Raw genomic sequence first — 117,752 nt, forward strand, 5'->3', positions numbered from 1 at the left:
AACTGCAACCTGCTGGTTCCTCTCATGAAAAGTCGTTTAGCAAATACCTAAAAAAAACCCCCCAAGCGTGTTCTCCTGCAGGACACCTGTTGTAGAAGCAAAAGAGGAAAAGCCCGGAGCGATGTAACCTGCTGTGCTCTGCGAAACCCAGCATCTCCAGCTGCAGAGTGGGCTGTGCTGCTGGTCCTGCGTGCAGCCGACTTCTGCGGAGCGCTGCACAGCCAGGTGCTCGCACCACCCGCACACCCTTATCAGTTCTCCGTCCAACAGTCAGAGCGAAGAAGCTGGGCTGGAAAAGTGATAAGGGGGTGAGAGCAGCCACGGGGTCACCTTCTCCTGGAACTTTGGCACGGAGAAATAAGGCGAAGCTGGTAGCAAGTGGAGCAAGTAAGGTGTCGCCGGTTCCTCTGTGCGGCCCTCTGCAGCGCTGTGGAGATGCTGCCGGAGGAGCGGGCGATGCTGCTGGGGCAGTCCCAGCCGCCCCAGTCCCAGCCTCCCGCCGCCCCGCAGTGCCGCCGCTCTGCCGAGCTGCAGACACTCCCCATTCACAAATTTCATAACCTCCAGTCCCCTCCCTGCGGGTGGGATTGGACGCCCCGTGGCCCCCCCGGCCCGCTGGATTAGGCTGTACAAATTGTGGGGCTGCAGCCGGGCGGATTCGTCTGACGCTGCAGAAAGGTGCTGGCAGCTGTGCCTGTGCGCCCCGATGCCGCCGGCCCCAAACTGGGGCTGGGGTGTCCCCACCTGCAAAGAGCGAGGGGTCGTGGTGGTGCCCGGGGGGATGTCCTTCCCCTGCGCCATTGCTCCCATCTGCACTGAGTTCTACTCCGTGAGGCCGGGCCCCACAGCAGCTCCCCTTGTGCCCTGTATCCCTGTGCCCGCTGCCCCCAGGGAGCAGCTCAAGTGTACCCAGGCACCCCAGAGAGTGAGCAGACCCCTGCAACACCTGGGCTGGGGAGGTGCACACTGGAGGGGGGAAGCGGGTGGCCTTGGGCACCTCGTGTACCCCTGCTGAGCAGAGCCTGGAGCCGAGGAATCTGATCCCCCTTCTGCAGCCCGGGCGTGTGCTGGCTTGGTGCTGCACTGTCGGGTCGATGTGCACAGGAATTACAGAGGAGCTCTCCTGCATGCGCCTATAGGGAGTGCTCGGCTGATGCTGGAGGCCCTCTCACAGCAGCCAAGCAAAGCCCAGCAGTTTCTCAGGGCTCCGGGGCTCAGTTCCATAATGGTGCTCTCTGCTCAAGGACTCAGTGCCTCAGGAATGGCCTCTGCCCTGCAGGGTGCAGAGCTGTGTGCTCAGATGTGGTTCTGCTGTCATCTCCAGTTTTAACCTGGGGGAGGGGTGGGACGCTTGGTTAGCAGTGCTGGGTGTGCGTTTGCTATGGGGCACTTCTCCCCATCATCGTGAAGCACCATGGCCTCTGCTCGTGCTGCTGGATGCACTTTCTGGCTGCTTGTCCCCTCTGTGCTGGCTGTTGGCTCAGTGCAGATCATCTGTCCTTGGCTCCATGGGTGTCACTGGACCCACTGCATTACAAGGGGAGTAGGAGGTGGCGCTTCAGGTGCAAACAGCCTACTTTCCAAGGCTCACAACTTTTGTCTAGTTCCTCTGTTGGAGTGCACTGAGCTGTGTGAGCTCTGATGAGCTCTTGCAGCACAGCAGCCTGCAGCCCCACGCGCTTCCAGGACAGCACACTCGGTCAGCCATGTCTTTCCTCCTTGTGTCTTCACCCAGGCTTGCTCCCACCCGGCCGCAGGTCAGGTACCAGCCCTGACAAACTGCACCAGCCCTGAGGCAGTCAGTGCTGCGCCTTGTGGCTTCCCATTCTCCACACTGCAGGATGCATCGAGGACAGCCAGACCTGCTGTGCCGTGCCACGCCACGCCGTGCCATGCTGCTCCATGCCGTGCCGCTCTGTGCTCCATCCTTCCCAGCTCCCTCCCAGGAATGCCATCTGCTAAGCGCCCGCTGCCGCGTTAAGCCCTGTTCCATCTGCAGCTTTGCCCCAGGCTGCCGGTGTCCGTGGCGGCAGCGCCCGGCTCAGTAAGCACAGCACATCCCGCTGACTCAGGAGCCTGCACGGCTTTATAACCTCCTCTGCATTTTGAGCGTGGGTCAGAATGTCCCACGGAGCTGAGATGCCGAGGGGCCGTCAGGGCGCGGAGCTGCGCGGCGGTGCTGGCGGAGCCCCGGGGACCTTGGCTGGTGCTGCCGTCCCAGCGCCGCGCTCGGCCCACTGGAGAGCACAAACCACCCCATCTGAAACATCTGCGAGGACAGAGGGGAAGCAGACAGCTGTTTCCCTGCGTTGCAATGAGGCCGTGTCGTGCTGTGCTGCTGTGGCACTGGGGATGCAGGGGACACCCGGGCCGTGCACCCAGCAGTTCTGGCTGGGCGTGTGCTCCCATGGTGCTCACGTCCGGCCTGCTGCCATGGGAGGACTGTGGCTCGTGGAAGGCCCGAGGAGCTCAGCACACGGTTGGTTCAGTGGAGAACAGGAGTGGGGACCGCTGAGGCTGGGCCAGGTTAAACCAGATCAGCAAAAGCCATCCATGTGCCAGAGCCTTTGGGCACCTACTGCCGGGGTGACCCCAGCTCACCCTGCCTCCGGGGGCAACCTCTGAGATAGCGACAAACAGGGCTGTCACCACACGGAGCCTTTCCCACACCGGTGCTGCTGGCACCGGGCTCTGACGTCCCCATGTCCCCGCGCTCCGTGCTGCTGCCAGCAGGCGGTGGGAACGCAGCGCGGCTCAGACAGCCGCCCCGGGAGCCGGGCTGCCGTGTGTGTGCGCCCAGTGGGCAAAGACAAAGGAAGCAGCAGCCCGGGCCCCGCGTTGGTTTTGGTGATTATTTCGTTGAGTAGCTCCAAGGGATGTTCAGAGTAAACAGGGCGCTCGCCCAAAATGAGTCTCTCCACAGAAGCGGCTCATTCACAACAGCGACGCGGGGCCGATGCCCCAAACGCAGGGGCAGAACTCGATCCCCAGCGCCGGGGACGGGGAGCTGCTGCGGACCCGGGGGCTGGGAGGGCTCTGGCTGCCCCGCCGGCCCCCCGCGGCCGCTCCACGTCGCTGCTTTACGTGCGCTTACCAACCTCCTTCCCCGCATACCTCTGTTATTAAAGCGGCTCTGGAAGGGAGGAAGGAAAGCGACCTTTCTCCCGCACCGCTCCGGAGAGGGGAGAGAAAATCCCCCCGGGATGGGAAGGAAATTGCAAATACCTCTTCGTGGCTCCGGCCGTGCCCCTGCGCCCCGCAGCCGGGCCCTGCGGGGAGCAGCGCGCTGCAGGGACAGCGGCGCCGACGCTGCACCGCCTGCCCGCGGCCACTGGATGTCCTCCAACGGCAGAGAGCCGTGCCGGGCTCCGGGCTGGGCTCCGACCGCGGCTCTGCTCCAGGGGACACCGGCCCCGGCCCCTGCGGGTACCGAGGGCTCTTTGGCATCGGGGACGGCGAGGAGCGGGGACGGCGGGGCTGCTGCAGCACAGGGCTGCGGGCGGGCGGCAGAACACGGCTCCGCTCTGTGATACCGGGGTGGGACGCCGAGGGGGTGCGCGGACCCCCCCTGCCCTGGGGCTGTGCCTTGCGCGGCCCGGGACCGCTGCTCCGCGGCATGAACCCGGCCGGCTCTGCTCTGCTATGTGTGATCTGCTCAGCTGTTTGTCTGGAGAAAAGCGCTGCTCTTATGACCCTACTGTGTGTTATTTGAAGTGTTGATCAAACCGCAGAATTTCACGAGTGATGGAGAACCGCACATGTCCGAAAGTCAGTCCTCCTCTGCGAGGGGGGGCCAGCGCCCGCACAGTGCTGCACAGCAGACGGGCGAGGAGCCCAGGAATGGGGTGTCGGGCTGCCGGACGCCTGTACAGGACGGCCCTGGGACATGTCAGACTAAGAGGGAATAGCGGAGCCCCTAAGGGCTGCAGTGCCGCTCCCCGCCCCGGCGCACGGCCCAGGGCTGCAGCACGGCTCGCCCCGTTCCGCCCGTTGCGCCGCTCTTAATGCGTCACCAAAGCCCGAACGCGGCGGGCGCAGCTCTCAGGCTGGACGGAGCGTTTCGATGAGGTTCTGAGCGAGTGCGCACAGCCCCGCACAGCCCCGCACCGCCTCGCACCGCCCCGCACCGCCCGGTCCCGCCGCCCGCGGTCAGCAGGGGGCGGCCGAGCCCCGCGGCAGGGGATGCGCCGAGGGCTGCCCGCCCCGCCCCGCGCATCGCGTCCCGCACACGAGGACCTGCCGACGGGAGCCCTCCTGCACCTCGAGCACGCAGAGGTCCCGGAGTCCCAGAACGGTTCGGACGGAAGGGACCCCCCCAGCCCCACCCCTGCCTTGGTCTGATCCCCACGTCCTTCGGATCGCGCTGCCCAGGCCGCACTCGGCCCGGCTCCGAGGACCTCTCTGCCCTCACCCCCCACCGGCGAGCTCGGCCCGGGCTGCGTCACGGCGCTCCAAAGTCCTGAGCCCCCACCCGAGCTGCGGCCCGGCCCGGCACATGGCGGTGACGGCACCGCGAGGCACGGAGCTCCGGGCGGGGGTGAGGAGGCGGGCGGAGCCGAACCTCCTCACCGCACTGGGGCGAGCCCGGCTCTGACCTCCGGGCGGCACCTCCCCGATGCGGCACGGCCCAGGCAGGCGGCTGTGCGGCGCTCCCAGCCCTGCGCGGCTCTCCGTGCGCTCATCCCACTGCGCGCATCCCGCTGGGTTTGTAGGGGGTCGCAAAGACAAGCAGGCAAACGCGACCGCAGGGCTTGCTCAGCTCTTACCGGTGCGCAAAGCCCGGCCGGCTGTGCCGCTCCCACATCGCTGCTTCCTTCAGCTGCTGTTGACACCTCCACATTCGGTTTCCCGAGGCTTGGCTCTGTTCTGCTGCTCTCGAATGGTTATTTCCTCCCACTCCTGTTGATCATTTCCATTGGATTTATCGTTTGGGCTCCCACCCTGGCAGTGCTCAGGGCAGTGGGCTCAGCGCTGGGCAGCATCCCTGGCTGTGAGGTGCTCTGGTGCTGTTTTCAAGAGGTATTGCTTAAGAACTACAAAATTGCTCCATCTGTAATGACACGACTGCAAGCACAATGCACCTCCATTTTTGCACTTTTTTCCCCCCAGAGAGCAAATTATTCATTATTAAGTTTCATTTTCACATCCACATTGTTCTGCTGTTGTGGAATACATGCTTTTAATATTTGAGATTAGTAATTGAAAGAGCTGTATGCAAAATTGTTTTCAGAGCAGCTCCTGAACACAGGCTGCTTTGTAAAGCACCTGAAGGCAGCACTCAGCTCGTGGCACCGCTGCCATCCAGGCCCGATGCTCAGGGCACAGCCAGGCAGAACCACCTCATGTGTTGCAATGCCTGTGGTGACCTTTTGCACCCTGGAGGGTGAGATGAGGCCCAGCCTCATGCAGCAGCCCCAGCTCCTTGCCCACCATCCTCCTTGCAGGGGACACTGTGGGGTGTAGGTGTGAGGAGCAGGGCCTGCAGGGCGCTCGGATTCCTTCTGTGACTCATAAACCCCACCTGAAGCCAGGAAGCTGCAGGTCTGGCCCAGAGGTGCCCATGTGCCACCCCAGCTGTGGTCGGCCCGTGGGGCAGGGGGTTGTCCTGGGATGGATACAAACACCACTCCTTCCCTCAGCTTCAGGTGTGACCATGTGGCTCTGGGCGGTTCTGTCCCTTAGCACAGCTCCTCATTCCTCTCTCCTACAGCAGGTGGCAAACCACATCCATTCCCATGCTGCAAACCAGCCCGTGCCCGTGGGGTCACGCTGCTACTGGGCATCCACCCCTGCAGCAGGACACCGTCTGCAGGCACTGAATGCAGTGTGGGGCAGAGCTGAGTGCTGCAGCACGAAGTGCAGGGGATGGGGAATGGAGTTTTCTCCACCGCTTCCCACTCAGCTGCATTAGGAGAAGTGTGGAGCTGCAGCTGCTGCTCCCACCCCCAGGGGCAGCTGCCCCCCGTCCGCAGGGCTCTGCTCCTCTCAGTGGCTGCAGAGCCGTGGCTGCAGAGGTGTCGGCCCCTGCAAAGCTCAGAGGAAAGGAATCAATTGGCCTCGCGCTGTCGGCCCCCCCCTGCTCTCCAGGCTGTGATTTCATGGTGCTGCCATCACCCCCAGCCCTCCTCCCTACTGGAAGCATCGGCACGTCCCCCTTGTCTCAGCGCTTTCCAGGAGAATGAAAATTGAAGGAAAGATCAAAGTTCAGTGATCTCAAAGAGAGCAGAGTATTTCTGGAAGGCCCTTGGGCAGGGATTGCTTCCAGCCCAGTGCGTGGCAGTGCGGGGCTGTCAGCAGGGTCTGACTCGTGGCTGTGCCCCACAGTGGCACCCCTGCTGCCCAAGGGCGGCCCTGCAGAGCGCGGTGCAGCGAGCGACGTGGCACCGCTGTGCAGCAGGGAGGTATTTCCCACTCGCTGTGAGTTCCCAGCCAGGGGAACCCTGCACTGAGAGCTCTGGTCCCCACTGGGGGCTGTGGGATGCACAGCCAGCACTGCCCTGCCGTCCTCACACCGTAACGTGGAGCAGCAATGGCTCTGTCCTCCTCTCCCATCCACCAACCCACACGGCTTGCTGGGTGCAGAGCAGCTTCTTTCCTATGAGGGTCAGAGCCGCTCCGCAGGATGGTAGGGAGGAATGTATTTTAAGCTGGGATGCGGTGGGCTGTTCATTTCTGTCTCCTCACAGGAGAGCTCATCCTATTTATAACAAGGATAGGAAATGTACGAGAGGTTCTGCAGATCTATTGCTTTGGAGAAGGAGACAAGGGAGCGCTTTGCGCTTAATGCAAACAGAGCTGGGGCTGACATGTCGTATTGTAAAAGAACCTCTTTGCAGCTGAGCGCAATTGCGAGAACCCAATGCCACCTTGCTATCCCCTCCCCCCCCAGCAGTGACTTTGCATTTCAGGGCTGTGCTTCTGCCCTGGCTCAGTGTCATTCTGACTTATCTCAGTGCCCGGAGCCTCGTGCCGCCCTGCCCTGCGGGGTGAACACAGCTCTCTGCAGCTGCAGCCATTCCGCTCCACGCAGCGTGCAGGCAGTGCTGCTCCTGGCTGCGGCTGTGCTGCGTTGGGTGCTGCTGTGTCACCTCACATCATCCCAGCTGTGTGCAGGGCGCAGTGCTGAGCACCGGGCTCCCACAAGGAGCAGAGGCAGCGCTTGCAGCATGCAGTCTGCAGCAGCAGGGCTTCCCTGGCCCTGCAGTGCCCAATACCCTCCTGCTGCACGGCCGCTGCCCACCACGCACTGCTCTGTGCCTACAGGGGCACCGCTGCTCCTCTTCCCGCGTCCTCATTTATTTTTGGCTCCCGAGTTGTCAGAAGTGATTTGAGCTCAACAGTTTTTAAAAACTCGAACTCCAAACAGCTATTTAAAGCCTTGACAGGATACAAGAGTGTATTAAAAGCTTATTTTTAGACCCATTCTCGGTGCGCTCAGAAGCAGTTCAGTCCCCCCCTGCTTCCTGCTGGCTGCAAGAGACGAGCTGGCAAGTGTGGCCAGCAGCCTCGGGGCACAGGGTCCTGGGGCCCTGCCCCCCACAGCCCCACAGCCCTGTCACCTCCCCTCCAGGCTCCTGTGCCCGGTGTCCCAGCATCACCCCACGCAGCGCTTTGCAGGTGGCACAGCAGCACGCTGGTGTCACAGCATGGGGCACAGCAGCACCTGGGAAAGTGCTCTGCTCTGCACTGGGAGCATTGGGAGTTTGCAGCTGGAAACAAGAAGTCTGGCTGCAGCTGAGGTGGGCGCAGCCCTGTTACCCCAGCTCCGATGCCCCACCTGCAGTGTGTGGCTCCGTGGTTCTGCCTGGTGTGAGGCAACACAGGTTTGTTTCGGAGAGCTTTGGGACCTGCCAGCTTTCCAAGTTCTTATGATTAATGTAGAAATTAATTAGCGTGCTGCAGATTTTTAAAAATCTGTTAATTAGAAGATGATGTTGTTAAGTTTCCCGGAGCTTTGGCACGGGGGAAGGTTTCCAAGCACACTTCTGCCCTCCGTGTGCTTCTCATTGCAAAGCCCTCATGCAGACGGCCACCTCTCCAGGGATCTCCACTGGCCTCAGATGTTTGGTTCCCCATAGAGGGTGTCAGCGGTTCTGATCTGGGATATTTTTCGGCCTGTGCTTAATTAGTCATAATTCAGAGGTTTCCATCAGTCACATACTGCACATGCTTAAGTGATAATGAGGCATTTCCACACTGAATCACCACCTAATGGCTTACGACGATGATTTTGTTATTAAATCCTCAACCCCTGGCTCCAGAGAGCAGTGCTGGGAGCAGCCTGTTTGCTAATATGGGGAGACAGCGGAATGCGAGCAGAAAATATTATGAACTCGTCATGAGAGCGCTGACATATTGATGTGGCACCTGCACCTGCCTGCGGGGCTTTCCAAAAAGCGCTCAGGAACGGGGCTGACAGATTGGTGATTTTCAAATCCAGGCTGCTCTGCTCGCTCAGTGCAGCCAGCTGAGTTCTGAGCCCGTGTGAGCAGCTCGGGGGAACCGTGTGCTGTGGACCCCCGCAGCTGCAGAAGGAAGCTGTGCCCCCAACCCTCTCCTGCAGCTCCGAGCAGCCCCAGCAGCTCCGTGGGGCTCAGCAGAGCGATGTGCAGCGAGCGGAGCGCTGCCCACTGCTGCTCACCCCATAGAGGTGAGGGGCTTTGGAAAGGCCGGAGGTTCTGCTCACGTGTAGCAGCAATGCTGTTCTGCTTGAGGAAGCACCTCCCCAGGGAACGAGGGAAGTGGTGCATTTAGAGGGTTTCCAGCAAGAAATTGCAAAATTGCCTCCCCGCGGGGCAGCGCAAAGCACTCTGTTTGCCCTTGTGTTCATTCATGAGCAAACCGGCCGCAGAGCAACCGCTGTGTGCAGACACCCCGGGAGCAGAGCATGGGGTTTTTCCACCCGTTTGCCTTCGCTTTGCCCACGCTGCCTCCATCCCCTCCATAGGGGGACATGGGGTCAGCAAATGTGAGGAGATTCCCAGAGAGCTGGGGCCGTGGCAGCAGCCACTGCGTGCCCTGGCAGCGTCAGAAGCCGTGTGGGTTTGGAGTCTGCAGGGATGGGTGTGCAGAGAGCAGCGTGCACAGCGCTGCATGGACGCACGGAGCAGCACTGCAGCGTCCCTGGGAGAGGCCGTGGCTGTCAGCCCCAGCAGCGCCGTCTGGCGCACGGCACCTCCGAGTGCCATTGGGCTCCACGCAGGGCGCAGCGTGGCTCACACCGCGTGCCCCCATGGCGCCCTTTGGTGCACACGTGGCTGAGCTGAGCACCGCGCTCACTGCCCGCCTGAGCTCTGCTGCTCGGCCCAGCATGTGGCACCAGACTGGGCTCAGGGTGAACTGGCAGCGGTCAGATCCGCACCAGGGATCATCTCCCACGGGCAGAAGTACCATTTTAAAGGTTCCCGCATGGCTGTGATTTCTCCAGCATCCAGCAGAGAGGTTTCACCTCTATACACAACACAGCTGGCAATGGCAGCAGGTAACGAGGACACGGCAGCTCCAGCAATGTGTCAGGACAGCTTCTCCTATTGCACACAGCACGGCAGTGCAGCCCCTCACCAGCTGTACCTCGTCCTGTGGGCTCGGCCCATCGGTGCTGCTTTGGGCTGATTGCAGACAGGTGGTGCTGGGGGCAGGAGCTGGGCTGTGTCCTGCACCACCCGTACCCTCCTCTGTGGTGCCAAGGGCTCCAACACGCTGGGGTGCTGCAGACTGACAGTAGCAGAGCCGTGGGCAGTGCTGTGCCTGGGGACCCCTTGGCTATGCCATAAAGCTATGCCCAGCACTATGGCTGCAGCATTCAGCACCCAGGCAGGCCCCACACCTGCTGCTGCCCTGTGCTAATGGCACACAGCCCGCATGTGGCAGCTGGTCCTGCCCTCCTGGAGCTGTTGCAGGCTTACAGCCCCTCGATGTGAGCTGTGCCTTGCCAAAGTGTGTGCTCCTGTAGTAGCCAGCCAGGCAGAGCCTTGGATTGTGCTCTCGGGGCTGTTTTCTCGTTTGGAGCTGTTTGTTGGCATCACCAGTGCTCCAGCTGCTGGGGACCCTCTGCTTCCCACCAGGAGCTGCACACAGCATTGCTGCCAGGTGAGTCTGTGGGTGCTGCTACTGAAATGAGCAGCCTGGAGGGTGTGAGGCACTGGGGCTACCTCCTCCAAGGAGTTTCCCTGCTCTGAGCACGCACTGTTTTGTCACTGCCCAGTGCCTCTCAGCGGCATCCTGACAGTGAGATTCAGAGAACGGTGAGGGTGCTGCTGGTGGCTCCTGTTCACAGCTCTGCAGAGAAATAAATGTGCAGCTGTAGTGAGAAGGTGTTTGCAGGAGCAAGATGTGCTTGCTCACTCCCATCTCTCACGTGCTTCTCTTGCAAAACAGTGCTGGATTGAGGCAGGCTTGGAAAGTGGGTCAGGCACTTGTCTGCAGCGCTGCCCACTGCCTGCACAGAGCAGCAAGCAGCACTGTGCCACAGCTGCCCACCCCCCAACCAGGTGCCCCCAGGGCTGCGGGGGGCCCAGTGAGCAACTCCCAGCTGGTTGCTATGGCAGTGCAGGCGTGTGGTCCCAGCACTGCAGCGCAGGGTGCAGTGAGCAGGAAATGGCATCCAGCTCGCAAAAATGAGGTGTCAGCAATTAGCCATATTTTAATGGGATTAAATGACACGCTGCTGCTTGCAGCGCCAGAGCAACCCGTGTGCAATCCCACAGGGTGGTGCGGGGACACTGCTGCCTGCTGTGTGGGGCTGGCAACGTGCTGCCCCTGGGATGGGCCTGCAGCCCTCACGGTGCTCTTGTAGGGCTGCTCTGTGATGGCTCCTCTGTGTGCGCCCTCAGTCTGTGCATACGCCTGTGCCTCTGTTAATTATAACTCGTTAGCCTTTAAGCTGCCAAGGAGAATCAGTTCCACAGCAACACAAGCCTACCTTCCACCACGCAAACAGAAGCCAGCCCTGTGCTTCTCAGAGGGAGAGTGGGTTTCTGGGTGCTGCCACCTGTTGTGTTGGTGTGCTGGGGGGAGGCTCCGGCCGGCAGTGCTTCGCATCCGTCTGCTGACAGCAGTAACAAGCAGCGGCCCTGCAGCCCGGTCACAGCGTGGATTTCCAAGAACAAAGACCTGGAGGTTGCTGGCCCTGTGTGCTCGGGGACCAGGTCTGTCTCCATGCGATGCAGAGCCCTGTGTCAGAGGTTGGAGCGTGTGGGAGCTCCTGGGCACGGCTGGCGCTGTAAGGCAGAGCTGTGGCTGTGGGCTCCATGGGGTCTGCAGGGGTGCAGTGCCCACAGCAGTTGCCAGCTGTGTGTGATGCTCGTGTGTGAGATGCAGAGCTGCGATGTGCCAGCACGGTGTTCCCCAAATAGAGGAGCTATTCATAGCTGGGCAAGGAGCTTGGGGATGGGCGAGCAGGCTCTGCGGGGCTGCGTCCTGCACCGGCAGCTCCGTGCTGAGCGGGGCTCCCTCTGGCAGCAGGACTTGGGGCGTGAGAGCCTGGCGGGCTGCAGATCCACCATGAGCTGTTCCCAAATGCGGTTCCCTGAGTGGTGCTCAGGAAGAACCGTGCTGCTGCCATCTGCTCGGAGCCTGAACCCTGGCACAGAACCGGAGCTCTCCTGAGCAACTCCTGCTACATCCATGTGCAGAGCTGTCCCTGGGGAGGGCGGGCTGCGTAGCAGTGCTGACCTGTTTCTTGTTAGCCACCTTAAAACTGCTGCATTAGCATTGTCCTGGCTGGCTCTGTCTCTTTGGAAATACCTATTAATAAAGGCTGGCTCATAGCTGCGGTGGTGCCTGCTCTGCTCTGGAGGTGCTGTGGCAACCAGACAATAACGCACGCTGCCTCCTGTGCAAGTCACATCCAAGCTGTTTTCTCCTTCTCCTTCCACGCTTTGTGCAAAACGACGACGCTGAGCTGCAGAGCAGAGCCGTGCCCTCACTGCGCACCCCTGGGCTGCAGCCACCATCCTCCCGGGTGCGAGGACACAGCGCTGCCTGGGCTGGGGCAGGGGCTCAGCCTTCGGGAGGAAGCAGCGCCCGGTGTTTGCAAAAGGGCTGCGCTGCTGCCGATGAGCGCAGGAGGAGGCGCAGCTCGGCGATGCCGTGAGTGACCACAGTGTCCGCATCTCCCAGCAAACCCATCTGCGGGAGCTGCCGCCGCACGATGGTGGGGGTGGGATCCAGCCGCGCTCCCCTTTGCTGCGCAAACAATGCGCTCCATGTGGCCGCGCAGTGCAGAACGCATAGCAGGGATGCGTAACGAGATGAGATCTGACAGCCCGTCTTCCTGGGAACGTCGCTGCGGTCTGTGATAACAACCCAGCCAGCTGGAATCGCCGCTCCGTCGCCGTTGCCTCACGCTGGCTGAGCCCACGGCTCAGGAGTGGCTGTGGGGCTCTGTGCCCCACGGCAGGGGAGCAGTGCCCTCTTGGCTCGTCCTGTGCTCTGACACACTGCTATTCCAGCTGCAGGCGGTTGTGTCTTACGTGGGTTTTTGCTGTCGTCGTGGGGCTGTTCTGGCAGAGTGCAAAAGCGGTGCACAGAGGCTGTATGGATGCTGATGGGACGAGCTGCTCCCCTCCTCCTGCCTGCAGTGTAGAGCTGCCCCAGCAGAGACCCCGAGCACACGCACAGCACTCTGCAGCCCGTGCTGCTGTGCCCTTCGTGTGAGAGCCTCCCTCCGTGACTAATTAATTTTTAATAATGTGCGGCGTGCTTGTTTTCCAAAAAAAGTAAATTAATTTGTAAACCATTTGCGCTATTTTATCTGTCACTTAAGCTGCTGGGATTTGCAATTTTAATGCATTACATCAGTTAATCAAAATTCTCTTCCAGCAACAGTTTTTAATTAAACCCATTTCCACTTCATTTTTTTTTTTTTTTTTTTGCTCACTCAGTGCTGATGGCTGCTAATTAGATCCTGATTTCTTTTTGTCTTGCATCCACCGCCCTGTTGTCGGGGCTGCAGCAGGGAGGTGTGCAGGCAGTGGGGCAGCACGGTGCGCTGTGTCCCATTGCATCCTGCATGGGCTCAGTGCTGGAACAGCAGTGCTGCTGCTCAGCAGCTCCTCCAGCACTGCAATGGGGTTTGTGGTCCCCATGGAGCTGTGCCTGCTCCGCACGGTGCTGCCCTGGGCTGGTGCATGGGTGCTCACCTCATCGCATGGCTGTGCTGCTCTACCCAGCAGTAAAGCATCAGTGGCTTTGTGTTTGACATGAAAACGTTCCCGCTGCTGACTGGCAGCTGATGAGTGGCAGTTTTTTGTGGCTTTTTCTTTTATTTACACTCAGGGAACCCTTTGGGCAGCAGGGGGTGCACGGCTCCATCCCAGCAGTGCTCCCATGCAGGTGGCTGCAGCCTGGGCTGGGTTGGCCCGTCCATGTCCACTGCTGCCAGCCCCCTCCCCATGTACCCGTTGCCAGAAGGCCCTGTGAGCATCACTGCCCACATTGCTGTGTCTGGCTGCGCTGTGTTCTCGTGCCTCAGGCACAGTGATACCCCCAGAGCCCCCACAGCCCTCCAGCTGTTTCCTAGCAGGCCCGGGGTGACCCACTGTGGTGGGGATGTTGTGCTGGATGCAGGCACTGCGCGCAGCCTCCAAAGCATCGGCTCTGTGGAATGATGCTCTGTAACTGCCCGAACCTCACAGAGCACTGACATCACAGTGTTCCTGTTACAGACACGGCTCCTTCTCAGCTGAATTTCTAAATCCGTCCCCAAAACAAGCAGCTCTGCAGTGATTGACACCTGCTGCGCCGTGCAGCTCGGCAGCAATCTCTGCTCTGACAACTTGCTAACACGCTTCCCCGGCAGCAGCCAATGCGCGGCGCTGGGCGGCTCTGACCGCCCCTGCTAAATTAACGCATGGAAATGAGGTCCTGAGCGCCGCTCCGACCCCACGGCCGCCTTGCTGTGGCAGAGATGAGCTAAATAAACCACCTCTCTGTGCATGGCACGCTGCCGCTGTGCTGCCATGGTGCTGCGATCAGCCCCGTGCCAACCCAGCACTGCAGCCACGCAGCTGTCTGCCCCTCCTGCTCATCTTACCCAACCCAAATCCAACTCCTCTCTTCTGTGCTTGTTTTCTTTTAGGATGCGTTGCAATGAGCCAAAGGTTGGGCTTCTGGTGGTGCTGGGCTGTCCCAGCCCTGCTGCTCGTTGTGTGCGCATGGAGAGGGGCCCAATGGCATCACCAGGACCTTAACTGAGAAAATGGAGGAATCCTGAAACGATGACAAACGATGCTTTGTGCCACCTGTTCTGCTAGCTGCTGTGCTTCAGAGGCATTTGTGCCATTTGCTGGAGTCGGTTGGAACAGAGAAACAACACTGAGGTTTGTGGCATCACGGCAGCCTGGCAGGATCAGTGCGTGCAGCAAACCAGCAGGCGTGACATTCAGCTCACTGGTTTGGCTGCCAGGCAAAGCCTCCTGCCTTCAGCCTGCCTTCATCCTGCTCTTTCCCCGCTGTTCCCACTCTTTCTGGATTCACACTGTTGTGAACAGAGCAGCTTAAAAACAAATCCCTGCTGTAAGAAGGGAATGGGGGTTGGAATAGCAGAGCTCTGGATGGCGGTGTGGTGCTGGGCAGGGGCAGCCCTGTGATACCCACATGTTGGCTTTGTTCTGTGCTCTGCTCACAGCCGTGGGTGCAGCTGCTGAGCACCTGGAATGCACCAAATGTGAAGTTGTAGGGTTGCTTGATATTTAGCTTGGCACTAAATAGCACTAATCTGTGGCGTGCTGCAAGATGCATCCCTGCAAAGCGTTTCCCTTGGAGCAAGGAGGCACTGAGCTCTGGATGCTCTCATGCTGCTGCCATCCCGAATCCCCTCGGCTCCTGGTTCTCCCCTGGGGTGAAGGTGTGCAGGGACAGTCAGGGTTGCTGGGTGCTGCTTTCCCTTTGCTCCCCTGGAAGTGGGCAGGCAGGAGCACCGCCTGCAGCTGGGAGTCCCCCCCCGTGTGAGGTGAGCAGGGCAAACCATGGCTCTGTCTGGGGGATTTCTGCCCCGTGTCCCCACATGACCCCTGCAGCTGAGCCATCCCAGCACTTGGTTTGTCTGCACGAGGCGCTGATGCTGCGTGCATCGGGGCGGCCTGGACGTGCGGGCACGAGGGATGGGTGCTCTGGGGAAGCGTCTGTTTCAGCGTGCTTCCATCTTCTTTGTGAGCAATTTAGAGGGAAACCAATCCTGGTTGCTGAAGCAGTGCGTTATGTAAATGCCGGCAGGGTGAGCTTGAACACTCATTTGGAGGAGCGCGCGGCCAGCAGAGGGGGGCTGGCAGCGGGCCGGGATGGGACGAGCCCCGTGTGCCAGGAGCGGCTCCGCATTGCTGTGCGCTGTGCCAACACAGCCCGTGCGCCAGGAGCGCTGGGGGGGGCTGAGCACACGGCTCTACTTGTGCGCCTCTGCTGCCGGAGGTCCCTGCGAGCAGGAGGGCTGCGGGAGAGACCCGCAGAAACCTTCCCGTGTCAGAGGATCTGCGCCCTGGGGAGGCGCCGCTGCTCCCCCTGCCCTCGGGTGTACGGCGCTGCTGGGAGCGATAGCGTTTGGTAGAAAATTCCCTCTTTGAAATGCAGTTGATTTGGGTTCCCCCACGGTCCCGGTTTCAATGCACGGCTGGCTGCTGGAAACGCTTTCCTCGAGACAGAAAATCTATGGGAAGGTGGGCAGCCTGATGAAGTATTCATGGAGGTTTTTACTATCAGCTTTCATCTGCTGAAAAAAAAAAAAAAGAAAAAAAGAAAAAAGAAAGGCAATCTTTATTTTTAGTGAGCTCTGAGTAGGGCTGGAATAGAGGCCAAAGGCTCCTTCACATCCAGCAGTGCAGTCAGTGCCCCCCGGGGGAAGGAGGAAGGCAGCAGTGGATGGGGCTGCGCGAATGTTGGTGCTGGGATTGGGGTCCGGCTGTGCCGTGCTGGCCAGGGGTGGATTTGTGCAGTGCGTGGGTTATTCTGGCACTGCTGGGATTTCCTGGCAGCTCTGGCCCAGGACAGTGGAAGTGTTGTCACTTGTGCCAGTTTTTGGCTGTATATATTTGAGTTTACCCCTAGGTGATGGCTGGGGGTTGGTGTGGGCTGCGGTCCCCTCAGTAATCCCCATCCCATCCTGTCCTGGTGAGCACACGCAGCAAGGAATTGCATCTGATGGATGTGCCGTATCCAGAAGAATTTCTCTGCATTAGCAAAGGTTTCCTTCGATTTCTTTCTACAAGTGACACAAAAGCACTCTACAGAGCCCAGCCCGCTCCCAGATGCACTCCAGAGCCACTGCCCCCAGTGTGTCTCCCCATTCTGTGCCCCCTGGTGCTGCTGTGCCCAGCGGTGCTCTGTCAGCATCAGCTACTTAATTAATCTGATTAAAATAAACCCGGTCCTTGTGTGACAGAGGGGCCCTTAACAGCAAATCCCGCTGTGGAGTGAGCAATGTGTGCCCCATCTCTGCTCTCCCCCTGCTGTTCTCCAGGCACTGTGTCTCTGAATGTACCTGCAGAGTGCTGGGGGTGGCTGCCCCAGCCTGGGCAGGCTGCAAGCTGGATGCTGGAGGGCACGTGGGGTTGTTTTGGTTCCAGCTAAAGGGAGCAGCCAAATGACCTGGTGAGAGGGCAGCCCCCAGACTGCCTCCCTGCTGGGGCACTGTGGGGCTCTGGCCTGGTGGCATGGGACCCCCACCCCTCTTGCTGGGCTGGATTAGGGTGAGGGTGCCCTTGGGACAGCTAATCCCACCCAACCCGTAAGCAGCTAATGGGGAGAGGATGGTGCAGTGCTCACAGGGGTTTGCTGTGCTTCCGATGGGAACAGGCTGGTGGAACAGTGACCACCTGTGCCATGACACCTGTTTGCTGTCCTGCCTGCTGCAGAGGAGCGTTTCCCCCACCCTGACCAAGTCCTGGGGCTCCGGCACCTCTGGCACCTCACACCATCACTTCTTAGTAGACAAGGGAGTGCTCTGCTATCTTCCAAACCTGGAAAGATGGTCTGGTGGATAGAGACGGGCTGGTGGAGAGATGTGTAGAATAAATTTCTCCACGATGCTAAGTAATTATTTGCTTCCTGAGCTTCAGTTATTAAAATCTTAATTAGAGTTGGGCTGCGTTGCACAGTGCCATCGGCCACAGGCTGGCAGCCAGCAGCCCTGCCCACGGGACACCCACATCAGTGCTGTCCTTCTGCAGGGCTAATCCAGGTGGCCCTGGGGATGACGCACTCAGCACAGCACAGCACAGACTGTCCAAGGTGATCCCACACCTCCCTGCGCTGTCACAGCACAAACGTGGCTGCTGTCCTCGGGCCGCTGCTCGGCACCGGGCTGCTCACACCTCTGCTGGTGTCAGGACGTGGGGCAGCCGGCCTTGGCCTGGGCCCTTCCTGCCTGGGGAGCCCATAGTGCCCAGCCATCCCAGCTGTGGCTGGTTGGCAGCACCCCAGCAGTGTTGCCCTTCTCTCTCCTCCCGGCTCTGAGGGTGCAGATAGCTTTCCCAAAGCATAAGAGGCGAGGTCAAAAATTGACTTTGCCAGCTCCACTTTCAGTACTGCTGAATCCAGGTGTGGTGTGCTCTGTGAGCCCGCCAAGGTCCCTGAAGGAGAGATTCTTTATCCCAGTGAAAGCTGCAAATTGGAAAAACCACCCGTGTACGTATGTATAAAATTTGGGGATTGCTGGCGACTGCAGCCAGCAGTGGTTCCCTGCCTTTGCTGAGTGCAGTGGGCACGGGGCTCTCACTGCTGTTTGCTGCTGAGTGCAGGGTTCAGGGCAGCCCCTTCCCCCAGCTCTGGGGCAGAGCAGGGCTGCACAGCACAGGGTTGCTCCCCATGCAGCCTCCTCCAGCTCCCTCCCTGCTCCTGAGAGCGCCGCATGCAACACCTCATCAAGTCTGTAATTGTTTGTTTACTCCTTTGCTAGTAAGATACAATATTGGTTTAATTAGAGAACAGAAACGAGCGCTCTCCTTGTTGGGAGGCTGATGCTCAGGTTGGACCGGGAGCTGCTGTGCCTGGCACAGTGCTGTGCCCAGCTGTGCCACTGCTACTGCGGTGCCTCCCGGAGCATCCTGTGTGTCCTGCCCTCGTAGGGATTTCACTCTGGGGATAAGAGCTGCTCTGTGAGCCACCTGCACACAGTGCCAGTGTGCTGCGTGCCGGTGAGCTGGAACCAGGCACAGGTGCACCACGCACGGCCCTGGGCATGGGGATGGCTCTGCAGGGTGTGCAGGCTCTCAGTGCTGCAGGGAGCTCAGCACGTGCACGGTGCATCCCGGGGCTGGGGAGCTCCCGTGGCGCTCAGGTGCTGCACCCACCTGTGCCCCTCTGGTGCCCTGGGGGGCAGCGATGGTGCGGTTCTCCCTGCGCCTTCAGCCACGGAGCCATGGGCACCTCCTGCTGGTGCCTCAGATCCATCTTGTGCTCCCAAACACAGAGTGAGATGAGCTGTGTTGGCCCAGGCTGCCTCCTGGCACCGTGCTCATTAGCACAGCATGGTGCAGGGAGGGCACGAAGGGCCCCTCACGGCCGTGGAGCACTCACTGCTGTGTCAGTGCTGGCAAAGCAAACAGCCCCTATGTGGGACAGCGGGGCTGCTCCTCACCGGGCTCTCACAGGGCACTCGTGGCTCTGCAGTTTTGCATGGACGCTATTTGCATTTTTACATAATGTTATGAGGTGCCTTGCAAAGAGGTGGGAGGTGGCTGAGTGTGTGGGGAACCTCTCCTGCAGCGCCTGCTGCCAGCGCTCAGCGGCCCTTTGGAACAGAGGAGCGCCTGCTCAGCTTCCAGAGGCGTTTGCTTTTGCCACCGAGGGATGTCTGTCATGGAGGAGATGATGCTTTTCCCATGTATTTCGCTCAGCAAATCCGCACTCATCCTGTTGTTTATTTTCAGGAGCTGTGGTGTGCTACAGCCGCTGTGTGACAGGGCTGGGAGACACCGTCCTGCACCCCTCACACCATGAGGAAGGGTGCTGTTGTGTGACAGTGCCTGCCCTCAGCAGAGCCAGCACGAACACGGCTGGTGACAAAGGTGGAAGCAAGGGCTGGGACCGACAGGAGGTTCATTTTGCACAGCTGATGATTTTGGCATGGAAACTGCAGGCTGTACATTTCATTGGAGTCAGCAACAGGCGCAGCACCTGCCCAGATACCAACACGGAGAGAGAATTGCAATTAAGATCCCCACCGCAATTAGGATCTTTGAAAATAATGAGAAATCTCAGCTCTGGACAAACTGCTGTCCCCGCAGCCCCAGCGGCCGGGCTGGGCTGCAATGCTGTGCGGTGCAGCTCGTGGGAGAAGTGATGCAAATGTCACCTCTGCTTCCCCAGAACACATTTCATGCGTTTGAACAGGGCGTGCTCATCCTTCCCAGCGCTTTTGCACAGTGCTGGCATTACTGGCAATGCTGGCTTCCAAGCTATCATTTGATCCAAGACCTTGCCAGCTTCCAGGAAGGATGTGACCGCACCATTCCATGAGCAGCCCCTCCTGCCCATCCCCACGCCGCCGTGCTGCCGGGGCTCGTGCCCTGCGATGGGCACATGCTGGTCATGGGGAGCACCAGCAGCCATGCGCTTTGACCCATCTGTAGCTCAGCAGAGGGCAGGGAGTGGGACAGGAGCAGGGGACAGCCCTGGCACTGCAGGAGGCGGATGTGCAGGGCATGTCCTGGAGCTTGCTGGCTGCTACCGCCAACAAGCAATGCTGGCACACTTTGGCCATGGGGACAGAAGGCTGCGCCCTGCTCAGCAGCTCCTGCGCCTGGAGACGTCAGCACCTTTCCCAATTCCAGCCCGTTCCCTCTTGTTACCATGGCAGCTTGTGACCTCACTGAATTCCTTGGAGATCTGCCAACCGTGTTCAGCGGAAACAAAGCTGATCAGCGCGGTTCTCCTGATGCCCTCCGTGTCTGCAGGGCTCGGTCACAGCCGGGCAGGGGCCGCTTTCTGTGGCAGTGTGAGCAGGCAGCTCCATCGTCACCCCAGCTGCTGTGTGTGCACATCACCGCGGCCTCTGGCCCACCTGGAGCTTCTGGCAGCCCCCAGGAGATGGGCAGCACCTGCCCCCAACCTTGCCCAGTCTCGGCTCCCAGCAGTGCTTGTTTTGCTCCGCTCTGTGCAGCGCTCCGGGCCTGAATGCAGTTTAAAGATTAAAGTTGCGAGATGCACGGAGGTGAACAGAGACATTGTGGTCTTCTCCCCCCTGTGACCTCCAGCAGTGGCTGTGATGAGGTGCTGCAGGTGCTGCTCTCTCGTTGTGCCGTGGGACCACCCCGACTTCAGGGACTGCAGTGGATGGGAGTGGGATTACCTCCATCTGCCCTGTGGGGTCAGGAGGTGTGGGGCCGTGTGTGAGACCCACCACGCGGGGCGGACCCACAGCCAGCACTGGGTGTGGGGCTGCTTCCCCAGGATGCTCAAGGGCTGGGCTGCTCTGTGGGGCTGAGCACAGCCACGAAGCTCTGAGGTTCGGGGCCGGCCCGAGGGTCACAGCCAGCCCGGGAGTCCCGCTTACTGAGAGTCCCACTTATTGGGGGTCTCCCTTAGCGGGATCCTGGCAAGCCGGGGCTTACAGTGGGCTCAGGGCCCCCACCAGCCGCGATTCCCGATGGCTCCGGGCTCCCTCTCGCCTCGGGGCTCCTTTGCCCACAGCTCCCCTCGGGCCGGGGTCCGTCCGGCGGCGCGCGGGGCATCCGTCGACAGCCGCTCCGAGGTCGGCAGCGCCGTTACCCGCGGGGGCGGCCCCGGGGAGCGGCGCCTCGGGGAGGGGAAAGGAGAGGAGGGGGGGGCCGACCCCAGGCGGCGCGGCGCGGCCGCCCCCGCAGCCGTCGTTGGGGCAGAGCCATCCGCCCATCCGTCCCCGGCGCGGGGCGTCCCGGTGCCGCCGTCCGCGGCGGTGGCGGCGTTGGCACCGTCACATGACTCCGCCGCCTGCGGGAGACGCGGCTCCGGGACGCGGCGCTCCCCCGGCACTGCCGCCGCCGCGGGAGGAGCGGAGCGGAGCGCAGCGCGGGGCCGGGCGGCGGCGCGAGGAGATGAGGAGCCGGCGGCTCTCCGGGGGCAGCGGGCGCCGCTGATGCGGGCGCGGGGGCTGCGGCTGCTCGCCAGGTACCCGCCCGCCGCCTGCCCGCCGGGGACCATGTGAGGAGCCGCGGAGCCCACCAAGATGCAGAAGGGGATGCGGCTCAATGACGGGCACGTCACCTACCTGGGGCTGCTGGCGAAGAAGGACGGCGCCAAGAAGGGCTATCTGAGCAAGCGGAGCTCCGACAACACAAAATGGCACACCAAGTGGTTCGCGCTGCTGCAGAACATGCTCTTCTACTTCGAGACCGACTCCAGCTCCCGGCCCTCGGGGCTCTACCTGCTGGAGGGCTGCGTCTGCGACCGGGCGCCCTCCCCCAAGCCCTCCCTCTCGGCCAGGGACTCCCTGGAGAAGCAGGTGGGTGCCCGGGGCCGCCCGACCGCCCGCTGCCCCCGCACCGCCCGCTCCCGGTGCCGCGCTCCCCCCGCGGAGCCGCCCGGCCTCTGCCCACGCGTGATCGCGGCCGGGGGACGCGGGGTGCGGCGGGGTGGTGCTCCCGGGGCGCCGCCGCCGGTCCCTGGGGCGGATCGCGGGGGTGGGGGGTGACGGGTCCCGCAATTAGCCCCGCTAATTACCCCCGCTAATCGCCGCAGGGCGCCGCCCCGCGGTCGCGAGTCGTGCTTTGCGCAACGGAGCCCACGCGTGTCCGCGGCGCGGCCCCGCCGGGCGCTGTGCGGCTGCCGCCCTGTGGGGGGACGGGGAGAGCGGAGCGGCCGCGGCTGCCCCGGCTCCATCGGGGTGCTCCGTCCGCGCCGATCGGCCTCAGGGTTTCGGCACGGAGCCGAGGGCGGCACGAGGCTCCCAGGGGCACCGCCGGGAACGGGTCGGTGAGGAAAGCCGCGCTCTGAGCGCTGCGTGCAGCTCTGGGGTTGGGTGCCGCTCTTCGCCCCCTGCCGCACGCCCGCCTGGAAACGCGGTGCCCCCCCAGGGCACGCAGAGCGGCGCTGCGCCCGCAGCACAGGTGTCGATGCCTGTGGGTGCGGTGCGTCCCGGCGGCTCCGTGGGGCACCGCAAGCAGCTCCCACCGGCACGGCGCTGTGCCGTGAGCTGCAGAGCTCCGACCGCCCGCCCGCGGCTGTTGCCTGCGGGTTTTCTCGGCGCTGGGCCGAGTTGTGCCTGGGGTCGCCAATCCCCATCCGTTGCTCCCGCTGTGTCGGATACCCCGTCCAGATTTTGGAGGGCCGGTGCTGGTTCGCCCCGCGGCCGCGGTGCGTTGCGTGTGGGCACGCGCTGAGCCCGGTGCCCGTGTGGGGCTGCGGGAAGCAGTGCTTGCACAGCCCCGGCTGCCTGCTCGCAGGAGGCCCCGCGCCTCGTGCTCCGGCTCTGCAGCTCTTGCATAATGTGGCCCAGCAGTCACACGGGGAGCGGGGCCGATAGGGCGGCCTGCAGAGAGGCGGCGAGCCGCTGATCCCCGACGCTCAACGACCCAACGCCCGGCAGCACTGGGGCCGCAGCAGCTCGGAGCCGTGGCACAGCTCTGGCAGCGATTGCTGCAGCCGCTCCGCTCTGGCTGAACGCTGCTGTTGTTGTTGTGCGGCAGCGGTGCCCTCGCAGCTCTGTCGCCTTTGAGTGGCTCCTGCATGCTCCCGCTCTGCCTGCAGCAGCAGCAGCAAAGGCTGCTGTGTGTCTGCTGGGGGTCACCGCCCCCTGGTTTGTTGCTGTGCCCCAGGGCAGCTCCATAGCTTGATCCTGGCTCATTAGCCAGGTTTTGAGTCCTCTTATTTGTCCAGGAGGAATTTTCTGTTTGGGGAACACTGAGGGCAGGCTGTCACCATCCCTTCTGGTTTCACAGTGCACCCGGAGGATCCGTTTGTGTTGATCTGCCCGTGGGGCACAGCAATTCCTGCCCCATGAGCTGCCTGCAGGGCTGCTGCTCTGCACTGATTCACCGGGGCCAGCGCCTGGCTCTGCACCGTGTCTCATTATTGGGACAAATGCAGATGGAAGCACCCGGGCACCGGGTTGCCCACAGCTCCGCAAACTGATTAATCTCCCAGCAGATGGGATGAGCAGCAGAATGCTGATGGTGCAGCTCTGCAGCCCGCTCAGTGCAGGATGGCTGGGGGGGGACAGCTCTGCAGAACAGAGGGGCTGCTTCCTCCCGTGCCGGTGCAGAGCTGCGCCCGGCAGCAGTGGCTCTTTCAAAGGTGTGGAGGAAATTTCTAGCATCGCCCCTGATCACCATTAATTGCTGTTGGAGGGGATTCACCCATCCGGGCTTCAGCCGTGAGCACGGGGCTCCTTTCAGACAGCACCTTTGGGTTTGGATTCCTTCCGAACCAAAGCAAAACCCAAAAGGTTCCAAATTCTCCACAAAGGAGAAATGTCAAAGGCTGTGCCTTCCCAACGCTCTCTGTTTTCATGATCACCTATTTTGCTTTGCTGCAGGTTTCTTTTTTTTTTTTTCTGGAATGCAGCGTGCTTAGCATGCAGTGCATGTGAGAGGGAAGGAGTGAAGTTATTTGGCAAATGGAGGTGCAGAACAGAGGATTCGGGCACCGCGTCCCCAATGCGGGGGGCTCGGGGTGCGTGCTGCTCGCTGGCTGTGGGCTCTGTGTTCACACGGTCTCAGCCAAAGGACAGGGTGATGTCAGGGGACAAAAAACCCTTCCCCCACATTTGTCATGGAAATCCAAATAAGGACATCCGGGGACAACAGAGTCTTCTACAGAGGTTGTACGAACAAAGGAGCTGAAGTCACAGCCCGCGTTTTGCCCCAGCAGTCACCTAGAGGAGCTGAGGGGGCACCGCAGTGCTTTCTGCACCTCATAAGCGTTTGCCTGCACCTTGGCTGGCAGCTCCCTTTGGCACACGGCCGAGGTGGGGATGCCCCTGGTTACGGTGCTGCTCCCAGCCCCGTGCTTTGCCCAGGTGTCTGCAGTGAGCTGTGTGACAGCAACGCAGAATTGCACCAGGGGCGTTGGGAATGGAGCCCTGCTGACATCAAGTTTTGGAATATTTGGGCAGACCTTGGCCTGTGAGCTGTATACATGCGTGTCCCTGTGCAGCATCCCCAGGCACGGGTGGGGTGGTGCTGTGGGGAGCCCAGCAGAGCTGTCCTGTGTGTTGCAGGGGCTGCAGGCTGCTCCTGCTGCAATGTTCTCAGCCTGGAGCCCGGCCGTGCTCCATGTGGAAGTGCCTTGTGCCTGCTGGGACCTGGCCGATGGCACCGAGCGTGGGCACAAAGCGTGGTGCTGCATCTTGTCCCAGCAGGTAATGAGGTCTGGGGTGTCAGATGGGCTCCACGGTCCCAAGCAGCCGTGCTTCTGCTTGTGTCAGGCCTGACACTGCTGTTCCCTTCCTTACTTTGAGTGCTGGAGATGTTCGGTCCCGTCTTGTGGTTCGGTGCCCCTGGAGCACCTGGTGCTGTGCAGGGGGGATGGCAGCAGCACCCTGCCTGTCCCCCTGCAGCACTGTGAGGGGGCACCACTGCACTCTGCACAGAGCTCCCTTTGCGGTCGCACACACGTTCATTGCAGCTGTCTGGTGGCTTTGGCTGGGGATGTGCAGGATGGAGGAGCTCAGGTGTCCCCCACCGTGGGCATGGGAGCAGGATAAGGCTGTGGGAATAGGACACAGGTGTGGCCCTTGAGTGTCAGTGGGTCCTGCTGAGCCCCATGGGGAGCTGGGGTGGGTGTGAGGCAAGCGTGGGAGAACCCTGTGCATGGCTCCCAGCTGCCTTGCTGGGGATCCTGCACATCTCAGCACCCTGGGACAGCAGGACACGAGTCCTGGGGTGCTCAGAGATGCCCGGCACAACTCCCAGCAGGTGCTGCTTTGCCTCCATTCTGTGTGCTTGGCAGAGGGCAGCGCGGCTGCGCCAGCAGCACCAGCATGGGGACATCAGACACGAGGGAGGACATTTGTGCGGAGCCATCCCTGCACGTTAATCACTTGGGTAGTCTCCTTCATTAATTCAAAGTCATTTGTTGAGGTTCTGGAAGCAGAAATAGCTCCCAAGCAGCATTTTGCTGTTGCGCTCTTGTCTCGATAAAAATAGCTGGGCTGCTGCTGGGCTGTTCTGCTGGAGCAACAGGGAACCGAGGTGCTGGGGAGGGGTGTGGGGACCAGGGCTGCAGCAGGTGCCAGGCCAGCTCCCTGCACGCTGCACCTCCTGCGCTGTGCCAGCTGTGCTGCTGCGGCCATGCAGGATTGGGGATGCAGCAGTGCAGCCTGCACCAGGGCTGAGCTGCTCTGAGCTGTGGGTGATGGGCATTGGGAGCAGCATGCAGGTTCCTGCAGGAGTGGCTGTGCTGTGGAGATGTGCTTCTGCCCGTTGCCCAGCTCAGCACCCGGTGGCCACACGCAGCATCCAGGTGCTGGAGTTTATTGGACTTCTGGAGCTGGGATTTTTCGCGCTGGTGTCTGCCTCAGACTAAATGACTTCAGTGTGATTGAGCTGGGGGTTTTGGAGGCCGGGGCAAAAGCAGAATGCACTGTCTGCCGGTGCTGAAAAACACTTGCAGCATCTCCCTGTGAAGCTCGGGCAGCTCTGGCCCTGGAGGAAGGACTCAGAGCATCGCCTGCTGCTGCTTTCAGCACTGCTCACCGTGACCTGAAATGCTCCCGTGCCGTTCCTGCAGGCAGAGCCGCCATCGGCTGCACCCTGGGGATAAAGCAGGGGGGATGCTCAGTGCCCAGAGCCTGCGGGGGGGACTGCAGGAGGTGCTGCAAAATGCCCGTAATGAGGGACCCGAGGTCTTGTTTCTCAGAAAGCAGAGCAAGGGGAGGTTTGATGAAAGGTGATTTGCGAGTGCCTCCACGGACGTGTGCTAATGAGAGCTTCCAATGAGCAGAAAAGGCAGCGAGAAGGAGAAGCGTGAGCTGCAGGAGCTGTGCCTGCTGCAGGATGGGGGTATTCTGCCTGCCCTCAGGCTGCTGGCGCTGCTGGCTCCAGTGCCACCTCTGTGCCCCCAGCACAGTGAGCGCTGCTGAGCCGTTCCCGCGCTGTCAGTGCGATGTGTGGCTGAGATAACGGCGGAGGCTCGTAATTCAGGAGGAGATAACAGGCAGTGGGAGTTGTATTATTCAAATATAAAATAACTTCCTCCTTTGGAGCACGTTGCGCTTCCTGGGCGTTGGATGGGAATGATGGCAGTGACAGCACACGGTGTGCACAGCTCCAGGGCCAGTGCAGGGCACGGCAGCACCGCGGTGAGGCACGGCCACCCATGCAGCTCTGGAACCTGGATGGGTGTCTGTCAGGGGCGTCCTGCTGCCCCTAGAAGCCTTTGGGCTGGGAGAGAGGAGGTGGAGGGGTGATGTGGCTCAGAGGGAGGGAGGGCTCCCCCAGCAGTTGCGGGGCACGAGGATGTGGCACCGAGGTCCATCCCAGTGTGCAAGGCTGAACCAGTCAGCTCTGGGGCTGTGCTGGGAGGATGCAGCACAGTGGAGGTCCCTGCAGGAGCCGTCAGGTTGAGCGAGGCCGAGGCTGTTTCTGGCTGTTACCTGGTGAATGCAGCCCCTTGTGGGCGCTGCAGGCACACCGGGTGCTGCGCTCCTTGCCCCTCACCCCCATCCTTGCGGCTTCTCCCAGCAGCCATGGTACCTGCTTGCCCTCGTTGAACTCCGCAGCAGAGCAGCAGACAGCATCAGAAGGAGCTTTTTCCAGCAGGTTTCTGCCTGGCCCGGCAGCTGGCGGCAGTGCTGCGCGTTACCTGTCTCCTAGGAGACAGCAGGAAAGCACAGCAACAGCGCAGGTTGGGGCCGCGCGGGCTGCCGCCGCCGCACAATTAACACCAATACTGTAAATGTCAAGGGAAGCTGAAAATAGCTGCTGCGCCTGTCCTGCCCTGCTGCGGCCACCAGGGTGCCCAGGGCCGGCGCTGCTGCGCGTGGGGCACGGCTCTGTGCGGGGTCCTGACAGCGGGGATGTGATGGGATGTGGCAGGGATGTGATGGGACATGGAAGGGATGTGATGGGACATGGAAGGGATGTGATGGGACATGGAAGGGATGCAGCAGCGCATCCCCTGCGCAGGGGAAGGCCCCCTCCTGTCCTGCAGCCCTGGGCTGTGCTGTGTTCATGTGCATTTGGGATCTGGCAGTGCCCAGAGGACGTTGGTACTTGCTCTGTGTTTCATAGCAGTGTCCCCCCTGCAGCTCCATGGCTGTGCTCCTGGAGCAGTGCTGCAGCTGTGAGCAGAGCAACGCGCTGCTGACCACAGGGACCCTCCTGACCCTGTCCTGCTCCCCCCACAGCATTACTTCACCGTGAACTTCAACCATGAGAACCAGAAGACGCTGGAGCTGCGCACAGAGGATGCCAAGGACTGTGACGAGTGGGTGGCGGCCATTGCCCACGCCAGGTACCAAGGGCTGCCTTATGCCATCCGTGTGTCACTGCTTCTGCACCCCACCCCTGCCATGCGCGTGGGCCAGCAGGCTGCAGGGCTTCCATTGGGGATAGCAAAAATGGTTGGGAATGGGATTGTCGGAGTGGGCATTGCTGTGCTGGGCCGTATTGGTGCAGCATCCGCTGGTGGGAGGACTGATGGCAAGGAGGGGATGGCAACGTGGGGTGCATGCGGGTGGCTCAGATGCATGCAGCTCTCTGTATCCTGTCTGTGGGTCCCGCTGCGCTGTGTGTCTGGGGGGTGCGACGTGCCTGGGGCTCCGGGGCCACGCTGAGAGCCGTGTCTGCTCACAGCTACAGGACCCTGGCCACGGAGCACGAGGCGCTGATGCAGAAGTACCTCCATTTACTTCAGATCGTGGAAACGGAGAAAACTGTTGCCAAGCAACTCCGACAACAGATTGAGGATGGGGAAATCGAGATCGAGCGCCTGAAGGCGGAGGTGCGGGGCGGACCGGGCGCTGCAGCGGGCACTGCGGGCAGACGGGGGGCTGTGTCACACGGGGGGCTGTGTCACACGGGGGTTGTGTCACACGGGGGGTTGTGTCACACGTGGCTGCTGGGGTGGGGGCAGCGCTGGGTGGAGAAATGGATCCTGGGGAGGGGTGGGGGCTCCCTGCCATTGCATTCTGCCTGCTGGGATTTGCACTGTGTGCTGCAGCAGGGCAGTGTGGGCTGCGTCAGGGCTGTGCAGGGATGGGGACAGGTGGGGCAAATAGGGTACACCTTGCTTAGGGCACAGCACTGCCAGCCATTAGTTGCTAGGGTCCATCAGTTGATATGGAATCTGGAATAATTTCACTTGGTGTCTACCTGAAACCCAAACCTTCCTTTCTTTCTCTTTATCCCCAAAATTAGGTTATTACTTTTTCTTTTCTTTCCAGTATTCTTTGAAAGTTTTTTTCTTTCTCCTCCTATCTGTCTATAAAGTCAGAATTTGGTTTTCCTGACGTTTTTTTCTGGGTGGCATTTTTTCCAGACCTTTTCCCGTAGCCTTTGTCAATGGTTGCAGGGCTCTGGGTGGGGGTGAAGCAGCGCATAGCAGGGCGAGAAGCACGGGCAAGGAGTGCAGCACGCTGTGCTGGCTGTGGCTCGGGCAGGGTGGGGGCACGGCTGCATCCCTGCTGCCACCCCACCGAGGGCAGCATCCACTGCGCCGTGTCCATAGCGCAGCACTGCCGGGTCCTGCTGTGAGGACACTGCAGGTGTGCTGCCGTCCCTGTGCTGCAGATCGCTTCCCTGCTGAAGGACCACGAACGCATCCAGTCGGTGCAGAGCAGCGCGCCCAGCGACGATGACAGTGACATCAAGAAAATCAAAAAGGTTCGGCACAGCCGGGGCGTTGAGCTGCCGGGCCGATGTGGGGATGCTAGAGGGGAGCTGGGCTTTGAGCTGGGCAGCCACAGCTGCGTTGGGCTGAGCACCCACACGGAGCTGCTGCCAGGCAGTGCTGCCTCGCATCCGTGTCTTGGTGGGGTCACATTCACCTGCACAGAAGCACTGCTGGCTGCTGCCGGCACCATGGGCTGCGGCCTGCCCAGTTAGGTTAGGTTAGTCAGCCTGTGCTAATGAGCCAGCCTGCACTAATGAGCACTGCTACCCCAGGTGCAGAGCTTCCTGCGTGGCTGGCTGTGCCGCAGGAAGTGGAAGACCATCATCCAGGACTACATCAGGTCCCCGCATGCCGACAGCATGCGCAAGAGGAACCAGGTGGTGTTCAGCATGCTGGAGGCCGAGGCTGAATACGTGCAGCAGCTGCACATCCTGGTCAACAACTTCCTGCGGCCGCTGCGCATGGCTGCCAGCTCCAAGAAGCCGCCCATCACGCACGATGATGTCAGCAGCATCTTCCTCAACAGGTGGGCTCTGGCTTGGGAGCTTCTGGGTTGGATTCCTTTTGGGTCCTCTCCACCTGGGAACGTTCCGTGATCCTGTTCTGAGCAATCCAACCAAATTCATGGTGTTGGTGCAGGGAGGGTAGCGTTACTGCCAGGCCTGGAGGATGCAGGGATGGTTTTTTGGCTGTTGGGAATTAAACACGCATCGCTCCACTGGCGGCACGTGGAGACAAGGGGCAGCCACCAGCAGCGGGCATCCATTTCACAGGGAGCAGGAGTATGCAAAGGGGAATCCTGGTTAGCTCCCAGCCTGCAGCCAGGGGGAGCGGGCTTTGCAAAGAGGTGCCTGGTGCTGTGCGTGGAGGAGACGCTGGGCACAGAGGAGGCGATGCTGCGTTGTGGGGTTGAGATGGTGGGGTCCCCCAGGCTCAGGGGCTCAGGGTGCTGCCGAGCGCCCACTTACTGTCCTGGGACCTCCCTGCAGCCCCCCTGGCAGGACTCATCACCAGGCTGCCCCACACACGGCTGGGGGGTGACTTGGTCCAATTATTATCTCTTCTTGTTCATCTGCCCTATGCCTGTGGGTTTCTTTGCAGCGAAACGATCATGTTTTTGCACCAAATCTTTTACCAAGGCCTGAAAGCGAGGATATCCAGCTGGCCGACACTCGTGCTGGGTGAGTGCCCCTCGGCCCTGCTCTGCTCCCTGCTTCTCGCTGCTGTCCTAACGAGGCTCAGCAGACTTTGTGCTAATTGTTGGCAGCGGTGAAGCGCAGCACTGCACGTCGCTGCCGGCCCCTGAGCCTCGTTAACGTCAGGCGTGGGCCTGAGCAAAAAAAAAAAAGAATAAATGGAGAAAGCCAATTGCTGCCTCTGTCTGCAGCCGACCTCTTTGACATCTTGCTGCCCATGCTGAACATCTACCAGGAGTTTGTGCGGAACCACCAGTACAGCCTGCAGATCCTGGCGCACTGCAAGCAGAACCGCGACTTCGACAAGCTGCTGAAGCACTACGAGGCCAAGCCCGACTGCGAGGAGCGCACGCTGGAGACCTTCCTCACCTACCCCATGTTCCAGGTGACCGTGGCTGATAGCCCCCCGTGCCCCAGCCCAGCCCCAGCCCTGTGCTGTGCTGCTGAGCCCCTCTCTGCTCTGTTCGCAGATCCCCCGGTACATCCTGACGCTGCACGAGCTGCTGGCGCACACCCCGCACGAGCACGTGGAGAGGAACAGCCTGGATTACGCCAAGTCCAAGCTGGAGGAGCTCTCCAGGTCAGAGCCGTGGGGTGACACAGGGCTGTGCGGTATGGATGGAGGTGGTGGTTCTGGGAATGTCCCTTCGTTTGTGAGTTGTCCCAGCGCAGCCACCCAGCCTGTTTCGAGGGAGCTGCGGAGCAGCTTGGGTGCGTGTCACTGGAGCTCACCTCCCTCCTTCAGGATAATGCACGATGAAGTGAGTGAGACCGAGAACATCCGAAAAAATCTGGCAATAGAGCGGATGATCATCGAGGGCTGTGAGATTCTGCTGGACACCAGCCAGACCTTTGTACGACAAGGTACCGTGCTCTTGCTGCCGTGCCCTCCTCGGTCAGAGCAGGTGCCATGGGGCGCTGCAGTCCCTGCCACCCCACGGAGCCAGCCAGAGCCAGGGATGGGGGCTCTCCCTGCAGGGTCCCTCATCCAAGTGCCGATGTCAGAGAAGGGGAAGATCACACGCGGGCGGCTGGGCTCTCTGTCACTGCGCAAGGAGGGTGAGCGGCAGTGCTTCCTCTTCTCCAAGCACCTGATCATCTGCACACGTGGCTCTGGCGGCAAGCTGCACCTCACCAAGGTGGGCAGTGGGGACAGGGCATGGCATTGTCATTGTCAGAGCAGCAGGGGCCGGGGCAGCGGCTCCCCACCCCACTGTGGCTGGATTTACCATCCTGCCGCTGACCCCAGTTCCCACTCTGCAGAATGGCGTCATCTCCCTCATCGACTGCACGCTGATCGAGGAGCAGGAGAGCACTGACGAGGACGGTAGGTACCCCCCCGCTGCCCCGCAGTTCCTGTGCCCTTCCTTGGGGTGGGGGGCTTTGGCTGTGCATCTCCCCATCCAATGTCACTGCGCGCGCTTGCTCTGCTCCAAAGCGAAAGCTTCAGGACAGGACATCGACCATCTCGACTTCAAGATTGTGGTGGAGCCGAAGGACGCGTCGTCCTTCACCGTCATCCTCGTGGCATCCTCCAGGCAGGAGAAGGCTGCCTGGACCAGCGACATCAGCCAGGTATGGCTCACCCCTGGGGGCCAGCATGCATGCTGCGTGGCCGCAGAACATCTCCAGAAGGTGTTTCTGGCGTCTGGTGGCTCAAACAGTGGAAGTGAATTATGGGATGCCAAGAGCTGCACCACATGGATACAGGGTGTCCTGTGGGCTGCCTATGGGCTGCGCCTAGAGTTGACTTCTCCCCTGATCCCTGCATGTGGTGACGCCTTATGAGCTCTGTGCTTGCTTTGCACAAAGTTGGATTTTAGGAAAAAATTCTTCTCCAAAAGAGAAAAAATGGGAGCGGGGTGCTTCTCCCACCACTGCCCCCTCCCACGTCCCCCACTGTTTCTCACAGTGCGTGGACAACATCCGCTGCAATGGGCTCATGATGAATGCCTTCGAGGAGAACTCCAAGGTCACCGTGCCGCAGATGATCAAGTGAGTACTGTGGGCAATGCTGTGTACTTCATGGCCACAGGGCTCTGCCCTGCCCCAGCTTTGCCACTTATCTGGGGCCCAGCCTTCCCCGGAGCAGCCCCGAGGCAGGGCTCCATCCCCCGGCACCCCCATCCCCAGTCCCTGCATGCCTTGAGTGTGGCTGCTCCTGCCCTGCAGCTCTCGGTCTCATTCAGGCTGGAGCCACAGATCTCTTGTTTCTCTGCAGGTCTGATGCCAGCTTGTATTGTGATGATGTTGACATTAGGTTCAGTAAAACGATGAATTCCTGCAAGGTCCTCCAGATCCGCTATGCAAGCGTGGAACGGCTGCTGGAGCGGCTGACAGACCTGCGCTTCCTGAGCATCGACTTTCTGAACACGTTCCTGCACTCGTACCGCGTCTTCACCACCGCCCTGGTCGTTCTCGACAAGCTCATCACCATCTACAAGAAACCCATCAGCGCCATCCCTGCGCGGTGAGGCTCTGTGTGCGCCGTCTCCCACCTGGTGGCGCTCCGTGCCACGCTGTGCTGCAGGGTGAGCGCCGGCTCCCGTCTCCTCCTGCAGGTCCCTGGAGCTGCTGTTTGCCAGCAGCCAGAACACCAAGCTGCTCTACGGCGAGCCTCCCAAATCCCCCCGCGCCAACCGCAAGTTCTCCTCGCCGCCGCCGCTCTCCATCACCAAATCGTCGTCCCCCAGCCGGCGCAGGAAGCTCTCCCTCAACATCCCCATCATCACTGGGGGCAAGGCGCTGGACCTGGCGGCGCTCAGCTGCTCCTCCAACGGCTATGCAAGCATGTACTCTTCCATGGGCCCCTTCAGCAAGACCACCCTGGACATCAACAAGCTGTACGTGTCCAGCAGCTACCCCAACAAGATCCCTGATGAAGGGGAAGCGGTCGCGGAGAAACTGGAGGAGATGCCACCAAGCAAGCAGAGTGAGTCCCTGCGGGAAGGGCAGGCGGTGCCCCGGCTGTGACCTGCTGGGGTCACATTGCCATCATACGGGTGCCTGGGCTGCAGCTCCGGGGTGCCAAAACCGGGCCGCACCGCACGCAGTGCTGGCAGTGAGCGCTGCCTGCTCACCAGGCTCAGACGTGTCCGTCCGGGAGGAGTCCGACACTGACCCCAACCAGAGCGATGAGGCGGAGGCTGAAGCTTCACCAACAAAATCTCCCACCACTCCCATGTCCATCAAGTGCAAGAACTCCTCAGGTGAGCTGTGAGCGCGGCGCCTGTGGCGAGCTGCGGGCTGCTGCGGGGATGGGGGGACCCGGCTGGGCTGCAGCTGCGGTTGAGCGCTGCCGTTCCCCCTCCAGATTTCTCCCTGTTCTCCTACAACAACGGTGTGGTGATGCCATCCTGCCGGGAGCTGGACACCACCCGCAGCTCCCTGTCTGCCGCCTCCGCCTTCGCCATCGCCACGGCGGGCGCCAACGAGGGGACCCCCACCAAGGAGAAGTACCGGCGCATGTCGCTGGCCAGCGCAGGTGCGGGGTTGGGTTCTGCAGGGTCAGGGTCTGCGTGCGCCCGTCCCCGCTGGGTTTGGCTGCTGCCCCCAGCAGTACTGCGGCTCTGCAGGTTGCACGTTGCCAAGCCCCTTGCACATGCAGCTCGACTGCATTGGGGCACTTGCAAAAATAAGGCTTTTCCTTCTTGCAATCCTAAAAGTAAAAATCCTGGCAGCACTGTGGCTGTGCTGAGCAGTGCTCCTGCTTTCAGGCTTCCCAACCGACCAGCGGAACGGGGACAAGGAGTTCGTCATCCGGAGAGCAGCCACCAACAGGGTCCTCAATGTGCTGCGGCACTGGGTCTCCAAGCACTCGCAGGTGCAGCGGGGGGCTCCGGGCAGTGGTGTCCCCGTGGCACAGGGCAGCTCAGGGGGGCTGGGTGTGCTCTTTGGGGTCCCTCAGTGCTGGCACAGGTTTGGCAGTGGGCTCAGCTGTTTGAAGAAGAAAGTTTGGATCTTTTTTCTTTCCTTAAGCAAATGAGCGGACGCAGGGAGATGGGAAGTGCTGTGGATGCAGCAGGGCACCACGGCACGGGGCTGTGGGGAAGAGCATCACTGGGGTTTGGTTCTTGGGGGGAGGCAGCAGGCTGAGATCAGGGTCAGCGGCCGTGGTGTTGCCTGGTGTCCCCCATCCTCGTAGCGCTGCGGTGCACTGTGAGTGAAATCGATCGCAGCTGTGCCTGATTTGGCAGGACTTTGAAACAAATGAAGAGCTGAAGTTCAGGGTGATCAGCTTTCTGGAGGAGGTGATTCACGACCCCGAGCTCCTGACTCAGGAGAGGAAAGCAGCTGCAAACATCATCAGGTGAAGGGCTGGTGGAGGGTTCACTTCTCCTGGTGCAGTTCTGGGCTCCTGTGGCTGCTCCCAGGGTAAAAGTGGGCCTGAGGACATGGATGGGAACCTGGGCAGCCTGAGCTGATGGGGGGCACCCAGCCTGCGGGTGGGGGGGGTGGTTCTGGGGTCCTTTCCCACGATTCTAAGTGCTGCATCCTTTTGTGCCACAGAACTCTGACACAGGAGGACCCGGGGGACAACCAGACCACGCTGGAGGAAGTGGTGCAGATGGTGAGCTCTGTCAGCTGCTCGGTGTGCACGGCAGCCTTGGTGACCCGCTGTTGGAAACGGCAGCACCAAAGCAGCCCCCATCCGGATCCGTTCATCTGCACCACTGGCGGTGCTGCAGGGGCACAGAGATGGGCAGCCTGCAGGGTGCAGGGTGCAGGGATGCCGGTGGGTTCCCAGAGCCCCCAGAGCTGCACCAGTGCTGCTGGCTGTGGGCTCCAGATGCTGTGCCAGCGTCGCTCCAAGCAGAGCGCAGGGAACGTGCTGTGCATTTACAGAGCTCAGGGTGAGCACTGTGCTGCTGCTGCTTTCTGCACTCAGAGAAAACAAAGCCTGGAAAAAAACAGAAGCACTCCAGCGTGGCCTGGTGCGCCTGAAACAACAGTGCTGCTGCCCTCTGGTCTGCACGCTGCTTTCTGCAGGCTTTGAGTCCCTTCAGGTTTTAAGGCTTTTGTCTGCAATCACTGGAGCTGCAAACTGCCCTGGAAGTGGAGCATGCAAACAAACACAGGGGTTTCGCTCTGCTGCTTCCCCCGAGGAGCTGAGCTTTAAGGACAACACCTGGGAAAGGCAGTGCCCTGCAGGGCTTGGGGTGCCCGTTGGGGTGCAGGGGCTGCGAGGTCCCCTCGTGGGGTTTCTCCACCTGGGGACAGCAGGGGCTCCGGGCATGGGGCAGGAGCAGCCCATCGGCTGGGGGCATCCTGCTCCTGCTGCTTTTCTGACATCCCCTGGGAGATCCATCCTGGCAGCAGTGGGCTCTGCACTGTGCCCACCTCGGGTGCTCACAGAGCTGCTCTGCTCCTGCTGCAGCTCCCTGCTGCTTTGTTCATTAAGCAGATGTAGGGCAGAAAGGTGGCAGTTACACAAACCGGTGTGCTGGGATCTGACACTCCATTAAGTCAGCAGTGGGGATCAGATGGCTGTGTGTGTCCACATGGACACACGTATGGATGTGATTAATGCTCTGGGATCCCCCAGCGCTGTATGGGGTCAGGGAGAGAAGCGGTGACGGGTGGGCTTCGTGGCACAGATGGCTTTGCCCATCGTATGAGCCTGAGGTACAGAAAGTCCCAACTCGGTGCCCATCCCTGGGACACCCATGGTCAGGCTGGATGGGCTCTGAGCACCTGGTGGAGCTGTGGGGTCCCTGCTCGTGGCATCAGTTCCACAGGGTCTTTGGGGGCTCCTTCCAACCCGAACTGCTCTGTGATGGTCCTAAGCAGCCCTCGTTGTTGCCCTCACTGTAGGCTGAGGGAGTCAAAGCGGAGCCCTTTGAGAATCACTCGGCGCTGGAGATAGCAGAACAGCTGACGCTGCTCGACCACCTGGTCTTCAAGAAGATCCCCTACGAGTGAGTGGGGCGCGGGGTGTCCTGCTGGTGGGGCACGGCGCGGCCGCGGCAGCGAGCGGTCACCTGGCACCGCCCTTTGCAGGGAGTTCTTCGGGCAGGGCTGGATGAAGCTGGAGAAGAACGAGCGCACGCCGTACATCATGAAGAACACGAAGCACTTCAATGATGTGAGCGGGGCTGCGGGGCTGCGGGGCGGGATGGCGAGCGGTAAAAAGAGCGGAGCGTGCGGCACGCGGGTGCGGGCTGAGCCGCTGCCCAAAGCGCTGCTGATGCCGGGGCTGCTGCCTCCCGAAGGTCAGCAACTTGATTGCGTCCGAGATCCTGCGCAACGAGGAGCTGACCGCGCGCGTCAGCGCCATCGAGAAGTGGGTGGCGGTGGCCGACATCTGCCGCTGCCTGCACAACTACAACGCCGTGCTGGAGATCACCTCCTCCCTCAACCGCAGCGCGATCTTCCGCCTGAAGAAAACCTGGCTGAAGGTCTCCAAGCAGGTGGGCACGGGCAGGGCGGGCGCTGGGCTGCAGCGGGGCGCCGCGGTTTGGTCGGTCCGTGCAGGAGGGAGCTCCGCGGCTGGAGGGGCGTTCCCCGAAGGGAGGTTGCTGCTGCGCGCCCTTGTGCATGTGGGCACTTCTTTCTTTCTGAGGGCTCCTCGGACCAATTATGGCCGAGCAGAAATAACTCCTGTGTTGATTTACTGGGCTCAGAAATAGCTTCTATCGAGCCTGCCGGAGCCCGGGGGCTGCCGGAGCCAGAACTGCTGTGTGGGCTCCTCCTGAGTCTGAAATATCTCATATTTTTGCTGCAAAGAGCTAAACCTGTGAATTAAGACAGGCGCTGGCAAAGGAGGAGGCGGGGAGCTGTGGGCTGTGCCGTGCCGTGCTGAGCTGTGCCGTGCCGTGCTGTGCTGTGCTGACCTTTGCTGAGCTGTGCTCTGCCGTGCTGTGCTGTGCTGCCGGGGCTCTGCTCAGCACCCGCTCTGCTCCTCCACGTGTTCCCAGCAGCCGTGCACCACTCACAGTGCTGCTGTGAGGAAGGGTCCCACGGGCAGGGCAGGTGGGGGTGGCAGGGGGTTCCTGCCTGTGCCACCCCACGGTACGCTTTGGGTCTCTTGCAGACGAAGGCTCTGATCGACAAGCTGCAGAAGCTGGTGTCCTCAGAGGGGAGGTTCAAGAACCTGAGGGAGGCGCTGAAAAAGTGAGTGAAGGCCGTGCCCCTGCTCGGGGGGCTGCGCTGCGGTGAGCAGGGCTGGGTGCCCTTCTGACGCCCGGTTTCCCCAGATGCTCATCGTATGGCGTTCGCGTGGTGCCGCACAGAGCGCCGTGCGTGGCCCAGGGGCAGCGGGTCTCCTCTCCCTCCTCTCCTCTCCCCTGGGGGCTCTGCCCCTCAGTGCCCTGCAGTGCGCCCACCCGCACTGCGCCCATCAGTGCGTGCTTGCTTTGCTTCCTGCCTCCCTGCGTCCCCTGAGCTCTGGGGTTGATTAGTCACTGCCCTCAGTGAGCCCTGAGGTGCTGGGACAAATTCATCCACTCTCATTACACTCCTCCTATGCAATTCTGGTTAATTTTTCTGTAGCTGGCAAGGAGATGGTGGGGTTGAGCCCTGGAGCTCCTGTGCCTTACAGAACCCTTCAGATCCAGTAGCTGCAGGGCACAGCCCTCCTCTCTCCCCTGCAGGGCCCACACGAGCTCCAGGTGGGGACATTTCTCTCTCACTTGTCTGTGATTTGCTCCTGCAGCTGCGACCCCCCGTGTGTGCCCTACCTGGGGATGTACCTGACCGACCTGGCCTTCATCGAGGAGGGCACCCCCAACTACACTGAGGACGGGCTGGTGAACTTCTCCAAAATGAGGATGGTGAGTGCTGGGCACGTGGGCAGCTCTGGGCAGCACCGGGGGTTGTGCTGGTGGTGCTGGTGGTGCATCACCAGTGATGGCTGCGCTGTGACCAATGGTTTCGTTTCCTCTCTGGACAGATTTCCCACATCATCAGAGAGATCCGCCAGTTCCAGCAAACATCCTACAAGATCGAGCACCAGCCCAAGGTATGAGAGCCACGAGCTCCCGCTCTCCCCATGGCAGAACTAAGCCTGGGTTTCTGGCAGTACCTTTGGTGTAGCTGCGGGGCTTCTGTAAGGAACACAACATGTTAGGTGAGCATAGCGTTGGCTGTGGGGCTGTGGCATGGGGAGGACGGAGGGTGCCAGCAGTGAGCTCCCTATGTGCTGCAGTGCCATTCGGCGTGCCTGTGCCATGCTGCAGAGTGCAGGTCCCCTGAGCTGCATTGCTGGCAGAGCAGAGGGATGCAGCTCCCCAGCACCAGAGCCTTGGCCACAGCAAGTTAGCATTGTCCCTGTGTCCCTGTGCCTTTGCTGTCACCTTTCCCAGCAGGCAGGACTGCTGGTGTGCTGTGGTTCTTTCTGCAAACACGGGTGAGCTCAGCACTCAGCAGCATGACCTCGGCTGGACAGTGCAGGGAAAGGCAGGAGAAAGAAAGTGCATGCCATGCCCTGCATGGCTGTGAGCAGCAGGTGGCAGTGGCTCCGTGCAACAGCTCTGCGCAGAGCATGGCATCCTCCTGCATCCTGTCTGAGTGCCCCAGGCACGCAGCCGGGCTCTGCTGGCACAGGTAGAAGCTATTGTGGGGCAGCAACTGTGCGCCCACTGGGACTGCAGGCTGCCAGCCTGCCCTGTGTTCCCCTCCCCCCCCAGCACTGGTGGCCTCTGCCACGTGTTGTCCCCAACACCCCAGCAGTGATGGAAAGCCCCGGCCGCCCTCGTGCTTCATCTGCCACCACACGGCGTGACCACAGTGTGCAAGTGTGGGCTGTGGGGTTCTGCAGGGCTGCCGCTCTGCAGAAGGAGCAGAACCCAGCTGCCCACATCCCTGGCACAGCACCACGTGCCCCGTGATGCCATGGGGTCCATGAGGTGGCAGGAACCGGCAGCAGGCTTTCTGCTAACAGCAGAGCTGTGCCGTGCTCGCTGGCTGGCAGCACTCTTACAGCAGGAACCTGTGTTCCCTGATTACAGTGCCTTAAGATCACAGAATGGCTTAGGCTGGGGGGACCTTAGAAATCATCTATTTCCAACCCCCCAGTATGGTTAACCACTGGGCTTTGGTGCTCTCAGCAGAGAGCGCACTGTGCCTGCTAAAACGGGGGACAGAAAGTAAAAGAGCAACTGAGGACTTTGCAGCTGTGGGGTGGGACAGGTTCATGCAATCTGCTGCGGGGTTGCAGCACTGCTCTTCAGCGCAGGCGCTGCTCGGCCCTTCCCTTTCCCCACTGCAGCACCACTGCTGCCCCACACGGGCTCTGACGCTTGCCCCCGTTTTGCAGGTGACGCAGTACCTGCTGGACCAGTCCGGAGTGATGGACGAGGAGGCCCTCTATGGGGCTTCCCTGCGGATGGAGCCCAAGCTGCCTTCCTGAGCCGGGCGCTTTGCCCCCGCTGTACATAGCTGTGTTCCCGTTGGATGCCGGAGTGCCCCCCCCCCCCCCTCCGTGTGCGCTTCCCCCAGCAGCCCCGCTCTCCCCCCCCCCCCCCGCTCTTCGGCCTCGCGTAGGATTCCCCGCATCCTTTAAGGTTTCGCGCATCCACACTTCGCCGGGGGGCCCGGTTTCGTTTCCACGATGTTCTTTTCGTCATTCGTTCCTCTCCGGAGGGCCGGGGGCAGCGGGGGGGGCGCGGCTCCAGCCCCGCCGGCTGCGCAGTGGCTGCAGGGCTGCAGCTGAGCGCCGGGCAGCACCGCAGCCCCCGGCCCCCCGCAGCCCCCGCCGTGCTCCCAGCTCGTGCCCCTCGTGCCGGCCCGCCCCGCTCCACGACGTAGATTTAGCCGAAGATGACCGAGTGTTTTTATTACATATACTGTAATCCTGTCTAACCACCTTCTAGCAGGAATATAGTAATGTAGTGCTTATTCTGTGAATATTACCATGTATTTTTTACATTGTACAGTATATAAACACAGTTTAACTTTAAAGTGGCAGGCATGCTCCACTCTAACAGACAGAAAACTTTTGCTGTAAGCAATACCTCGTGGTATGAGAATTCTATTTCAAGCCCTAAACTATTTCAACTTACAGCTTGTTTGGAAAAATATTTCCATTTTTTTGTAAAAATATATGTTTCCTGATTACCTCTTGCTAATAAATCTATTCTATCTCAGGGTGAACGAGGCCTGGGGATGTTTTTATCAGCCGGAGCCGAGGGCGAACAGCGGCCCAGAGGGCGGGGTGGGGCGGGAGGGCGAGAGGGGCGGCAGCCCTCGGGGTTCCAGTATCCCGTATCCCGGCTGCAGGCGGTGCTCGCCGAGCTGCGCGTCCGCCCGCCCCGGGGAGGAGTCGCCCCGCCCCGCCCCGCAGCAGCTCGGCTCGGAGCGGCACGGCTCGGCATGGCCTGGCTTCTGCTGCTGGCCGGGGCCGCGCTCCTGGCGCCCGCCGCCGCCTCGGAGGTGACCGCTGAAGGTAAGTGGCTCCGCGGGGCTCGGCTCGGCTGTGCGCACCGCGGCTCTGCCCGAGCTCCGGCCGCGCCGCTCCGAGCCGTGCGGAGCCGGGAGATCCGCTGACGCTGCGCGCTGTCCCCGCAGAGGAGCAGTTCTTCAAGGCCTGGATGCTGCAGGTGACGCCCCGGGATCCCTGGGGGGGCTGCGGGGCCGGGTGTGCGGGCAGAGCCGAGCTCGGGCTGAGCCTCCCGTCCCCCCTTCCCGCAGCACGGGCGGCGCTACGGGGCGGGCGAATACGAGCGGCGGCTGCGGGTCTTCGTGGGCAACAAACGGCACATCGAGAGGCACAACGCCGGGAACAGCTCCTTCCAGAGTGCGAACGGCGGTTCTCCCCCTCGCCACCCCCCACTTCCTTCTGCTTTCGTTTTGCATTCGGCCTCCAGTGAATAAAGCATCTTCTTTTGCTCTTTTCTGGGGGCTTTTTAGTGGCTCTGAACCAGTTTTCTGATATGACTTTCGCCGAGTTCAAGAAGCTGTACTTGTGGAGCGAGCCCCAGGTGGGTCTCGGGGGGCGGGGGTCCGTCTGTGAGCCGGGTGCCGCAGGGGGCTTCGGGTGCCGCTGCCCCCATCCGTGCTGCAGAGCCGCAGCCCCCCGCTCGTTCACAGAACTGCTCGGCCACCAAAGGGAACTTCCTGCGAAGCGATGGGCCGTGCCCCGGGGCTGTGGACTGGAGGAAAAAGGGGAATTTCGTGACGCCGGTGAAGAACCAGGTGAGCGATGGGGACCGGGCGGGCGCTGCGGGGCGACCCGGGGGCGGGGCTGTGCGGGGCTGTGCGCTGCGGGGCGACTCCTGTCCGGTTCCTAACGCAGGGCCCCTGCGGGAGCTGCTGGACCTTCTCCACCACGGGGTGCCTGGAGTCGGCCATCGCCATCGCCACCGGCAAGCTGCTCTCTCTGGTAGGAGACAACGGCCCTTCCCTGGGCACCAGCGGTGGGGCTGCGGGGCCGTGAGCGCTCTGTCCCCGGGATTTTCCCATCGCCACCGCCTGGATGTGCCCGTCGCTGTCTCCACTTGCAGTCCGAGTGCCCCACTGCACCCAGGGCTGGACGCTGTCATCTTTGGGCAGGACAGGGCCGAGGGTGGGGGCTGAAGGTCCTCTGTAGCCAAATAGTTTCCCAAAAGCAGCACCTCGTGATTAGTGTTAAACCCCCGGGGGGGTTTGTGCTTCTGGAAGAACCAGAAAGGCGGCGCCCGCCTGTGGGGCTTATCGGGATGTCTGAGGGCTGGGTGGGAGCGCTGCAAACAAGCTTGACCTTTGGAAGAACTCCTGCGGGCACGGAAACGGCTGAGCGGGTGCGGAGGGACAGCCCCAGCCTGGGGAGCTCCTTGTGCTGCCGGGAGCAGGCGGGCTCCCTCCAGGGGCAGACCCCGGGTTACTGCAGGGTGGGAGCAGCTCGGGCTCTGTATGCTGTGTTCTGCATCCCTCGTTTTGGACGCCGCTGCTGAGATGCGTGCTGACTCCAAACCTCGTCCGCAGGCGGAGCAGCAACTGGTGGACTGTGCGCAGGCATTCAACAACCACGGCTGCAGTGGGTAAGTGAGGTGAAGCAGCAGAGAGCAGCAGCGAGCGTCCTGTGCTGCGTGCTGGGCTGCCTCCCTTGGGTCTGAGGTGCTCCCAGCCCTTGGAATGTGTTTTGTCTCTGCTAGGCTGAGATCTTTAGGGGAAATAACTTTGGGCTTTGGTTTTGTTCGTTATTTTAACTTTGCTCTCTCTGAAGGTTAGAATGTCTCAGTCTCTAACTTCTGTTCCTCTTTCTTATGATTTTCTGTTCTTTGATACTCACCTTTTTTAGCAGTATCTTCTGGTACCACAGTTGTTTAGCCAGGCTCAGACACTCGGGGAGAGCAGGGGGAGTTCTGCGCAATGTGCTGCTCGTGGGTCACACGTGTCTCAGGGTCCCTTAAGTCACCCACAGAAACCTGCTTCCCCTTCGGTAATTCCTGCTGGTGTGGCTAAAAGAAACAGAAGCATTGTGCAATCAGAGCATTGTGCAATTGCTGTGAGACAAGCGGTCCTCGAGGAGCGCTCAGAGAGCTGAGCAAAGCCGCTCTTGAATCACAGAATTGTTACGGTTGGAAAAGCCCTCTAAGATCACCAAGTTTTGCTCTGCTCCTGCTGGAGCGTGGCGGGACCTCGCCAGGAACTCCAGACAGGGAGCAAAGTTTGTGCTGGGGGGCCAGGGTGCGCGCTGCCAGCCCCGCGCTCCTGCTGCACGGAGCTCTGCGGGTTGGCGCTGCAGAAGCTGCAGCATGGCTGTGCCCATCGGCCTGCATTCCAGCTGTCTTGTTTGCAGGGGGCTGCCGAGCCAGGCCTTCGAGTACATCCTGTACAACAAGGGGTTGATGGGCGAGGACGCGTACCCGTACCGGGCACAGGTACCCCAGGCAGTGCGGTGTGCTGCCAGCGGCAGGGCTGGCGTGGAATGGGCTCTGACACCGCTCCCTCTCTGTCTGCACAGAACGGCACCTGCAAGTTCCAGCCAGATAAGGCTGTTGCGTTCGTCAAGGACGTCATCAACATCACGCAGGTGGGTCTCTGCCGTGCTGTGCCCCTCTCCTGTGCTCTGCCTGCTTAGTGGGAGGCTCCAGCTGAGCGTGCCCCTGGCTCAGGGGTGCCTGTGAGCACCTTCCTGCAGCGGGACTGCACAGAGCTTCAGCCCCTGCAGAGCACGTGGGCGGCTCTGGGTGCCCTGGGATCGGTTCTGTCCTGCTGCTCCCCTCTGAAGGCGGAGTGCTGTGACCACAGAGTGCTGGAGCGAAAGCACAGGCGTTAGGGCCTTTGCTTTCACAGAAGGTGTGCCTCCAGACCATCAGAAATTCCTGGTTCTTGTATTTCAATGCCCACATGTCCTGCTCTGCAAGCAGGATTCGCCATCCCGCTGTGCTGTGACTGCTGCTCTGGAGCATCACCACTGCTCTGGGCGCAGTGGGGATCGGTGACCCTGGGTTGCTCTCCTTGCAGTATGATGAGGCCGGTATGGTAGAAGCTGTGGGGAAGCACAACCCAGTGAGCTTTGCGTTTGAGGTGACGAGTGACTTCATGCACTACAGGAAAGGAGTCTATTCCAAGTGAGTATTCCAGAGCTGGGGACATGAGGGGACAGCATAGGGCCGCAGTCATGTCTTCATTTCTCCTTCTCTCCCGTTGGACATGAGAACCAGACTGTGTTCTTGCATTTCCTTTTACATAGAAAATATAAGTACATTGATCTTAGAAATACTGACTTAGCAGAGGGATGAGAGAGCGGCACAGGGAAGAAGAAAAAATGTGCTTGCAGCCCATGTACTGCTTGGAGCCAGCCCAGCTCAGGACCAGGCTGCATGTGGAACTGAGCTCAGCCAGTAACAGAGCGCGATGCAGCTGGGCAGGGGGACCTGTCCCAGAGTTGCAGCAGAGATGGAAGAACAGTTAGAGATGAGGTGGCCTGGTAGGAGCACAGCTCGAGCATCGTGTGAAGTCTGTAGTGAAGGCAAAATGCTGCTTAAAAGCAGTTTAGCATACTTCAGAAAGATTATGGAAGCTAATGGAGACAGAAGAGATTTCTATCAAGCAGTAAGAAATGCACGTTTGCAGGGAACTAGAAAAATACTTCAGAGTAATGAATGCTCAGTTATGTAGAACTGCAGGAAAATTAAACTGAGAGCCTACGCATGAGTGATCTGTCCCAGGGAGCTGCTAGGGGAAGAGCAGGCAGCACTGAGAATTCAAGAGGCTTTGCTGCTGCAATAAACACAGCGATCTCAATGTTATCTGCTGGCAGCAGGCAGGTGGAGAGTATGGCAGCAGGGAGACAGTCCAATCACCAGTAATTGGTGAGCCAGCTGTTTCAGCCCCTGTTCCACAGACCAGCTGTCAACAGATTACAGAAAAGTAAAGCTTTAGTGGTGGTGGTTGGTCTGCAATTTGAAAATGTGTGAATTTTTGGAGATGGGAGCTTGTATTTTCTGTTGTTGTACTTGATACAAGGCTGCAGTTTTCATCCTAGTGCAACGTTTAAGCTGAAAATTAACGGAAATTGAAGTTAGATTGTGGAAGTCCCTACTGCTTGTGTAACATGTGAAAGAGTGCCCCCAAACTCCGGGGCAGAAGAAACCATTACTCAGTGCAACAGAAACTGTTTTTCATTGGAAAAATTACTTTGTTCATCTTTTTTACTGCCGCTTGATCTTGCGTGGCAATGTTGATGTTAGCTCAGAACAAAAGGCCAGACCGGGTGCTCAGCCCACATAGCTAACTCCTGGGCTTCTGAGTGAGAAAGCAGACTGCATCTCCTTTTCTTGCCATTCCTGCCTACCCTCTATAACTGGGAGTTCAAAGTATCCATTGGTTCTTCTTGCAGTTGGAGTGCAGTCACAATGGCTGGCTACTCCATGCTGAATTATAGGCTAGTTTTTCTTGGAAAAAATCTGCATAGTTTTTCTTTTGCAGCCCGCGATGTGAGCACACTCCTGACAAAGTGAACCACGCTGTCCTGGCTGTTGGCTATGGAGAAGAAGATGGGCTCCCGTACTGGATTGTTAAGAACTCTTGGGGCTCTCTGTGGGGCATGGATGGGTAAGAAATTCCCATTCTGCTGGACCCTTCCCAGTATCTGGTAAAAGAACACTGTGAACATGGGCTCCCATCAGCCTCCAGGTCTCCCTGGAGCTGAAATGTCACAGCTGTTTCATAGTTGGTGAAGGGGCAGGTAAAGCACCCAAGCCTTGGCTATGAAGGAGACCTGGTACTAAAAGCCATGCTGGAAACGCTGCTTGGGCCAGACCCTCAGATCAGCTTCCAGGATGGCCCCAGGGATATGCAGAGCTGCTGCTGCACCCAGCTGCAGTGGGAGCCGCACAGCAGTGTGGTGCTCCTACAGTTGGTGCACAGCCAGAGAACTGCTTGCACTGCACTCAGCTCTGCTCTATCTTACGCATTTCCAGCTGCGAGGAAACTTTATCATAAGCTTCTGCCTTGGAAGGCGGAGAGCAGCACTTTCTGGTGGCCTGCTGAAGATAACAGCGGAGTGACATGTATTTGCTCCTTGCAGTGGCGTGGGAAAGGAGCTCACAGGACAGCAATCACAAGCATTGGCGTCAGGCACGCAGCCTGCTGCAGGAGGAGCAAGAAAAGCTCGCTCATACCTCTCATTTCTCTTTTTAGGTACTTCCTCATTGAACGGGGCAAGAATATGTGTGGTCTCGCTGCCTGTGCATCTTACCCAGTGCCTCTGGTGTGAAAGGAGAGCGCGGGCTGGGGAAAGCAGGCAGAGAAGAGAGAACGATCGATGCTGCGTGAAATTCTAAATGCTGAAATCAAGAAAGTGGGAAGAAGAAATAAGGGCTGATATTCCTGAGCTGCAGGAAGATTCCTTAGCTTGCAGAGAGCGCCTTGGGACGGGAAGCGCTGTGCCTGCTGCTCTACCTGCTACCGACTGCCGTGCTCCCCTGACAGGCCTGCCCCCCACTAGCAGACAGGAAGGAGACTGTTTCCAACCAGAGGCATCTCTGGGCCCTTTTATTTTCTTTTAATGCAGTTTTTCGTTTCTCTGGAGAAAGATAAGTGTGGCGATGTGTGACTTCTACGCGTTTTCATTTCACGTTTGTAGCATTTTAGTAAAAAAAACAAGAACAAAGGGGGGCATTTCAGGGATAGCCGGCCCACTGCTGTGCCGGGGCCCGGCGCTGCGCCGCCTCCCGCGGTCTCACAGAGCAGAATAAAGCCGCCTTGTCACGTTCTCCCGGTTAATGCGTTAATTCGCTGCGCACCGGCGCCCCAGCCCCGTTCCCCGACCGCCCGTGCGTCGGCCTAACGCGAGGCCGAGCGGAGCTACGGGAGGCGCCATCTTGCGGCGGCTCGGCCCCGCTCGCAGGGGGGCGCTCTCTACGCGGAAGCGGAAACGTCGTGTCGTCACTTCCGCCCCAGCTCTTCCTCCCAATGGCGGCGCGGGCGGCGTTTTGGCGCCCAATGCGAAGCGGGCGCGGGGGAAGCGGCGAGTGGAGCCGGTGAACGCGGAGGGTCCGGTGCGGCCCGGCCGCCATGGCGGCGGTACCGCAGAACAACCTGCGGGAGCAGCTGCGGCTGCACTCGGCCCGCGGCGCCCTCAGCAAAGTGCCGCCTGCGCGCAGCCGGCCCACGTGAGTACCGCCGGGACGGGGGCGGGAGCGCAGCCCGCCGAGCTCCGCCGAGCCGACACTCGGCTCCTTCTCTTGCAGGGCCTTCACCTTCCGCAGGACGCACAGCCCGGCCGCCGGGCCTGCGGCGCTGCGCGACAAGGACGTGAACACCTCGCTGCGTCCCGGGGGCGTCGCCAGGCTCAAGGATCTCCGTGCGGGGCCGCCCGGTGCCCGCCTGGCGCCGCCGGGACCCGCGGGGAGCTCCGTGCCCGCCCCCGGGGCCCCGCCCGGCTCCCTGTCCCTGTCCTCGTCCTCGTCGGGCCCCGCTGCCTCCACGGGCGATGAGTGGGACGACATGGACGACTTCGACCTGTCGGGCTTCGAGAAGAAGTTCTCCAGGCCGGCCGTGCCGACCCCGAAGGGCCCAAGGATTCCTCAGGGGCCCGCTGTGTGTGTCAGTAAGGCGCGGGGTGATGCGGGGCCCCAGGAGCACGGGGCCGAGGTGCGCTGCTCGCAGGGCTCCTCACGGGGCTCTGTCATCTCTCTGGGCGATGCTGGAGCTGCTGCTGTGCTTTCGAGCAGTGGGGTGGAGGAGGCTCGTGCAGGTGAGGTTTGTGCAGGACTACTGGAATACTTGCTTTTTGGGCAATCCTGGGCTCACGCAATGGTTGAATTTGGAAAAGACTTCTCATCACCAAGTCCAGCCCAGCTCGTGCCTGCTAACCATGCGGTTACCCAACCTGCATGCAGCTCTCAAGGCTCATCCTCACCAGATCTGAGTGCAGGGTCGTTACAGGGGAAAAAAAGCAGAAACCCACAGCCAAACAGTTCTGTTATTGATACAAAAGAGATATAAAATCAACTTACACCTGAAGGTAATATTGAGAAATATTAAACCAGAACAAGAGATCCACATCAATTCTTTCAAAGCAAACAGAAATAAACCACAGCCAAACCTCAGTTCAGACCATGAAGTTTGTGGCTGTTGATCAGTGTGTGTTCTTGGCCGTTCTGTGTTCCACTTGACTTCTCTGTTTTAAGCGTCCTACTTGTTATGTTTCAAAGTTTTTGATCTTTATTTGTGAAACCAATGTATTTGTGCAGCTGAATAATGCTGTCACTCATCACACCGAATGGGGAAAGGAATACTGGACTGTGTTTTCCAAGACTGCCTTGTTTCCTTTTGCCCTCTGGGTGTGAAATGAAGTGTTATAGTTGAGTGGCCTCACTTAAAGGGTTCACCTCACAAGGCACCACAGTTTACCTTCTGGTTGTGGTGTAGGGGCAGTGAGGAGTCTTTACTTTTGTAACTGTGCTCTTTTTATCCAGTGTACAACGTAACCACAATTTTCTATAGTTTCTTTTTAAGGGAAATACACCTCCTACATTTGAAGAAGCTTTTTCTTTCTCTTCTGATGGGGAAACTGCAACAGTTTTGCATCGGGAAGGGTTTGTGGGTTTTTTGTTTGTTTTTAATGGGGAAGAAAAGAGGAACAGAAAGTATTTGTTTGTCAAAAATCACCAACTGCATTAAGCTATTGTTTTGAAATCTGAGAAGTAGTTTTTTCCTCTATTCAGTTGTGTTTTTGTTGATACCAGAAAGAGTTTTGAGTGTTACTCAGCAATATTAATGCACTTCTCTTTCAGCTACAAATGATGGAAGTGGCGAAAGCCAGAAGCCCAGTAATGGTGAGCAGAGCGGCCGGCTGGAACGGGGTGATGTTGGCAATGAGCTGCTGGCAGACACGGAGCTGGAGGAGGATGATTATCTGGATGTAGTTCCACCCTCTCCAGAGGAAGAGCCGCCTTCCTTCTCCCCGTCTGTAAGAAGCGTGAGGTAAAAGAGCCACTTGGTAGAACTCTGAAGGGATGGCCGAGAAAGGTGGTTTAAAAACTGCCAGCAAGGATGTGAGCATGTTGCTTGTTAACTAGTTGCTATTAGAGCTGGCTTTGGCAGCTTGTGGCCTGACCAGGTAGCAGCCAACAGCTGCTTCTGGAGTCTTGTGAAACGCCTCAAACGTCGGCCATAAGAAACGGGGCTTTTTCTTTGGAGGAATTGGTGCACAGAGTGGGAACAAATTGTTTGGCCACTTAGATGCTGGGTAGGTTTTGAGAAGCTTATCTTTCGTGTGCATCTTCGATGCTCTCGTGCCTGAAGATATTTTTGCTTAAGGGTGTCTGTTGATCCGGTGCATTTCTGCATTTGAATTGCTTTTATTTTATTATTAGTAATATTTTCAAAGAATCTCCTACTGGAGGAAGATCAGCAGTTAACGGCACGGAGCCTGAGCTGATGGCACCAAAGCAGCCTGCTGCTGAGGAGGGCTCGAGTGCAGAGCTTGCAGGTACCTGAAATGATTTAAATGTTATGCATTAGGTTGTGGGGATGGCTTGCAGCTTCTTCCTCAGTGTTTTGCACGGCTCGGGACTTCTGTATTGCGACGTGTTCTGTCTGTTGAGAAACTGAGATCATTTTGTCACCATATTCCAATAAGAATTAACGTTACTCTATGCTGAAATGTGCTCCATCTGCCAGATGGAGGCTTGCATTTGAAACAGCGACTCTACAGCGTCATGGAAGATATCTGTAAGCTGGTGGATGCCATCCCACTTCATGAGCTCACGTCTGTCTCATGTGCAAAAGAACTGCTTCAGCAGAGAGAGCTCCGGTACGTGTTAATTAGTATTATTCCTTGTTTTCCTATTGCACGTTCTGCATGAAGCAGCATCAGGCCTGCAGGTGTCTCTGTTACACTGTCAGATGATGTGGAGCGACGTGTGGATCAGTTCTGCACTGCTAAGGATCCCTTTGTTTTAATATCTGTGCTGAAGGGGCAGTGATTTTGTAATTATTGTCTTCAATTGAGTTCTGATGTTAGTCTCTTTTCCCTAAATTGGTTTGAAATGTTTTCAAAGATAGTATCATAGAATGTCCAAATTGGATGCAAAATACAGTGCAACCCACCTGTTAGTACTTTGGACAGGAACAGAGAGGTGACAGCAATTCCTGTACACTGTGGAAGGTGGTAACTCATTACTTGTCACTTAACCATTTGTTTTCCTTCTTTCTTCCCGTGCTGCCTCTTCCAGGAGAAAATTGTTAGCTGATTCTGTTGCTTTGAATACAAGTAGCATGAATGGTCCTGCAAGTTGGAAGGCGTGTGTGCAGCAAGACCCTTCCTCCCGTCCTGGTACGCCGCCGTGTGCCGGCCCTGCTCGGGCTGTGGGTTCTGTTGGCAGCACACCGAGATCCACGCACCTGCCTTCTGTGCTCTCCAGGACTGTTAACTCAAGCAGTTTTTCTGCAGTAAGGAACCAAATGCTTGATAACTCGGATACTTCTCATGCTTTGAAGGAAACCGATCAGGATGTCATCTGCCTAGAAGATGCAGCACTTCCTTCCCCCGAGGTGAACGGCAAAGGCAGCGCCTCTCTCAGCCGTCCCTCGGAGGCGTCATTCAATGGCAGCTGGTGTGAGAAACCCGCAGGGAGAGGCAGTGGGAACTGGTGTGTGCCTGCGAGGCCCCCTGCAAGCCCTGCTCTGAAAGCCCAGCACGCAGCCCCTGCTGGCGCTCCTGCGTCCGGCTGCTCGGGTGCCAACGATGCAGACCTCGATCTCGACCACTTTGATATCGATGCCTTTGATGAGGGCTGGGACGATGCTGTGGCACCCGAAGCGCCGCCTGCGGCCCGCTGGCAGCCGCTGAAGGAGGGCTCTGCCCCTCTGAGCTGCAGGCTGCTCACTGCGGCCGCTGGCTCTGCTCCGGGCCCACGGCCCACTGCTCCCACGTCAGGATGTGGGGTCGCAGCAAAGAGCGGCTCAGGTGAGTTGTACTGATTCAGATTCTTGCCTTCCTCTTCATGTTCTTTTGCATTTCCTTTTAAGTCTAAGCTCAGGTAACTGACCTGCAGATGACAGCGATGCCTGTTGCCTACATGGAGATTTCTTTTGGTCTCTCTTTGCAAAGACATCATTGTGGAATCTTCTTTCTGTTTTCCCCCTCCTTGGGGTGGTGGCAGACTTGAATACTCATTTGCCATGCGGGTTGCAGGCTGCTGGGGAGATGGAGCAGCTAAAATTGGAAACTGGAGTGCTTCTGTGTTCTAATTAAATGATGACTCTGCAGTATTGCCATGCAATAGTTTAAGCTGCTTATACACAATATTCAAATTTGGTCACTTGTTGAAGCAAAACCCCTCAGGTGCTCAGATGTAGGTCAATATTACTGATTCTTGCAAGAACGGAGTGGTGAAAGGAGAGAAGTTTTAAGTGATGCAGGTTTTTGCTCTGCGGCATGTTTTTGAAGATACAACCACAGTGAAAGGTGCTCTGGCTGCAGCCTCCCTGGCTGGGCAGACACCTTCCTGCTTGTAACACAGACAGGGAGAACACACGCAGGTTTTCTGTGGCAGAGATGTAGTTTGGCTGTGTAAAACAGTTTCCATTCTGGTGGTGGTTTTAAATTCTGGTCACTTGCATTTTCATGTATTTATTTGTGTACAGCAACTCATGGTGTGAGTCGTAGAGGTTTAAGGAGTCGAAGCAGTAGCTAAGCAATGTGTTTTATGTTCTAAGGGATGTAGTGCAACTTGGAATTGTAACTTCACTGTGTTTTCTTTGTCTGCTAGAGCCACTGGTTCACAACCCCGCACACGAACGTTTCAGGGGGATGAAATTTTCCCATTCTGAAGAAACGTTGAAAATATTTCACAGGAAGTTTGGTTTGCACTCTTTCCGGACAAATCAGCTGGAGGCCATCAATGCTGCTCTGCTGGGAGAGGATTGTTTCATCTTAATGCCCACTGGTGTGTATCTACAAACGCCGTGCAGCTCGGACTTCAGCAGTCTGGTGCCGAGTTTCTTTCTGAGAATAAGAACTCCCTGCTCCTGCTCCTTCTCTGCCCTGCCCCCCTTTCTTCCCCTTATCTGGAACTTGTTGCATTCGTTGCACTCTTACAGGCGGTGGTAAAAGTTTGTGCTACCAGTTACCAGCGTGTGTCTCTGCCGGGGTCACTGTTGTCATCTCTCCCCTGAGGTCGCTGATAATAGACCAAGTTCAGAAGCTGAAAACTTTAGATGTAAGTTCAGACAGCTTTATTTCCTTCGTCACAGTGCTGAGGCTGTGCTTGGTCTGCTGGTGCTCAGGTGTTTGTGGTTGGAGGTGTGTTAAAGCACAGCGAGGATCCAAATGCTTTCTGTGATGACATTGTCAGTGCTTTCTTGTGCGGTGTTTGCCAAGGGTAGTGAATAGATGCATCTGATGGTAAAGCAGGTAAAAAGTGCAGGGCTGACACCTGGAGATATTTGCTTCCATGTCTGCATATTCATGAACTGAATATTCAGAATTATTTTTTACAGATTGCTGCAACGTACCTGACTGGTGATATTACAGATGCTGATGCTTCAAAAATATACATGCAGCTGTCCAAAAAAGATCCTGTAATAAAGCTTCTGTATGTTACCCCTGAGAAGGTTTGTACTTGGTTGAACTGTAAAGTCGTGGAGGCAATAAGAGGGGATTTGCTATGAAGAGTTAAAGGGGAAACTCTGAACTTAGAGGAGACTTCTAGCAACAAACAAACAAAACAAACACGAGGGTGAAACAAATTAGGTCATTTGATGGGATTTTGTGCGGGTACAACTGATGTTGTGAAGTAATTAACCAAGAATGCAATCCGAGGGTAATATCTGCAGAATGAAAATTCTTGAAGGAAAAACACCCTGTGCATCTTCAGTGTGTGAGGCCACCAGTTAGTGGCTGATTGCTGTCAGACAGCTACTAGAATCCTGAGTACTGCGGGGTAGTAGCATGGAACTGCCAAGGTAATAGAAGAAGGCCACCTTGTGGTTCATTTGTCTTGCCTTTAGAAGTGAGGTTGGGCCAGAGAGCATTGTAAGAGGGGGCAGTTAGTGTGCTGGATGTTGGTTTCTTTTTCCTTCCGCTTTTCCTTCCTTGCCTTTTATGACAGAAGCCATTTTAAACTTGGTGGGGTCGTAACAGTGCAGCTGCTCCTAGAGCCTGGTGGCAGTGCTGCATCAGCCCCGCGCTGCCAGCTGGCACAGAGGTGGCTGCCAGCCCTCAGGCTTTGCCTGTGCCACAGGTGGGCTCTGCTGCAGAGCCGTGGTTTCCGCAGCCTTTGGTGGGCGACGCTTTGCTGTTTCTTGTCCTTCTGATGCCCCTGCTGGCTGCTCACAGGTCTGTGCGAGCAACCGACTGCTGTCAGCCCTGGAAAACCTCTACGACCGGAAGCTCCTGGCGCGTTTTGTCATCGACGAGGCTCACTGTGTCAGCCAGGTAGAGCTTGGCTTTGGTTTTCAGAACGGCAAAGAGCCGAGTGGGACCAGCTGAGATCTGTTTAACTCTTGTTTTTTAACTAGTGGGGCCATGATTTCCGCAAAGACTACAAGCGGCTGAACATGCTCCGCAAGAAGTTCCGCGCCGTCCCTATGATGGCTCTCACTGCCACTGCTAACCCAAGGGTGCAGAAGGATATTCAGAATCAGCTTCAGATGCTAAAGCCACAAGTGTAAGTTGTGCAGCTGTTTCCTGGGACAGTCTGAGCTGCAGGGCGTCTGAGTGGAAGACTGGGAAAGCACAGAGAGCGTTGGAGGCCCATCCAGGACACTTAGTGGCTGTATCTGCTTAAATGACAAAGTGTGCGTGGAATTTAAGGCACCTTATGTACAAAATATCACCAATAGGAAACTTCCCAAACCCGCTGGATTAAGGAAACTTTAAAAGGAAAAAACATCACTGACTCAATATGCAGGTGATGTTTCTGAGTGCTTTTTGTGAGAATGCTGGAAAATTCCAAGAGCTGGAAGTGCTTTGTAGTTAAAGCTGGCACTGAGATAGGTAACGAGGAGCCCTTGGGTCTGGGCCACATGGCAGCCTTTTGTTGTACGTGATGGAAGAATTAAGCATTGTATCAGTGACTGTTGTGTTGATCTTAGAAATCTGCTTTGCAATCCTGATTGGTCAGACAAGGATCCGAGTGTCTAGAAGGAAAATGAAGGCCCTGCAAATTACTGGTTAGATTTAGAGGGGTTTCTTTGATGCAGACTTCCACAATCAGAAATTTTAGACCCAAAGTGCGGGTGACCTGAACCTCAGTGAGCATATGGAGCAATCATTCCTATGCAGATGACACAGAATTTGTGTGGCAGCTGCTTTCATGTGGGACATTGCAGTCAATTATTGGCTTGTTGAAAAGAGTCCTGCACCCATAAAACTGGTGAGCACTGATAACATGTTTTGTTTTAGGTTTACAATGAGCTTCAACAGGCATAACCTGAAATATGATGTACTGCCCAAGAAGCCAAAGAAGGTGGCAATGGATTGCTTGGAGTGGATCAAAAAATACCATCCACGTGAGTACTGAGCAGTACAGCATGCGAATGCCTTTTCAGCAGCTAACTGTAAGGCAGGAGGAGCCTTTGGGATGCTAGGAAGACAATGCTTGCCTTTTTCGAGCTATTTACACCTCCATAGGAAGAACAAATAGGAGACAGAACCGTATTGTTGGTACTGTGGACGAGATTTGCAGTTAGGAGTTCCAGTGAAAATGAAAAAGGAAATTATGGAAGAGCTCTGTGTCATCCAATATCTATGCAGTTTTAATTGTTTCATTCTGTTTGTTGGCTTATCTGTGGCTCCCCTTAATTCTGCCATCGGTGAGTCTTCTCTCCCTGGGCTCTTTTTTGGAGCCCTGCATCTCCTGCTGCTGGCACTTGATGCAGCCTGGTGTGTTACTGACTAGCTCTACATCTGCATCCTTTCTTAATAGTGTATTTTATATCTGAAGATTGCACAGTACTGAGCAAGAATTGCTTTCCTGATTCCATGGGCATGTGCACATATGTCCCTGTAAGCCAGGAATCGGATGAGGAGAAACTAACAAAGCCATCAGATAGTAATGAAATTACTTTTCTTTATTAAGTAGCTGCACATGTAGGGAAGGGTTGGTAAGTGTGATGCAGTATTGGCCTGGCAGGTAAGACTGTTACAGCTTTATTCTCTCTCACTTGCTTTATTCAAGCACTTCTTTATGTTCACAGATGACTCTGGGATAATTTATTGCCTCTCCCGTCACGAATGTGACACAACAGCAGCCATGCTGCAGAAGGAAGGCCTTGCTGCACTTGCCTATCATGCTGGCCTCACCGACTCCAACAGAGATCTTGTGCAGAAGAAGTGGGTTAATCAAGAAGGATGCCAGGTAACAGAACTGCAACTGGGGAGGAGGAAAAAAAAAAAAGCTGAGTGGAATTTGGAGCATTTTTATCGCTTTTGGCCTAGTAAGAGAAAAGAGAGCTGTGCAACGGTGTTGGCAAGTCAGTCAGAGGCTGTGCCAGGTCAGAACAGACCTGCCAAACGTCAGCCTTCTCATTTTCATGACAGACGAAGGCTGCAGCTCTGCACCAAGGTGCTCTGGGAGGAAGGAGCTGAGCCGTGTGAGGCTGTGCGAGCAGCTCAAGCTTGCTGAATTGCATTTTGAGACTCTGCAATCTGCAGCTTTCCTTCTGTCTCCTGAAAGAAGAGACCTGTGCTATTTTCTCCCATTTGCCAGGATTCCGGTTGGCGTTCTGCGTGGTTTCATGAGCCTGATAACACGTCTCTTTGGAGTGCAGCATGAATGCTTCTCTCAGCTGAATAACTGTGTTATTTCCTCTGTAGGTTATATGTGCAACCATTGCCTTTGGGATGGGAATAGATAAACCTGACGTCCGCTACGTCATCCATGCTTCCCTTCCAAAATCTATAGAAGGCTACTATCAGGAGTCGGGCAGGGCTGGGCGGGATGGTGAGATGTCCCACTGCCTGCTCTTCTACAGCTACAGCGATGTCACCAGGCTCAGGAGGCTCATTCTGAGTAAGGAACTTCTGTTTGTAACCTAAGTGGAGTGGTTTCTGTCTCAGGCTGAGCTGTTTCCTCTCTTGGAAGTGCCACATGCAGTGTGTAAAGAAGGCAGAGCTGTGTCTTCGTGTCACTGTTTACCTGCACAGCTTTCTGTCGTGGAAGTTTTTTGTCACTTGTTCTTTTCAGTCAGAACCATTTTTCTTTATACGTGTCCACCTTTCCATGTTTGTTGTTACTGATTTTTCTCATTTTTGGTCTTTAAGCTGGGGGAGGTAAAATCTGTACTAAACTACCTGGTCTTTTTTAAGCAAGAAAGAATATAATATTTCATCTGATAACGTACGAAAAGAGGTGTAGATAAAACAAATAGAACTGGACTGATTTCATTTCAGTGGAGAAGGATGGGAACAGTCAGACGAGGCAGACCCACTTCAACAACCTGTACAGCATGGTGCACTACTGCGAGAACGTCGTCGACTGCCGCAGAATTCAGCTTCTGGCCTACTTTGGGGAGACTGACTTTAATCCTAACTTCTGCAAAGATCACCCAGAAGTTATTTGTGATAACTGCAGTAGAAAGAAGGTAAAATCACAGTTCTAAGTGTTGCACTGGTAAAAGCTCAAACGTGGCAAACAAGGCTGGCAGTAACAGCTTGCGTTGGCCTGAGCCACGTCAGGTCGTTTCCTAATCAAATCTCTTTTACCAGGACTACAAATCAAGAAATGTAACAGATGAAGTGAAAAGCATCATAAGATTTGTACAGCAACACTGTGGACAAATGGGAGGAATAAATGGGAATAGAAATACAGGCTCTGGGAGATACACGTTGAATATGATGGTAGACATTTTCTTGGGTAAGTACTGTTTTTCCAGGAACAACCCCAGAATAGACTTGGTGCAGAAATCCTAAGTGTCATTAGGTCTTTGTAATACCAGCAGCAGTTGAAGACAAGATATACGTGGCAAAATTATTCTTCCCTGCCAGCTATGTGGTCAGGGGACGGAAATAAATGAGATGAGAGCTTTAATCTGTTGCAGGTTGCTGCAGTGATGACGTTAACCTACTGCAGGTGCTTGGACTTTCTGGTCCTTGCACGCTGTGCAGGCAGACTGTGGGGAAGCCTTGGGGAGTCTTCTGTGTGTTTGTAACGTGTGTGCAGGCATTCTGCTCGCTGGCCAACCCTGTGACTGCTGTTGTGCAGGAGCAAAGAGCGCCAAGATCCAGTCTGGAATATTTGGGAAGGGCGCTGCCTACTCACGGCACAACGTTGAAAGGCTGTTCAGGAAGCTGGTCTTGGACAAGATCCTGGATGAAGACCTGTACATCACTGCTAATGACCAAGCTGTGGCCTACGTAGTTCTAGGAGAAAAAGCGCAGGCGGTGCTGAACGGGTTGCTGCAGGTATTTGAGAATTAGAGCTCTTGTTCTTGAACATATTGTGTTGAGCACAGGCTTTGTGCAGCATGTACCCCGGGATCATCCTGACATAGTTTGTGTACCAACAAAGGTGTATGAGCTTCAGCAGACGTGGGGAACAGAATCCAACAGTCATCACAGGATTCTTACAGTAACATCATGAGGCAGAAGATGAGTTTGAGAGGACTGGAGAGGATTAAATGTTTCTTTTCTTCCTCCTTCCACCTGATTCCGGGGCAGCCAGGGGGTGGATCTCACACTGTCCATAAATACCTGAGGGGAGGTGCAAGGAGGACGGAGTCGGGCTGTTTTCAGCAGTGCCCAGCGCCAGGACAAGAGGCAGTGGCACAAACGAACACAGGAGGTTCTGTCTGATCCTTGGGAAGTGCTTCCTTGCCGTGCACTGGCAGAGGCTGCCCACAGAGGTGCTGCAGCCTCCTCTTTGGACATCTCTGTCCAAGTGTTCACCTCAGCACCCTGCTCTTGGTGCCCCTTCTGTAGTGCAGCATGGGCCAGGCGGGCCAGAAGTCCCTGCCAGCCTCAGCCAGTTGTGAGTCTGTGGTTACAATCAATACAGAAAAGGCTAGCTAAGGGAAAAAGAGAGAGAGAGAGAAAGGAACAGCGTTGCTTCCTCCTGCATTTTCTGCTCTATTTTTTCCAGCCACTGGTGCTCTCGGAAAGCAAATGCTTTTTCAAGAAGGTCATGGAACCAGTCCCAGGGCTGCCTGGGGCAGCACCTCCTGCTAGCACTGTGCTGGCTAAGAGAAGAGCCCTCAGCAACAGGCCTTGTGCCCCTGTTTAAAGCTCGCTGTGTGCTGGGAGTGCAGGACTTTTTCCTGTGCTGTGCATTCGTCCTTTGTAGAAGTTTGAGTGGTTGAGAATGGCTGCCCTGTCACCTGGACTGTAAAAAAGAAAACGTCATTTAAAAAGTGTTTTAAACCGGGTAAACAGCTTTTGGTCCATCAGAAAATGCTTTTGGTTTCCTTCCTGTTCTTCTGTGCCATTAATCTGTGTTCTGATGAGCGCTCTGCAGTAGCCCCTGCCTGATGGAATTTACTTCTGCTTCATTTTAACAGGTGGAATTTCATGAAACGGAAAATGCCAGCGCCATTAGAAAGCAAAGGGCTTCTGTGACAAAAATGTCACAGCGGGAAGAGATGGTCAAAAAATGCCTCGGGGAACTTACAGACACCTGCAAAACTCTTGGCAAAATCTTTGATGTCCACTACTTCAATATTTTCAGTACTTCCACTCTAAAGAAAATAGCAGGTAATGGCAGCTCCTGGCTGGTCAGAACCCCCTGCAGGCAGCAGTCTGCACGTGTGGCCGTGCTCTTGGCTGCCAGCACGCCCATGGTTGTGTCAAACAGAGGGCTTGGCAGCTGAGCGCGTCCTTGGGCAGCACCTGCAGCGTAGGGTCCCACAGCTGTGGTCAAGTGTCACAGCCTGGAATCCAGGTGATTGTGCTGCAGATTTTGAAACGTTTTCAGAGAAAGCTCTTGGGCACGTTTCTGTACTGAAAATCTACCAGGAAAAAAAAAAAAGGCTTATTTCCTAAATAAAAACAGAGCCAATTTCCTTCAGAACGTTCTGCTGCGGTGTCTGTGACCACGTGAAGGTGCTGATCAGACCTGACAACCTGTTCTGTTGCAGAAACCTTGTCTTCTGATGCGGAGGTTTTGCTGCAGATCGATGGTGTCACAGAAGATAAACTGGAGAAATATGGTGCAGAAATCATGAAGGTGATGGACAAGTACTCCGAATGGACGACGCCAGGTATTCTCTGCGCCTCAGTGTGCATTTGCCTATTTGATTCTCTTCCTTCCTGACCTGTAGGAAGCTCCACTCAGAAGTTACCTTGTTTTAAACTCAGTTTGCTATTTCTCGGAGTCCAGTAACTACAGCAGGGGGCGATTGCACCTTTTCACAGCGTACAAAGATCTCTGCTGTCTTTCCACCAGTTAAATTCAGCACAGATCTGAAAGGCTGGCAAAGGAAAACAAGGAGTGAGCGTACGGCTCTCGCCTTTCCTGCCGGCTGCTGGGATCTGTGTAATGTACTTGGTTACACTGAGACCCCAGGACCTTGAGGTTAAGATCCTGCACCTCCATGTATTTCTGTGTTTGGTAGCACTGCAGCCTGGCAGGCTGTCAGTAACTGCTGCCCTTTATTTCTCATAATAACCAAGGTCACAACATCCCGGTCTGCACTCACGAGCTCTCACTGAAATGTGAAGAACTTCAAAACTAGGTTGGAAAAAAACAAGTGGTGTTTTACCATCAGGTTGTGCAGCTCTTCACCTGAAACACAACGAGCAGCTCAGGGCAGCACTGAGCCACTGAACTCTGGCAACTTCACACAAGCCCAGCAGGCAGCCTGTGCTGTAATGAGGGTAGCAGCCGTCAGATTTGACAGTGGGGCCGTCGATAAATGTGTGCGGACAAACCTGACTGAAGTGCTGCATTCTGCTGCCTGTGGGAAGAGTCGTTCTTCCTCTTAGGACAGACTGAGAAGGAGATTTCTGCTGTCTGAGCCCGTCTGCATCTCCTGGCCTTGTTCTTAAAATCAAGTGCTGTATCTGACTGTAGTATTTGTGGTGTATTCCATAATGCTTTCCAGTGCGAAGGCAGAAAGCCCAGTGGTAGCATGGGCTAATGGTTGAGACGAGCAGCCAAGTGAGTGAAAACAGGGCTGATCTCTTGTGTGTAGATGGTGGTGAGCTGAACCCAAACTGCCTTCTGGCTGTCTTTGCTTTACACCAGCCCAAGAAATGCCTCGGGCTGAGCAGGAGGAAGGGCGTGAGGAGGTGTGAAGTGCAGGGGGAGGATCAGGTGCCCTGGCTGCCCAGGCAGCCGTTCATTAGCAGCCGTTCATTATCTGCCATTCATTGACTGTCTGCAGACGATGCTGCCTGTGGGAGTGCTGATGTGGCTCCGGGGAGCGCCGGCACAGCTGGGAGTGAGGAGGAAGCAGAAGACAACATTGTGACCTCGAGCTATTTCGGTGGCAATGCAAACCAGAGGAGGAAGAGGAAAAGGCTGCCCAACTTCGCAGAGTCCAAGAGGAAAAAGACGAGCGGCGCTGGCAGCCAGCAGTTTTATTCCAGAGGGTAATGCTGGCTGTGCTCACTGCAGCTTTTTGTCTAGGATAACGTGGTGATGATCCCAGAACTGCACTGTTAGCATGGCACGTTTTGTCAGTAATCATACGGGCTCACTGCAGGTTGGTTCATCCAGCACTGAGCTCTAAAGCTCCTCAGGTGTCATTTCTGGGCTTCTCAGTGCAGTGCAGCACCGCAAGTGAGCCACGATTTCACCATTCACCTTCCCACTGCTGGAAGTCACCACGTGCAGGGCAAATCAGAGGTACATTCTTAGTGCTTTCGTACTGATCACTTCTTCACTTGTAATTAGATTATGCGATTGCACTGTAATCAAACTTCAGCTTTGTTTTTTCTTAATTGGCTTGACCATGTTCTCTGTAGGCATGTTTTGTTCTTTATCCTGCTGATCTGCTCGTGAAGCATAACTGTAGCACTGCTGCTGTTATTGCTCTTAAATCTATGCAAACTCACGCTGCTCACAGAGCGTATGGGATCGTGCAGGAAGTGCAGTTGGTGACTTAGAGGCATGTACGAAAAATACCTGCTTGATTTTGCACTTGCTTCATTTTATGGCGTGGAGGAGCTGACAAGGGCAGCACTGAGTTGTACTGCTGTGTTCTCCAAAACACGCTGTGAGAGCCCTGCTTGGACAGTCACAGCTGACTGAAACACGCTGGCTTTTGTTAACTACCAAGTTTTAATCACTCATGGCAGAGATGGCACAGCGCACCTTGTTAGAACTGGGCGCTTGCTGCCACTGCTGCTCTTGTTGTGGGATTCCTTTTGTGCTGGCTGACCCCCTCTGGAGGGGGTCCAGGTTTTTGTGCATCTGTTTATTTGTAGGAAAGAGCCAGTTCCAACTCAGCAGGCTTTATTCCCACCCTCTCCACCTTCCCATCTACTAAAATGTTAGCTGCTACACGCAGTTGACCCTGAAATGTCACTTCATGCTGATACTCTAATTGGATTAATGGGAGTCAGGTTGCTCAGTGTCCCTGGTTCAGGCTGCCGCTCGCCCCTGGGCAGATGTCACACAGCAGCTCCACTTCATTTGCATTGCAGTACAGTCATCCACAGACTTATTTAGCGTGCAGCTTACAAACACGCTGCGGTGGGGCTGGGGGCCACGAGGCCCAGAGCTCCTCTGTAACGCTGCGCTTTCTCCCCAACCACCACAGGGCCAAATGCAGGCGGACACGAAGGGCGCCCGGCTCGAGGGCCGCAGCTCCTGCGCACAGCTCAGCAGGGCATGGGGCCAGGACGCAGCTGGGCATCATGGCACCGCCCAGACCCAACAGCAGGCACTTCCTGCAGCCTTCCTACGCCGTGCTGCAGTGAGGGACGCAAAGCGCTGTGACGTCGTCCCAGGTTAGCAGTGTTTATTTCGGCAGATGCACCTTCTTAGATTTGTACATTTGTCAAGTCCAAAAGTTCATGTTAAATAAATATATTTTTTTTTAAAACTCGTGAATTTATTCAGGCTTTATTTCTACTGTAAGTTCTGTACAGCCAGACCCATCCCAGCAGCCTGCACTAACACTGCCTGGGATCAATCAGCAGCAGTTACTGCAGCTGTGAGCCCCAAGGATGCCAACAGCTCCGTTCTTCTGCCTTGCTGGTGGTGTAAGAACTTCAGAGCTGGAGAGCTGAGGGGCTCTGCGAATTTACATAGAATCACAGAATGGCCTGGGTTGCAAAGGAGCTCAATGCTCATCCACTTCCAACCCCCTGCTGTGTGCAGGTCGCCAGCCACCAGCCCAGGCTGCCCAGAGCCACATCCAGCCTGGCCTTGAATGCCTGCAGGGCTGGGGCATCCACAGCCTCCTCGGGCAACCTGTTCCAGCGCCTCACCGCCCTCTGGCGCTGTTAACCTGATGTATAAAACATGGCTTGGCAGTTCTAAGCTTCAGTTTTTCTCCCCAGTGCTGGGGCTGGAACAGCTGCTGCTGTGCGCCCCACGCCGCTGTTAGCGCACTCCTCTCAGGCTCTGAGTTAGCCGCCGGTTTGCTGCGGGCCTCGGGCCGGCACCAGCAGCCCCGGGGCGTTCCAGGCCTTCCGGACGGCACGGCTTTCTCCACGTGCGGTGCTGCGCCGGAGGAGCCGGCAGGCACGGCAGCTCTGCTCACCGCTTGTTGGAGCGGGCGGTCCCAGCAGCTGACGCTGAGCAACGAGCCTGGAAGCGCTCCGATGGATTTTATACAACCCGAGGCACGTTTTCACCTCTTCCTGTCCTCCGCACACCGGTGCCAAGATGGGAGCCTCGGGTGGTGCCGGGAGGGCCAGAACGCGGGGCAGGGAGGTGCGGGTGGGTGCGGGCCGGGGATCTCGGCGGCCTTCCAGCCTTCCCGGCCCCGTGACGCAGCTGCGGGCTCTGATCACGGCGCCGCGCCCCGCCCCGCCGTGCGGAAGGCGCCGTGAGGAGGGGCGGAGCCGCTGCGGGACGCGGGAAGGTCTGGATCCGCCCCGCCGGGAGCGCCGTGCTGATGGCGGCGGAGAGCGGGACGGGAGCGGCGGAGCGCCGGGAGTTGTCGCCGCGCTCCCAGCAGCAGATGCAGGTTGGACCGGGAGGTGGGGCGGCTCGGCTCCCCTCCCCTCGGCTCGGCTCCCCTCCCCGCTCACCACCTCGTCTCTCCCCATTCCCCCCCCCAGGAGCGCACCCCACCGCCCCCCGCCGCGCCCCCCCCGGCCCCGCTGCCGGCCCCGCGCCGCTCCCCGCAGCTCCGCGTGCTGCTGACGCCGCTTCCCGCGCCGGGCCGGCGGCTGCCCCAGAAGCGGCTGTTGGGCGCCTACGATGAGGCGGCGGGGGGGGACGGGAAGCGGCGGCGCGCGGAGCCCTGCGACCCGGAGCGCGCGGACGGCGGGTCGGACGGCGACGCCGACAGCGACGGGACGGAGTTGGGACAGGTGGGTGCGGGACACCGGGACGGGCGGCGAACGGAGCCCCCAGCCCTCCCCCCCCCCCCCCCCCCCCCCCCCCCCCCCCGCCGTTTCCCGCGGCGCGGACTACCGGGCCGTTCTCGCTGCAGGATGGGAGCCCGCAGCTGTCGGCGTACGAGAGGAAGCGGCTGAAGAACATCTCCGAGAACGCCAAGTTCTTCGCTGCTTTGAAGCTGCACGAGGTCGGTGCGGGTCCCGGCCGTGTGGCCGCCCGCTGCGCGCTGCGGCTCGGGCGGAGCGGCTCCGTGTGCCCGACGCCGGGATGGGGGGAGCCGCGCGGCCGGCGCTGCGCACGGGGCTGGGGGAGGCCGGGAGCCTGCAGGGCTCCGGGGAGCGATGTGGATCTTCGGAATGGAGGCGGCGATGCGCTGTGTTTTGCGCTCCTGTGCTGAGCGTCCGGCCGGTGGCGTTTGGTGTTCGTGTCGCTTGGCAAGGAAGCAGCTCCGGGACACCCAGGCAGGGTTCAGACTGGCTCTGGTGCAAGGCAGAGCACAGCTTGATATGAAAGCCCTCTTTTTGTTATTTCTTAGAAATAATTATTGCTCATTGCAGCCTTTGGGTGGTTGTTTTTATAGAGCTCCGTGTTTTGTGCTCGCTGGATGTGCTTTTAACCTCTGCCTTTCTGTTCTTAAGTCAGCCGCAAGACTCCACCAAATCGCTGCTAAAGGACCATCTCACGTCACCAAGAGGTAAAGCTGCTGTGGGAGAGGTGTGGCTGCACCCCGTGCTGTGTGAGCCCTTCTCTGTGTGTCTGTGCTCAGAATGGGCCGAGCAGCCAGCGGCTCTGGAGCTCTCAGCAGCCCATGGCCCTGCTGTGTCAGTGCTGAGCTGTGGTGCTCGGCTCTGCCATCCCATGGCACGCAGTGCTGCTGTGAGCGCCCTTCTGATCGTGTGTCAGAGCGCGTTCCCTTCATTCTATTTGTCTGAAGGTGTTTCAGGTGCTTTTGGGTTTCTTTTTATTCTCCTTCCTTGAGGTACTTCTTTATTATGGCCAAAGGGAGAAGCGCTGAGTGGTGTAAGCAAAGGGCAGGGAGAGGGGAGGGGAGCAGAGGGGATGGGGGGAGCAGGGAAATGCACTGCATTAAATGCAAAGTAATGGGGACTGTGATGAAAGGAGGGAGAAGATGAGCAGATCAGTGAGAGGAAGGATGAATTATAAATGAGGAGGGATGGGAGGAAAGCCGTGTCAGGATGTACTACAAGGAAACAAATGTCATAAATCTGTGTGCGCTGCCACTGCTCTGTTCTCTGCTGTCACCGAAGGAAGGAGCGATGGCAGCGAAGGAAGGAGCGATGGCAGGGCAGTTGGGCTCAGGTGTCCGGGCTGCAGGGCTGTTCTGTAGTGTTTTGCTGGGGAATTGTGCTTATGGAGGAGTTCTGTTGCTTAGCAGTGCTGTCATTGCAGAGCGAAGCCCAAGAAGGCCGAGGGCAGCACAGTGCAGCGCAGGTCCATGCGGCTCCAGAGGATGCAGCCCCCAGAGGTCCCGCAGGTGGAGGCACCGGCGCAGGAGGAGGAAGAATATGTGAGATGGGGCTGGGGGGGCTGCTGGGGGACAGCCGTGTGCTGCCGAGTGCTGCCATGCTCCCTGGAAAGCCCTTCAGGCACTGTGTGGGGCTGTGCTGCTTGCAGAAGGGGAGCACACACCCTGAGCACTGCACTGCCTGCATCTCTTCGGAGGTGGCTGATGTTTGGAGGTGGCTGATGCTCAGGGGGCCATTAATGAGGCAGTGCACCTTGGGGTGCTGCTGAGGGTCCTCAGGTGCTGCAGTCTGCGTTTCTTAGCAGTCTGCAGACACGAGCAGTGTTATGCTCAGCTCTGTGCCAGTGGTTGGTGTGAGCTGTGACCCCGTGTCCCCGTGTCCCAGCCCCAGGTCCCCGCTGGACCGCTGCCCATGGCCGTGGATGGGCAGGAGGAGAGCAGTGATACAGCATTGCTGGGCACCTGGCTGCGGCTGAGCGAGGTATGGCCGGCTGCCTTTGGTGGCATCTCTGGATAACATTGCTCGTGTCCTACGTGGTCTCATTCTGATGTGCATCTCTTTTCAATCCTTAGATGAACAGTAACGACACAGAAAAGCCCACGTGCGACATGAAGAGGTAATGGGGGGTGACACAGAGCCTGGTGTGGGCTCTGCTCCTCCCTGCGGTGGCTGACATGGCGGTGTGTGCAGGTACCAGGCTGCCCTGAGCAGCATGCTGCTGCGTGAGGATGGCATCAGGAAGGTGGTGAGCAGCCGTGTGTGCTCCGTGGCCATCCACCCCTCGGAGAGCACCGTGCTGGTGGCAGCTGGTGACAAGTATGGTCACGTCGGGCTCTGGGACGCTGTAAGTGTGCTCCTCTGCCCCGCAGCGCCGTGCTGGCACACTGTGAGCCATAGCATTGCCATTCCTGCTGATGGGCTCAGCTGACGGCAGTGCCACAGGAGCTGTGCTGGTGTGGGAGGCTGAGGGGAGAGGGATGCTCAGCAGTTTGGGTTCTGGGTTTGTGCTGGACTGACCAGCTTCAGCTGTGTGCTGCCTCTGCTGTAGAGGCGTTTGAAATGCTCCACATAACGTTGGAGACTGCTGACCCCTGCAGCCCCTCCCACAGCACTCGGTGGTCCCACGGAGCAGCAAGCACTGCACAGCTGTGGCAATCGGTGGGAAGCACTGCAATGGCTCTTATTAAGCATCCGTTTATTGGCTTTTGTTATTCAGAGCTGTACAACCGAGGGAGGAACGCTCGTCTTCACCCCACACAATTTCTCCGTCAACTGCATGCGCTTCTCGCCCTCCCACCCCGCACAGCTGCTGTCCCTGAGCCACGACTCCCTGCGCTGCGGGGATGTCAGCAGGGCGGTGTTTGATGAGGTGGGTGCTGCCCCGTCCTGCTCCCATTGCAGCCCAGGGGTTACGTGGGGGTTGTTAACAGGGGAGGTGAACGTCCCATTTCCATGAGGTGGCTTTGACTGGTGTCAGGAAGGTGGCGGTGCTGCCCAGCCAGTCGCACTTTGGCTGGGGCGGCTGGAGCTCTGCATGGTAGAAAGAAGGAGGCTGGAAACTAAATTCAATGCGTGCCCCTTCCCGAAATCAGCACTGCTTGAAGGTGGAGAATGAGAGCAGCTTAAAGAACAAAGCATGAGCCAGATGACTTTGCTCTTCCCAGACTCCGAGGGAGCAAAGAGTTGTGACTGTCCTTGCTGCGGCAGCTCGGGGGCCTCACGGTGCTCCATCTGTTGTGGTCCAACCCATCTGCACGGAGCGGCTCCGAGAGCAGGGTGCAGGGCCAGCTGAGGTGGGGGTGGTCAATTGCCTGCTGTGGGAAAAGTGCACCATTTGAACAGATAAGTCATGCAATAGAGAGCTGAGCTCCCCAGTCAGGTCATTGTAGAGTTTTCAGTATCCAAAAAATGCCCGCAGCGTTTGGTGTTGTGTGTTTACTGTGTATGGTTGTATAATTTTACTTTGCTTTGCCCTCTTTGGCGCTCAGATATGCAGAAGTGAGGACAGCCTCTCCTCCTTTGATTTCCTGGAAGACGGCGCCTGCACGGCCGTCGTGGGGCTCTGGGGTGGCACAGTGGCTGTGGTGGACAGCAGGACCCCGGGGACGTCACCAGAGCTCTCTGCAGACATCGGCTTCAAAGTAACGAGGACGGTGGACGTGCACCCCGTGGACAAGCAGTACTTCCTTGCTGCTGGCTCTGTGTACGTAGCTCAGAATGCACTGCTGTTGTCTGCTTGGGATGTTCCGTGGGCCTCGCTCTGATGCCTGCTGCAAGGGGCACCGTGCAGAGCAGGAGCTGTGCTGGGAGTGGTTCTCAGTGCTGCTGGATGGTCCCGGCTTTCTTGGCTCTTAGGAAACCCGTTTTTAGTCCTCAGCAGCATTTGAAATGATGGAATCTTGTTTTACAATCCCTTACCTGCTCACCTGCTGTGTTGCAGCGATGTCCGCGTCTACGACGTCCGATGGCTGCGGCGCAGTGGGAACAAAGCTGTGAGCACCCTGCATGGGCACACCAAGAGCGTGGCCTCTGCCTACTTCTCACCCATCAGCGGGCACCGCGTGGTCACGGTGTGTGCAGACGACAAGCTGAGGTGAGGCTGGGGGGGCTGAGGCCGTTTGGGGGCTGAGCCTGCAGTGCCCTGGTTCCTTAGTTCCTGTCTTTGCTGCCCACCGCTGGGAGCATCCTCTGCCTCCGTCGCTTCTTCAAATGGCATTTTGCATAGGCATTCGTATTCTGATTTTGATTTTATTTTTATTTTTCTGATTTTCGTTGATCTGGGCCTTTTTGGTCATTACTCAGCTTATGCTGCTGAGCCTTTTGCCCCCTTACAGCTGCTGTGTGGGGAAGGAGAGCCCAGCAGAGCTGTGCCGGTGTTCCCACCCTGGGAGCTGCCGGCAGTGCGCCTTCACCAGGGCTTTCCTTCCTTGTCCCACGCATCTTCTTGTGCCATAGTGAAATGGACAAGGAAGGGGATAGGGGAACCTGTCATTTTGCTCTGCTGTCCTCACAACAGCATTCTGGGAGGTCTGCCTTCAGTTTGTGCTGAGAGGAAATTCCCATTGCAGACTGTGGCTGGGATGTCAGTGCTCACGGCTGAGTGCTGCACTGTGTGCCTGTGGTGCTGCTCAGGGTGCTCCACGAGGTGGGGCTGCCTCTTCTACCACATCTAGCGCCCATCAGCACGCATTGTTTTGTTCCACAGGGTCTATGACACCAGCTCTTTATCGGCCACCTGTGCCCTGCTCAGCACAGTCAGGTACGGCGGGGTGGGCTCTGCTGGGTTGGTGCTGCACGGGGTCTCACAGCCAGGAGGAGGCAGCAGCTTGTGACTGCTGCAGTGCGTTCTGTTTGAATGCTCTCTCTTTCTCTGTCCATTTCTAACATACGAGGGGTTACTGAGCAGTGAAGGATGTGTTTCCAAGAGGTGCTGCTGCCTGCAGAGCTCTGCCAGCCGCCAGGCTTGGCCCCTTGGTGTGGGCACCACATCGGGCATGGGTGTGACTCAGGCTGCTTTGAGGCATGGAAGCATAGGATCATGAAGTTGGAAAAAAGGCCTCTGAGACCATCAAGTCCATCCGTGACCCATCAATACCCGTTCATTTCCAAGTGTCCTCTGGTTTCTGTTCTTGCTCTGTTTTGTTTCTTTGTCCCTTTGCAGCCCTGTGCCAGCAATGGGAGCCGGCAGCGTGGAGGGGGCAGCGGGATGGGTTTTGGCAAATACACAGCATAGATGGTGGTGCCTTCCTGCTGCAGTTCTGCATCTGCTCGCTCTGTTCTGCAGGCACAACAACAACACGGGCCGCTGGCTGACGCGCTTCCGCGCGGTGTGGGACCCCAAACAGGAGCAGTGCTTTGTGGTGGGCAGCATGGCACGGCCGAGGCAGATCGAGGTGTTCCAGGACACGGGGGTGCTGCTGCACGCCTTCTGCAGCCCCGAGTGCCTGGGCTCCGTCTGCTCCATCAATGCATTCCACCCCACCAGGAACGTCCTCGTGGGTGGCAACTCCAGCGGTCGCCTGCACGTCTTCATGGAGTAGGGGAGGGGTGCAGGGGGGCTGTGGGGGAGCAAACTGCGGCTTATAAGTGCTTTACCTGTTTGTGGTTAAGATTCCTTTCAATAAAAAGATTAATCTAAGGGTGGCGGCTAGCGGGGTTTGTACCAAAAGAGCTGTTTTCCCTGATGAGGAACTCAGGGGAAGGGCTGGGCCACAGCTGGGGGGCAAGTGGCACAGCTGGGGGGCACATCTTGGCCCCATGGGTTTCAACTGGAGGCACAGCTGTGGCATACTGGGGGGAATGGGGAGGCACAGCTGGGAGAACATTTGGGGGCACAACCTTGCTGCTGGCTCCAGGGCCTCGCGCTCAGCTTTGAGGTGTGTGAGAGCAAACAAATCTCAAACCAAGCCAGTTTTGTTTTTGTTTCCTTTTTTTCCCATGATATTTAAATATTTATTTCAATTTAAAAATACTTCTCATGGCACCAATGATTTTATGCTCACTAAGATATCGAATATGTAGAAAAAGGTACATTTTGAAGGAAAATGTAGCTTACAGTATTTGGCACATGAAAGGTTAATTCCTAGGTTTTTCTTATGAAAACTAAGAAATTCACATTTTCAGGTATTTCACCATCTACTGCGCAAAGATGCAGTACGCTACGACTCCGTTTTTGTTGGGTATGAGAACCTATGGGAACAACACCCGAATATAAAGACGTAAAACTAACAGGTGCTGGGACACCGGACGCGGGAAAACATAGCATGGACGTCACCCATTGCTCGGGGTCTTGGTGGTAAAATACCGGGTGAGAACGGCGGGGTTCCGTGGGGCTGATGGCATCGCTGTCCTAAAGGAAGCGGATGGAGGAGGCCGAGGTCGGCGGTGCTGCGGGCACCGGGCAGGGGCTACCACGCACTGCATAGACACACTGACTACGGGCTGAGGTAGGAACACTACACTACGAGTGAACTCGGCTACGTTGCATAAACGGGGTCACGGGGACAGCGCGGCGGCGGCGGCCGCTTTGGGATGGTGGCCACGTGGTGGCACAGCGCAGCCGTCCTGCTGTGTGGCAGCCATGTGGCACCATCTGGGTCATCACGCGGGTCTCCGCACGGCAGCTGTGTGTCACTGTGGGCATCGGCAGCCGTGTGTCACCATGTGGCCGCAGTGTGGCACCGCATAGCTGTCGTGGCACCGCACGGCTGTGCTCTGTGCCCGCCGCGGCTCTGCTGAGCACGGCAGCGATGGCCCCAGCGCTGTGAGATCTCTCCCTGAGATGAAGTAGTGCTGCTCGGCCGCTCGCCCCGTGTCCAGCGGCAGCCCCAGCGCGCCCGGACCGGCGTTATTGCTGCAGGGAAGGGCTGTCCCCGCTGCCCGGCTCCATGCGTGCCACGAGCTATCGGCGTGTTTTTGCTTAAGGACGGATGGAGAGCGATGGCTGTCCGGTGGCTTTCCAGCGTTACCTCTTCCCCTGCAGCGCTGTCCTTTCGTCTTCAGGAAAGTCCTAAAATTACCGCTCCTCTCTGTATCCCAAACCAGGAGCGTGGCAGATGGGTTGCAAAGCATCCGCTGCCCCGTGGAGCCCCTCCGCACCGCCTTCGCTCCGGGCGGAAAGTAAAAAAAAGACTCAGGATCAATAACAAAATAGCTTCTCGTTGTTAAAATAGACCTTGAAACAGTCTTCTTTTGTACAAAAGGAGCTGAGCGCGGGGCCGTGGCGCTGCTGGGGTCCCCAGAGGGCGGCACGGGGGTCCTGCAGCACGGTGACACGGGGACCATCCTGCGCCCTGCAGCACCTGGGAAGATGCTGGCGCAAGGATGAGCGTTAATAGCAAAATAAATTCCTCTCTTTATTCGGTTCTCCCACCGCACCCCGCAGGGACGGGGACCCCTGCAGCGCTTCCGCTCTTCTCCTGCGGAACGAAGGGAGCTGGGGCCGCGGGGCCTCAGGTGTCAGTGAGCAGAGCCACCACGGCGCGGAGCTTGCAGGCAAACCATCGCCTGAGGGGACAAAAGTATTGGTAATGGAACTGCTCGAACTCGGGGGTCTGGCGGATATCGCGGAAAAAGGCAGTGTCAAGGTCGGACTCGGTAAGGACGATGAGGAGGAGGAGCAAGACAAAGAGGAGTCCCACTGTCACGAGGAGCAAACGGAGGACACTTAAAACAAACTTATTCACCTGTTCCGCCCGCGGCCCGCTGCCGGCACCCTGGCACAACGCGCGCAGCTCGCGCGGCTCCTCGGGCTCCGTGCCGGGCGTGCCGGCCTCCGATTCCTTCTCCTCCTCGATGCTGCACGGGGCTCCGTTCAGCTGCCGGGACAGCAGCAGCAGCTCCAGGCTGTGCTCGGCCACCGGCGTGGGCAGCACGCTGTCGGCAGGGCTGTAGCTCTCGTCGGCGATGATGGCCACTCGTTCGCTGCTCTCGGCGCGGCCGCCGCGGCCGTGGGGCACGAAGGCGTCGCCGTGGGATGCGGAGCGCACCGGCGTGGAGTGGGCGCTGTCACGGAGCGACTCCAGGCCTGGGGGACGGGGGAGGTCAGCGTGCGGCCACTGAGCTGCCCCAGACCCAAACCACCCACGCTGTGCCCTGGGGTCCTTCTGCTATTGCAGTGTATGGTGTTCTGTTCTATTCTTTTCCATTTGCTTTCATTTCATGCTGTGCTATTCCATTCTATCTCCTTCCATGCCATTCCATCCCATTCTATTTCATTCCATACTTTTCCATTCCATGCCATTCGTTCCAGCCTATCCCATTCTCTTGCATGCCATGCCATTCCATTCCGTCCCATTCCATTCAGTTCCATTCCGTTCCATCCAACTTCATTGTATTCCATTCCATCCTATTCCATACAATCCCGTTTCATTCTATCCCATTCTGTTTCACTCAATTCTATTCCATTCCATGCCATTCCATCCCATCCTATCCCATTCTCTTGCATGCCATGCCATGCCATGCCATGCCATTCCATTCTATCCTATCCCCTTCCTTCCCCTTCAGCTCCGTTCTGTTCCATCCAACTTCTTTCTGTTCTAGCCCATGCCATTATTTTCCATTCCATCCCACCATAAATCATGGTAGAATCACACAATGGTTGGGCAGGAGGGGCCCTCACAGCCCCCTGCATGCACAGCTGTGTGCAGCACAGGGCTGCGACAGCTCAGCACCTGTATGCATGTGACCCAGCTCTGCTTTCCAGCAGCAGCAGAAATAGCTGTGTGCACGGCTGGGTGCCCAGCCTGCTCAGGTTACAGCTGAGCCAGAGCTGCCCTTTAGGAGCTGAACCCTGCAGGCAGGGCAAGGGGGCGCCCCTTCTCCCCACTATCTGAAAAAAACTATCTGAAAAAAAAAAAATTCCCACCTCCCAAAAAAGCCCTGTAAAACTGTAGAACGAGGCAGGGGACAGCCACCAGTTGGAGCATTTCCCCAGGGGGGCACAGGGCCCCGGCGCTGTGCCATGGGTGCAGCCCTAGTGCATTCCCTTGTGCTCTGCCACCTCCTGCTCGCAATGCTGCTGGATGCCTGTGGAGCCGTGCGCACAGCAGGGCACAGCATACAGCACAGCACAGGGCACAGCACAGGGCATAGCAGGGAGCTTAACACGGGGCTGCAGGCACGGTGGGGGGCATGGCATGGGACTTAGCACAGGGCTGTGGGCATAGCACAGGGCATAGCGTGGGGCTTAGCAGGGCAGCGAGGGCACCGACAGCCGCGTTCACACCCTGACAGCTGCTTCGCACAGCCTCAGGGCACTGACAACCATTCCCCAAAATCCCCAAGGGGGAGAGCAGTGACAGCCGCCCCCAGGCCAACCCGCGCTGCCACCCTCACCTCCATGAGCTGAGAAACGTGGGGAACGCGGGGTCCTGCCCCCAACTGAGGGGTCAACAGTAATAACATCCCACTGGGGGGGGGGCACCCAGAGCTCCCCGCACCCCAACCCCACATTGCTCACCCCCCCGGGGCTGCTGTCACAGGACCCCCCGCCCCCCGGCCTCACCTGCTGCATGCCCGCCTGGAGCGAGGGGGCTGGCGCTGGGGCCGGGGGGAGCGGGCAGCAGGGGCAGAGCCCCCAGGGGCAGAGCCCCCAGAGCGCGTGCCAGCAGCCGTGGCCCCAACGCCAGCACCCGCACCCGCACCGCGCGGCAGCAGTGGTTGATGAAGCGCAGCTGCACGCTGACCCGGGTGGTGATCTTCACCAGGCACTTCCCCATGGCGTGGGGACGGCAGCACGGGGACGGAGACCCACCAGCAGTGACACGCCAGTGGCCCCACTGCTGTTCAGGGCTATTTTGGGCTCCTGCAGTGTCACAGCTACCAGCGAGGTGACAGTGACATGAAGCAGCCGTGGGCACGGTGCCGGGCACAGTGATGGATGGCCTGGGGCTGCATGTTGCCCGATCTGCAGCAGCACCCAGGGAGGGGGGACGGGGCCCTGGCTCTTAGCAGGCCCCAAAGCACAGCCTCCACCCAGCTCTGAGCTCCCACACAGCCTCAGGGCACTGACAACCGTTCCCCACAATCCCCAATGGCACAGGGGGGTCCTCAGGAGGTCCCTTACATGCCCTGGTGTGAGCACTGTGGGGTCCCCAGCTGTGCTGTTGGGGCTGCATGTGGACGGCACTGCAGGGTTCCCGGCAGCACGAGGTTCCAGTAGGACCTCAGTGACCCCAAATGCGGGGAAACAAAGGGACACCAAATGTGAGCACATGTGCAGCTGTGCTGAGTGCCCAAAGCAGCTCAAACCTGTGGCTGCAGGTGGGACTCATGGGAAATCACAGAACAGGGGACCCAGGAGGCACTGCACGGCTCAGCCCTGTTCTGTGTGCTCATTCCTAGTGGGGCATCGCAATGACACTATTAAAGTTCAGGTCCTGTCCACGTCAGGCCCCAAACCCCATTGCCCTGAGCCACAACTGCTGCCACAAAGCTTCGGCCCTTTGATACCCGCTCCCTGACCAGAGGCAGCATCTCCTTTCTGTATGCCCACGTGCCCAGATAAGTGCTGTGCCCCACGCGTGTACCTTCCATGATGGAGATGTGCACAGCCCTCCTGCGGGTGCGCGGCACGCTGCTCAGCCGGGGGCCGTGGGTGATGGAGGGGCAGCTCCTGCTCGGCACCAGCCCGGCCCTGCAGGGAGAGCAGCAGTGAGGGGCCGCCTGCTGGGGCTGCGCGGTGCCCCATACACACCGTGGTGCCATGCTGCGTGGTGCCCTTACCTGTGGATCTCTGGCGGCTCCCGCTTGATCTTGGCACTGGATTCCATCACCTCTTTTGCGACGCGGCCGCTATGGGTGGGAAGAAGAGCAGTGTGAGCACGGGGAAAGCAGCCCTCAGTGCCTGGGGTCCCATCCCTGCATGCTGCACTGCCCACAGGGCTGGCATCATCTCATGGCTGGGGATGCCCCGCACCCAGCAGAGACATACGGCGCCTTCTCCAGGGAGCAGAATTTAGGAACTGCAATGATTGTTTTATCCCTTGGCCTCATAAAAAAACAAACCAACCATGAAAAGCCCCCAGATTTCCCCCCCGCCCCATCCCGTCCCCACGATCACTGTATCTCGGGGGCAGGAGGGAAGAATGAGCAGCTGAGGAATGGGGAATGCACGGTGGCGGCGCTGATGTGGCCATCCTGCACCAGAACAGCTGGCAGTGGCTGCTATCTGCCCCTTATCTACCTGTATCGGAAGCGGCTCCCCTTGAAGAACAGGTTGCTGCTGGACACTGTCCGGACCTGGCTCGACTTCTCCAACCTGCAGGGCAGCAGGCTGTGAGTGCCACATGCACCCATGGGAGCAAGGAAACTCCCAGCACACGTCCCAGCGAACTGAGTAATGTGTGTGAGCCCCGGCAGCTCCCCACCCCATGGCAAAACCCCCACCCCACAGCACAGCCTCATCTCCCCACCTCCAGCACTGCCCCCTGCCCAGGGCAGGAGCAGCCAGCAGCCCTCACCCCGCACACGGGGAGCAGGACCCAGTGCTGACATTATTAATCATAAAAAGATTTGTAAAGTAATATTGCAATTCCATTTTATGTTCATATAATGAGGAGTGAAACCTGCTGATGGCAGCCGCTGATTGCGGAATTCCCAAAGAGAATACATTACACACTTTATCTCGCATCTCGCTGATTAGAATAAAACTCATTAGGAAGCACCAAGGCAGGCATTGCCAAGGAAGGCTGTGAGCACCCAGCACAGCCTCACGCCGAGTGCCGGCACTGCCTGCTGCCCCTCCAGCCCATAACCCCTCCCGGGTGCTGCCCATTATTAAGGCTCTATCTATCTCTGCCCAATTAATTCCTAATGCATAACTGGGGGCTTGCTGGGTTGGGGGCAGCCCTGGAGCTGTGGGACAAGGGGGCACAGTGCTGCACTGCCCCACAGCGTGGTGAGCCCAGGAGTGACCCACGGGGAGCGTGGAGCAGAGCGCATCCCCACACTCACTTGTAGAAGGCCTGGTTCTCTATGCCACACTTCCAGAGGTGCTTGCAGGCTTCAGGCGTTGGGGCGAAGTAGGTGAGGACAATTTTCTTTTCCTACAGCAGAAAGAAATGTGTTGGTCACAGCAATGGTGCCCGGAGCTGTGGGATGGTGGCAGCACAGAGAGCATGGCCACAGCCGGGCAGGGGGACAGGGCAGCCCCAAATGGAAACACACTCACCTCCTTCTGACTCACATACAGGTAGAACGTCTTCCCCTCGAACTTCATCTTGGTCACTTCATTCCTGAAGGGACAGGGATGTGCCATTAGAGGCAGGGATGTGCCATGAGAGGCTGCCCAGCCCCACTGACACTTGCCCCCTCCCCATCACACTGAGCTGCGGATGCAGGGTCAGCCAGCAGCAGCAGTGTGGGGCTGCTCACCACTTGATGAAGTGCACTCTCTTGTTCCCCTGCAGGACAACGAACCCAAAGGGGGTGAAGGCCAGGAATGCTGCATTGCCCGACACGTCCTGCAAGAGAACAGCAGCTCCTCAGCAAAGTGTCAGAGTGCCCTGCAGCACCCAGGGAAGGCATAGAGCGACAGAGGCTGCAGCTGTGATCCTGCAGCACCCTGTGCATGCACCGGCCCCACGGCCCTGCAGCCCCACGTGCTGCTCCCAGCACGAAGCACAACGTGCTGCATTGCTCTCATCGACCCCGACAACTCACAAGTGAGCAATACGCAGTGAAGATGGTTACGTGCCTGACCAACCCTTTTGCTAATAATTAAACTGCATGATGGCAAAATCCCATTCAGTGTAGGAGCGGCCAGGCAGCACCGTGGCCATTTACAATCCATAATTAGTGTCACGGACAGAGCTGGGCAGTGCAGTCACTTAATCACAGCAACCGGGCTCTGGGGAAGCACTCATTAACTGCCTTGGAGCTCATGCAAAGTGCAGAGCTGTGCTGGGCTCAGACAGCATTGCAGGGCGGCTGTGGGATGGGGAGCTGCAGCACATCCACGCACACAGTGTGGGAGCAGCATGGGGTGTGTGGTGCACGGGAAGCAGCAGAAAGGGACCCTCGGGATGTGAGCAGAGAAAAAGCTGGGTTCACATCAAGATTGGATCACAATTCATTTCAATCTGCCAGGGGCAAACAGGTGAAACCAAAGAGCCCAAATCCTGCCCTGCACAAAGCAAAGCACAGAGCTGAGCCACAGGCACGAGGAGTGCCACGGGCAGGAGTACCTGGTCCTGTCTCAGCTATGGAGCCCCTACCCCACTGCTGGGTGTCATGGGGCACGCACTGCCCACAATAAGTGCTATCAGTGCACAGCACTGCAGGAGCTGCTCCCCCAGCACCAGCTATCAGCAGCACCAGCAACAACGCTCACCCATGGCCCTGCCCAGTGCCAGCACCCAGCCCTGTGCTGCTGGAACCCCGCTCAGCCCAGCTCTGTGCTGAGTAGCTCTCTCTGTATGTCGGCTGTGAGTGGGGACTGACACAGCCCAGCTCCTCCTGCTCTGCTCCCTGCATCCCTCTGTGTGCGGTGGGGCTCTGGGGGAGCACAGCATGGGCTCACTGAGAATCGATAAAAGCTACTTCCAGCACAAAGCTCCAATACAGGAGTGCAGGCAGGGAGGGGACAGTCCTGGTTATGAGTACGGCGGTGGTGGGGCTGCGGTTGGAATGGCGGATCTCAGAGGTCTTTCCAACCTCAGTGGTCCTGTGGCACTCAGGTGCTGCCTCATACAGCAGCGCAACGCCGGGTGACGCAGCCCCACAGGCAGCAGTGGGAGCTCCTCTGCAGCACGTCAGCACAGAGGGAGCAGAGCAGTGGTGGCTGCCGGCAGCGCTCACCTTGCAGGGGTGGGGATCCACGCCATAGGTCTCCAGGGTCTGCGCCTTCCTTAGGAAGTTCAGCTCCGAAGTGGCCGGCGTCTGCCCGCTGTGGGAGGAGAAGGGAGAGGTGGGCTGTGTGCAGGGCAGAACACGGCACGCACGCGGGTCCCGGCGCGGCACTGAGCCTCTACCTCAGCTCTGATTTGTGGATCTCCGCAATCTTCCTCTCCAGCTTCTCTGAATGCTTGGGGAAGAACTGGAACTTGGAGCTGTAGCCCTCTGGGTGCTTCCCGGGGTCGTAGTCACCAATCTCAGCTGGGGGGACAGAGGTGGTGAGCGGCCCCACCGTGGGCACAGGGCCGGCTCGATGCTCAGCCATTAGCCACCCCCCCCCCCCTTCAGAGCCCCACGCTGCCCACCCCACAGCCCAGTGCCCCCCAGGCAGTGGCAGGGGCTGCACGGTACGATCACAGCCCTGCAGCACAGCCCCACGCCGGGTGACATTTATATTCGAGGTGCAGCGATCTGTTGTAAGTGGAGTAATGTAATCGGGACTCGGAGCGAAAAGCAGATTTATCTTGTCAGGAAGCATTACCTTGAAGGATATAGGCGGCCAGCAGCGCGGCGTCCGAGGTCTTGCAAAGGAGGCGGCCGTGGTAGAGGTCTCTTTTGATCTGCAAGAAGACTAAATACCTGCAGACAGCAGAGAGCCTGTTGGCCAAGTGCAGCTTGCTTGGGCTGAGCAGGGCCGTCCCAGCTGCACATGTGTGCACTGCACAGCCCGAGGCACTGCTGGCCATGGCCCACAGCTGGGGGCTGCATCGCAGCCCAGCACTGCCCTCTGGGTGCTCACAGCACTGCCCTCTGGGTGCTCACAGCACTGCCCTCTGGGTGCTCACAGCACTGCCCTCTGGGTGCTCACAGCACTGCCCTCTGGGTGCTCACAGCACTGCCCTCTGGGTGCTCACAGCACTGCCCTCTGGGTGCTCACAGCACTGCCCTCTGGGTGCTCACAGCACTGCCCTCTGGGTGCTCACAGCACTGCCCTCTGGGTGCCGGCGCCTTTGAGCCACGCGACCCAGATTCTGGATCCAGGGTCCATTTCTGCCGTCATCTCTGCACCCATTGTTTCCCTGGATCATCCCCAATAGTGTGTTCTTTAGATAATAAAGCAGACCATGAAGGGAACTATCCTGCCAGCAGATCCCACAAGGACCGGAGTGCAACTGGGGGATTGGTGCTGCAAGGACAGGGAGGTGGGCGCACGGCGTGCAGCTCTGCTCTGAGGGGGCTGCAGGAGCAGCAGTGGCACAGGCACTGTGCACAGTAGGCTGTGCTGGCTGATAAAACAGCCCTTCTCACAGGTTGAGCACAAACCCAAACCCACAGCCCCGCACCCCCCTCACCTGGTGATCTCCTCCTTCAGCGCCGCAGGGTCCGTGGGGTAGAACTTGACACGGAAGCACATGGTGAAGGGCGGCTGGGCTGTGGGAACAGCAGCACCGTCACCAACCTGCCACCAAACCTCAGGACACAACCCCCCCCCCAGTCCACACAGGTCAGGCACCGACCCTCACGTCCCCCCTGCAGGGATGGGGCACACCGAGCTGTGCCATGCACCGCCCCGCAGGACACTGCTCAGTGTTTTGCTTGTACTGGGAGCAATGCTTACCCCTCATCTGCTTCACAACCGACTTCGTGAACTCCAGCCAATGCTGAAATGAGAAAGAAAGGGATTGGAGCAGCTCTGTAACAAATATCTGCCACCAGGAATAATCTTTTGGAACCAGAAGGCCACACAGGGGCAATCCCATGCCCAGCCCTGCCCACAGCGCAGGTGGTGGGAGCAGCCCTGGGGACACTGCACAGATCAGGGTGGGCACAGGTGTGGGCAGGAGGAGCACAGAGCAGCCCAGTGCCACACACTGCACACAATACAGCACCAGGCTGCAGCCACACCGCAGTGCGCTCTGCATGGGGCCTCTGTCACACCGCTCTGATCCGCTCACCCTCTGCTTGTCGGGGTCCACAAAGCGGATGCCGAAGTAGTCCTTCTCCAGCAGGTTCAGGTGGTGGCACAGGAGGTCGAACAGGTATTGCCCCTTGGCATCTCTCTGCAAGACAGGAACGGCATTGGCAGCGCAGCAGGGTTGGGGGAGCTGAGACACGGGGAGATGAAGGCACTAAATCTGTCACGTCAGGCTGGGGATGCAGTGGAGCCACACGAGGACACCCTCTGCTCCCCAGCACCGCAGCCCCGAGGCCATGCAGCCCCCAGATGAGGGCTGACCCATCAGCAGTGGGATTAGCCCAGGCAGAGCGTAAAGCTGTGCGGCGTTGTGCACAGCCCCCTCACACTGACATTGATGTCACAGTCGGATTTAAGATCACACACTGTAACTTGTAGCTCACGGAGCAGACCCCCAGCTCCCGCCCCACACTGTGCCCCACACCATGGTGCTGCTGGCCGGGCACTTTGGGTGTCCCAGGGTCCCATCAGTCAAAGCCAGGAGCAGAGGCAGAGCCCTGCACTCAGCATCACGCTGCCCACAGCACTGTGACTGCTGACTGAGAGCAGGGCCACAGAGTCCCAGAAGCACTAAGGCCACAAAAGACCTCTGAGATCCCCACTGCAACCGCCCCCATCCCACCGTGCCCAGTGCCACATCCCCACATCAGAGCAGCTGCTCAGCCCCAGAGTCTCAGCACAGCCTGCAACCCAGGCCCTGCATTTTGCTTTATGTTTTGGCTCTCTGCGTGGCACTGCACAGAGCAGGATGGAGCAGCAGAACAGCGATGCCCCTAGCATCATGCCCTCCACACCCTGAGGCCCTTTGTTTGCAGGATTTGCTTCTGCCTTTCCATACCCGTACCCACATTGGCACTAGGACCTGCAGCACTGACACAAAGAGCACGAGGCAGCAGCCCTCCATCCACCAACAGTGTGCAAATGCAAACGGCTTTACGAGGGGGGAGAAATGCTTCCTCTTTGATCTCTCTAACTTGAGTTAAACATATTCTAAATTAATCATTATGAGTCTGTCTTTCAGGAAATTATCTGAGCCGTCTTTGCAAATCAGAACTTGAAAGAGCTGTCTGTTGTGTAATAGCAGCTTAAGCATTCTGGTTTGATCTCTGTATGTTCTTACAAAGGAGGGTTTGTGCTGGCCCAGCAGCAGGCAGCAGCTCAGTGCCACCAGTGCCCACACCTGAGCACTTGCTGCTTCCGCCTTAAACTTTGGATACATCTAAAGTCCTGAGGCACTGCAGGGCTGCTGCAGGATGCTGAGGCTGCCACCAGAGCCAGGCAGCTCCTTGTTCCCAAGCTGTGCTCTCAGTCCTTTTCTTCTCAATTCAGAGGAGTTCAGACAACAAACCAAGCATGCTCAGGCTGTGCAGGACGCACCCAAAGGCAGCCAGCAGCGCTGTGTGCAGGGGATGCTGAGTGCACGGCGTCCTGCCTGCATCCCACATAAAACACACAGGATCACCACTTGCCCATAGCACACGGGGAGGGTTTCACATCCCAGTGTTGCCCATCCACCACTCACCGGGGATGAATGCAGGATGAGCCATGTGCTCTGGCCCCTGCAGCAGCGCCCTGTGGCACGTGGCCCATCATGGAGCAGGCATAGGGGCTGCTGTCACCCCACAGCACAGCTGCACACAGCAGCTCATGCTGCAGGAATGGCCTCGGGGCACAGGGCCCTGTGGGTGCCAACCCAGCCCAGTGCTCCCAGCGCAGGGCTGAGCCCCCCAGGACTGGCTGAGAGCCTGCACTGCTCTGGAGAGCACCCAGGGGGTAATGGGAACAGCAGAGCTCCAGAAAGACACGGACCAAAAAGCAGCAAGCATGAAATCTCAAAACTTTAAGAAGATTAAAGTAACCTTGCCTTCTTCATTTTTCTAAGCTCCTCTGCCAAAATTAGGGTCACACACAGCTAAAATGAAATGAGTTAATAATAGCAGCTCATCTTCAACAAGCAGCGCTGGCTCATTCCCCTCCTGCTGCCCAGCTGAGCACCAGCAATGGAGCCTGACTACAGAATCACAGAGCCACTGAGGCTGGAGAAGACCTCTGAGACCCCCAAGCCCAACCCAGATCATTTCTCCACGCCCCAACTGCACCACACAGAGCCACATCCCCACAGCTCGGGGATGGTGACCCCCGCCCTCTGCACAGCCTGTGCTGGTGCCTCACCTCCCTTCTGGGAAAGGAACTTTCCCTGGCACACAACCTGAGCTCCCCCCTTCCTTCAGCCAGAGCTGCGTGCAGCGCCCTGCTTCACGCATCACTGCATGCCTCAGCTTTATTTCACTTAATTACTCCTCCGAACATCCCAAATGAGTTACACCTCCTCATGTCACAAATCTCACGAAGCTGTACGGCACAGCAACCAGGAAAGCGCTCACCCATGTGCTCTGGGGCAGAGACACACAGCCACTGAAACAGCACAGCTCAGTCCGTGAGCACAGCCCCGTGCCCTGCCAGCACAGACACGCTTTGTGCCAGGGGTGCGCAGCCCCTTGTGCAGCCTTACAGCCTATGGCAGTGCCTGCTCCAGGGATTAAGCGCCGGATTTGGGGAACAAATAGCACAGCCTTCCTGCAGCTCTGCAGCCACGCTGCGGGGCCGACCAGCCCCTGCTCCATCAGCTTAGGGGGAGATTATTTTTTAAAAGGAAACTGTCAAGAAAAGTCTGTTCTAAAAAGTGAAGTTGGAACTTAAATCTCTTTGGCGGCACCAGCTGAGCTGGGAGAGATCAAAGAGCCACAGCTCCACTGCAGCACGAGGGGATTTTCACTGGCAATTTGATGGCAATATGTGCTTTAAGTGCTTCATTTTCAACATTCGGCATTGTGCTGCGTGGGGCTGGGATTTACTGTCCCTCAGATGGAGTCAGCATTCAGCCTGCAGACTCTGGGAGGGCTCCGGGCTGCTCAGCCTGAAGAGTAAGCTGGCACCTCATCAGAACTACAGCATGGGGAGAAAATGGGCAGAAACAGGCAAGAGCACCCCACGAGCTGCAAGCATCCTTACAGCAGGTGGCCATCAGCACGGCAACTTCCCCACAGCAGCCCCACAGCAGCCCCACAGCAGCCCCACAGCAGCCCCACAGCAGCCCCACAGCAGCCCCACAGCAGCCCCACAGCAGCCCCACAGCAGCCCCACAGCAGCCCCACAGCAGCCCCACAGCAGCCCCACAGCAGCCCCACAGCAGCCCCAGGCCCCCCAGTGAGCAGCACGATCATGAGAGCATGTGCCTTGCTGTGAATTTGCTGCCTGCAATCCTTCTTCCCAGCTGATGTGGGCAGTTCTGTCTCCAGGACTTACCAAGTGAGTTTGCTGCAACTGATAAACCTTGGAGAAGGAAAGTGTAATGCTATAATGTGATGGAAAGTACAGTGATAATTGCAGGGTGGAAAAGTGTTCGGCTGTAGCACATGAGGATAAGCTCAAATGCAGCAGCCATGGACACAGAAACAAAGGGAGGTGGGGAGGAAGAGAGAGGAAAGCTGCTTACCTCTGGAAGGCCTCAGGTAGGCAGAGATCTCCAGAGAGACACCCTCACCTTCACTGCCAACCCTTAAGTGAGGGCTGGGAAGGGGTGGATCCTGGCTCCAGCCCTCCCTGTCGCTCAGCTGCATTGCATGAACCTGAGCTCCCCTGGGCTGGCCCTGCCTTCCACCAGGTGCTCCATCACTGCTGCAGGCTGTGACTCAGCATTTCTGCTACAGAAAGTAACCAGAAAGTGATTTCTGTAGCTGTAAACTCCAGCTGCTGGATTCCACAGTGAACCCACAGCTGGGAGCAGGGCAGTGCTACAGGAGCAGGGCAGTGCCATGGGCGCAGGGCGGTGCTGTGGGGGCAGGGCAGTGCTGGGCTGTGCTCAATGCAGCTGCAGTGGCCCCCACTGTGCCCCCCCCCCCCCCAGGGCCATCTGCTGCTGTTTCTCACAGCAGAATATTTATCAGTGAGTCACAATTGGGGATGACTATGACGAAGGTTTCTGCCAGAATGGGGAATTTAACACGGTTCAAATATTTATCGTGGGTTACGTGCAGGGGAATTTTCTTCCCCTAAGCAGCCATGCAGGGTGCCAGGCTGCCCCCCACCGTCCTGCAGGAGGTGGGGGTTTGTTCTGCAGCCACCCAACACCCAACTGCAGAGGAGGAGCAAAGATGTGGCACAGCACAGGGATGCTCAGCCCCAGGGCACCCCATGGCACAGCCTGGCCATGCCCACATCAGCATCTGGGCCTGGGGACAAGGAAACCAGACTGGGATCTGCAAAGTGCCACTTATTCTCCAGCTCTGAGTGTGGCTCTGGAGCAACTCACACACAGGGACCTGGTGACAGATGACCTGTATCCTCTTGCATTGAGCTGCCCATTGCTGCTGCGCAACTTTCATGAATTAAATTCAGAACTTGTAAGTCTATAATTTAGAAGCACTGAAAACCTCTCTCCATAGAAGCAAATTGCCTTCTCCCATCGTTCAAGCTCATGTTTTCATTCATGTGAGCTTGGAGCGGCTCCATGTTTGCTCTTGTTTAAGTTGGCACTCCTTTTCCATGGCGCACGGAGCGCTGCTGCTGCAGCGGATGGCGGTGCGTGCGAGGAACACACTCACAGCAGCCAGCTGACGATCAGGAATGCTCTGTCAGGAAGCGAGCCCTGCTTGCAGCACACAGGACAAACCCATGGACAACTGCATCTCTGCAGCTCTCACCTCAAGGGAGCAGCAGCTGAATCTCAGAGACCCCTCGCAGGCACCCTGGGGTCTCAAGGCACGATGAGATGCCAAGTGCCCGGTGCTAAGCATGGACTCCTGCTCTGGTGCAGAGCGGCTCCACCAACCACCCCCAGCGCTGCGGCCATGGGCTGCAGATTGCTGCAGGACCCCACTGCTGAGCAGTGCTCCTTGCAGCCAGCAGCTCCACACACATCACTGCTGGAGGGCAGGAACAGTGAGAAAACAGAGCAACCAAAGCCAGGAGCTGTGCGTGCTGCTCAGCTCCAGGAAAGCACCTTTGGTTTTCCTGGCAACAGCCCCGAGGAGAAACTCGCTTTCCTTCCAGCAGCTGAACGCAGCAAAACGCTCACAGGAGGGAAGAACGAAACGTGTAAACGGGTCATAAATATTTACAGGCCGTGAAAGCGAAGCGGGGCGCAGGCGGGAGCAGCGGCTGCAGCACTGGCACAGCCCAGCACCTCCTGCTGCCCTGGGCTGAGCGCGGCTCAGACGCAGCCGGGCGCAGTGCTGGGACCCCCGCAGTCCCACAGCAGCTCACACCGCTTGGCCTGGCGCGGCAGGAACACGGCTCACTGGGGGGTTTGAAGTGAGTGTGCCTGGGCTCCTTTGGAGGATGCAGTCGGGGGCTGACACGAGAACAGGCTCTGATTTACTGAGCTCCGTGAGATCTCTGCCCTCGGAGACACCGTGTTGCTCCTGGGCATCAGGGAAGGTGGCATTTTTATAACCATGCCATCACTTCACTGCAGGACTGTTAATCCTCCCCAGAGGTGATTTCCCAGGGAAACGGAGGAGGGCAATTTAAGACATAAACGATCCACACTAATCTAGGGCAGGCAGCGAAAACTTCCATAAATCCAACACTGCTGGTGGCAGGAGGCACGATACGGACACGAGCATTGCGTGATGCAAATCTTTCTGATGACAGTGTTATTTTACCCCTAACGTTGTGAAATCAATTTCAGCTGATGTTCTGGGCACCGTGCAAGGAGAACTGTGTGTCAGCTCCCTCTGCCTGCCCTGGTCCTGCAGCCCTCTGCCTTCGGTACCGTGCTAACCATGATTAGCACCACTGCAGCCAGACCCGGCTCTCCTGCTCCTTAGTGCCCACGCAGGCATTAAGTGCCAGCCCCTCCACCTGTCCAGAGCTAGGCACAGTGCTGCTGCCATACACCGTGGCAGGGCACCGAGCTCTGGGTGCCAAATGCATCACACAGGCCACACATTGGCCATGGAGGAGCCACAGAGACCCACACTGCCCTCGCTTTGTCCCCGTCCTGCACAGCCCCACACAGCTCAGGGTCAGTTTGGTGCACCGCTGGTGTTGTGCTTGACAAAGCAGGAGAACAATTCCATGATTCCACGGTTCCATGGTTCTATGAATCCAAGAGCACGTGCAGTGCTGGCAGGGCATGGAGAGGGGATGGCACTGGGGCCAGGCAGTGCTTTCTCTACAGCTCAAAAAAGATCTCACTCCTTCCAGGCAGCAGTCACATGCCAACGTCACATATGACCTTTTCAGATTAACCTAAGAGGGCAAAAAGCATTTTCTTAGGAGCGTGATGTGGGGAATGGTGATGTGGGCCGACATCTCCCCGACAGCGCCCGCGGGACGCGAAGCACGGCACACATCGGGGGCTGCAGCCCTCGGGAGGGGGCACTGCTGAGGTCCCCGCCTGGACGCTGCCCCTCACCGCAGACCCCTGGGAGCCGGATCCCGCCGGGAACGGAGCGCAGCCGCAGTGAGCGGCCCCGCAGCTGGGCAGGCTCTGGGTTGGCATCCGTGGGAAGGATGCTCCGTGGGACACCGGTGGAGAATTGGAATGAGAACCGCACTACCTGCATTTTCCAGCCTGGGGAGGGCAGCACGGCCCCAGGCTCGCCCCTCCTGCTGCAGTGGGGCCGCGCGCAAGAAGAGCGAACGGAAAGCAGCAGAAGCGCCATCCCATTCCCCAGCGCAGATAATCCGTGCTGCCGGCATCGCAGGCTCTCTGTTTCTTTCATCCCTATCTACATTAATCTAATTCCACGCGTACCGCGGGCACCGCGATGCCGAGCGCTGGGTGTGTGGGCTCAGACAGCGGCTGGGGAGGGGACGGAGCCGACTCGGCACAGCGGGACCGGTGCGCGCTGCTGTGCTGCCTTCACGCAGTGCACTTGTTTACTTTCCATATCAAAAAGCGACGGAATAAAGGATCCTCATCTCCAATCGACAACAAAACGCTTGACAAAGCGTTGCGTTTAGAGATGAGAGACTGCAGCGGGGCGGGCTGACATTTAGAGGAGCGCTCGTGCTGCATTTGCACAAAAGAGGAGCAGCGGCGGCACAGCGGAGCGGCAGCGCCGGGCGGGGGGGAAGCCTCGGGCTGCCGGCAGCCCCCGCCATGGCAGCTCAGCCAAGGGCATCGGATTGAGGGGACGCACAAATGTGGGGTAAAGCCCAGCATGGTAAGGGAGGGCACAGCACGTTGCAGAGCTGCACCTCGAGCTGGGGCCGGCAGCGGCCACAGAGCTGCGGTGGGAAAGGGGCGCGGAGGCGGCAGCCACGTCCCAGGTGTCTGCCAGCAACAGGGAGAGGCGCACGGGGACCTGGCTGCCAGCTGCCGCTGTGACACGTCCGCACAACCCGCAGTCACTGCAGTTCTGAAAGCTTAAAGGCTGCATTCTCCCATTTCACGGCGCATCCAGCAGTAATGTAGCCCTGCCTCGAAGCCGCGGGGACGCGGTCAGTGTGCGCACCGTGCCAAGGCCACAGGCAGCAGGGCACACGCACCCGGGCACAGCGGTGCCATGAGACACGTGGCTCCATGCAGCTCCACGGCAGCACCGTGCCCAGATGGGAGCAGTGGGGTGCCACTGTCCCAGCTCAGCTCGGTCCCACTGCACAGCCCCATGCAGCACATCCCTCACAGTGCTCAGGCCCCGCTCCGCTGCGAGAGCCGCACCACAGCCAGGCACAGCGGGTGAGCATTGCACAGCTTAATAGAAGGAGACTTCCAATGGAGGGCCTGATTGAAGCTGACACGAGCTGAACGGCTCAGCACCAAACACTGCACTACTCCGCTCGCTACAGCCCCGTGGTAAATCCACAGCTCTGCTCCCTGGCACCACGCAGCAGCTCCCTGCGCCCACCAGGATGCACCTCCCCAGGCTCTGACTCGGCAGGAGCGCTGCCATCAGCACAGCCCATGTGAGATCCCTCGGAACGACCCCACACAGCAGCTCCTGAGCCCCCTGGGACCTCGGATGAGGAGCTGTGCCAACCCGCAGCGGGGGAGCTGCTGTAATCTCAGCCCCTTCAGCAGTGTGAGATGAAGGAGACAGAGCTGCCGCTCTCTGCGTGGGCTCCCGAGGTTATATTAAAGCACAGGCCCGGGAGTAGAAACAAAAATAGTGACAGAAACAAAGCTCCGTGCCCACATCGTCAGATCCAATCACATCCAGGCTGAGGAGCATCCCTGGGGTCTCAGCTCCTGCTCTGGGGGCCGAGTGCTGCCCTCCACAGCGCCCTGGGAACAGAGAGCCCTTCTCCTTTCAGCCACAGACAGCTGCTCATTGGGAGAAATAAGGATCACCCAATAAATCAAGCACATGCTAGCTCCAGCAGCCTTCAACCTTGCACAGTTGTGGGATGCTGTTATTTGGGAGCTGGTTTTCCACCCCCCAGAAACCCACGGCATGGAGGTCACACCGGCGCTGGCACCGCTCTGCAGCCCTGGTGCACAGCAGAGTCCCATCTCCATGGCAATGAAGCGAGGCTGGGGGCCTCACAGCACTCCTTGCAGTACGGGAGGGCTCCCTAAAGGTTCCACCTCCACGCCCTCCTATGGAAACATGCACTTGAAGTATTACTGGAATATAAATTAATCTGATTTGCTCCACAACAAACAACCGCATGAATAACGAGCGGCGCGGTGCATTCCAGAGCCCCTGCAATTATGAGCAAACCCACAATTAGGTACTGCTGTTTGCATGCAAAGCGTGAGGTTCAAACCATTAATTTGAATAGAGGTCTCAATGAAATGGGCTTTGAGAAGGTCTGTAGCGCAGTAAAACACCTGGATTCAGAGATTAGCTGCTTTCTCAAACACAGCAACGAAAGGAAGCGCGATGAAACCATTCCTCACTGCAGGTGCTGCTGGGTCTGCCTGGCAGAGCTCTGAGCCCAGTGCTTGGAACAGGACATCAATTGGCTTCCCTTCCTCCTGCAGCGCTCTGCTGCCTGGCGGCAAGCAGACGGCTGTGGGCAGCACAAAGCTCCATGCTGACAGAGGGCAAAAGGCTGGGAGCAGCCCCAGCAGCCCCAGCACCCCATGCATCTCCCTGAGCCACAATGCCGCATAACACTGGGCCTCAGAGGCAGCAGCATGTGCTGAGGGGCGAAGGCACTCAGAGCCAGACAAAGGCTCCAGCCCCACGTGTAGGAGCTCCCCAGGCTGCCACTGCCCTCCTGGCTGTGCAGAAGAATCCGGTCATGAGTCCGTCTCCAAAGGAGCCTGCCGCTCACTTTACATGCCTGCAGCTCCCAGGCCCAGCCCAGCTCTGGGCACCCCGCACAGCCCCAATTACTCACATTAACGAGGCCCCGCAGCCCGTATCAGCCATATTTACCTCCTTAATTAAAGATGGCAGCAATAAACATGAAATACGGACAAAGAAGATTTTAATAAATGCTGCCTCCGGGAGCTGCTGGATCCCCGAGAGCCGAGCGGGAAGCACTGCCTACCACAGGTTGCATAGTTACGAAATTAAAACAATATACTGCCACATAAAAGTGATATTAAACATAATTATCCTGAGTCAGGCTGGGGTGGGCTGAGCGCACCGTGGGGCAGCAGCGCTCACAGCTGCTCCTGCACTGAGCCCATTTGGAGCTGAGACACTGGGGCACAGTGTGGGGCACCGTGCTGGATCGGCCCCATGGAGCTGCACTGGGGGGCAGGTGTGGAGCACACAGCATCCCCTCCTGCACACAGCATCCCCTCCTGCACACAGCATCCCCTCCTGCACACAGCATCCCCTCCTGCACATTGCATCCCCTCCTGCACACTGCATCCCCTCCTGCACACAGCATCCCCTCCTGTGCTCTGCATCCCCTCCTGCACACAGCATCCCCTCCTGCACATTGCATCCCCTCCTGCACACAGCATCCCCTCCTGCACACAGCATCCCCTCCTGTGCTCTGCATCCCCTCCTGCACACAGCATCCCCTCCTGTGCTCTGCATCCCCTCCTGCACACAGCATCCCCTCCTGCACACAGCATCCCCTCCTGCACATTGCATCCCCTCCTGCACATTGCATCCCCTCCTGCACACAGCATCCCCTCCTGCACACAGCATCCCCTCCTGCACTCTGCATCCCCTCCTGCACACAGCATCCCCTCCTGCACTCTGCATCCCCTCCTGCACTCTGCATCCCCTCCTGCACATTGCATCCCCTCCTGCACACAGCATCCCCTCCTGTGCTCTGCATCCCCTCCTGCACATTGCATCCCCTCCTGCACTCTGCATCCCCTCCTGCACTCTGCATCCCCTCCTGCACTCTGCATCCCCTCTGCACATGGCTTTTCCGCAGATGTTCCTCATCCCGGTCACAGAATTCAAGGTGACCAAATCTGAAATAATTATCAATGTCTAATTAGCTTCTTGCTGCCCTGCAGAGCTGCAGGGCATGGACCCAGCTCGCTGCTCTGTGCTGGATGATGGAGTTCAGACCTTTGTGTTCAAGAGGAGCGAGCTCTCAGCTGATCCAGGGTTAGGATTTACATCACGGTTTTGTAGGGATGGGGACTGTCTGTCCCTTCAGGTCTGTGCTGTTCCCCTTACAGCCAGAAACCCATCTCATAGAGCCATAGAATTGCTCAGGGACCGTGAGTGATAGCTCCACAAAGGGAAGCTCCAGAAGCCCAAAGGAAAGCAGCACTTTGCCCCAAACCAACCCAATGTCAGCATCCTCCCAGGTGAGCCCTGCCCATAGGGAAACAAAGGCAGCACCAATCCTCGTGCTGGGGGTCAGATGCAGCTGTGCTGCAGAGAGATGAACCCTGTTGGATCTCTTTCATTTCTTTATGATGAGCTTAAAAGATTGGTCAATAAAGGCAACAGCATTGATTTCATATACGTATACTCCCATGAGACACCTAACCTGGTGTAGCACGGCATTTTGACTAAACACTGGAAGGGTACAAACCCAACACAACACACGTGAATTGGATTCCCAACGGGGCCCTCCAGAAATGGGTCCAACCCCAGTGCCCACCTCCAGGGCCTGTGCTGCCACGAGGTCTGCAGGCACAGAGCAGCACCCGGCATGTTGCCAGGCCTGCTGGGCAGACTGAACCCACATGGAAAAGAAGCACTGCTCCCTGCCAGGCGGAGTGCCTGCACCTGGGGATGGGGAGCGCATGCCTCCTTCATTAGGGCATGAAGCACTGCTGTTGGGGGCAAAAGGGGGGGCTGCAAGGACAGGGGCACCAGGGGGTGTCACCAGGAGGGCTGACAGCAGGGAGCTGCCAAGGGCTTTCTGCTGCCAGAGCTGCGACATGCAGGATAAAATCCAGCAGGACTGAAGCACATCATTGTTTATTTCTGCTAAAAGGGATTTGTTAAAATCTGTGGGGCACAGTTTGAGGGATGTTCTTTGGGGTCAGGTTTAGAGCAAAGGTTTTGACACCAGCAGAGGAAGCTCAGCCCTTGTCTGACAGCATGGAGACGGGAACATCCTCACACTGGAACTCGAACCCCCAGCACTGCACAACCCACAACCCCAGCTCCTGCTCCCCAGTCACAGACGCTGTGACTCAGCAGCCAACACCGTCCTGCAGGAGCAGCGCTGCTGCACGGCTCCCAGAGCTCCCAGCAGCTCCCACACAGCAGTGCAGCGCTGTGCAGAGGGTGCAGGCAGGGTGCTGCTGCTGGGAGCTGAGTGCTGCAGTGCTCTGTGCCCCTGCCAGCACACAGACACAGCGCTGCGCTCCGGCAGCTGCGGCGACAAAATCTGCTGATTATTTACACACGGTGTAGCATATGGCCCCCAGCAATAACGGCACGCCAAGCAGTCTGTTAAGGCTGTTCTGCTCCGTCCTCAGCAGCCCTCTGCACCCAGCAGCAGTGCAGATCGCTATTAATCACCTTCCCAGCTCTGCTCCACCACGGGAGCCCGTCCAACGCGGGTGCTGAAAACCATTGGTCCACGATGGACCCACGTTAGAGCTACCTGACATCCCTCCTTATTTCATTGTTACTGATATTTAAGGCTTCTGCATAAGGCTGCATGTGGCTGCGGGCACACCAATGTGATCTGCCTGCTGCCTGTTGCCAGAGCCTTGCTTGTTGCAGTGTTATTCCCCCCCTTTAGAAGATGAAAATAAAGCACAAAATGGAGTTTTCATATGCAAATGGTACCACCTGTGTGGGTTAAGGGGCTTCACCTTCCAAGTAGCATGAGGCACAGAAAGGCCACTGATGTGCATGCAGGGGCTGGGCAGCACGCATTGCATTGCACTGCATCACAGTGCACTGCACTGCATCCTACTGCATCACACTGCACCACATCACACTGCACCACGTCACACCACATTGCACTGCATCACACTGCACCCCATGGCACTGCATGGCTCCCCATGGCATCACACTGCACCCCGTGGCACTGCATGGCTCCCCATGGCATCACACTGCACCCCGTGGCACTGCATGGCTCCCCATGGCATCACACTGCACCCCATGGCATCACACTGCACCCCATGGCACTGCATGGCACCCCATGGCATCACACTGCACCCCATGGCACTGCATGGCACCCCATGGCATCACACTGCACCCCATGGCATCACACTGCACCCCATGGCACTGCATGGCACCCCATGGCATCACACTGCACCCCGTGGCACTGCATGGCACCCCATGGCATCACACTGCACCCCGTGGCACTGCATGGCTCCCCATGGCATCACACTGCACCCCATGGCATCACACTGCACCCCATGGCACTGCATGGCACCCCATGGCATCACACTGCACCCCGTGGCACTGCATGGCTCCCCATGGCATCACACTGCACCCCGTGGCACTGCATGGCACCCCATGGCATCACACTGCACCCCATGGCATTGCTGCGCATACAGCAGGAATGCTCTGTCCTCACAACCTGTCCGTGCGGTTTTAATGCAGAGAAAGGACATCTCTGATGGCACACATGCCATCCACTGTCCCTGTGCAGACACGGGGACGGGCAGCCAGCTGTGTGCAGATGTTGCCCAGCATTGGCACATCTGAGCCATACCCGCTCAGCACAGCTGGGCACCGCAGGCGGCAGAGTCCCAAAAAGCAGAGAACGGCCGCCCCAATTCACAGCAGCTCAAAAAGCACAGAGGGAAGGATTGGAAGCAAGCATTTCCATCTGCTCTTTAGGCCACGTGCAATTAATCACTGTCCCTTCGCTCCCTCGTGCTGCACCGTGTGCTGGGGCCGGGGGGCTGCCCTCCTCCTCCTCCTCCTCCTCCTCCACCTTACACCACCGCCTCATGAATTAGCAATATGCCTCAGCACACAGCGTCCCTGCACCGCCGTGCTGACGGAGCGCCCCGTCACAGCCCGGCGTCTGGATGAGCCTTCAAGATAATTTTGGTGCCTTCTGCTGAAGTGCTGATGTCCTTTGTCACATAAGGTGACCTCGCACAGGGTTTGTAAAGGCGCCGACGGAGAGGGATGGAAGCGCGCAGAACAGCACGCATGGGCAGCACAGCCCCGCAGGGCCAGGAGGGACTGAGCTGGGGGCCAACGGGGATGGATTTGGGGTGAAGACCAGGACTGAAGGACTCACTGCAATCTGGGTGACATGGGGGACACATGCAGCTCGCCCACCCCAGCAGCACCCACTGCAGCAGCAGCCAGCGCCACGACCCAGTGGGCAATGCAACTCAACACAACGCAAACACCCATCACCGTGCTGCCCAAAGCCTTGGGTGCCCACACACCGCCTGCACGCGGCCAGCAGTGGTGGGCACTACAGAGCCAGAGCTCCTCTGTGCGCCCCTCGCTGCTGAGATGAGCACAGTGAGAAGTGCACTGCAATATGGAAATGCAAAATACACCGCCCGGGGCAGTGCGGGCACAGCTGCCCCAGATTCACTGCGGCTGTACACAGATCTCAGGGGACAGGAGTGGGTATTTTGGTACAAGTGTGACATCATGCGCAAACGTGTCACATTGCTGTGTGTCACACGGATGACCGTGGATGTGCCCACGCTCCCACCAAGGTTACAGTGCAGCAGATGCAGCACAGCGCCTGGGAGCTGCTGGGGGCACACAGTGGGGAGACAGTTTCCAAAACTTCTCATTATCCCCTCTTTTTGGGACACAAGTGATGATGCCTCGGCCATCATGTGGCCTATACAGATTCATGCACTGCACCTGCAGACCACAGCATGCATGTCGGGCTGCCCACCCCAACCCAGCTGCGGGTAGCAGCATCCCAGAGACCCAGCGAGGGGCTCGGAGCAGCCGGGTGCACGCGGACACCAGGGTGAGTGGTGCCATCTGCCGAGTGCCATCACAACGCCACCTGTGGGGGGGGTCCTGGGGGCAGCAAGGAAGGGGACAGGTATGGTGTGGGAGCTGCAGGAGGTGCCCGGCACCAGGAGCGCTGCGGAGCTCAGGTGTGCCTCACCAAGGAGCGAGAGGTGGCATGGGCACCATTGGGAGCGCCTTCATGGGGAGAAAATGCAGCTGCTGAAGGGTTCTCCAATCAAGTGGAGGAATGCATTGGTGCAGCAGCCTCTGGAGGTGGAGGCAGACGATCTGAATCACAAGCAAAGTGGTTTCTAAAATCAAAGATTACACAGAGCCATAATCAGAGGTCAGGGCTCACAGTGACCCAACCCAGAGCAGCACTGCCCCGCATCCCAGCGCCGTGGTCAGACCTCTGCACATCCTTCTGGTGATGGGGACATGGGGCTCCTGTGGCAATGCCAGAGCCACCGCTCTGTCCACGTGCAGAGCTCTGGGAGCAGCTCCTGGGGCAGTGTTGGTGACAGCTGCAAGCCCATCTATGTGTGCCTTTGTTGTCTCTCTAATGAGCTCTCCAGGAAAACCTGGAGTGCGGCTCCTCGGAGGGCGCAGCCAGAAACAGAGCTCTGAGTTAAGTGGTGTGCTGTGCTGGCAGCTCCCCCCCGTGCACACGAGCTCTCACGCGCAGAGCGGGCTGATTAACTATTAATACCAGGGCAGAGCCAGCCCTGTGCTGTTCCACACTGCTCTGGAGGCACCAGGACAGAGCGCGGGGCTGTGGGCACACAGGTGGCATCAGTGGCACTGCTGCAGCTTGTGTGTGTGGTGGTGATGACAGGAGGAGGAGAACAAAGCTACCTGGTGCACCTCGGGTTTCGTAACCATGTGAGCACAGCCTGGGATTGCTTTCCTTCTTGTAAATCCAGGCGCTGCAGTGGGACAAGGGCACTCTCTGCATCCAACCCAACCAACCTGCTGCAGCAGCGTGGGTGAGCAGCTGCCCATCTGCTCAGGTGGTTTGCCATGGGGAATAGCATTGGCCAGTGAAAAGTGTCTTGTGGTTGTTTGCAAACATTCAGTAGCACAGCGATTGTTTGCAAGCAAACACAGTAGCACCGCAACGCAGGTACCCACCCCAACAACCCCAACACACAGAGCAGCTCTATTTTCCCTTCACTCAGCAGGCACAGCCTTAAAGCCCCTGCCTGGCCAACGCAGTTCTGATACAGCAGAGCCTCGGAGCAGCTCATTCACACCAGGCACGTGCCCTGGGCGTGCAGGACAACCGGCTGAGAGCAGAGGTCAAAGGCAAAGCAGGGCAGAAGGATCTCCTGCAGGTGTCTCCTTCCGTTCGTTATCAGCATTGCCACCATCACAGTTCAGATGTTACACCTGCAATTGTAACCAAAAACCATGATTGGAGCTCTCTGGCATCTTGCAGCTCTGCTCTGCTCCCCGATTTGTCTTCCCTCTCCTCTATATTATGGTGAGGAGGAAATGGCAGATACACCCATTGCGCACACTGAGCCCTGAGCGCTCACGCTCTGTCCTCTGTCACTCCATAAATCTCAGCCTGCTCCAAACTTGGCAGACAGAAGCAGGTCTGATAAAACCAGCCCTGCATTGGGCTCTTGCTTCATGGAAATCCTGAAATACGAGGAAAACTGGGATGGTGAAAAACAGTGCAGAAAGGCACAGTGTGGCACAGTGCGGCACGGCGCGGTTTTGCTGCCTGTGCAAGTAAATGTGATGCTCAATAGTTCTGATAGGGAGCTCCACTGCCATTGCTTCCCACTAGGACAAAAGGGGCACAGCACACACAGCACGGGCACCACGGTCACTGCAGCAGCCTCTCCTCTGGCCACACAGACCTGTGGGGACAGGAGACACTGCGTAATTCCCTCTGACACAGAGCCGCATCGATCCCCGGAGCAGTGAGCAGCTCATTAGAGCCGGCCGAAAGCCGCTCAGTGCCCAGCATCACCTGCAGCACAACACTGAGCAGAGCCCAGCCCAGCACTGCTGTGACACTGGGACACGGGGCTGCCCAGCTGCCCCCACCCCGCAGCACAGCAGCGCACACTGCCCGCCGCTGCCTCCGCACGTAGCACACATTCACCCCCCGTTAACTCAGCACCCGTTGGGCTCACGCTCACAGATTCTGGTAAATGACATCTTTGCATTGGGACGCAGGGATGGGTGAGGGCTGGGGAATTGCTCTCCATCAGAGCCTGAGATGCTCCAGCACAGGGCTGAGCTCTGATCCTCCCCAGACCCGGATCCCATGCAGAACCGCGGTCGTTTCGGGGCGACTTTGATGGTATGTTTTCATAACGAAGCCGTTGGCAGCATAAGAATGAGGATTGTGTAACGATGTGTACGGAGCTGGCGGCCCTGCAGAGCGCTGGCTGAGAGCACCGAGCGCAGCTCACGGGAGCAGCTCTGCCCCGGGAGTTTTTCTAAGTGTAAGCATTTACTGAAGGAGGTTTGGATTTCCAATCCCAATACAACAAAGGAGATGTGCCGGTGTGATCGGGGCTCAGAGCAGCACCACACCTCTGCGGGGTGTGGGGCAGGGGACCCACAGTGTGCTCACATTAACGTCCTGCAGGCACCTGGGAGTGATCCAGAACCGACCCAAGGACTGTGCAATTTCTTCTCTCCATAATCCTGCTGCCCACACCTGCAGTAACGGGACACGGGGCAGCAATCCCTGCAGAAGGGAAGGTCCCAGCAGTGGGCAGGCACTGTCACCTCCAGCGCTGTTGCACTGTGTTGCAGCAGCACCCAGCGCAGTGCCACACAGCAGGCAAGGTGCAAGGAGGGGACAAGGGTCCCCAGCACACCCCCGCACTGCTGGCACAGCCGTGTGCATTTTGCTTTAACAAACAGTGATAAGAACAGCCCCAGCATGGCATGGGACTGGAAGCTATGAAGGCACGCACCTGGCACTCCATCAGAGCTGCCCACAGCCCAGAGCAGGGACTGCCAACAGGACTGGGGTGCTGGGGTGCACAACAGGGAGCTGTGAGCTGGCAGGAGGAGCCTGGGGAGATGCGGGTGCGCTCACGCTGCTCTGTGCAGCTTTGTTTTGGTGCCGGAGATGTGACCTCAGCTGTGCTGCCACCTGATCCCAAAAAGAGGACAGAAAAGCGACCACAGTACTGGAAGATGCAGATGGCCTCGAGGAGTGACGTGCTGGAGCGATGCTGAGCGTGGCCCCGCGCAGCCCAGCTGTGCCTCAACATGTAGCAGCAGCCTGAGAAAGGCAGGGAAAGAATTAAAAGGGGCTGTGCAAACAGCAGCAGCACACTGAAATGACACAAGGAACAGAAATGGGGTCCAGGTTTGCTCCCAAAATGCAAAATGCGTATGAGGAAGGGTTTGGTGCACAGCATGCTGCAATCGGTGCAGGAGGAAAAGCCACAGGCTGTGAATCTCAGGAAATGACAAGGTTACCAAGAGAAGTCGCAGGCTCTGTGCTGAGTGAGTGGCTGAGGCTGCAGAGCAGCTCACCGCAGCCCCACGGCCGGGGCAGCCCCGTGCACCCCGGGGACAGCCTGGAGGCAGTGCTGCTCCGCGGTGCCACCGCATGCAACGTGCAATGAAATATTGAAGCATCCCATGAAACATTTAAACTGAGGGTGACCCAGTGGCACTGCTGGTGTACGCCAGGGCAGGAAAACAACTTATGTCAGCTGCAAAACCTGCGTGAGGAATTGTCCTGTGTCCCCTGAATGCACAGGCTCTGCCCCTCTCGGGTGCTGAGTCGGCTCCCAGGCAGAGGGATGGACAGATGGTCTGTGGGACAGATGGACACCGAGGAGCAGCACTGTGCCATGGCCTGGGGCAGGTCTGGAGCTGCTCTGCACAGAGGCTCAAGCACCGCAGGCACTTTGCTGCAGGTTACCAGCCGGCTGCAGCAGCAGCAGAGGAGCACACTGCAAACAACGCAGTGTTTGGGCATCAGTATTTGTTCTCCTCCAACACCTTCATCTGATGCTCCTGGGATGCTCCCATGTAAATATACTGAACACACCCCCAGCCGCCCCCGTGCCAGAAAGCGAAGGCCATTTACCCCCATCACCACTCAGCAGAACCCCCTGGCCATGGCAGCCCCATTATCGGTGGGATTCTCACCCCCAGGCTCCATTGCGCTTCAGCGAATGCCTGCGAGCACCATCCCAGCCGCCCCGCCCCGCTGCTGAGCGCTGCGCTTCTCTGGGTCCCGGGAAAGGAGATCGGGGCTCTCCACGTGAGTGCACCCTTTCATTCCTCTTGCCGCTTATCAGCAGGATGCAGACACCCGAACATCAGCCCGCTCCCGCTCCGGCTGCCCTGCTTGTTTCAGGCACTTCAGGAAACCAAGTCGCTCGTCTGCCGGCGGCCGCCACGGCGCTGCCCGCAGCACCCAGCCCGCGGTCAAGAGCTCCAATTTACAATTCAGAGCTGCTCAAGCGGCGCTCCTCCATTCCCCAGGAGCCGACGCAACTCTCCCACAGCCTTTAAGCTGAGCCGTGCACCCCGCGGCACGCGACCCGAAGGCGCTCCCGGCACCTCAGAAACTGGGGCAGCCCTGAAGCCTTGGGAGGGAGACACAGAAAAACATCCCTCGTGAATTCCGGATCCAATTAAAATTATTTCAGGTTTAATGATTAGAGGTGCTGCCGGTGCTGGAGAACGGCAAAACCTATTGCAGCGCAACTATTTTCGCGCTGTCCCTCAGAAGCGCCGCTGCAGCTGTGAGGCTGACGGAGCAGGGCGAAGCCTGCAGAGGCGGCTGCAGGAATGGGGCAGCCAGTGCCAGGAGCTGGGTCTGGGGGCTTCTGGGTCGCAGAGGGGCTGCTGGCTCGGCATCCACAGCACAGATCGCTGAGGTGAGGAACTGTGACGCTTTCCTCGTTCAAGTGTAAGGAAAACGTCTGTGCATCCGGAGCGCGCGGAGCCCGAGGTGCGGTGCCTGCAGCACGTGCACGAGGCTCTGCTGCTCAGGTTTAATGTGGAAAAGGTTCTGCCTGTCCGTTCCACTTCCTCACACGTCAGAGCACGTTTCACATGCGGTTAGAGAGCGTCTCTGCTGAGGGCGGGCGGCGGTTCGTGAAACCTGCGGGAGAAGTGAGCGCACACCTCGGAGCGGCAGGAATCAACGCGAGCCGCACTGATCTGATCAGGAGTAAAACATCTAATCGCATTCGCCATGCCTGCTGCTCTGTGCGCTGCCAGAAGCACGGGGCTTAGAGCGGCACAGGGCTCATGTGCGTGTGGGTGGCACCGGGGGACGAGGAGGGGCTGGGTCCCAGGAAGCCCCCTGTCCTGCATGGGCTGTGCCCGGAGCTGCCACCACAGCGTCAGCCTGGCGCCAGCGCACAGCCGAGGTGCACAGCTTGCAGAATGGCTTCAGTTTTGCAGAAAGTCCAAAATTAGAACATTCCTGGGAGGTGCAGTTCTTCAGAAGGAGCCGTTCCTGCTGACAGCAGAAGGAAAAGTGCAACCAAGTGCTGTTCTGTCCGGTCCGGTGATGAATGATCGGCGCTGCGGCACGGACACGCTCCCCACCTCCCGAAACCCTAGGGAGGAATTTGGGCTTAAACAGATCGAGAGGGGGGGGGTCAGAGGGACAGCAAGCCCTCCTACACAGAGTTTCCCCGAGCTCTCACTGCAAGAGAGACCACTTTGGTCCACACCCCGAAGACCCAGCCGTGCTCCCAGCTGCTGCTGGCCATGCAGAGGCAGCAGAAGCGAAGCGAAGGCCGGCACTGCGCTGCACGCCTCCAGCAAAGGGCAGCCCGGTGTGCGTGACTCGCGCTGTGCCGGTTACGTCTCTCACATCACCAACCTTTATAAAACCCTCAAGGACTTCCCAAATTGTGTCACTCACTTGCCTGATTAGACAAAGCAATCCTATTTCACTTAGCTACACCAGGGCCTGTTCTGCTCTGAGATTTCATTTTTCCAACTGCGGGAGCTGATATCTGCAGAGTACAGACCGACCTGGGGTGCATGAGCAGCCTCTGCTCCGGGCTCAGTGCTCAGAATGGGATCCAGCACCTGCCCAGCACCGGTGCTGCCCTTGGGGTGTGGGACCCACGGTACCGACCCCTCCCGCAGCCTGGGGGACACCTATGGGGCACCTCAGGGGTCCTGGGGAAGTCTCTCTGCAGGTCCATGTCCCATGGTGTGGCCACTGAGCACCCCCAGGCCCAGCGACACAGGAACCCACCACCTCCACACACTCCTTCCACAGAGCAGTGGGTCGCCCAGTGCCCCAGGCAGTGCCTGCAAATGGCTCCACAGCAAAAGCTTTCCCCAAAACACAAAGTGCTGCGGCATCTCAGCGCTGCCGGCTCGCGCATTATCCACTCAATTAGGTCCTTGCTCTGCAGAAATAGATGGGTAAATAGATAGAGGAGCGCAACCCTGTCATTCAGAGCTGCCGGGACATTAAGGAGGCTGCATGGTCAGTGCTGATGGCACACCAGGGGCGTGCAGAGGGGGGTTAAGATGGGGGCACACACTGCTGGCAGCTCTGAGCCCACCAGGTCCCCTGGAGCCTTCCCTGCTGCACACCCTCCAAGCAGGCCCGTATCGCAGCACACTGCCCAGCCCTCGCTGTCTCTCAGATCTACTGCTCAGACAAACTTCCTGGAGTTTAGGAAAGGAAATAGAGGCTCTGGGCTGTCTGAGATTTAATTTAAAGCCTCTGTGAAGATGCTCACATCTAAACTGTCTTCAGAAGCACGCAGACTTCACCAGAGTGCAGAGCGGGAATATTTCAGCGTGCCCGGAGGCACGTTTGCTCAATCAGTCGCTGGCAAAAACACAGCCTGGCAGAGCTTGTGAATGCAAACAGCAGGCAGAAGGGGACCAGGAGAACCCACTGAGGACATGGGAGCAGCCGCCCGCCCCTCCCAGAGCTCCCAGCACAGCTCTGGGCAGAGCGGGGCTGGCAGGCGGCCGGCACTACATGTGCAGCACTGGGATATTTGGGGACAGGCAGCAGCAAGCCAAGGAGCAGCGTGGAAACAGCCTTCAAAGAGGGGCTGATCCTGGGACACTGCTTTGCAATGAGCACGCTCAGACTTCTGGGCCACATCTCCAGGCACCCCACACCAAGCCCGGTGCTAGTGGCCACCAAGGCTGTCACTCGGGCAGCGTGCTGCTCAGCCAGCAACACAGGAAGGCTCACATCGGCCCTCTCCTCAAAGCCTGGATGCAGACACACACCTCCTGGGCATGCCAGCACCACACTGACTGTCACCCATCCTACAGAACACTGCTCCCAGAAGTGTGCTGCCACGCACTTGCAAAATACCTTTCCCAAAGCAGGGGAAGGGGCAGGTGGCACTTTTTCAGTGTCGGGTCAGAAAGAAAGCAGCAATCAGCGAACAGTGCACAGGATGAGGAGCTTTCCAGCATGTGCTCCAACAGATGTGCTCATTAGCATTAATTACTGTGAACGTCCTCCATCAGCCCAGGTGTGGAAAGCCTGCTCTTACCACCTGCAAAGGAGGGGTTCATGCCCTGGCATAGGCACACCTCTGACACCCACACTGCAACCACCGCTGCCCCACAGGAGCACTCTGTTCCCCTCACCCCAGTCCCAGCTTTTGCTGTTTGCAGCCACAGTGGGAGGAAGCAGAGCTGCACAGAGATGCAGTCTCCATGACCTCTTCCCCCCTGCACTGAGGTGCTCAGGTATTGCAATGGCCCCAGGAACCGCAGCTGGGGGGTCTCAGCCGGCCCCTAGGAGGAGCTGGGGCAGAACAATCTGGCTGTAATTGGGAAAGGCACCTGAGATACAGAGCAGCCATGGGATTAGAAAGGATTGGAAAAGTGCTGCGCTGTAAGATCAGCACCTCTGGCTTACAAAGGGAAATTGACTCAGACAAAAACGTTCTAAGTGGTTTACGTTCTTAATATGTGATCAAATTAGCGACAAAGATGTAACAGCAGTAGATGTAATTTACCTCCTCTGTGTGAGAGCCGGGCACTTGCAGCACTGCACATTGATTCGTGGTGCTGGGAGGCAAAGAGTGCTGGGAGAGAGTGCCTGCCTCTGTTCCAGGAGATGGGGACAAGGGAGCCCCAGGGTCTCCATCACCTCCATCCCCACTGCAGGTCCCAGTGGCACAGTGGGCTTTGAAGGATGCACAAAGCAGAAGCTCTGGGGTACCTCTGGTATGCAGGTGGCACGTCTTGTCTTAATCTGCATCGTGAACGCCATTGGGATCAGCCCTAGCAGCAGAAATGCACTTCTAAACATCATTTGGAAGACATCATCCACATTCAGGTCCTGTCGAAATTGTGAAGCTGCAGGGTCCCCGTGGGCAGTGGGTGCCATCACCTCCCTGCAGCCCTCTGCCAGTGACCCCAACCCTCACCCAGCCCGGCAGCCTCAGCACGGTGCGTTTAGGGGTTTCCCTGAGCAGTGGCACACGGGGACACGCGATGGGGTGGCTCTCCTCCAGTGCTCACAGAGCAGCTGAGCAGCACCCGATGCAGCACACAGCCTGCCCGCCGTGGGACACCATCACACGCGCACTCCTGGGCACGCTTCTTGAAACCCTCCATTTCCCAGCCACACACGCCTTATCTTCAGCTCTTCCCCACCAAAAGGTAATTACCTTAAGAGCTCATTACGACTACAGGATGTGCAATTACTGCCTGGAAATAATGCTCTATTTTTAGCACATTGGAGTGAGAAGCTGTGGATTGATGGAACGATCCCACAGCACAGCAGTGCTTTGTCACAGCTGGGTGGGAGCTGCCCCCAAGGCACTCTGGTGGGCTCCAAGTCCTTCCCAGAGCTTCACCACAAAGGCGCCCACCTGGACCAGGTGCTGCATCCCTCCCTCCATGCAGTGATGCTGTTTGGAGTCCCTCCGCAAGCGGTGACCGATACGAAAGCAGTGCAGGATGATGCCCAGTGTGATTTAAATGCACATGAATGACAATCTATGCATATTTTAGGGCTTGGGGCAGCTTTGGGGCCAACCCGCCCCCAGCTCCACACAGTGCCCTGCGCTCTGCTGCGGATCCCATCAGGCAAAGGCACCACACCGCTGCCCCGGTGCTGCTTGGTGCCAGGTGGGCACGATGACAGCAGCCATGGTGACACAGTGGCAGAGAGCCGAGGGCATTCACAACAGCCTCATTTGGCGGCTGTGCTTTGTCAGGAGGTTTCATTTTCCTGGGCACACCTTGCAGACTCTGTGCCATGAGTGCTCCTCCCCCTCGCGCTGCTCTGTGCCGGTGCGCCCAGCTTGCTCACTTGGAAGAACGCAGCAGCGGAACGGCGCCACCTTCCCTGTGCCCAGCCTCAGAGCAACGCCAGGAAAGGAAACCACACAGCTCCCACAGGTTTGATGCCAGCTCCAGCACGAGGTCACCCAGGAGGCTGTCACAGACCTGAAGTAATGCCGCTATTTGCAGACAAGCCATTAGCACCACCGAGCGCAGGTTGGGTCAGCTCCAGCCAGCGCCAAGGAGCGATGCACGGGAGGCTGGCCAGAGAGAAGTGGTCCTCTCTGCACGTGGTGGGATACCAGCCACACCCAGAGCATCACCAGCATTTGGAAACTCACAGATAGAAGCAAGACAGCCCCTGAAATCACGGGGACCCACATGATGCAGCCCCCTTCCCACACAGCCCTGCTACACCTGGGGCGAAGGAGCGCAGCACTGAGCTGCACAGCCCTGCTGGCAGAGAGCACAGCAGCACCCAGCCCTGCTCCCAAACCTCAGCGCCAGTGGGCTCATCCATTCACTTATTTGCACAGCTGTTCGTACTGCCTCTGTTACAACACAAACAACTGCTGCTGTGCACTGACAGTGCTTTAAAAACCCAACGACACACCAGGATGGGAAAGTTCCCAATAGCGGCTGATCTGAGGATTATCTGCCTTGCGGTTTAATCTGACTGCATTAATTAGAGGACAGCCACGGCAGTGCAACTTGCTCTCCTTAACGATGCTGTAAACACAGGAACCCCCTCCCTCCCACCCACGGCAGAACCTCCCAGCAGCAGAGTGGGACGAGGGCCTCTCCCCAGCAATGCCCCCCCTGCGCATCACCGCCGCATCCTCCGTTCCCATGGTGACACCATACCCCAGTGCTGACTTTTTCTCCCTCTCTTTAGAGGCCCACGGAACAAAACAAACTGCACAACGGAGGCAATATATGGGGGTCAGCGTGCAGCCACTGCCTTCAGGCTGATTTATGGCCTGCCAGCTCCGTGCAGATGCCACCACAAAGCCACATGGGCTGCTCCGCGTCCTTCCTCCATTCCACACAAACAGCAGGACAGCAGCACGGCTGCAGCCCAAACCCCACTGCTCCTCCAGTGAGCACCGGGTGGTCGCCCACCACCACTTTGAAAACGAGAGGATGGAGCCCTCCCAAAACCTGCTGAGCCCCCCCACTGCAGGAAAGGGACAGGGCAGCTGTGCAGCCACACCGCCCCAACCTCAGCCAGAGCCACAGAGGCTCTCGATTAGAACCCCCCATGGCAGATCAATGCAGACCCCGCCTGGACCCCCCCACCTCCAGCACTGCCACGTGAGGTGTGCTGTGCCAGGATTCATGTCGTATCAGCTCCTTATTTACGCCCGTAGCAAAACCAGCTGCCAGACCGAGGGATGCAGCACACAGCCAACATCAAGGCAGTGCTAAGGCGACACGAGAGCTCTGACTCCAGCCCGGGGAAGAGAGCAGAGCCAGGAGAAGGCTGTCAGTCACCGCTAATCCGCTCAAAGCAGCAGCTGCCCCGGGGACCCTCAGTGTTATCCTGAAACCCCGGAGAAGAAATCTGTCATCTGTAAGCAGAAGTCATGGCCGGCTGCAGCCCCAGCAGCGGGAAAGGAAAGAGAAAAAAAGGAAGAAGGAAAATCTCTTCTGGGTGAGGAGCAGAGCCTTGATGCTGAGGGACGGCCAGGAGCACAACGGCTTTGGAAGGGAAGGGCCTCCATGGGGGCTCTGTGGGCTGCCAGCCCTCCCCAGCACCGCCCCACTGCCAGGTCCCAGAGACACTCTGTTCTCATTACACATTTCCAAAGGAAATCCATTGCAGTTTGCAAGCCAGAAATATTACTCAGCATGCTGTACAGTGCAACGTTAATGAGAATTAAATCGATGCGGGAGAAGTACCTGCTCAGCATGCTTATTGTCTATTTTTCAAACATAACTATATTGGATTCTGGCTTTTTTTGCCCCCAGCCCAACGCGCTGCCCACTGCACAGGTTAAGCAGATAGATAATATATTGTTAGAGCCCCTCTGAACCACAGATCCATACATTCCTGAAGTCTCTCTCTAGCTACAGAATGGCTTAATCGATTTCTGTAATTTTTTATTAAAGAAAGATTTCATCCGGGCAGCGAGATGGATATTTCCTCTGGGATCACAGCTTATGTGCCGAGCCGAGAGCCAATCTGATCTGAAACAGCCCCATTACAAACTCTCTGAAAAATAGAATACCTCCATCACTATGACAGATATGCCACTATAATTAACATCTTCGGTAACAGACATTCCGCAGCCAAAACTTTCTATTTCCAGCTGCAGCACCGACCACATCCCATCACCCACTACAAAGCAGCCGCAGCTCTCCGGCCTCCAAAGAGCACCGCGCCGCGAAGCCTCGCTCACTGCCAGTTTGGGAAGCACCCTCTGGGCACCGACCCCCCGCTGCACGCTGTGCGCCCGCACCCCACGGTCACCCAGGGCCGCCCGCCGCTCCGCCCCGCTCCCAGGAGCTCACTGATGATATCCATTACCGGCAGCTATGAAAGATTCAGGCAGCGCTGCATTTCCGATGAGGAGCTCCATCAGCACTGCGCTCCCGGGAGGTGATGGGAGGTGATGGGCGCAGTGCAGAGCGCTCCTCCATCAGAAGGAAACGCACCGGATGGCGAGCGAGCCATTCCCACCTGCGATGCCACAGCCGGGTGCCCAGCCCCACTCCCGCTGCAGGGAGCGCTCCGTCGCAGAGCAGCGCAGCAACCCCGGGGCCTCCGCATGTAGAAGCGCCCCTTCGGCCCCGCAGCACAGATCCTGCTGTCAGCCTGCACAGCTGCTGCCCTAGAGCAAAGGCTGATCCTGCCCAGATCCCCCCGCTGCCCCTCTGCAGGAGTCACACACGGCGGCACGGAGCAGCTCCACTCCGCACGGCGCCCGATGCGCTGCTGCCAAAGAAGGCACCGCTGCCAGTGAAGGTAATTCACACGGACTGTAATTGCCAAAGTGTAATTAAGGGCAAAGCACGGCCTGCGTCTTTAAAGGCGACGATGCAGACTAACAAAGGCTCGCTGTTCCCAGCCCTGTGGGTCCGTCCCACTGGCACCACACAAACCCTGGCTCTGCTGGGAGAAAGGAGCAATTCTGCACCGGCCCATGGGACTTTGTGCTCCCTCTGTAGAGGGCCAGGTGCTGAGGACCAGGCGTGCTTTGCAGGCAGCTGGCCGGCTCTGCCCTCCTTATACACCCAGCTCTGGGAGCCCCACTTTGGAGACAACCCCAACTCACCCAGCAGAGCTCCATGAGATCAGACGCGTCCCCAGAAGCAGGCAGGACACAGGCCTGGGTGAGCAGGGAATGCTCCCGATGGCAGCAGGTGGGGATGCACAGAGATCGGGCACGGGCTTTGAAAACACATCCTCTTTCAAAGAGCTCCAAGGAGGTACAGTTTGATGTAAATGCAGATGAGTGCACACACCCAGCATGGGACGCCATATCGAGCACCAGCTCTCTCCCTTCCTTCATCCCAGCACTCTGAGCAAAGACACATTCCCCTCAACGCCATCTCCACCGTGCCCAGCTCGCTCCCCATCTACCGTGGCTGTAGGAGCAGGCTGCAGCCCAGGCTGCACCAGGCAGCAGCGCTGTGCACAGACTGGCACTGGCACATCTGGGGGAAGCTCCAGGGGCAGACAGGCGCTAATTCCATCCTACTTCCAATTCCATCCCTCCCTCTTCTCCCAGAGCTGTGCACCCAGAGGGGATCACGAACAAAAACATCTCGGAGGTGCCACAAAAAAAAGCCACTGAGAGCCACACAAGCTGTAAGGCAGCACCAGGGGGAAGGCAGGGGGCTGGGGGGGTGCATGGCTGGGGACTGCAGCTGGCCCTGTGGGCTCAGCCCCACAGCTGTGGTCCCACAGCCGGACTCACTGTGCGCCCATCGGCCCGGCGGCCACACGCATGCTGTCAGTGTGAGCTCACCATCACAACGCTGTGATAATTTGCTCTGGAAACTTTTCAAAGGAAAGAATTTGACCTAAAACCTTCTTATTTGCAGAACCAACTCCAAAGCTTTTTGTAGCTCAGCAATGATGCTTTTCTGGCTACAGCCAAGCAGCTGATGGCAGAGGAGCAGCCCAGTTACCTCTGGAACAGCACCAGCTCCTGACCCCAGCATTAATGGGGCATCGTCCGTTCCCAGCAGAGCTGAGAGCAAACAAAGCTGCACTTCTTGATGGCTAAAGCCCTGCCTGCTGTCCAACCCCCCCAGCAACCTGCTGTCATCTACAATCAAGGAACCAGAAAGGCTGGAGAAGCCCTCTGATACCCCCCACCCCGGCAAACTCCCTCCTCTCGCGGCACAAAGCCAGCGTGCAGCCCCGCTCCCAATGCCACATGCAGGTGCCCAGCAATGGGGCCGCAGCCCCCCATGCCCCCACCCCAACCATGCCATCTCTGGGAGCAAGCCAGAAATCACACACGTGGGCTGTGCGTGGCCCCTTCCCTATTCCCCAGCCAACCCAAAAGCAATTCCTGCTGTGCATTACCTCATTTCTACACAGCAGAAGCAGAAATTTCTTCTCAGTACTCCACATTTGTATTTTTCTACGGCAGCATTACCCTGTGTACATTCACCTGTTTGTCTTTGGGATCTTACAGTGGAAAAGCGACAACTGAAGGCGCTCTGTTGGGAAGCCGCTCCTGGTGGGGATGGCAGGCGGTCCCAGCACAGCTCTGCTGCGAGCAGCTCACAGCATGCAGGCACTGCTGCTGGGGAAGGAGGAGAAGCTGGAAATATTTTCCATAGGTCTCCATAACAACTCACCTCTCTGCCTCGCATTAGTATGAGAGCAAACGTGTAACTGGCCTGCGGTGGACACAGAGTGGATGTTTTCATCAGTTGCCTTTTGTATCCTTTGTGTTTCAAATTATACACTTGGAAATTGATTTTAGAGGAAAGAGGAGATGCAGCCCGAGAAGCTCAGCTCTGGCTGTGCCTTGCCTTCAAACTTTCAGTGCATTTCAGGCAGCAATCCTTCTCCTAAGCCCCGGGGGCTGTAGACACATCGTGGTTTGGGCAAGGAACAAAGGCTGCTGCACAGACATTGCCACGCTGCAGGGACAGCAGCGAGCAAGAGCAGCAGCTTGCTGCTACAGACACACTGGTGTTACAGAGAGAAACATCACTTCCAGAGGAATCAATGGCAAACTGGAAGGCAACCTGCCAGCATCGCTCCCACCACCACTGGCACCCAGGGGCTGGGAGGGATGCAGCCCCTCGTCCCCTGCAGCACACCGACCCCCCGACCACCCTCACCTCCCCGCGGTGCCCACGGCTCCCAGCAGAAGGATGGAGCTCACCTCAGCTCCATGCAGCGCTCTGCCAACCTATTTCCCAGCACGGGCAGTTGGAAACGATCAGAAGCACGAAGGATAACGAGCAAATAACCTTCACAACAGCCTGCGCTGCAAAGAGCCGAGCTTCTCCATTGTGCTGACGGTTATTAATGGCCCTGTTGAGTCTCTAATGAACTTTGTGCTTCACGTGGGAAGCGGGGGCTCAGTCCAAGTGCTCTTTTCCATTTATTTGAGGCCTTACGTAAGGGAGCTGTCACATTCTGAACCTAGGAAACCTCATTTCGTATTTTTTCTCTCACGTCTCCACGTTCTCATAGCACAAGTGAGTTCAGAAACAAAGCAGCACTGTCTGCCCAGGCAAATACTTGACTCACCAAACGATGGCAAACGGTTCATTATTTCAGGCCCTTTTTGCCACCACTGACTGCACCACGAAGAATCTCAAACATTCCCTGGGACAAGCAGCTCAGTCACACAGAAACCGCAGCGCCGGAGCATTTCTGCCTTCCTCAATGCTCGCTTTATTCCAATTGTTGTGGCACTGCCTCCCCCGTGCCTGGAGATGCGGGGCGGTGAGCACAGGGACGTGGCAGAGCAGACCCACATCGGGGCAGTGATGGGAACGGGGACAGCCTGGAGAGCATCCATAGCAGTGAGAGCACTCTGCAGAGCCCCACTGCAGCTGTCACTGTGCTGCTGCTGAGACACGAGAAGCTCCAAGAGCAGAGGGGACAGCGCTTCGTGCTCACCCACAGCGGGAGCCCTGCGAGCGCCCAAGAGCCGCAGGCACAGCTCCATCCCCGTGCTGCAGCACAGCACATCATCCTCCTGCTCTCTGCACAAAGCCTCGGACAAAACCCAAGCTGTTTGCGGGGCATGGAGCAGCTGCCCCTCACAGCTGGGTACCAGCAGGAGCCGGCCCTGAGCCGTGCTCCTCTGCTGCTCCTTTGGGTGCTGGGGGGAACAGTGGGGCAGAGGAGGTGGAGGAGGCACCCGAGCACAGAGAAGGAACTGCTTCAACACAGGAACATCACCAAGGTAAACTGGTGGTAATCAAATAAAAGCAACTTTATTTAAGTCATTATCGCACAGCACACGAGCACTACTCACGCAGCTTTTATTGAGCTCAACCAGAGGTTAATCACACCAACAGCCCTAAGGAGCACCGTGCTGGTGCCCGGGATGCAAGGCAGAGCCCAGAGTCACACAGCACAGACCCACTGCAGCCAGGGGAATGCACTGCCAACCTTCCCCAGAGCCCCAGGTGTGCACCGCACCGCTGCTTCATGCAGCTCTCCACACCTGAGCAAAAATAGCAATCCTAAATTAGAGCCAACAGGCGCACAGACAGCCCGGGCGAGGAGCACCACGGAGCTCAGCGAGACGCCCAATATCTGCACCCGACGGGGAATGACCTTCAAAACTCATTCACCGCTCCTCGCTCCGGGCTGACGGCTTTCCCACTTGCAGGACATTACCGCTCCCACACACACTTAATTTTGCACGGACTGTCAGCACTTCGCTGTCGGGCAGCGTGAGGGCAATGGCAAACAAACACCTCTCCGCGTAACCTTGCTGGCGAGGGCAACAGAGCTGATTCTGGGCATCCCCGGTCCTGAACACCAAACACAGCGATCCACCGTTCGCTATGCTAAATGTCCACCGAAATACAGGATCCGGTGCTATACACTAAAAATAAGAACTAAAAGAGCACGCTAAATGAAGACAGCTCGTTAGATCCTAATAAGGACAGAAAATCCAGATTTTTCTATGCTGCATCGGCCGGATTCTCCCTCCCGAGCCGCGCTCCATGTGAATTAAGAACAGCCTCGGAGGGACCGACGGGCAGCGCTGGCGCCGCGCAGCTCCGTGCCGCCATCGGGTGCGCGCAGCCCCGCGTTCGGCTGCTTCAGGAGAGCCGAGCACGCCGGCAGTGCCGCCCGCGGCGCTCCGCTCCGCTCCCACCGCTCTTTGTCATTCGCCGCGCGGGGCTGCCGGCAGCGCGGAGCCGTTCGCGGAGTTGTGGGACGGCCCCCGGTGGCGGCACCTCGACCCGAACGGCCTCGGGCCCCCGGAGCCGGTACCGAACCGCGGGGCTGCGCCGAGCGGCGGTGCCGTCACCGCGATGGCTGCGGGAGAGCGGCGGGCGCCGCAGATCGGTTCGCCCCGCACCGGCACTCCTCTCCCCAGCAGCTCCGGAGCCGAACGGGAGGCAAAACGGCGGCACCCCCGGATCTCACTCCGTACCCACGTCCTCCCTGCGGTGCCGGAGGTGCGGGGCTCGGCGCGGGGTTCCCGCAGCGCACCCGGCCCCCGCCCGGCACCGCGGAGGGGGCGGCTTTCGGGGCTCCCCCGCACCGCCGGCACCGCGGGGATGCTCGGGGAGTCGCGCGGCTCCGTAACCGCCGCCGCTCCGTCTTTGTTCGATGCGGGTTCCTTTTGTCTGCGGGTTCCGCGCCGCGAAGAAGCGCCGCGATCCCGGCCCGCCCCTCACGGGCCGTCCCGGCCCCCCGCCCGCGGCTGCCGACCTGGATGGTGCAGGTGTACTCGCTATCGTCCAGCAGCCGCACGGTGCAGTTGTACTCGCGCTCCAGGTTCCTGCTGCTGCCACTCATCCACCTGCTCAGCATCTTCCCGAGCCGGGCTGCGGGGCGCGGAGCGGGCGCTGCCGGCGGAGCCTCCGTTCACATCCCGCTGTCGCACGGTGCGGCGTTGCGGTCGCGCCCCCCGCCCGGCCCTCCCCCGCCGCACCGAGCCCGCTGCGGGCCGAGCGGCGCGGAGCAGCGCGGAGTGGAGCGCAGTGCCCGTGGCCGGGCCGCGGCGCACGGCGGGCGGGGTGGGGGAGGGCCGGGGAGGGCCCGGGGGGGCGCGGGCTGCGGGGCCAATCTCGGCGCCGCGCCTGTGACGGGCTTCGCCGCAAACCAATGCGGTATGGGCGGCGCGGATCCACCGCCCCCGCCGGGCAGCCCCGCGCGGAAGGAGGCTCCGCGGGCGCGCAGCGGGGAGCGCGGGGGGGGTTAAAGAATGCGCTGCCGTGCGGGAGCCCGGCGTGGCGCGGGAGCGGCTCACCGTGGGCTGCCGAGCGTAGGGTTGGAGCTGCGGGGGAGAACGGCTGCAGCCCGGGGGCGGCGGAGGGATCATCGCGGTCCCGTGGCCCCGCTGTCTGCCGGACGGGGTCCGCGAGTTGGTGTTTCCACAGCGGGACCGCCGTCACGGCCCTGTGAGCAGAGCTGGGCGCTAAGAGCCCCCCAGGACGTGGGCTGCTTTCCTAGGGCTCGCTCCCTACAGAGGGAAACTTTTACGTCTCCCTGTTTTGGGCAAAATGGACTCTAGAGGTGATCAGCGCCCAGTGAGCTGCAGCTGGTGCTGCTCTAAGAGGTGAGATGCACGGCACCTGTGCTCAGCTGCTCCCTGGCCCGGCTGTGCGCTGGCTCAGCCCTGTGCTTGCCTCTCCAGCAGAGCTGTTGCTGATCCCCCATCAGCTCCAGACTCGCAGCGTGGGGCAGGGCAGACCGGACCCCGCTGCAGGGCAATGCGGCTCCGCGTCTGTCCCCAGGACAGGGAAAAATCCTCCCGAGCCCGCCTCTGCTCTCAGTTACTCTAAGCGTCCAATTAATGCAAATGACGGAGCGGGAATGAGATGTCGGAGGCGGAGGCACTGCAGCAGCCAGACACGGGCAGCGCCTCGGGAGGGGGGATTCGTTCTGCCGGGCTCAATGCTGGCACGCAGCGGCCCGTGGGTCGGCCGAGCCGCGGTGCGCAGCCCCGATCGGCGCAGCACTGCGCGGGGCCGGGCCGGCTCCCCCGTCTGGGCGCCGTTACAAAGCCGCTCGCATTCGCCAGAGGAGCTGCCGCTTTGTCACGGAACGCACTCCGCAGGCATTGTTCGGCCGCCTCAGAGCTCCCCTTCTGAACCAGCTGAGCTGTTAATGAAGAATGGGATCCTCGGCGTTGGCAGGTGCCGCTTTCACACAGAGCAGACGCTCCCGAGCCAGCTGAGCGCTTAATGAAAGCGGCATTCATGCCACGCAGCCGCGCTTTTGTCGGCCGCCTCTCGCCCGTGGCGCGGAGGCTGTGCGATCTGCGCCCCGAGCGAAGGAGCGGCTGCGCCGAGGCTCCCGTTCCTGCGGGCTCAGGAGGGTCGCTGCTGATAGGAGCCGTGCTGCGTGCAGGGCTGCTGCCCGCAGAGCCAAAGGGCTGGGAGATGCCTCCAGGAAACTGCTTGGATCAATCGGTGTGCAGTTTTGATGAGTAATGTCATTTTCCCCCCCTTTTTAATAATTTACTCCCTAAATCCTACCAATGCCCTGCGCTCACATTTTGCCTTGCACACCTAAGCTCCCAAAGGCAGATTTCCAGATGCACACCTGAAGCCAAGCGCTGTGTGTGCTGCTCTCTGCTCAGCACAACTTCCCCATGACCACACTCTGAGCAGCCCTGCTGCCAGGCTCACCCCACAGGCCCAAAGCAGCCTTCTGTTCACAGCAATGCCCTTCCCTTTACCTGTCTCAGGTATTTCAACAGGAATTGTCACACGTTCTGTGTGCATCGTTGCAATAAGCAACTTGCTTTGTTCTGACTGTGGTGCTTGAGGCGTGGAGAACAAAACCTGCACGTCTGTCAGCAAGAGCTGCTGGTGCTGCTGCTGCTGGTGCTCACGATGACCAAAGCACTGGCCTCTGCTCTGCTGCCATTTCTTGTCTGAATGCAACCCGTTCTGTTTGGGCACTTTCTGTGTTTTCTCCATCCAGAGCTGAGAAATGAGGCTGTCAGCTCTGCTTTGCTTTGCAGCCAGCACTTACTCTGGAAATACAGCAGAGCAATGGTTCTTATTACCCGAGCTCTGGCACAACCCCGGTGCCATTCAGACCAGATGTCTCACCGCCGCCCAGCTCTCAGAGTTTGCCCATCATTTACATGGCCAGCAGCGCCGGCCTTGTTGTTATTATACTTCCAAATGAGCTGAACTCACAGGGCCCGGCCCGTTCTTCCCTGCTGTCTGCAGCAGGAAGCAGGCTGGAACACATCGTGTTTGGTACCCAGGTCAGCAATGGCAGTTGCGTTCTCCTCCTGGGTGCTGGCAATGCTGTGTGCCCTGAGCAGACACGTGCTTTGGGTCCCTGGGCTGTGCCTGTGCTGTCCCAGCAGCAGCCCCAGGGGGACAGGCTGCAGCACGGAGCCTCCCGGCTCCAGGCATGTAAAATTGTAACTGTGATTTGCAATTATAACCAGAGGATAGCATTTCAGCCTGCTAGGAGGAGGTGGGAACCTGCAGCGCGATGCAGATTAATTACTGCTGACACCCGGGGATGGGCTCATTAGGCTGCAGTTTCCTTCCCTCCCAGCACCAAGTTTTTGCTCTAGGAAGCGATTTCGGGAGGTGACTGCAGAGCTGAGCTCTGGGCACTCGCAGTGTTCGGCCCCAGAGACCCCCAGCCCTGGGGCTGCAGGGCCAGGCTGAGCTCAGCCCTTCCAGCTGCCATTTGTGTGCATTCCTGCGGGGTCACCCGGTGACAACAGAGGAGGGGGTGGGGGCTCTGTGCTGGGGATGGGTGCGGGTGCAGCCCAGGGAAAGGCACAGTTGGCAGTGGGGTGATGTGGGGCAATGTGGGGCATGCAGCCTCTGCTCAGCAGGAACAGCAGTGAACCCCCATGAACCGCTGTCTTACAGCTATGGAATTTCTATGCTCACATTTACAGCCCTCAGTTTGATGTCACAGCATGCTACACTGTTTCTTGGGCCCAAAAGTCATCCTGAGAAGGAGCATCCCGGGGTGGGGGCTGGTGATAGCACCCAGTGAGAGCAGAACCAGGCAGGGTGTCACTCTGGGTGGGGATGTGGGCCGGGGATGTGTCCCTACCTCCCATGGCTGCATCCTGTGGGCTCTGGGGCTTCTTGGCGAGACATTTCCTCCCTGCACCTCCTGTAAGCTGCCCCGCGGGCTCCAAGTCGTTGGCCTTTTTTGGCCTTGAAGATCATTGTTAGGCTGTCTGTGCATGCATTTCTTCACTTTGCTTGTGAAGGAGAGAGACAGCACGGAAGTGCGACTGCTGAAGCCAGCAATTCACAGCAAACAACTGCTTTGACTTTTTTCCTGCTTGCAGAGCTGATGGTAGTGCGACACAAAAGGCTTTGCTCCGTGTGCTCGCAGCAGAGGCTGCAGATCGGAGGCACTGTGATGGGGCACACAGGGCTCTGTCCTCCTCCTGAGTCACTGCCTTGGCAGCAGCTGCATCGCAAACCCTTCAGAGTGCAAATACAGCTCTCAGTCTCCTTGTGTACCCGTGGAGGTGATGCTCTCGGCATTTTTTGGCTAGCAAGGAACGCTCTGTGTTCTATCTAGGGAATACAAATGGGATTCGTTCTGAATCCAGCCCAGAAATCCATTTAGAACATTCCTATAGTTCTATTTCCAGACGGCTGCTGCTGATGCTGCCGGGGCAGACAGAAGGGTCTCTGCTCCCTGGGAGCACGGTGTGTGCCGGCAGCGCTTCTCGGTGCTGGTACTCCACGGTGTTATTTCTGAAAGTCCTGCTTCTCAATCTCCGTGACTAAGAAGTAATCACAGCCTCTGTCAAAAAAAGATATATATATATCTCCTGATTGCAAAAGAACACTTGGAAATGTGAGGCATAGGCAGCAGCGTGTGCTCAGCAGGGGTCAGAAATAAGACAGCAGAGAAACAGCCCTGGGGGTTTTTTGCTCTCCATGCCATGTGTGGCACCCCCTGATCTCAGGCACGAGGCCTTGGATTTGCAGTGCTGCCTCTGAGGCTCATGCAAGAAGTGAAGTGTGGGTAAACACATCCGAAAGGGACGTGCAGGGAAGCCTGAGGGACCTGGACACAGAATCCAGCAGGTTTGGGCACCGTGACTCTGTGAAGCTCTGCCAACCTCCAACCTTTATGTGCCTGTGGAGCCCTTGCTCTGTGAGGGGCTCTGGTCCCGCTGCCCCCGGGACAGTGCTGGTTTCAGTGGGCTCAAGGGAGCAGGAACCGAGTTCTGAGCTCCGAGCTGCTGCACAGAGAGCAGAGAAACCACAGCACATCCTCCAACACCGACTGGTGAGCTTGCTGCCCAGCCTCGTGCACGGACAGATGGCCAGGAGCCGCTGGGAGCCCTCCCAAAACCCCTCTGGAGGTCAGCAGGGAGGTAAGCTGCCCCGAGGCAGAGCGAGTCTGTTCAGCAGCAACCTGACCCTATTAACAGCAAACAGCCCAGCGCCGCTGCATCCCCTCGTGGTAACATCATCAGGTTTGACAAGCGCTGGATTTCATTTAGATTTAATCTCAACTACTCGTGGCGTGGCTGCGCTCAGCGCTGCCTCACTGCCACTGCTGCAGAGCTGGGGGCACAGCAGCAGCTCCCCCATCCCCACATCCCTGCGTCCCACGTCCTTCACCCTTCGTCCTGCACACACACCCCACACCCCACCGCTGCCTCCCTGCACCCCACATCCCTCCGGGTGACAGAAGCAGGTGAAGCTCTGCTGCCAGGAGCACAGCTCGCTGTGGTGCCCGCTGCCGGGGCAGCACGAGGCAGGTGCACAAACACGGTGAGAGCATTTCAGGCAGCAGCATCTCTTCTCTGAGCACGTTTTTGTTTTTCTCTTAAATACATTATAATCGTTTCCATCAAAGCTAGTGGAACCCTTCTGTTTGAAGAAAACGGACCCCCGGAGTGCTTCTGCATCCGAAAATCCAGCAGCCTGGGTGGAACATTTACTGCTCCTGATCACCACCAGTTTCAGTGCAGATTTTTTTGGCCATTTCAGCTGCAAGAGCTCAGCAACGATCGTTTGTGTGCTCACAGCCATGACAATAGGGAGCGGATAATCCCCTGCATTTCTGAGGACTGTGCATTTACTGCATCCTCTGGGTGGGAAGAGACAAAGCAGTGCATGATGGTGGCTGGGAGCCCACCCGGGAAGGCAGTGGGCACATGTGCTCACACGCAGCCACCCCAGAAACTGCCCTGGGGGTTGTGGTGTTTGGACAGCAGGAGCCCAGGTCAGCGCTGGGAGCTGGGAGCTAGGAGTGCTCCCACTTCAGGAAGCTCTGGGGGTTTTCTTCTGCTTTGATTGGATTTATTTTTCCCCTTGTATAAAATTATCCCTTAATTTAGAGTCAGCGTGAGATTCCCTTCTCCCTCCAGATTTCCCACTGCTGCCTGGGATCCAGAGATTGTGCTTAGCTGCGGAAAAGAAATTAAAGAATGGGTATTGTGCATAGAAAAACCAGCCGTTCCCATAAGAAAAAAAACACCCTGGTGTAAGTGTATTTGGGAAAGCAATTGGCATCTCTATTAACTGGGTTCTGAAACGCAGGCAACCATTTATGCACCCCTTGTGCATGCATGGGAGGGGGGAATGACACCTGTGGGCCGTGGCCACCCAGGCTGCATCCATGCATTCTCTGTGCTCCCGAGCACAGAACTGCTTTGCATCCACGCAAACAGAGATGTGCAAACATTGCTCTTCAAAAAGCAGGAAGGGAACATGAAAGAAAGAGGAGTTAAAAAGGAGATGAAGGCCTTGGAAGCAGACAGCAATTAACCTCCACGCTTTGAAAATGCGACGGCACAGAATGTGGCAAAATCCTTCTGGTGAGCATCGTGTGCTCCCAGCAGTGCCCAGCCCCTCGGCCACGCAGCTCAGTGCTCACACAAGGGCTCTGCAGGCACCAGCACTGTGTGAGTGTGTGGGAGGGAGAGGGGACACCAGGATGTCCTGGAGGGGCACCAGGAGCAAACTGCAGGCACGGGGCTGTGGTCAGGCAGTGTGACAGCGGGGCAGTGAGGGAGGCTTCATGTTTCACCGCCCAGGACCGGGGCACGGTGCCCACAGAGCCTTTGGTCCCCGGGATGCTGACCCGGAGCTGCTGCTCACAGCTCTGACGTGCAGCAGCTCTGACAAGCTGCGATCGCGTGTTTGCACCTGCCAAGCAGCAGCAAGAACCAGCAGAGAGCAAAGACAGGGGGCAGGCACCTCCCTGAGAGCAGCACCTCTGAGCTGGGGAGAAGTGATGGCCTGAGCCGCCTGGATGGACTCCTGAGAAGCAATGGCAGCCGAGGGAGCAGGCGAGACGGAGCACACCAAGCAGAAGGCTTCACACAGATTTTCCAACGTCTGAAATCCGAGCGGTGAGGATAAGCATCCTTTAGTGCCAACTTGCACCCGTAAACCCAGTGAGCGCAGTGCTTGCTTGGTGAAGCCTGAGAGGTGCTGGCCAGTGGGACTCCCATGTCCATCACTCGTGTTCTACCCACGCTACGGACAGCTTCAGGACCAAATGCATCCTCCTGGGTTGGTCCCAGCCAAGCTGGGGAGGTTTGCACAGCAGACAATCAGGTTTTACTCTGTGTGACTGAGCTCCACCATCAGAAAAACATTTCACTGTACTTATGCCTCCCAAACTCTTCTCCCAAAGCCAGCAGGAGCTGCAGTGAGCCCGGCATGCTGTGCAGCAGCTCAGAGCCCATCCCCTCCTCTCTGCCTCTGCCCGCCTGCTGCGGTGGCACAGCTGTGCAGGGGACATCAGGGGGCACAGAACGGCCACAGACCTCAGGTCCCAGCATCTCCAACACAGCGAGTTGGAAAGGGAATAGATGAGGTTCCCATGGGAACGGAAAGTGCTGACATTTCTAAACTAAAAAAGGAAAGAAGCAGCAAAGCACGTGCTCAACACGACTGAATGCACATGGAGGGGGCTATTTCTTTTTCCCCTCTCCTGTGCTTGAAGGCTAGGCACTTTTAAAGTAATTCCCATTAGGACACACATGAGGCAAGCAGAGTTTCTGTTTGGCCTATTTGGGGGCTGTCAGTCAGGGTGGCTGCCTGCAAAGCTCGTCCTCATGCAGGACAGCACTGTGCAGCCTTTACCTGCAGCACACAGACAGAACTGAAGCGCAATGAACTCCTCTGAAGCACTTCTGTCTCATGCAAAATGATTGAGATAAATAAGGCAAATTAAACTGCCACATTGTGGTGAGTGAATTATTTGTAATGGCCGGATGAAACGTATTAGCTGCAGGGTAATTAAGCGTCCTGGAGCTTCAGATGGGAAGATGTGGAGCACGGGGAGATGTTTGTCCTCCCGCTGGGTGGCACAGCTGCACAGGGGCTGGTGGCTCAGTGGTGCCACAGGGTGCTCTGCTGCTGCATGGAGACCCCCAGAGTCTCCATCCCAGGAGCTGGAGGGGCTCTGGTTCTTCCGGGCAGCTCCAGCTCTGCACAGTGAGGAGAAGTCGCTGAGGGAGAGGTTGGCGGTTGGCTTCTGCTCACCCTAAGGCATGGCCAAGGAGAAGGGGTTAGGAGGGCAGGGAGGCTGAGCCCACCATGCCAACCACCAA

General features: G+C 58.2%; 5 protein-coding genes across 8 annotated transcripts; 4 read left to right on the forward strand and 1 right to left on the reverse strand.

Annotated features, from left to right (window-relative positions):
* Positions 1-21,139: 21,139 nt before the first annotated feature.
* RASGRF1 (Ras protein specific guanine nucleotide releasing factor 1) lies at positions 21,140-39,291 on the forward strand (the record flags this gene model as incomplete). Its single annotated transcript, XM_079541056.1, has 27 exons — positions 21,140-21,415; positions 27,260-27,366; positions 27,708-27,855; positions 28,644-28,736; positions 29,019-29,272; positions 29,848-29,927; positions 30,134-30,327; positions 30,413-30,522; positions 30,688-30,806; positions 30,921-31,081; positions 31,206-31,269; positions 31,381-31,517; positions 31,855-31,937; positions 32,164-32,412; positions 32,504-32,874; positions 33,026-33,151; positions 33,256-33,426; positions 33,659-33,765; positions 34,139-34,251; positions 34,452-34,512; positions 35,757-35,860; positions 35,943-36,027; positions 36,155-36,352; positions 36,976-37,055; positions 37,597-37,714; positions 37,834-37,902; positions 39,199-39,291. The coding sequence occupies 27 exons, from the start codon at positions 21,140-21,142 to the stop codon at positions 39,289-39,291; spliced, it is 3,771 nt and encodes a 1,256-aa protein (XP_079397182.1).
* A 962-nt stretch (positions 39,292-40,253) lies between these two features.
* Positions 40,254-45,585, forward strand: CTSH (cathepsin H; the record flags this gene model as incomplete). Its single annotated transcript, XM_079540986.1, has 12 exons — positions 40,254-40,326; positions 40,449-40,480; positions 40,572-40,677; positions 40,791-40,861; positions 40,971-41,075; positions 41,176-41,262; positions 41,844-41,899; positions 42,661-42,742; positions 42,826-42,894; positions 43,329-43,435; positions 44,796-44,921; positions 45,510-45,585. 12 exons carry the CDS (start codon positions 40,254-40,256, stop codon positions 45,583-45,585), a joined length of 990 nt encoding a protein of 329 aa, XP_079397112.1.
* An 800-nt stretch (positions 45,586-46,385) lies between these two features.
* BLM (BLM RecQ like helicase) lies at positions 46,386-61,182 on the forward strand (the record flags this gene model as incomplete). The annotated part of the gene is made up of 21 exons (XM_079541089.1): positions 46,386-46,483; positions 46,562-47,067; positions 48,110-48,299; positions 48,692-48,807; positions 48,999-49,131; positions 49,553-50,286; positions 51,092-51,268; positions 51,423-51,541; positions 51,822-51,935; positions 52,660-52,758; positions 52,842-52,990; positions 53,728-53,834; positions 54,522-54,682; positions 55,141-55,336; positions 55,717-55,907; positions 56,032-56,179; positions 56,528-56,727; positions 57,819-58,011; positions 58,395-58,517; positions 59,643-59,850; positions 61,023-61,182. The coding sequence occupies 21 exons, from the start codon at positions 46,386-46,388 to the stop codon at positions 61,180-61,182; spliced, it is 4,122 nt and encodes a 1,373-aa protein (XP_079397215.1).
* A 1,145-nt stretch (positions 61,183-62,327) lies between these two features.
* Positions 62,328-68,303, forward strand: WDR76 (WD repeat domain 76; the record flags this gene model as incomplete). The annotated part of the gene is made up of 13 exons (XM_079540618.1): positions 62,328-62,399; positions 62,494-62,748; positions 62,871-62,967; positions 63,419-63,470; positions 64,187-64,304; positions 64,648-64,743; positions 64,836-64,879; positions 64,954-65,107; positions 65,480-65,632; positions 66,252-66,466; positions 66,704-66,856; positions 67,469-67,522; positions 68,048-68,303. 13 exons carry the CDS (start codon positions 62,328-62,330, stop codon positions 68,301-68,303), a joined length of 1,719 nt encoding a protein of 572 aa, XP_079396744.1.
* Positions 68,304-70,205: 1,902 nt separating this feature from the next.
* On the reverse strand, positions 70,206-110,032 carry FRMD5 (FERM domain containing 5; the record flags this gene model as incomplete). 4 transcript variants are annotated; one of them, XM_079540891.1, is made up of 15 exons in its annotated part: positions 70,206-70,269; positions 70,449-70,789; positions 73,293-73,399; positions 73,489-73,557; positions 73,949-74,023; positions 74,719-74,810; positions 74,936-74,999; positions 75,139-75,227; positions 76,564-76,651; positions 76,737-76,860; positions 77,141-77,238; positions 77,952-78,030; positions 78,218-78,260; positions 78,555-78,659; positions 109,931-110,032. In XM_079540891.1, 15 exons carry the CDS (start codon positions 110,030-110,032, stop codon positions 70,222-70,224), a joined length of 1,524 nt encoding a protein of 507 aa, XP_079397017.1. The 4 variants fall into 4 exon arrangements, with proteins under 4 accessions (XP_079397017.1, XP_079397018.1, XP_079397015.1 ...); XM_079540889.1 differs by having other exon boundaries at positions 70,215-70,789; XM_079540890.1 differs by lacking the exon at positions 78,555-78,659 and having other exon boundaries at positions 70,215-70,789.
* Between the last annotated feature and the right edge of the window lie 7,720 nt (positions 110,033-117,752).

This window comes from Tetrao urogallus, assembly GCF_951394365.1.
Source record: "Tetrao urogallus genome assembly, chromosome: 11".
NCBI lineage: Eukaryota > Metazoa > Chordata > Aves > Galliformes > Phasianidae > Tetrao > Tetrao urogallus.